Source organism: Coregonus clupeaformis, chromosome 8 (genome assembly GCF_020615455.1).
Source record: "Coregonus clupeaformis isolate EN_2021a chromosome 8, ASM2061545v1, whole genome shotgun sequence".
Classification (NCBI taxonomy): Eukaryota; Metazoa; Chordata; class Actinopteri; order Salmoniformes; family Salmonidae; genus Coregonus; species Coregonus clupeaformis.
This window is the reverse complement of record NC_059199.1, coordinates 8,005,388-8,149,097: the sequence shown is the minus strand read 5'-3', so window position 1 is coordinate 8,149,097 and position 143,710 is coordinate 8,005,388. Positions and strand designations below refer to the sequence as shown.

General features: G+C 44.2%; 6 protein-coding genes across 13 annotated transcripts in view; 4 read left to right on the top strand and 2 right to left on the bottom strand.

Moving 5' to 3' along the window:
• Window positions 1-27,073, top strand: part of LOC121571491 (claspin) — a 35,722-nt gene extending 8,649 nt beyond the window's left edge. The window contains exons 7-23 of one of the 2 annotated variants that reach the window (XM_041882979.2): window positions 364-911; window positions 1,191-1,367; window positions 1,613-1,770; window positions 2,042-2,226; window positions 7,908-7,960; window positions 9,628-9,818; window positions 19,633-20,245; window positions 20,357-20,417; window positions 20,611-20,695; window positions 20,786-20,868; window positions 21,843-22,001; window positions 22,239-22,360; window positions 23,052-23,179; window positions 23,409-23,538; window positions 23,952-24,028; window positions 24,210-24,371; window positions 26,713-27,073. In XM_041882979.2, coding sequence (XP_041738913.1) covers window positions 364-911; window positions 1,191-1,367; window positions 1,613-1,770; window positions 2,042-2,226; window positions 7,908-7,960; window positions 9,628-9,818; window positions 19,633-20,245; window positions 20,357-20,417; window positions 20,611-20,695; window positions 20,786-20,868; window positions 21,843-22,001; window positions 22,239-22,360; window positions 23,052-23,179; window positions 23,409-23,538; window positions 23,952-24,028; window positions 24,210-24,371; window positions 26,713-26,829 — 3,049 coding nt within the window. In that variant the 3' untranslated portion in view covers window positions 26,830-27,073. Of the gene's footprint in view, window positions 1-363; window positions 912-1,190; window positions 1,368-1,612; window positions 1,771-2,041; window positions 2,227-7,907; window positions 7,961-9,627; window positions 9,819-19,632; window positions 20,246-20,356; window positions 20,418-20,607; window positions 20,696-20,785; window positions 20,869-21,842; window positions 22,002-22,238; window positions 22,361-23,051; window positions 23,180-23,408; window positions 23,539-23,951; window positions 24,029-24,209; window positions 24,372-26,712 lie in introns of both variants that reach the window. The other variant, XM_041882978.2, reaches the window with a different exon arrangement.
• Window positions 27,074-41,783: 14,710 nt separating this feature from the next.
• Window positions 41,784-49,734, top strand: LOC121572782 (UPF0500 protein C1orf216 homolog). Of its 3 annotated transcripts, none has more exons than XM_041884813.2 (2): window positions 41,784-42,276; window positions 48,076-49,734. In XM_041884813.2, exon 2 carries the CDS (start codon window positions 48,143-48,145, stop codon window positions 49,184-49,186), a length of 1,044 nt encoding a protein of 347 aa, XP_041740747.1. In that variant the 5' UTR covers window positions 41,784-42,276; window positions 48,076-48,142; the 3' UTR covers window positions 49,187-49,734. The 3 variants fall into 3 exon arrangements, with proteins under 3 accessions (XP_041740747.1, XP_041740746.1, XP_041740745.1); XM_041884812.2 differs by lacking the exon at window positions 41,784-42,276 and adding an exon at window positions 43,143-43,327; XM_041884811.1 differs by lacking the exon at window positions 41,784-42,276 and adding an exon at window positions 43,338-43,478.
• An 8,504-nt stretch (window positions 49,735-58,238) lies between these two features.
• Window positions 58,239-70,006, top strand: psmb2 (proteasome 20S subunit beta 2). Its single transcript, XM_041882980.2, has 6 exons — window positions 58,239-58,445; window positions 59,190-59,312; window positions 59,500-59,570; window positions 68,965-69,127; window positions 69,436-69,485; window positions 69,822-70,006. The coding sequence occupies exons 1-6, from the start codon at window positions 58,355-58,357 to the stop codon at window positions 69,924-69,926; spliced, it is 603 nt and encodes a 200-aa protein (XP_041738914.1). The 5' UTR covers window positions 58,239-58,354; the 3' UTR covers window positions 69,927-70,006.
• A 1,280-nt stretch (window positions 70,007-71,286) lies between these two features.
• Window positions 71,287-81,792, bottom strand: tfap2e (transcription factor AP-2 epsilon). Of its 4 annotated transcripts, none has more exons than XM_041882981.2 (7): window positions 81,585-81,792; window positions 78,828-79,283; window positions 76,033-76,087; window positions 73,836-74,067; window positions 73,140-73,258; window positions 72,632-72,770; window positions 71,287-72,298 (listed from the first exon to the last, which is right to left on the bottom strand). In XM_041882981.2, exons 1-7 carry the CDS (start codon window positions 81,624-81,626, stop codon window positions 72,037-72,039), a joined length of 1,305 nt encoding a protein of 434 aa, XP_041738915.2. In that variant the 5' UTR covers window positions 81,627-81,792; the 3' UTR covers window positions 71,287-72,036. The 4 variants fall into 4 exon arrangements, with proteins under 4 accessions (XP_041738915.2, XP_041738916.2, XP_041738917.2 ...); XM_041882982.2 differs by having other exon boundaries at window positions 71,288-72,298; window positions 78,840-79,283; XM_041882983.2 differs by lacking the exon at window positions 81,585-81,792 and adding an exon at window positions 80,600-80,854 and having other exon boundaries at window positions 71,288-72,298.
• Window positions 81,793-82,738: 946 nt separating this feature from the next.
• Window positions 82,739-97,042, bottom strand: ncdn (neurochondrin). The gene is made up of 7 exons (XM_041882985.2): window positions 96,941-97,042; window positions 93,574-93,778; window positions 92,203-93,459; window positions 86,078-86,322; window positions 85,661-85,876; window positions 85,155-85,297; window positions 82,739-83,435 (listed from the first exon to the last, which is right to left on the bottom strand). Coding segments are annotated over exons 1-7 (2,490 nt in total). The 5' UTR covers window positions 96,943-97,042; the 3' UTR covers window positions 82,739-83,013.
• Window positions 97,043-119,883: 22,841 nt separating this feature from the next.
• LOC121571496 (dyslexia-associated protein KIAA0319-like protein) lies at window positions 119,884-139,890 on the top strand. Of its 2 annotated transcripts, XM_041882986.2 has the most exons (23): window positions 119,884-119,985; window positions 120,464-121,281; window positions 123,835-123,988; window positions 124,731-124,862; window positions 128,108-128,469; window positions 130,381-130,615; window positions 130,884-130,982; window positions 131,236-131,333; window positions 131,522-131,609; window positions 131,946-132,038; window positions 132,476-132,608; window positions 133,279-133,507; window positions 133,700-133,823; window positions 134,121-134,253; window positions 134,617-134,765; window positions 135,036-135,187; window positions 135,673-135,811; window positions 136,128-136,287; window positions 136,715-136,857; window positions 137,257-137,379; window positions 137,590-137,680; window positions 137,837-137,931; window positions 138,022-139,890. In XM_041882986.2, exons 4-23 carry the CDS (start codon window positions 124,751-124,753, stop codon window positions 138,216-138,218), a joined length of 2,955 nt encoding a protein of 984 aa, XP_041738920.1. In that variant the 5' UTR covers window positions 119,884-119,985; window positions 120,464-121,281; window positions 123,835-123,988; window positions 124,731-124,750; the 3' UTR covers window positions 138,219-139,890. The 2 variants fall into 2 exon arrangements, with proteins under 2 accessions (XP_041738920.1, XP_041738922.1); XM_041882988.2 differs by lacking the exon at window positions 120,464-121,281.
• The last annotated feature ends 3,820 nt before the right edge of the window (window positions 139,891-143,710 follow it).

Here is a 143,710-nt window from a genome sequence, read left to right as displayed (position 1 = left end):
ACTTTTATTTCCATGACTGAAACTCATTTTCTCATGCGCTCTCTTGTCTCTCTGCAGCAGACATGTAGTGAGCAATATGTTTGGATCATTGAATCGCAATAATATCGCAGTATCATATCTCAATACATATAGAATCGCAATACATATCTTATCGGCACCTAAGTATTGTGATAATATCCTATCGTGAGGTCCCTGGCAATTCCCAGTCCTAATAGTCCTTGCATCCATAGCTCTGTATTTGAATTTGAGTTGTTGCATTTCTCCAGCCCCATCCCTCAACTTTTAACCAAAACAGTGGTGTTATTGTTTGAACAGCAGATTGCTCCTTTAAGGATAAAAAACTGTTTTTCCACCTGTTCAAAGGTCTGCCAAGTATCAGGACTTGATAAAGGAGGCAACCCCAGCACCACCTCAACCCGAGGAGCCCCAACAGTCCCCAGCCTCCCTGGACCCAACCTCCACCCAGACCCAGGCTCTCCCCCAGCCAACGGCCACCTCCACACACCAGAAGAACCACAGCAGGGCAGGTGAGACCTCTCCAACCCCGGAGCCCGACGACGATGAATCCCCACTACCTGAACTGGCCGCCATTATGCAGGGGGCCAATATTTCAGGGTTGGATGGTGCTGAAATTCCACCACCAGAGTCTATGGAGGCTGAACCTCTAGAGCAGAACCAGGCAGAGGCCTCGGACTCCCAAGCCCAGGAGATGGAGGTGAAAGCAGGGGATGGGTATGTCGCTCAGCCCCTACCTGCTCCAGCTAGTGTGGAGCCCGTAGCACAACCAGTCACCAAACCCAAGAAGGACAGGCTGGCCAGACTGAGGGAGTTGGGGGTGGAGCCCCCACCTGTTTCTAAACTGTGTGCTGACGATGGGTCCTTCGATCTGGAGCCCCTTCAGGTTAACCCAGGTGAGAGCACAACAAAATGTATTCAGCTCTGTAATGTCAGAGCTCTCTAGCACAATATTTCCAAAATGGTGGGTTAGGGTTCAAAACATTGTTTAGATGCATGCTTTTGTGAATTTTATGTGGTGCACAAAATTATTTTGGTGGGACACAACTCAAGCCACTGCTCTAGCACACTGTATAGTGGCAAAATGGGTGAGCTTGAATGAAATGGGTTGAAGTAACCCAGTCAAGTTGGTTGTAATGTATCATCTGTAGTTAACCCGTTTGTTTCCCCCTTAGGCGTGGAGGCGCTGAAGGAGCGGTATCTACGTCACGTCCAGCCCGTGGCCCGGCCAAGAGGGGAACGCACCGTGCAGCTCAGCGTCATCCGGAAAGACAGCGGCGAGGAGCTCCACCAAGACTTTGTCACCACCACCATCAAAGAGGGGGAGGAGGAGGCTGCACACACCGCTCCTGGTATGGACATAGTACAGTACCGTACATCACACCAGGCCTGGTACAAACACCATCTCTCACACACTCACGTTCTCTCTAAACCTCCACACACACTCTAAAGAGGTAACTGCACTGCGTCCTGTATGATACATAGCAAGCCAGGTTCCTGAAATCTACCACGACACATATTTCCAAACGTCTTCATTTCTCTGTCTACTGGCTACATTAATATTTCCTAACCAGTCCTGTGTTCCCTCTGTCCTCAGGTGAGAAGCTGACCAACCTGAAGTCCCGTCTGCAGCAGGCCATGGCCGTAAAGAGACGGGAGGATAGAGAACGGAAGGCCGCCCTCTATCGCCTAGACAACGAGGACTGTGGCGAGGAAGAGGAGGAAGAGGAAATGACGGATTCCGAGGGGGAAGAGGTAAGAGTGGATCGTCTGCTTTGATAGTCTACCCCCATCCACCGCACCTGTGTCTTTTTGAATCTTTGATTGTGTCAGTCAGTGAGTTTTCCGTATACTTTTCATGGTGGTGCTCGAAGAAGAACCAAAATATTCAAGACCAAACCTTTAAGTGATAAATTAGACTAGGGGTAATGGACCAGGAGAGGGAATGTGTTGTCCAAGTAATGTTAAGGGAAACATGAAGTAGGTGTGGTTCAGAGTTTGTCAAAATCTGTTTGTCACTCCACAGGGCATAGATGAGCTACTGGGGGGTGGTGATGGTGAGGAAGATGATGAAGATGAGGGCAGCGTGGCCCAGAGCAGTGTGAGGAGCCCCTCCCCGTTAAGGTTAAAAGGTCCCTCTCCCCCACCAGACCTGCTCAACACAGATGGAACACTCATGCTGTTTGCCAACAGCTCCTGCTCGCGCACCGGGTATGCGTGTGTGTGGTGCTGATATTTACATAGGCTGACAGTACTTGGCCTTTAGATTGCAGGCCTGTGGAAGACAAAGGCAAAGTATCTAGTGACATTACTTACTTTTAATGTATGACTGTTATTTATTGAATCACCTAACTATGTTTAATTGTCACTCTATTTAAATTAATCATGTAACAGTTAACTCATTGGGAATTTGGGGCACCACGGAAGAAGTTGTTTAACGAGTTACCATCTCCCGAATTAAACTCTTAGAAGATATGTTATATATCGATAACAGTCACTTATCAAATAATTACCGCATATCAGTATCATTCTGAACGTCGCATAATCCTTGAACCTGCAAGAACCCTAACCTTATTGATGAATCAGCAATACACAAATTGGCTTAATTATTTATTTACTAACTAAATGATAACACAATACAAACACACAGGTTATTGATTACTAACGTAATACAATGAAAACAGGTCCCTAGTGGACTGGAGTAACAATCGCATGACTGCTTGGGTAGAAGGAGGGTCAGAGTGGAAGGGAGAGACAGAGATTCAAACTATCGTGGTTACTTTGGAGACTATGCTCACAGTAATCATAATACCTATGCACCCTAAAAACGCTAATTCGAATTAGAAATGCAACATGTATTTACGTGTAGCTGTCCTCGAAAGTTGAGTTGATGATGTAGGACTCTGGTATCTCTGGTGGGCAAACCAATGTCCTTGGTAGAGTTTCTGATTGTAGTGCTGGTTAGAATGGATACTTCAGATATACCAGTGGTTGTCTGAAAGGGATTGTCCTTCCCCCTTCGTGTCTTTAGTGAAAGTTCTGTAGACGACTATACATGCCAGCTGCGGACTGAAATGATAAGGTCTAGTGCATTGTCTTCTTCTTCACCTCATGTAGAGGTTGAGAGTTTCAGAGTTTCTTAATTTCAAACGTGTGGACTAACATCTCACGTTTTCTGGTCAATCTGGTCTTGTAGAAATTCAACCATTTGCAACGTTTGGCTCATGCTTCATGTCTGCTGGTCTTCCTTTGGTAATGGAGTTGTAGTTTTAAACCATTTTGTAACGTTTAGCTCACGCTTATTGGTCTGTAGAGTTTCAACCATTTGCAACGTTTAGCTCACGCTCACGTTTAGTCTGCTGGTCTAAAGGTTGATTTTGTTTTTCAAGGCTTTTTATGCACTCGGGGTAAAAGGTGTGTTCCATCATGTTTACACGATCTCTGATGTCACTCGGGGCGTGGCTAGTCACTGTGCATAGTTTTTCATATAAACTATCTCATTAGAAGACTAAAATCACATTCCAATCTTCACTAAAATACTCTCATATTTAATCATATATTTTATACTACATTTAGATGTAAACTTAATAAATAGAATATGTACACTTTCCGAGTTAGTTATTACTTGATACCATCCTTAATGACATCACAAAATAATAAACAATATGACATGATTATTCTTTAGATCCCCACTGACCATTTCCCACATTCTTTTAAGTAGGAATATTGTTTCATTATCCACTTTTGGATGTTGGAGTCTTGGCGGGAGGACTTCCTTTGTCTCACAGGGAAATTCTTTCTTCCCATACTAGAGACCAAAAGGAGTCATTTCTGCAAACTATTTATGACTGGCTGTTAAGTCATAAAACTGGCCCCCAGGAAGGGGGTGTTCAGAACTTTGCCTAGCAGGAATGTTTGATCCTCAACCCATGAGCGCAAGTCATGACCCTTGCGAGGTACTGCTCCGTGTCAGCGGTCTTGGGCAGCCTTGTGTGGAGAACAGGGTGCTATCTGTATCCATAAATGTCCAGATATCTGTCCTTTTGAAATGTTTCAATCATTCTCCACTGTAATGTGATTAGTGGATTCAAATAATGTATTTAAAATGTGTGTAAGCCAGTGTTAATTTCGTCCTCAAAAATGTGACTAATTTGTCAAACAACTCCATTAGCAGCACAGATGCACAGTTCTGTTCAGCATTGGGAAGGACATGCCACACCTGGCACACACAGCCTACATCAGCTGGTGAGCTGCAGGGAAGCAAGCGATGAGCATGGGCAGACGGGCTCCAGCTCCACCTCCGATTCTACACATTTTGCAGACGACTTTCTTGCTAACCAGTCACCACCAGCCTTCTAGTTTGCTACCCTTTGCCTGGTTAAGAAACACAACCTGCCACCCGAGTGGCACAGTGGTCTAAGGCACTGCATCGCAGTGCTTGAAGCGTCACTACAGACCTAGGTTCGATCCCAGGCTGTGTCACAACCGGCCGTGACCGGGAGACCCATGAGGCGGCGTACAATTGGCCCAGCGTTGTCCGGGTTAGCGGAGGGTTAGGCCGGCCGCGATGTCCTTGTCCCATCGCGCTCTAGCGACTCCTTGTGGTGGGCCAGGCGCCTGCATGCTGACTTAGGTCGGCAGTTGTACGGTGTTTCCTCCGATGCGTTGGTGCGGCTGGCTTCCGGGTTAAGTGAGTAGTGTGTCAAGAAGCAGTGCGGCTTAGCAGGGTCGTGTTTTGGAGGAAGCATGGCTCTCGACCTTCCCCTCTCCCTAGTCTGTACGGGAGTTGCAGCGATGGGACAAGACTAACTACCAATTGGATATCACGAAAAAGGTGCAAAAGTACAAAAATAAAGTAAAAATAAACTGCTTTATGAAATTAAAAACAATTGCAGCATTGAGTTTAATAGTAAAACAACATTCTAGCTATGCTTTTCTCTCCATGGAGTATTGGGGTTCGTACTGTCATGAAAATCCTGGAAAAGTCATGGAATTCTAAAATGTTATTTTCCAGGCCTGGAAAAGTTTTGGAGAAAGATCAAATCTGAAAAGTCATGGAAATTAATTTCTGTAAATGTAATTTATTTAGGCACAGTTTTTAAATATTTTATCAGTCAAATAAAAACCAACACATCAACCCTGATCGGAATGCCACTTTAGCACACAGGTGTTTAACTCCACTGAGGGCCGAGTGAGTATCTGCAGGTTTTCGCTCCTCCCTTGTACTTTAATTGATGAATTAATGTCACTAATTAGTAAGGAACTCCCCACACCTGGTTGTCTAGTATTTAATTAAAAGGAAAAACCAAATATCTGCAGACACTAGGCCCTCCATGGAATGAGTTTGACACCCGTGCTTTAGCGTTTCTACAGTCGTGGTCAAAAGTTTGGAGAATGACACAAGTATTGGTCTTCACTAAGTTTGCTGATTCAGTGTTTTTAGATATTTTTGTCAGATGTTACTATGGTATACTGAAGTATAAATACAAGCATTCCGTAAGTGTCAAAGGCTTTTATTGACAATTACATTTAGTTTATGCAAAGAGTCAATATTTGCAGTGTTGACCCTTCTTTTTCAAAACCTCTGCAATCCGCCCTGGCATGCTGTCAATCAACTTCTGGGCCACATCCTGACTGATGGCAGCCCATTCTTGCATAATCAATGCTTGGAGTTTGTCCGAATTTGTGGGTTTTTGTTTGTCCACCCGCCTCTTGAGGATTGACCACAAGTTCTCAATGGGATTAAGGTCTGGGGAGTTTCCTGGCCATTGACCCAAAATGTCGATGTTTTGTTCCCCGAGCAACTTAGTTATCACTTTTGCCTTATGGCAAGGCGCTCCATCATGCTGGAAAAGGCATTGTTCGTCACCAAACTGTTCCTGGATGGTTGGGAGGTTGCTCTCGGAGGATGTGTTGCTACCATTCTTTATTCATGGGTGTGTTCTTAGGCAAAATTGTGAGTGAGCCCACTCCCTTGGCTGAGAAGCAACCCCACACATGAATGGTCTCAGGATGCTTTACTGTTGGCATGACACAGGACTGATGGTAGCGCTCACCTTGTCTTCTCCGTACAAGTTTTTTTCCGGATGTCCCAAACAATCAGAAAGGGGATTCATCAGAGAAAATGACTTTACCCCAGTCCTCAGCAGTCCAATCCCTGTACCTTTTGCAGAATATCAGTCTGTCCCTGATGTTTTTCCTGAAGAGAAGTGGCTTCTTTGCTGCCCTTCTTGACACCAGGCCATCCTCAAAGTCTTCGCCTCACTGTGCGTGCAGATGCACTCACACCTGCCTGCTGCCATTTCTGAGCAAGCTCTGCACTGGTGGTGCCCCGATCCCGCAGCTGAATCAACTTTAGGAGACGGTCCTGGCGGTTGCTGGACTTTCTTGGGCGCCCTGACGCCTTCCTCACAACAGTTGAACCTCTCTCCTTGAAGTTCTTAATGATCCGATAAATGGTTGATTTAGGTGCAATCTTACTAGCAGCAATATCCATGTCTGTGAAGCCCTTTTTGTGCAAAGCAATGATGACGGCACGTGTTTCCTTGCAGGTAACCATGGTTATCAGAGGAAGAACAATGATTTCAAGCACCACCCTCCTTTTAAAGCTTCCAGTATATTATTCTAACTCAATCAGCATGACAGAGTGATCTCCAGCCTTGTCCTCGTCAACACTCTCACCTGTGATAACAAGAGAATCACTGACATGTCAGCTGGTCCTTTTGTGGCAGGGCTGAAATGCAGTGGAAATGTTTTTTGGGGATTAAGTTCATTTTCATGGCAAAGAGGGACTTTGCAATTCATCTGATCACTCTTCATAACATTCTGGAGTATATGCAAATTGCCATCATAAAAACTGAGGCAGCAGACTTTGAAAATTAATATGTGTGTAATTCTCAACTTTTGACCACGACTGTATTTGTGCGCATCACCTGCATGTGTGCGAGACGAGTGTGCTCAAGGACAGCGAGACCGTTGGAGGCCTAGCCTATAGAATATGATAGAGAACAAGCTAATAACTTGGTAGCCAATTCAAAACATATATATATATATATATATATATGGTACCCTCTAGTTAATTGTTTTGCTATTATTAGCATGTATTCATGTTTTCGTCATGTCCCCCCAAAAAAGTAAGGCATTTGCGAATAAGGCCATACAAAGTTTATTTACCTTTTTGGACGATTCATATGATTTTAATTTAAACAATTATTTTAGATGAAATTAACAATTTATTGACAATTCAATTTATTGACTAAATTCCTCTTGCCACTTCACTATATCTGACTGGGTAAATAACTTTATTTAGAGTTTATGTGAACCCATCGACTCAGACTTGAGCACTGGGACTCGGACTTCAGCCATAGGGACTCGTGACTAGGACTTGGGACTCGATTCGTACTCAAGGTTTTGTTTCACTGGGCGAAACAGTCATTAGCTCCCGTTCTACCTTTGGACACCAATGTGTGGCTGTGGAACGTTGATAACAATGGCAATTTGCGGCACCTTCTGGATATTTGTGCTGCTCTTTCGCTCTCTCCGTGCCAGATTATGATATTCTTATGTTTGTCATATTTCTGCTGTTGGGAGAGAATAGGATGTTATGCAGAAAAATATCTTGGTAGGACAAGGCTATGCATGTTTACGCACATGGAAGTCGTGATTTATGTTTACTATAGGTTAATGAAGCAATAATAGACTAATAACTACACTAAATCATTATTAAAATGACAAATGTGACGAAGACTTATATTTTAGTCAAAATGAATAAGACTAAACTACATGTGAAAAAAAAAAAAAGTGGCAATGTAACACTGGTGTAAGGTGTATATGCTCAATAAGATAGTGTCTGTTATCTGTCCCAAGTTGTTGACATTTAGTCTCTCTTACAGAGATGGTGTAAAGAGGACAGAGCCTGGTGGTCAAGACGGTTACACAAAGATGGGTGAGTAGAGACCGAACATCTTTCACTTTCAAGTAAATTGTCACAACTATGCTACTTCAGAAAATACTCTCATCGTTGATGGAATCGGGTGCCTTTTTTCCAGTGTACACTACCGTTCCAAAGTTTGGGGACACTTAGAAATGTCCTTGTTTTCGAAAGAAAAGCATTTATTTTTTCCATTTAAAATAACATAAAATTGATCCGAAATACAGTGTAGCCATTGTTAATGTTGTGAATTGCTATTGTAGCTGGAAACGGCAGATTTTTTTATGGAATATCTACATAGGCGTACAGAGGCCCATTATCAGCAACCATCAGTCCTGTGTTCCAATGGCGCGTTGTGTTTGCTAATCCAAGTGTATCATTTTAAAAGGCTAATTGATCATTAGAAAACCCTTTTGTAACACAGCTGAAAACTGTTGTGCTGATTTAAAGAAGCAATAAAACTGGCCTTCTTGAGACTATTTGAGCATCAGCAATTGTGGGTTCGATTACAGAATCAAAATGGCCAGAAACAAATAACTTTCTTCTGAAACTCGTCAGTCTATTCTTGTTCTGAGAAATGAAGGCTATTCCCTGTGAGAAATTGCCAAGAAACTGAAGATCTCGTACAACACTGTGTACTACTCCCTTCACAGAACAGCGTAAACTGGCTCTAACCAGAATAGGAAGAGGAGTGGGAGGCCCCGGTGCACAACTGAGCAAGAGGACAAATACATTAGTGTCTAGTTTGAGAAACAGACGCCTCACAGGTCCTCAACTGGCAGCTTCATTAAATAGTAACCGCAAAACACCAGTCTCGACGTCAACCGTGAAGAGGCGACTCCGGGATGCTGACCTTCTAGGCAGAGTTGCAAAGAAAAAGCCATATCTCAGACTGCCCATCTTAATCTTTTATTTTTATTGGCCAGTCTGAGATATGGCTTTTTCTTTGCAACTCTGCCTAGAAGGTCAGCATCCCGGAGTCGCCGCTTCACTGTTGCGCAGTTGTGCACCGGGGCCTCCCACTCCTCTTTCTATTCTGGTTAGAGCCAGTTTGCACTGTTCTGTGAAGGGAGTAGTACACAGCGTTGTATGAGATCTTCAGTTTCTTGGCAATTTCTCGCATGGAATAGCCTTCATTTCTCATAACAATAATAGACTGACGAGTTTCAGAAGAAAGTTATTTGTTTCTGGCCATTTTGAGCCTGTAATCGAACCCACAATTGCTGATGCTCCAGATACTCAACTAGTCTCAAGAAGGCCAGTTTTATTGCTTCTTTAAATCAGCACAACAGTTTTCAGCTGTGCTAACATAATTGCAAAAGGTTTTTCTAATGATCAATTAGCCTTTTAAAATGATCAACTTGGATTAGCAAACAACGTGCCATTGGAACACAGGACTGATGGTTGCTGATAATGGGCCTCTGTTCGCCTATGTAGATATTCCATAAAAAATCAGCCGTTTCCAGCTACAATAGCCATTTACAACATTAACAATGTCTACACTGTATTTCTGATCAATTTGTTATTTTAATGGGCAAAAAAATTGCTCTTCTTTCGAAAACAATGACATTTCTAAGTGAACCCAAACTTTTGAACGGTAGTGTAGGTTAAACCATTTTGATAATGAAAAATAGAAGTTTCACTGGTCAAATTTAATTGACGTTCTGTCTTTTTCGCTACAGAGGAGGAAGATTCTCTGTCCCTGGCCAAGGACAACAGTCACAACAGTAGTTTTGAGCTGCTGGGCTCCATGCTGCCTTCTTACCAGCCTGTCAACCGCAGCACCACAGGAGGCAGAGGCCTGTCAGCCAGCACCTTCCGCTCCCCCTCACCCTGCTTCTTCAGACCCAGCTTCCTGGGATCTGCCTCCAAGGTAAGACACTGACAGTTTAGGAGGGTTGATGTTTTTACATTTACGTCATTTAGCAGACGCTCTTATCCAGAGCGACTTACAAATTGGTGCATTCACCTTATAGCCAGTGGGATAACCACTTTCTATATTTATTTTTTAATAAAAAAAATTGGGGGGGTAGAAGGATTACTTTATCCTATCCCAGGTATTCCTTAAAGAGGTGGGGGTTTCAAGTGTCTCCGGAAGGTGGTGAGTGACTCCGTTGTCCTGGCGTCGTGAGGGAGCTTGTTCCACCATTGGGGTGCCAGAGCAGCGAACAGTTTTGACTGGGTTGAGCGGGAACTGTGCTGCCAGACATGCAGAGATGCGATTCGCCACCTGGTTATCAGAAGGGGGAAAGGAGAAGATTAGTTGTGTGTCGTCTGCGTAGCAATGATAGGAGAGGCCATGTGAGGATATGACAGAGCCAAGTGACTTGGTGTATAGCGAGAATAGGAGAGGGCCTAGAACTGAACCCTGGGGGACACCAGTGGTGAGAGCACGGGGTGCGGAGACAGATTCTCGCCACGCCACTTGGTAGGAGCGACCTGTCAGGTAGGACGCAATCCAAGAGTGAGCCGCGCCGGAGATGCCCAACTCGGAGAGGGTGGAGAGGAGGATCTGATGGTTCACAGTATCAAAGGCAACAGACAGGTCTAGAAGGACAAGAGCAGAGGAGAGAGAGTTAGCTTTAGCAGTGCGGAGAGCCTCCGTGACACAGAGAAGAGCAGTCTCAGTTGAATGACTGTCTTGAAACCTGACTGGTTTGGATCAAGAAGGTAATTCTGAGAGAGATAGCAAGAGAGTTGGCTAAAGACGGCACGCTCAAGAGTTTTGGAGAGAAAAGAAAGAAGGGATACTGGTCTGTAGTTGTTGACATCAGAGGGATCGAGTGTTGGTTTTTTGAGAAGGGGTGCAACTCTTGCTCTCTTGAAGACGGAAGGGACATAGCCAGCGGTCAAGGATGAGTTGATGAGCGAGGTGAGGTAAGGGAGAAGGTCACCGGAGATGTTCTGGAAAAGAGAGGAGGGGATAGGGTCAAGCGGGCAGGTTGTTGGGCGGCCGGCCGTCACAAGTCGCAAGTATTCATCTGGAGAGAGAGGGGAGAAAGAAGTCAAAGCATAGGGTAGGGCAGTGTGAGCAGGACCAGCAGTGTCATTTGACTTAACAAACGAGGATCGGATGTCGTCAACCTTTTCAAAATGGTTGACGAAGTCATCCACAGAGAGGGAGGAGGGAGGGGGAGGAGGATTCAGCAGGGAGGAGAAGGTGGCAAAGAGCTTCCTAGGGTTAGAGGCAGATGCTTGGAATTTAGTGGTAGAAAGTGGCTTTTGCAGCAGAAACAGATGAAGAAAATGTAGAGAGGAGGGAGTGAAAAGATGCCAGGTCCGCAGGGAGTCTAGTTTTCCTCCATTTCCGCTCGGCTGCCCGGAGCACTGTTCTGTGAGCTCGCAATGAGTCGTCAAGCCACGGAGCAGGAGGGGAGGACCGAGCCGGCCGGGAGGATAGGGGACATAGAGAGTCAAAGGATGCAGAAAGGGAGGAGAGGAGGGTTGTATGACAAGGGCCCGTGTTTTCCGTACCACTGTATGACCGTATAAAAGTGTCAGGAGAGAGCCAGTCATAACCACACAGACCCCAGTATATATGTTGTGATGTCACGAGAGGCTGTGTCCTGGAGGGACGTTACATCCCCCTGAGGTGGCTGCAAACCCAGACAGCTATGGCTCCATCTGCTGGTATGGTCGGGAACTCCACCCCTCTATGGCCAATCTTCCCACGCAGCTGAAACAAATGAGGAGCTGATGAGCTGAAGGTTTGGGGTGAAGAGACACAGTCTCCAACCTGGGCTCTCTGGAGGACAAGAGTGCTGCACGTCCACTTCCATGAGGAATATAAGGATTTGGAGAGACTTACCTTTGGGAAATACTCACCTTTGGATATATGCACCTGTGGAAATACGTGAGAGACATTTGGAAGGACTTTTTTGCTGGGTTGGCCATTAGCTGCAACGTGGACTACAGTAAGGCTGGGGAAAAGTTATCTGAGCGAGTGAGAATTATGATTTTGGATGTGGAAGAGACATCCCTGAACTGTTAACCCTTAAAGAGCCACAAGAGAACAGAATTTTGTTATATTTTCGTTAATTTCCCAAGACCTATAATAAAATCCTTGTTTTGTTTGAACCTTGTCTCCTTGCACTACTTGAGCAATCCCGCTGAAAGCTGTATAGCCTCTCGTGACGTCACAGATGGTGGAGAATACAGGCACGCTCAAGCGTTAATAGTGCATGTCAGAGGAGGATACCGAAGGTTTGATCACCCAGTTTTCCAAGTTGGCCGTAGGCTCCCCGCCGACTGAAATGGAGGACATATTGAAAGCCCTTGTTGCTGGCCAGCAAGCCCAGATGCAAGCAAACGTGGCTCTCTTGGAGGAGCAAAAGAAAGCCAACCTTCTGAAGGCAGAGGAATTGCAGTTGCAGAGACAGAGGGTGGTCCAAAATACCCGCCCAATAAAGGCAAGTGACTTTATATCTAAGATGGGAGCTACCGATGACATTGAGGCATACCTGCATGCATTTGAGGCCACGGCCACTAGGGAAGCCTGGCCCAAGCAACAGTGGGTTGGTCTGTTAGCCCCCTTTCTAACCGGGGAATCGCTGAATGCTGTCCGGGACCTGGGCCCTGACCAGGTTACTGACTATGATGCCCTGAAGTCTGAGATCCTCAGCAGATATGGACTCACAAAGTTTGGTATGGCCCAGCGCTTTCACAGCTGGACCTTCCAACCAGACCAACCTCCTCGGGCGCAGATGCATGAACTTGTCCGAATCGCAAGGAAATGGCTGGATCCGCAGAGGAATACAGCAGCGGCGGTGGTGGAGGCCGTTGTGGTGGATCGTTACCTACGCGCCCTGCCTTATGAGGCAAAACGGGTCATCAGTCAACAGGCCTTGACCACGGCTGATCTGACCGTGGAAGCTGTGGAAAAGTACCAGGCCACAGCGGAGATGCTGAATGCTTCCCGAAAAGACCCCAGGAGTGCGGCCCCACCACAAATGGGAAGAACCCGTCCAAAGGACCCCAAGGTCTCGAACCCAGCCACGTCAGGACTTATCCCGGCTCCAGGGGGAGCCAGAAACCAGGCGGGTCCAAGAAGAGTACACCAGGAGGGGGAAACTCGACAGTGTTACCGGTGTGGGGAGATGGGACATATCTCCTGGCAGTGTGGGAAACCAGCCGATGAACCTATGCCCACTGCGGAGTCCTCCAGCTCAGCACCCACACACCGTTTTGCCTCGCTCTTGGGAGTCGTAGATGGCGGCCCAGATCGACCCCCCACCTGCCCGGTAACTGTGAATCACCATGATGTGGAGGCCTTACTGGATTCTGGTAGCCGGGCCACCCTGGTGCGTAAGGATTTGGTGGGCCCAACGTGTCTGACCCCGGGGAAAGTCCTCCCAGTTTCCTGTGTCCATGGGGACACCAGAGAATACCCCATTACTGAACTTACAATGACCAGCACACGGGGAACCATACACACGACGGCGGGGGGTGGTTGATTCCCTCCCCGTCCCTGTCCTAATTGGACGAGACTGCCCAGCCTTTTACCCACTCTGGAGAGAGTCTCAGGAGAGGATAACCCGAGTACCTCGGAAACGGAGAGGCAAGACTCATGCTGGGAAGGCTCCGGTGCAATCCTCCGAATTACTCACTCCCGCCCGGGCTCTGATAGGGATGGCAGGTGCCCAGACCGACACAGAGACGGAGCTACAGAATCTGGACAAAGAACTGTCTGGTCTGAAGGGGACCGCTGAGAGGTATCGTTTGTTAAAGCAACAGTTAGACATGAAGACAGAAGAGTTAGATATCCTCCAGGCTAAACTCCAACAGAGCTCCTTCCCTAAGCAACAGGAGGAGCTGGAGAGGCTGCGCAGGACCATCGAGGAGTGTGAGGAGACCCTGCGCAGTAGTAAGGAGGTCCAGAAGAAGGCAGAGGAGAAGTACAAGGTGTTGGAGAACAAGATGAAGAATGCGGAGGCAGAGAGAGAGAAGGAACTGAAAGCTGCTCAACAGAAGCTAAACTCTGCTAAAACCAAGGCTGATGCGTTCAGTAAGAAACTCAACGAGAGACAACAGGAGGCTGAGTCCCTGGTCCTAGAGTTGGAGGAGTTGAAGAGAGAGCAGTCTGGCAAGCACCACGGCAATGCGGACGCCCTCTCCCGGCGTGATGCCTTCTTCGCTGCCTTTACCCCGACGAGGACGTCGGTCCCGAGGAGGGGGATGTGTGATGTCACGAGAGGCTGTGTCCTGGAGGGACGTTACATCCCCCTGAGGTGGCTGCAAACCCAGACAGCTATGGCTCCATCTGCTGGTATGGTCGGGAACTCCACCCCTCTATGGCCAATCTTCCCACGCAGCTGAAACAAATGAGGAGCTGATGAGCTGAAGGTTTGGGGTGAAGAGACACAGTCTCCAACCTGGGCTCTCTGGAGGACAAGTGCTGCACGTCCACTTCCATGAGGAATATAAGGATTTGGAGAGACTTACCTTTGGGAAATACTCACCTTTGGATATATGCACCTGTGGAAATACGTGAGAGACATTTGGAAGGACTTTTTGCTGGGTTGGCCATTAGCTGCAACGTGGACTACAGTAAGGCTGGGGAAAAGTTATCTGAGCGAGTGAGAATTATGATTTTGGATGTGGAAGAGACATCCCTGAACTGTTAACCCTTAAAGAGCCACAAGAGAACAGAATTTTGTTATATTTTCGTTAATTTCCCAAGACCTATAATAAAATCCTTGTTTTGTTTGAACCTTGTCTCCTTGCACTACTTGAGCAATCCCGCTGAAAGCTGTATAGCCTCTCGTGACGTCACAATGTCTCCCAGTAATGCATACGTTACGTGACAATTCAAGCAGGGGCAACGGAACAGTTTTGACAGGGGGTGTGGGACCACCTATGAAGAAAAAAATTTATGCACTCACTAACTGGATAAGAGCGTCTGCTTAAATGACTAAAATGTAAAAAAAAAAAATTTAAATGATGTTTTATGAGCATAATAGTAAAGATGTGTAATTTCACTGTAAAAATGTATTACCTTTTTAATGTAGCATGAACACAACCAGGCATGATGATGATAAACCATGTTTACATCCACAGGTTTTTATGAGAATAAAGTCATACTGTATACTGAGTTCGTACGGTTATGAAAATCCTGGAAAAGTCATGCTTTTAAAATGGTGTTTTCCAGCCTGGAAAAGTTTTGGAAAATTATAAAATCTGAAAAGTTTTGGCGAAATCATGGAAATTAATGTAATTTCTGTTAATGTAATTTAGGCACAGATTAAATATTTTATAATTCAAATAAAAATCTACATATCAGCCAGGATCAGCATGACACTTAAGTGTGTCTGTCTGTGCGCATCACCTGCATGTGTGCGAGATGATTGGGCCGTTGGTAAAGGAGGTATACAGTCGGACATTGCAGCAGCAGGTAGGCCTAGCCTATAAATATGATAGAGAACAGACTAATAACTAGGTAGCCAATTAAAAAAACATATTGTACCCTCTAGTTAACTGCTTAGTTATTATTCGCATGTATTAATGTTTTCGTCCGCAAAAATCTTCCACTGACACTTGTGATTAAGGCCATACAAAGTTGACTTGCTTTTTTTTTTCTTTTACAATTTTCTTTTTTCATATGATTAATTTAAACAATTATTTTTAACTAAACAAACGATTCACTTCACCATTGTATTAGTTGGGATTTGGTTCAATCGCAATGAATCGAATCATGTGAATCAAAATAATAATTTGTGAATCACAAACAGTTCTTTTAGGAAAACATATCTGATGAAGCATTTTGGATTATGTGGCTTCAACTACTTTGCAACTCAATAGATGCTAGTCAGCCTGCAAAGTAAACACTTCTAAGGTAGCTAAGATAAATATGGCTAAACTCGAAAAGGTACATTTCCTGAAGAAAACGTGTGGGCTTGCTTCAGCTGAATAAAAAGATTTGTATCCTACCAGAGCCATTTGATCTTTGATATATTGAATGAGCAAATTATTTCAAAAAGCACTAAATGTATTTGGTTGCAATGTTATACATCAAGGGTGGTCAACCATCATCCAGGATAGCTAATGGGTGTGCAGGCTTTTATTCCAGTCCCTCTAACAAACCACATTAGAAATTAGCTGCTCAACTGGACCTTGATCAAAAGCAAGCACACCCAGTAGCTCTCCAGACTGAGGGTTGACCACATCTGTTTTAAGTATTCTACTTTGGGTGTGTTAAGTGCCTTGCACAATGACAGGAGATGGTACATGGGATCAGAAAGCAGCATCCCAGTGTCAATACCACATTACGCATACTTTATGTACGTATAAAAAATGTAAGCGCCAATTGTTGGTCATGCCGCCAACTGTTGGTCATGGAAATTTGGTTAAGTCATGGAAAGGTAATTAAATTCCATCTGTCAAAATGTGTATGAATCCTGCGTTTAAAAAAAATAATAATAATAATCACAACAGCTGTGATGGAAACGGGAAGTTTCGGTACACACAAATGCCGACAGATCATTTGTTCGTTTGACATGTTGGGATCTTTTTGTGTCGGTAAAATTAATTATGTGAGAAATGGCGGTGGAAACGCCTTTGTGCAAATATTGTAATAATAACCATCATATCGAAGTAAACTTGGGAGTCACACGATGATATGGTGTGTGTGTGTGTGGTCCTCCCAAAACAACTCAGGAAACCATGTAGTTTATTAAGCTACAGATGAAATGTTATGAACTTGGCAGGGTGGGGAAAGTGCACTATGATGAGCTTGATGCTGCATTCCAATAAATATTGAGGGTCTTGTTCTGATGAAATGATGATCGATGCTTGACTGCCGTTTTTGACAAATCCAAATCATTATCCTTAATAGGCTAATCTCATAATGTAGACTACCTTACCCGCACTGTATCTGCGAGTTGTTGGCTAGAGCGCACGTGCCAAGACCAGAGTAGGCACATTTAGCTATTTAACGCAAGTGTTTGTCACAATTATCAGTCGAGTTGAAAATGCGGTGGAAACACATTGAACTTTAGATTTTTAATCGGTACATGAAAACTTAAAGCTGCAATATGTAACTTTTTGGGGGACCCAACCAAATTCACATAGAAATGAGTTATAGATCTGTCATTCTCATTGAAAGCAAGTCTAAGCAGTAGATCTGTTCTATGTTTCCCATGCTCAAGTTTTTGTATTTTTCAGTTTTGTACACCAGCTGAAAATACAATATTTTTGGTTATTGAAAATATATTTCACAGCGGTTTAGATGGTACAATAATTCTATACACTTGTTTTGTCACATAAACTGAAGTTAGGCAAACTATTAGAATTTTAGCAACCAGGAAATGGTGGGGCAATTTCTGCATATAGCACCTTTAAGCGAAAAAAATATATTTTGTGTGCACTACATCATGCACAGATTTTTATCTGCAACAAGTCAGTTTCGTGGAAACACCACTGGTGGGAAAAGGCACATTTTCTTTATACAAGTTGTCGAATATTTGCATGAAAATCTGTTGCCAATTGGATGGAAACCTAGCTACTGCCAAACAAATCACTTCAAAAAATAGGCTACCTGTGCACGTTCGATCCACTCTACAATGATTCCAGCATCTAAAACAGTGCACGCACCGCCATTTGATGAATGGCAAGCGACGTCTATTAAAACACCAAGTGTTATGTAGGGCTGGGCGGTATACCGTATTTTACGATATACCGGTATTGACGCATGGACCGGTTTGGGTTTTTACTTTACCTTCTATTAAGGAATTTGGTTGGTTTGGTTTGTTAAATGTGATACGCCGTGTGTAATGCCAATTTTTATAGTTCGCTACTCCATGCCGCTTTCCACACAGACCTAGCCCCGCACCCTGTCAATCAAGGAGCGCATTTGTTGTTCTTTGACCACGAGACACTTGCGTTCAGTCTGCATGGTCAATGCAGCACATGCAACAATGTTGATGATGACAATGCTGTTTTCACTTTGCTGCTTAATATAAATCCACTAGTGTTCTATAATTACATTATTAGTTTGTTTCTTACATCTGCAAATGCTAGTTTTGTTTTTTCTTAGCAAGTTGGGCCTAAAACGTGATAGCTGCTAATGCTAATCGTTAGTTAGCTGGCTGAGTCAGAGCAAACGTAATTAGCTATACAGCCTGATAATACCAGTGATGGTGTAGACCTAAATCAGCATGTTTGTGCAACAGTATGTTCTTAATCAAAGAAGAATACGCAGAACTACATAAAGTAGCTAAGAGAACATTCACTGTAGCCAAAGATTATAGGGTCCCCTATGAAAACACTTACCAACACTTTGGTTCCTACCCTATCACAGTAACTCCTCCCTGGCATTTTCATTCGTTGTCATGTTAAACAACACTGTATTCAAAGTGCCCACTATTATATTCTAACTATAGAATTAGAACAATCATTCTATTTCCATGATTCCAACAGTTCACCCAAGTGTTTTGCTCTAAATTGCAAGTCCAATCGCAGTTGCAACATTTGGTTAAAAGTAAGGCCTAGATTGTTTGCACATATCGTGCAGCCCTACGTGGCAGTGTGGAAAAGATCTCAAATGACTGCAGAAATTGATGAAAATGCTGAAAGTGTTTTTCGTTGAATTGAACAGTATAAAACAATCAGAATGGAGAAAGACTCATTGAAATCACGTAGCATGTATTTGGCACCCTAGGGTCAAGCAAATTTATAACTTTCTATTATTCAAAAAACATAAAATATCGTCCTATTAAAAAAAACAGTTTTATGATATTTTGGCCATATCGCCCAGCCCTAATGTAATGACATTCGGCGATTGTCATTAGGCACACTTGTAGCCTGAATTGGTTGACGCATCACTGCTGTCCGCGTGCGTCACGGTCCCAGCCAGTCATCTCAGGCTGCTTTCACCCTTATTTTAGATATTTTTCTGCATATAATTTCTGACATTTGGTAGGCTATTTGTTAGCCAACTTGTCTATAATTAGATGGGCCTGCAGCTTCTCTTTCATTACTTGTTGCCCCTAGAAGACAAAAAAAGCGGTGCTCACCAGAACAATGTAATAAATCGATAGAATGAATGCATCAATAATATTCATAAGCCTAATCTAGTTGACGTTGATAAAGTTTTCCCTTCCATTTCTGCTCGCAGAGCAAGGACGTGTAGGGACCGGGGCGAAAATGCAAAAGATTTTCCCTGCAAAATGTCCAAATTACATCATTAGTTTCACCGGTTTCAAGGAAGTGAAAACGATCCATCATGAATCTGACAAAATTTCAGTTCGTCTTGGATGCATATTTTATGTGTTTGAAATAGCCTACTGTCTGCTTTTATATAGCTGACAGACTGCACCGTCCCTAACCATTCATTCGCATTCTGTCAAGATGCTGAAATAAATAAATCATATTTCTCCACTCCTATTCCCAGAGACAACATTTTACATTTGGTGTATTATTTTACTGCAAGAAAGACTATTATATGAAGCTACATGTGAGCGTTATAGGCCTACAGTCAGTGTCCATATTTCAGCTACTACATTAGGCTAAAACTTCTGTCCAAATATATTTTAGTTTCAGAGGAGCGGCAGCAGAGGGTGCTACCACCCCCCTACTTCCGTCTCTGAATTGAAGTTGAAAGAGGATGAAAGGCGTTTTCTAATAAATGCTGAGACTGACTCCTTTGCTGAGACTCATCCCCAGCATCTCATCCCTCTCTCTCCATCCCACAGAGCTCAGGGAAACTCTCCGAGCCCTCCCTCTCGTTGCCCGTGGAGGACTCCCAGGACCTGTACACTCCCCACTCACCCGGCGAGTCTTCTGGCCCCCTGGGGGCCCCGTCGCAGGGACGCTTCTCCGTGGAGGACGACTCCCAGCTCCTGGACGCCGACGGCTTCCTCAACGTGGGGCCCCGTACCGGCCCCCCACACTCCCACAAGAGACAGCTCATACTGGACAGCCTGGATGAGAACGCTATGGACGCTAACATGGGGGAGCTGTTAGGAATGTGCTCTGGGGGGTTCGGGACGGCCAGAGAAGGCGGCGTGGGGGGGCTTGGGGCCTCGCAGGAGCATGAATTGTTAGGGCTGTGTTCGGGAGTGTTCTCTACCACACAGAAGGGGGGAGCGGAGGAGAGGAAGCGAGAGGGAGGAGGGCTAGGGGCAACGCAAGAGGATGAGCTGCTGGGGCTGTGTTCGGGAGTGTTCCCTACCGCACAGGCAGAAAGGGAGAAGGAGGGAGCGGAAGGGAGGAAGAGGGAGGAGGAGAAGATGGAGTTAGAAATGGACAGAGATGATGACATGGATCAGCTGCTTGGCCTCTGCTCTGGGAAGTTTACTACTCAAGGTAAGCGCCTGTGTGTGTGTGTGTGTGTGTGTGTCTGGGTGATTGGGTATATAGGGGTGTAGTACACAGGAATAATGTTTTGGTTCCATTTCTCAATCTCTTTCCATATAGGTGTCTCCCAATTGCGATCCAACTCGAGCCCCGCCCCACACTCTTCAACTGCTGAAGACAGGTAAAAAGCGCAAGCCTAACATCTGATAACTAATTTCCCCTCTGGGTATCAATCAAGTTAATTCAATTCAGTAACTGAGTACTGTCTTACACTTCTTCTACTAACCACTATGATATACCCAGGCTGTACATACAAAGAAATCCAAATGTTGATCCCTGTAAAGGCTAAATGCAATTATGTGATGTTTCAGTAGTAAGAAGCTGGTGGAGGAAGAGGAGGAGGAAGAAGAGGATTGCGAGTTTCTACTTCTGTCAGACGTGGAGAGCCAGAGTGAGCAGGTAAGGCACTTGAGCGTGTGGGAGCATGTGCTTGCGTCAACAACGTGTAGCCCAAACAGGTGAACTAACTCTTTCTTCCTATACTTCCAGGAGGACAATGATGAGGATGGAGAGAACGAGGTAGAGGAGGAGAGGGAGGCTGTGTTTGCACCCCGTCAAGGAAAGAAGAAAATGTAAGTAGAGCCAGAACTGTTCCTGAATCATGATCTGACAAACACACATCTGTTGGGTGTCTTTGATGATAGAGCCTATTAAAGGAAGTGCACTCAGCCCAGAGAAGGCATTAAAACCCTGCACAAGGCATTTAGCACTGTTTGCTTTGGCAATGAGGGTATGGCATTGATGCTCTATACAGAGAAGGCATTAAAACCCACGCTGCATACAACATCCATTTAGCCCCTACGTTCACCTATACCTTAGTCCAGTGGTATTCAAAGTCTGGGTCGGGGAACTGCAGTGGGATCAACCCATTAAAACATGTGTTTTAAACATTTTTGTTGGTTAAATGTATTGGTTTCTTTTGATAACCAATGTATTTTCATCTCTTATTTGTTGATGTAAAAATTGAAATTCACCTATTTTTAATGTCATTAGATTCGGTGTTGTGTCGCAAGAAATTCTGTCAAAAAATTGGTTCCCCAGAAATACTGCCGGAAAAAATGGGTTCCCCGCTGAAAAGGTTTGAGTATCACTGCCTTAGTCTGTCAATATAGCTTTTAGGTCTTAGGGTAAGTGTCCATACCTTATAAGGGATGCAAACTCGTCACTTTTTTCGGCTATATTCACCATTTTGATTTCAAAATAGGTCATCCACGCGAGTCGTGTAAAAAAAGTTAGGGGTGGGGAGGTATGTTTCTAATATCGAAATTATTGACTGAGCACAGAATGCATCCCTACACGTCCTACAATGAGAATATCCGAGTTCAGAGCGTGATGTCATATCAGAATGAGTGCTTCATCCAATATCACGTGAGAGCTGTGATCAGCCAGCCGCATTCCTCTAACCAGCCATTAGCATTAGGCATACATTAGCCTACCCTCCGTCCACTCTTTCTACGCATCTCCATCAATTTAAAATGTCATTTCCGGAAGGATAGTTCAAGCCCACTTTGTATTCATATCTGGTTGTGTTTTCCCCGCTCTCCAGGCGCATGGCAGAGTTTGTGGACTCTGAGGCTGAGCTCTCGGGTAGTGACGTGGGCAGTGAGGATGAGGATGACGGTGAGAATGAATATGAGGAAGAGGAGCTGCTGGACGAGCTGCCGTCTGATGAAGAACTGCAGGACCAGGTCAACAAGATCCACATGTAAGTGCTGAAACAAACATTCTAAATACCTCAACAAAACAATCAAAGAAGAACTTCTATAGTCACTATTACTCCTATTGCGTTAAGAAAACCTTAACAATGAACAATGTGCATTACCTTTATAGGTCATGTGTGGTAGTAGAGGGGTTTCAGGTTTTTTTGTTGGAAAAAGCAATCCAATCATAGGATGTGTGAATATTTTTACCCTAAAGCTTGCTTGAACCCGCTCGTCTACAGGAAACAGGTCCTTGACGACGACAAGCGGCGACTGCGGCTGTACCAGGAGCGTTACCTCGCCGACGGGGACCTGCACTCAGACGGCCCGGGCAGAGCTCGCCGCTTCCGCTGGAAGAACATCGGTGAGTGTGTGTGTGCGAGAAGGTGTTCTTCTAAGACTGATATAATACTTTTCTATTCCACAAGCTTTAATCAAGTCGTGTTATAACCCAGTGCTGACTTTGTCAACAAAGTCAGTTGGAGGCAGTTTATCATAGCGCACTACGCTTTATTACGATCAATAGGTTCAGTACACATAACCGCATTCTGTGTCAGAAAGTACGCTGTATCTTTTTGAAGTCTTGTATATCGATACATTTCTCTCTTTATTTTAATTTTTTTAAACGCCTCCTGCATAAACTTCCTTACTTCATTGTTAACTTATAGACGTACGAGATACCAGACCCGGTCTCGGGGATGGCTAACTCTGGAGATCCCTTCGATATCCACTGAGTTGGGTAGATCTGCTTATAGTTTCGTTTTTTTACCTTACGTGTGGAAGGATATGATCTCAATGCACTTTAAAATTTGACAAATTGGTGCCTGTAGGGCATTTCAGACTGCTTTTAGGGGATATTATTACTGAAAGATTAGTATTTTTATGATTTGTGTTTTGCTTTTCATTTGTATTATTAAGTATATTTTAATGTGTATTTTGATATTGTGCTAAACGGGGCTCATCTGGAAAAGAGACCTTGGTAACAGCATTGACTCTCTGTCAAAATAAAAGTGAAATAAATATTTTTTAAATAGTGTGGTGCTTTTCTTCCATAGACGATGCCTTTGACATGGATGGCGTGGAGGGGGGGGAGGAGGAGGAGGAGGAGGAGGAAGAGCTAGACCAGGCAGAGCTGCAGAGGAGGAAAGAGAGGCTGGAAAGGGAGCAGTGGCTACGAGAACAGGTATGTATAGCATCTGGGAGTGTCTCATTCTGTCAGGGGAAACTGGGGTGTATTCACTAGGAACCAAACGGGGAGGGACCTAGCTGAATTTGTCCATTAGAAATGCTCGTATTCGTTGCAAAAAATGTTCTGTTTGTACTAATGATTACACCCCTGGTCTGTCTTCTATGTAGTGTGTGTTTATGTGTGGTGTATCATATGTGTGTCCAACTCCCCTCTGTCCTTCTAGTCTGACGCTAAGGCCAAGAAAGGGGAGGACTTTGACGTGGACGAGGAAGAGGAGGACAAGATTGGAGAGGAGGACAGCCAGTTCATGAAGCTGGCCAAGAAACTGACTGTCAAGAAACTAAGGAAGAAAGGTGAGCTGAAATGGAATGAGACACAATAACTTAGGGTTGTCACGATACCAGAATCGTGATACTACGATACCAGAGTTTCCATATCAAAAAGGAAAACGCAAAGCAGACTGAACAGGTCCTTTTAAAAACCTACTGTATGGAAAATATTGAGTGCTGTAGTTTGGAAGAGAAACATGAGATTCTGGGCGACATCAGTCTGCTTGTTTCCAACATTGGGACTGTTTTCCTCCGCAAGTTCAGTCCGCCTAATGTTTTGTTTCCTTGCCACGATACTTCTGAGTATCGCGATACTGGTATCGTGACAACCCTACAAGAAATATGGGAGATATAAGAAAGATAACTGCAAATGTCTCCTTTTGAGTTACTCCTCTTTTTAACCCTCTTTCGCAATCCCTCCATCTCTTGTATTCCAGAGCTGCCTCATGCACACCAGGCGGAGAAGAAAGCCCCAACTCATAACCCCTTCCAGAGACCCTCTCATCCCACCATGGTCAGTACCTTCCTCATACTAGTCCAGACTCGATCTAGTCCAGTCTGGACTAGTAATCACCCTCTAGTGTGACACTTATGATTTTCACTGTTGTGTAATCTGCTCCCTCTAAGAATCTATACTAAATGACTAGATGACTCTGACCGTTTGAACTCTATTCAACCTTTGACCCCTACCTCAGGTGAAGAGGGGCTCATTGCTCAGCCAGCCCCGCTCCATGCTGCAGAAGCTGGCCTGCATCTCCGAGGGGAACCCTCTAGCCCCCCGCAACACCCGAGGGTTTGTCTTCCAAAGCCTGTCGCCAGAGAAAGAGGCCTCTGCTGCAGAGGCCCCCAAAAAACAGGTAAGTCCAACCATAGAGAGATAATGGCGTTTATACAGTACATTCGGAAAGTATTCAGACCCCTTCCCCTTTTCCACATTTTGTTACGTTACAGCCTTATTCTAAAATGTATTAAATTAAATCTACACACAATACAATGACAAAGCGAAAACAGGTTTTTAGAAATGTTAGCAAATGTATTAAAAATAAACACACCTTATTTATTTAAGTATTCAGATCCTTTGCTAAGAGACTCGAAATTGAGCTCAGGTGCATCCTGTTTCCATTGATCATCCTTGAGCTGTTTCTACAACTTGATTGGAGTCCACCTGTGGTAAATTTGATTGATTGGACATGAGGAAACCTGGCACCATCCCTACGGTGAAGCATAGTGGTGGCAGCATCATGCTGTGGGGATGTATTTCAGCGGCAAGGACTGGGAGACTAGTCAGGATCGAGTGAAAGATGAATGGAGCAAAGTACAGAGAGATCCTTGAACCTGCTCAGGACCTCAGACTGGGGCGACGGTTCACCTTCCAACAGGACAACAACCCTAATAAGCACACAGCCAAGACAACGCAGGAATGGCTTCGGGACAAGTCTCTGAATGTCCCTGAGTGGCCCAGCCAGAGCCCGGACTTGAACCCGATCAAACATCTCTGGAGAGACCTGAAACTAGCTGTGCAGCAACGCTCCCCATCCAACTTGACATAGCTTGAGAGGATCTGCAGAGAAGAATGGGAGAAACTCCCCAAATATAGTGTGTGCCAAGCTTGTAGCGTTATACCCAAGAAGACTCGAGGCTGTAATCGCTGCCAAAGGTGCTACAACAAAGTACAGAGTAAAGGATCTGAATACTTATGTAAATGTCATATTTGGTATTGTGTGTAGATTGATGAAGGGGGAAAAAAACATTTCAAAATTTTTAGAATAAGCCTGTAACGTAACAACATTTGGAAAAAGTCAAGGGGTCTGAGTACTTTCTGAATGTGCTGTAATCCTGTGGGCCCAACACACATTGGAGGATGAGGGTGCTTGTTGGTCAGTGTTGTAAACTTATTTTTTATCTTTAGAAAGCCTCACTATAGAATGATAACATCCATTACACATTGTTGTGATAGTCGTGATGTTGGACTCTAGTGTAGTACTGATATTAGACCATAGGGTGGCGCCAAAGGCCATAGCTGTCAATGTTTCACTGGTAAAAGCTGTGTTACTGCAGTCTTTCTTTGACTAGAAACATTGCACGCTCTTATCCATCCTTTTTACAATATTTGCATATACTTCAACTCGGCTTTTAGCTGAAAATGTGTACAACATTATAGTCCAAACTACATCTGTATGGAATATTTATTTATATATTATTGTGTACAGGAAGTGTCCATGACAGACTGACCAGGTGAATCCAGGTGAAAGCTATGATCCCTTATTGATGTCACTTCAATCAGTGTAGATGAAGTGGAGGAGAAAGGTTAAAGAAGGATTTTTAAGCCTTGAGACAATTGAGACATGGATTGTGTATGTGTGCCATTCAGAGGGTGACTGGGCAAGAAAAGGTTTAAGTGCCTTTGAACGGGGTATGGTAGTAGGTGCCAGGCGCACTGGTTTGAGTGTGTCAACAACTGCAACGCTGCTGGGGTTTTCATGCTCAAACATTTTCTGTGTGTATCAAGAGTGGTCCACCATCCAAAGGACATCCAGCCAACTTGACACAACTGTGGGAAGCATTGGAGTCAACATAGGCCAGCATCCCTGTGGAACGCTTTCAACACCTTGTAGACCATGCCCGACGAATTGAGTATGTTCTAAGGGCAAAAGGGGGTGCGACTCAATATTACGAAGGTGTTCCTAATGTTTTGTACACTCTGTGTGTATATAATCTCTGAACCGATCAGGGAAGCAGCATGAAACATGAAATTCCAATTTGTCTCAGGACATTGACATTGTCTTTATTAAATTGGCTCTAATTTTTATTCGTCATAATGACATTTAATGATAATTACAATAAAATGTGACCAGATCCTGCTAACCGTGTTAAGACTCTGTTGGGGAGTTCTGTTTTAAACTGCAGCATAATTGATCTTTAAATAGCTGTAATACTGCTCAGAGCCGTACAGTAGATTTACAGACCTCAACAAACACTGATGGGCGTGTAGAATTGTAATGGGACTCCATGCCGGCACCAAAATAATTACATTCCATTAAGAATTCCTTAATCGGAATGTTATCGTAATGGGACATTTGCTGCTAACGTGGTGGAGAGTTTGTTGACAAGCTTCGTATATCTCTGACTGGTTCTGGTCCATGATTTTAACAGGAGTCATTTCTCATATTTAACTCTGAATCACTCTTTATTTTGCAGATGAAGAAGAGGGGACAAATAGAGGTTTTGGCCCCGGCTGCTAAGCGGCCATGTTGGGAAAACGCGCCAACATCCAAAGGACCACAAAGAAGTATCTTCTGTTACCTGGAGAACTGAGGTGCCTGACATTGTGCCTGTTGTGCCAATTACACTCACAACATCCAGAATGTGTACTACCACAACATTCACACTTTCTCCCAGGGCCACATTGGCTCTTTTTGGACAACACCTGACTACTTAATTTGTGTCCTGAAAAATGTTTTTATAATGTAAATAGAATGGGTTAATGTTTACATTTTTTGGGGTGATTAAATGTATTTGTTTTAAGTTTGTAAATTAAATCATATTTTAACACATGCTCTATCTGTTGTATTTTGTTGATGGTTTTGCTTCTACTCAGACAGGCAGGTTTCTTGTAGGTGAATAGAGGTTCAGGGCCTCCAGAAAGTATTCATACCCCTTAACTTATTCCACATTTTGTTGTTAGTCTGAATTCAAAATGGATGAAATTGATTTTTTTTTTCTCACCCATCTACACACAATACCCCATAATGACAAAGTGAAAACATGTTTTTAGAAGTGTTTGCTAATTTATTGAAAATGAAATACAGAAATCTAATTTACATACGTTTTCACACCCCTGAGTCAATACATGTTAGAATCACTTCGGCAGCAATTATACTGTAACTGTGTCTTTCTGGGTAAGTCCCAGAGCTTTGCACACCTGGATTGTACAATATTTGGCCTATTTTTTTTTTTATGTCAAACTCTGTCAAATTTGTTGTTGATCGTTGCTAGACAAACATTTGCAGGTCTTGCTCTAGATTTTAAGTAGATTTAAGTCAAAACTGTAGATCGGCCAATCGGGAACATTCACTGTCTTCTTGGTATGCAATTACAGTGTAGATTTGGCCTTGTGTTTTATGTTATTGTCCTGCTGAAAGGTGAATTAATCTCCCAGTGTCTGGTGGAAAGCAGACTGAACCAGGTTTTCCTCTAGGATTTTGCCTACATTCCGTTTCTTTTTTAGCCTGAAAAACACCCCAGTCCTTAAAGATTACAAGCATACCCATAACATGATGCAGCCACCACTATGCTTGAAAATATGGAGAGTGGTACTTTGGGGCAAATCCAAAACACTTTGTTTTCAGGACAAAATGTTAATTGCTTTGCCACATTTTTGCAGTATTACTTTAGTGCATTGTTGCAAACAGGATGCATGTTTTGGAATATTTTTTTATTCTGTACAGTTTTCCTTTTCACTCTGTCAATTAGGTTAGTATTGTGTTGTAACTACAATGTTGTTGATCCATCCTCAGTTCTCTCCTATCACAGCCATTAAACTCTGTTACTGTTTTAGTCACCATTTGCCTCATGGTGAAATCCTTAAGGTTTCCTTCCTCTCGGCAACTGAGTTAGGAAGGACGCTTGTATCTTTGTATTGATACACCATCCAAAGTGTAGTTAATAACTGCACCATGCTCGAAAGGGATATTCAGCGTCTGCGTTTTTTTTTTTTTTTTAATCTACCAATAGATGCCCTTTTTTGCAAGGCATTGCATAATCACCCGTCTTTGTGGTTGAATCTGTGTTTGAAATACACTGCTCCACTGGGGTTCAGAGATGAGGTAGTAATTCAAAAATCATGTTAAACACTTATTGCACGCAGTGAGTCCATGCAACTTATTTGATTTAAGTAAATGTTTACTTCTGAATGTAAGGCTTGCTGTAACAAAGGGGTTGAATACTTATTGACTCAAGATGACCCCGTGTAGCTCAGTAGGTAGAGCATGGCGTTTGCAACGCCAGGGTTGTGGGTTCGATTCCCACGGGGGGCCAGTATGAAAAAAAATAATGTATGCACTCACTAACTGTAAGTCGCTCTGGATAAGAGCGTCTGCTAAATGACTCAAATGTAAAGACATTTCAGCTTTTTCATTTTTTTATAATTTATTTAACAATTCCACACTGTCATTATGGGGTACAGTGGTGGAAAAAGTACCCAATTGTCATACTTGAGTAAAAGTAAAGATACCTTGATACACTGAACAAAAATATAAACGCAACAATTTTGAAGATTTGTCTGAGTTACAGTTCATAAAAGGAAATCAGTCAATTTAAATAAATTAATCAGGCCCTGATCTATGGATTTTACATTACAGGGAATACAGATATGCATATGTTGGTCACAGATATCTTTATTTTTATTTTTTTAAGTAGGAGTGTGGATCAGAAAACCAGTATCTGGTATGACTGGCTGCATCACTGCTTGGTATGGCAATAGCACTGCCCTCGATCACAGAGGGTTGTGCTGACAGCCCAGTACATCACTGGGGCCGAGCTCCCTGCCATCCAGGACCTCTATATCAGGCGGTGTGAAAAGAAGGCCCGGAAAATCGACTCCAACCACCCAAGCCATAGACTATTTTCTCTGCTGCCACATGGCAAGAGGTACCGGTGCATCAAGTCTGACACCAACAGGTACTTGAACAGCTTCTATCCCCAAGCAATACGACTGATAAATAGCTACACAGACTGAGTTTACCTTGTATCTTTATTTACCTTTTATTTCAGTATTTGCACTGTCTATGCACACTCACAGGGCCCTTCACACACAGTCACTCCATTTTCTCACTCAAATGAAAATATGCACATACATTAATACTGACTCTACACACCCACTCACATGCAAGCTGCTGCTACTCTGTTTATCTTATATCCTTTTGCTTAGTCACCTTACCCCTACACATATCTACCTCCATCACTCCAGTATCCCTGCACATGTAAATATGGTATTGGAACTGACTTTTTAAATATTTCCTGTATATACAGTTGAAGTCAGAAGTTTACATACACTTAGGTTGGAGTCATTAAAACTAGTTTTTCAACCACTCCACACATTTCTTGTTAACAAACTATAGTTTTGGCAAGTCAGTTAGGACATCTTTGTGCATGACACAAGTCATTTTTCCAACAATTGTTTACAGACAGATTATTTCACTTATAATTCACTATCACAATTCCAGTGGGTCAGAAGTTTACATACTCTAAATTGACTGTGCCTTTAAACAGCTTGGAAAATTCCAGGAAATGATGTCATGGCTTTAGAAGTTTCTGATAGGCTAATTGACATAATTTGAGTCAATTGGAGGTGTACCTGTGGATGCATTTCAAGGCCTACCTTCAACCTCAGTGCCTCTTTGCTTGACATCATGGGAAAATCAAAAGAAATCAGCTAAGACCTCAGAAAAAAAAATGTGTAGACCTCCAAAAGTCTGGTTCATCCTTGGGAGCAATTTCCAAATGCCTGAAGGTACCACGTTCATCTGTACAAACAATAGTATGCAAGTATTATCACCATAGGATCACGCAGCCGTCATACCGCTCAGGAAGGAGACGTGTTCTGTCTCCTATAGATGAACGTACTTTGGTGCGAAAAGTGCAAATCAATCCCAGAACAACAGCAAAGGACCTTGTGAAGATGCTGGAGGAAACGGGTACAAAAGTATCTATATCCACAGTAAAATGAGTCCTATAATCGACATAACCTGAAAGGCCGCTCAGCAAGGAAGAAGCCACAGCTCCAAAACCGCCATAAAAAAGCCAGACTACGGTTTGCAACTGCACGTGGGGACAAAGATCGTACTATTTGGATAAATGTCCTCTGGTCTGATGAAACAGAAATATAACTGTTTGGCCATAATAACCATCGTTATGTTTGGAGGAAAAAGGGGGACTCTTGCAAGCCGAAGAACACCATCCCAACCGTGAAGCATGGGGGTGGCAGCATCATGCTGTGGGGGTGCTTTGCTGCAGGAGGGACTGGTGCACTTCACAAAATAGATGGCATCATGAGGAAGGAAAATTATGTGGATATATTGAAGCAACATCTCAAGACATCAGTCAGGAAGTTAAAGCTTGGTCGTATATGGGTCTTCCAAATGTACAATGACCCCAAGCATACTTCCAAAGTTGTGGCAAAATAGCTTAAGGACAACAAAGTCAAGATATTGGAGGGGCCATCACAAAGCCCTGACCTCAATCATATAGAACATTTGTGGGCAGAACTGAAAAAGCTTGTGCGAGCAAGGAGGCCTACAAACCTGTCTCAGTTACACCAGCTCTGTCAGGAGGAATGGGCCAAAATTCACCCAACTTATTGTGGGAAGCTTGTGGAAGGCTACCCGAAACGTTTGACCAAAGTTAAACAATTTAAAGGAAATGCTACCAAATACTAATTGAGAGTATGTAAACTTCTGACCCACTGGGAATGTGATGAAAGAAATAACATCTGAAATAAATCATTCTCTCTACTATTATTCTGACATTTCACATTCTTAAAATAAAGTGGTGATACTAACTGACCCCTTACAGGGAATTTTTATTAGGATTAAATGTCAGGAATTGTGAAAAACTGAGTTTAAATGTATTTGGCTAAGGTGTATGTAAACTTCCGACTTCAACAGTAGTATGCTAACTTTATTGTTTATTTCTTATTCTTATTTCTCGAATGCTTTTTTCTAGTAATACATTGTTATTGATTATTGCATTCTTGGGTTTTGAGTTTTCAAGAAAGGCATTTCACTGTACTTGGGCATGTGACATTGAAACTTCATCACCACCATTACAGCGCGACACATCTCCTTCGCATAGAGTTGATCAATCAGGCTGTTGATTGTGGTATGTGGAATGTTGTCCCGCTCTTCAATGGCTGTGCGAAGTTCCTGGATATTGGCGGGAACTGGAACACGCTGTAGTACACATCGATCCAGAGCATCCCAAACATGCTCAATGGGTGACGTCTGGTGAGTATGCAGGCCATGGAAGAACTGGGACATCTTCAGCTTCCAGAAATTGTTTACAGATCCTTGCGACGTGGGGCTGTGCATTATCATGCTGAAACATGAGGTGATGGCGGCAGATTAATGGCACGACAGTGAGGGTAGTAATCCGTCGATAATCCAAAACGGGATCGTCATCCGGTATACCGTTTTCGACGTTTATCTAGAGAAAACCCATGCGCCAGTATTCTAGATAAATATAAAACGGGGGGGGCCGGGTGTAAGATCAAAAAGGAAGGAAGTGGGTCCGCAATTGACTCCAGGTAGTTGAGGCCATTACCAAAAATAAACTACCTTGTGTTGAGACAGTCTGGGACTGTCAATAGTATGCAAGAAGGAAGTAAACCTTTCAATGTGTGAGATAGTCAGGGATTATCGATAAAACAAACGAGTGAAACTTCGAAGAAGGGATAGTTGTTGACTTGTGAAATGGATAAAATAATTTGACACCTAATAATCTATTAATAGTCATAAAATAATTTGACACCTAATAATCTATTAAAAGTCATAAAATAATTTGACACCTAATAATCCTTTAAAAGTGATTATTCGAGATTCTAAGTATAAGTTATCTAATTCGAACACATGTACGGGGGTGATCATATGACGTCAACACATTGTATTTCGGCCAAGCTCTTAGGGTCATTACATTTGGGAAATTTAGAAGTAATATAGGATTATGGTAAAATTGACCATAGTGAGATATCAAATGTGCTAGGGTGAACATTCCAAATCTGGGCACTTTTATAGAAGAAAATATTCCTGTAGGTTATACGAATATTGATTGTGTGTTGGGAAATAGCAGTGTGTGAATGTGATATGAGAGTCGTGTGAATATGAGAATGAGGTTATCTGAAGTTTGGAGAATAAGCTGTTGACATAATGATATCTTGGGGGGTGTGCAACACTGCCTGGCATAGAATAGTGTAAGATCAGTGAATAGTGACCAGTCTATAGGATTCTGGGAGGATTCTATGACTGAGGGGAGGGGTCTAGGTAGTAAAGTGATAAGTGCTGGCTTGCGCGCCCAAACACATAGACGTACGGATGGGGGTGGGAGACAGTACATAAATCATGTGATAAAAATAAGATTAAGTATTATAAAAACGATCTATCATCTCGGAGCAGAGGTAATATAGTAAAGGAATTTTAGTATATTAGGGGGAAAAACATAATCCATTTAATTACATTCGTTAGATCTGTTTCCAAATCAATGAATATAGATTTGACTCATTGACTGCTAAATCATTCCCTTTGAGCTTGTGGGATCTTTGTCCTGTAAAGCTATTTTCTGATAAGTGTGATATGTGCCAGATACTAAAACCAAAGACTTATAATTGAAATAAAGGAGGATTTACTTGTCATTTCAATAAAGCATAGATTCTACATTACTGACTAAAATCTAGATTTTCTGATTATAGTTCAACTATGGTTATGGGTTGTGTAAATTTATAAAACAGTCAGTGTTGATTTTGGGATGTAAGACTGGGATGTAGTCGTTTGCGGGGTTCGAATTGAACAACTCACTTATTCAACAAGAATAGTGGGGGGAGTAAAATAATTATTTTTGTGTTGCCGAATGAGTTGATAGTTAAAAAACTACTGAGAATAGAGTTGTAATGTGGACTATTGAATTGAAGTACATGGAGTCTAAGGATAACCTCCATTATGGGACTAGGTGGAGGGAGAGGTATGGGTTTGAGGGGCATCTAGACGTAGACAAACTTGAATCCATGGTAAAACATGCACAAGGTGTGTAGAGATAGAGACAGCGAGTAGAGGGGCTAGACACTGCTAGGGTGTGGCTCTCTGAAGCTCGGATTAGAGAGGAAGGTCAGAGAAGGAAAAAGGAAGTTATGCAGAAGGAGGAAGTAAGTGAGAAGAATGTGAGTGAGATGAAAAGAGAAGTAAAGGTTGAGGTCCCAGTGCCTCCCCCAGAGCAGAGGGCAGAAAGGTTATATCAAGTCCTGGCAGAACAGGCTTGGAAAGAGAATCCAGATGAGGTTGTTGTGTGTAGAAGAAGATTAGGACAGGTCCCCGCACCTCCCCCGCCATATGACGGCCAAGCCGGAATGTTGGAGGAGGAAGGAGCAGTGGGGGGGAGGGGTGAGACCAGTAGAGATAAGGAAGAGGGTGGAAAAACTCAGAGAAAGTAGAGAGGATGTAGACAGACTGAGAAAAGAGCTGGAACGAGCAGTCAGACAAGTGGTAGGAAAGGATTGGGCAGCTGTGAAGGGAGACTGGTCCCAGGAAGGGGGGACAGAGTTATTTTACAGTGGGCTGTAGACGAAGAGTATCGAGATAAACTTAATCAACTATGTAACAATCTTAGAGATCACTACCATAGACATGCTGATTTTTCTAAAATCCATAAGTGCAAACAGTGAGACAGTTAGTCAATATTTGGAAAGGTTAAGGGATGTATTCAATACAAACAGTGGATTGATAGATCCCGGACAGTTAGCAGATGGGCCATATCATCAACAGTTGAAAATAGCATTTTTGAGTGGTATGAGACCTGAAACCTGCCAAGCAATAAAGAAAACTCTGATAGGGTGGGGAACTGCCACTCTGGCAGAAGTAAAAAGGTATGCAATTCACCATGAACAGAATGGGAAAGAAAATGATGCTTCAAGACCGACTCTATCCAACCAGGTGACTGGGTGTGGATCCAATCCTTAAAGAAGAAAGACTGGAAGCAGCCCCGTTGGGAAGCCCCCTATCAGGTTCTATTGGTCACCGCCTTTGTCATTAGAATAGCAGAAAGAGCAACCTGGGTCCACGTTACCCACTGCAAAAACGTAGGAACACATACAAGCACCACTGAACACACGCAGAGTTAGAGAGAAGAACTGGACCAATAGGGTCTGGGGATCACCTCTGTTAACGAAGATCTCCTACTCCGACCTATCATCACTGTAGGGTGTTCCTAGAGGTGTGAGTATGGGGTGGTACCAAGCAGACCAACTAAGGGCAGGAGAGGGGTGGCGGTTCTTGGAAATATGGGTGACCCTGAGCTGCACCATAGTCCTAACAATCTTTTTGATACATCCAGATCCACCACCTCCCAGCATGAATAACAACGAAACTCTACCATTGGTAAGAACTAAAAGACAGACGACTCAGCATAAGGATTCCACTGAAAATGAATATTATAACATAGTGGTCAGAGAGGGGCAGGATGTGGGTTTCAAAATAACTATTGCCAAACTCTCCAGTGGTTGGGGAGCATGCAATTGAAGGAAAGGTGTTCAGACTTATGCGATGTACCTCTGTACGGGACCCACTTATAGTTGCCTTTGGGCTAAAGTGTTTAAACATGCCTGAGGAAAATATTCAGACACCTGTATACAGTTTCAATTAGGTTAACTGTACAGGGATAGGGTTGGCAAGATTGAAAAATGCTGCTAACCCACCTCAATTCACTCTAACTCCTGGGGAGTACCAGTGTTATAGACACAAGAATGGCACCAGGAATTTGGGTGATTTTAATGGATGTAAATCAGTAGTTAATGTTACTGATCTAAGTTCAGAGGCACAGGAGAAACTACTAAACCTCAAAGCCCCTGTAACCGGTGTGTGGTGGGCATGTACCAGTAAAGGCCGTATAAGGCAGATATTGCCAAAAGGGTGGGAAGGTACCTGCGCCCCGGTTCAACTGGTTCAGCCAGTTAGAATTAGTCACCAGAAACCAAGGATAGGGTTAAACAGACATAGGAGGAGTTTTGACCAGAAGGAGAATAGCCCTATTTGGATGGATGCGATTGGGATACCAAGGGGGGTACTGGATGAATACAAAGCTATGAATCAAGTAGGGGAAGGATTTACTACAACGTTCTTTTGGTAGGTTACGATTAATACAAATGTGGACTGGATTAATTATTTATAGTATAACCAACAACGATTTGTGAACCAAACTAGAGATGCAGTGAGGGGGATCTCAGATCAATTATCCGCCACCTCACTCATGACTTGGCAAAATAGGTTGGCTCTCGATATGTTGCTGGCAGAGAAGGGTGGTGTCTGTAGAATGGTGGGGGGCCATTGTTGCACATTTATCCCCAACAACACAGCACCAGACGGTACTGTGACGAGCTCTGATGGGGTTAACAGCTTTATGAAATGTTTGGGAAATGGAAAACCATAGTAGCCACAATTTTGGGGGCAGTTATTGCCTGTATGAGTATGCTTGTATTGTGTGGTTGTTGTCTTGTTCCCTGTGTCCGAGGGTTGGTGAATAAGGCATTGGAGAATGCAGTGTCTCAACAGATGATGAGATATGGACCGACTCTGGACTCTGACCAGTGGAATGTGAAATACGATCCTCCAGGCTTGGTGGATAACGAGGACTTTGACCCTGAAAAACCGCAATTGGATGAAACTTTTCTTAGTTCTAATGTGTGAAGGTCATGGTGAAATGAAGAGCCATGACTAGAAGTAGTAATAGAACTTACCCCTAATGAGGAGGTTTTGTAATTGTAAATACATTTAAACTGTGTGTGTAATATTTAGTCAAAGGGTGGATTGATAGAAGCATTTGTATGTTTAAAGTAATGACTAAAGTATTCCACCTAGAAACTGTAACGGTGTGAAATGTATTAGAATAATAAGACTATAATCTAGTAATGTGTGTGAGTAGGACAAGTTAAGATTATGACATTGTGTTACTATTTAGCAATATAAGTAGGAGATAGGTCAGACAACAAAGGAGAAGGAGAACTGTCGACAGACAACTTGTGACAACTGTGAAACCAATAATAGGAAATAGGCCTCCCAACTCAGGGAGGGGATAAACTGTTAGGCTCGGAGAAGATTATGAAACATGTTGCAGAATATGAAAAACAATGTATGTGTACAGTGGAAAAATACAGCCCGCCTAAAGCGGGGTAGGATTCTCGTCTGATGTATGTGTATAAAAGATGGACTCTGAACTTGAGAGGGCAGAGCGCTCTCTGAATAAAGAACTGATCATTGTATGCTGGGACTCTGTCTGTTTCTTATAACTGGAGCTTTACAACCTCCAGGATACAGATGGAGTTATAAAATAGTTCAGTTAGAACATTGAGATAGAAATTCTCGTGACATTGTTGGAAAAGAGCTACGTAATACTGCTGTTTATCTTCTACCAATCTTCTTGCTAAGCCTTCGTAAAGCATTGCCTGTAAGTACAAATCATTTCTAAGATGTTCATCTTTTAGTATTGTAAGTATTTTCTACAGGTCATGTTTTAATTCTGAGTTTTTAAGTAAATCGATTACATGTATTCCCTCACTAGCCTAGCCTGCCTGTTAAGTGCTGTTTTGCAGCTAGCTTCTCTCTACATGTGATTTATCTCCACACTTAAGTTAGCTTACATGTTATTTAGATACTAATCCTGTTTAGAACAATATTCAAGCAGGATACGTACGTTTTCTATGTACAGTGTTGGTCAAGTATTGTATTGTTCACTATGCAACTCTATTGTTCACTCTTTTGTGCATTTATAAAGCCTTTTAGTCTGAGCTGTTCCAATCATTTCATTTTTCTGTATTGTTACAGTTTTACACTGTTTCAACTATAAAACTGGAGGTTTATGGAAAGCCTATCCCTGACTCTGGTTCAGTTCTTCATTGGACTTTGGCTGGCAGTCAAATGATGGTTGCATACACCTTAAGTAGGACAGTACAGTAAAAAGGCACAACTATTATGGCAATGGATTTATTACACAGTACAACAGAACCTGCAACATGGAAGCTAAATGAAAACAAGACGACCAACGTTCCCAGGTCAGTTCCAGAACGGGATCGTCAAGATCAGCAGTTGCTGCAACTACTAGAGCCTGGACAGGGCAGAGGAAGCACACACCTGTGCATTATTCGCCGACAGAGAAGCTTGGATCAAGGTAGAAAAATCTCAATGTGAAGCAGAGTTAGACTCATTAAACCTTCATAGAGAGGCAGCCGCAGCACTGGCTCAGGCAGAGATCTGGGAGGCAGCGATACAGCTACAGGATGAGGGGCTCCGCGATAAAATTGGTGACCCGTTAACATCAAAGGACATTGCTGAATGCACAGGCAAATACGTCAGGGAGCAGGCTAAGCTACATACTAGCCGTCCTTCCTTGCCATGCCTAGAACCAGCATACGATGACAGTAGGTCGCCACCCAATCCTGACGACACGCTAGCCACCTGGAAGACCCCAGGTTACAGCAACTCGCTCACTCACGCTGAAGAGCGTCATAACTCAATGCTCACAGAGAGACACTCACCACCCATCAACAATACAGGAGCTCCTGCTGCTAAGGCATCACAACCTAAAAGAGAACATGGCCAGCCATGGAACCCCCTAGCTCAGCCCTACACCCCTCAGCAACACACTGCTCTAGGAGACCAGACTCAAGCTCCTAACATGATAGACTTTGCCAAATATCTAGCACGTCGAGAGTTGGTGAACACAGGACTCACACAGTTCGACGACCAGCCTGAGAGCTTTAGGGCATGGCAGTCCTCATTCAACAACGCTACCAAGGGCCTGGACCTCACCGCTAGTGAGGAGCTGGATCTGCTAACAAAATGGCTGGGTAAGGAGTCGTCACAACATGTAAAGAGGGTCCGCTCAGTGAATGTCAACGACCCAAGTGCAGCCCTGAAAACGCCCTGGGACAGACAGAAGCAGTGTTACGGCTCATCAGTAGTCATAGAAACGGCACTCTTCAAGAAGTTTGACAGCTTCCCCAGAATCTCTAGCAAAGCCTATTCCAAGCTAATGGAATTTGGAGATCTCCTGATGGAAGTTCAGCCTGCAAAAGAAGATGGAGACTTACCTGCTCTAACTTACCTGGACACCGCCCGTGGTATCAGCCCCATAGTGGAACAACAGTCCCACGGCCTTCAGGAAAGATGGATTTCCCATGGTTCAAGGTACAAAAACGAAAACAACCAGTGCTTTCCTCCATTCTACTTCTTCACAAAGTTCATATGCAATGAAGTGAGAACTAGAAACGACCCGAGCTTTGCCCTTTCTAATAGTGGCGGAAGTGGACCTGCGAGAAGTGAGTACCCAGCCATGACGAACACGAGAACCCTTATATCTGTACACAAAACGGACGTCGCCACCACTGCTGACCCCAACACGGTAACCACAGAAAAGAAAGAAGATTGCCCCATCCACAATAAACCACATCCGTCTTCAGAGCCAAAACCATTGATGAACGCAAGGTCTTTCTCAAAGAGAAGGGAATATGCTTAAAGTGCTGTACTTCATCCTCCCACCTGGCAAAAGACTGCACCATTGCATTGAAATATAAAGAGTGTGAAGCGAGCGGCACAGCACAGCAATGCATCCAGAACCCTGCCCCCTGGACCAAACAGCCCCCTGGCTCTATGTCAGAGAACGGCAGGGAGGGGGAAGGAAACCCTACCACTGCACCCGCAATCAGCTCCCAATGTACTGAGGTATGTGGTAAGGGTGTTACAGCCCATTCATGCTCATAGATTTGCCTAGTGAGAGTATACCCCAAGGGGCAGCGTGAAAGCCCTGTCAAGCTGTATGCTATACTAGATGACCAGAGCAACCGCTCATTGGCAAGATCAGACTTTTTCAATCTGTTCAGTATTCATGGCAACCCATCTCCCTACTCTCTGAGGACCTGCGCTGGAGTCATGGAAATGGCAGGAAGAAAGGCGGACGGCTTCTAGATCGAGGCAGTGAATGTAGGGGTAAGCCTTTCCTTCACTCATCGAGTGCAATGAGATCCTCAATAACAGATCATAAATACCAACCCTAGAGGTGGCCCTTCACCACACCCACCTCAAGTCTGTGGCCACCCACATTCCAGAGCACGATCAATGTACCCAGATCCTTCTGTTGTTTGGGAGAGACATCGTCAGAGTGCATAAAGTGAGACAACAAATCAATGGACCCCACATTGCCCCCTTTGCTCAGAGACTCGACTTAGGTTGGGTCCTAGTGGGTGAAGTATGCCTGGGAAACGCACACAAGCCAATCAAGAACAGCTTCAAAACTAATGTGTTGGAGAACGGACGGCCCTCCTTCCTCACTCCGTGTCAGAGCTACAATTATCTGAAAGAAAAGGTGAGCTAAGGCGGGGAGCAACGGCAAGGTTTCCCCCATACATTCAAGGAAAGCCCTATTCACAAAGCAGCTGAAGACAAACTCGGACACACAGTGTTTGACAGGACAGAGAACGACAACAAGACAGCTCTCTCCATTGAGAACACAGTATTTTTTATAGACTATGGACAAAGAGTTCTACAAAGACAAGACACACAAGTGGGTAGCTCCTCTCCCCTTCAGAGTACCCAGGCCACCTCTCCCGAACAACCGCACACAGGCGCTCACCCATCTCACCTCTCTATGCCGTAGCCAGGACAAGAAGCCTTAGATGAAAGAGCAGTTTGTCACCTTCATGGAGAAGATATTCGTATAAAACCGTGCAGAGCCAGCACCCCCACTGAAGGACGGTCTGGGTCTGCCATCCACAAAAGCCGGGTCAGATCAGGGTGGTATTTGACTCAGATCAGGGTGGTTTTTGGCCCAGACCTAAACAACAGTCTTCTGGGAGTTCTCATCCGCTTCAGGAAAGAACCTGTAGCAATAACAGCAGATATCCAACAGATGTTTCGTTGTGAGAGAAGATCACAGAAACTAGCTGAGATTCTTATGGTACAGAGACAATGACATCACAAAAGACATAATCGAGTACAGGATGGAGGTCCATGTCTTCGGCAACAGCCCATCTCCTGCCATCGCCATCTACGGACTCAGGCGAGCCGCTCAAGAAGGTGAGCAAGACCACGGAGCAGACACTCAACAGTTCGTGGATAGACATTTCTATGTGGATGATCGGCTGAAGTCTCTGCCCACAGACACAGAGGCCGTCGACCTGCTACGGAGAACACAAGCATCACTTGTGGAGTCAAACCTACGACTGCACAAGATTGCATCAAACAGTGCGACTTTGATGGAGGCATTTCCCCCAGAAGACCATGCTGTAAAATATTTAGGCCTCAGAGGAGAAACCACACCCATGCAACGCAGTCTTGGTTTATGCTGGGAAATAGCAACAGACACCTTCACCTTCGTAGTATCAGTCAGCAGCAAACCATTCACACGACGTGGAGTCCTGTCAACAGTAAACAGCCTCTTCGACCCTCTCGGCCTGGTAGCTCCAGTAACCGTACAGGGCAGAGCCATACAGCGGGAACTCTCCTCAGACACTTGTGATTGGGATTCACCACTCCCCCCAAAAAAGCTGAACGAATAGGAAGCATGGAGGGACTCACTACAGGATCTGAAGCAGCTCCATATCCCATGCACCTACACTAAGAACTCCCTCTCAAAGGCAAAACGCACAGAGCTATGTGTGTTTTCAGATGCTTCCAACAAAGCCATCGGTGCAGTGGCGTACATCAGAGTCACTGATGAAGATGGACAAAGTGAAGTGGGCTTTGTTTTGGGGAAAGCCAAGTTAATCCTCAATCTGAGCCTACCATACCCCTCCTTGAACTATGTGGAGCAGTGTTGGCAGTAGAATACTATGGGGTATTGTGTGTAGGCCAGTGACAAAAAAAAATATCTCAATTTCCTCCATTTTAAATTCAGGCTGTAAGACAACAAAATGTGGAAAAAGTCAAGGGGTGTGAACACTTTCTGAAGGCACTGTATCTGACTTCGAAGGGCTGAATCCTAGTTGGGGAAATGTCCACCCAACTCTTAAGTTTTGTGCAAATTTTGCATCGATGTCAATAGAATTGTGTGTAAATGTAAGTAACATACTTATAGCATACTTAAATGTGTCCCTAATGTCACTGTCTCTCTCTCCCTCTCTCTCTGCACCTTCATTTTGATCAGTCTTACCTTAGCTTCAGAATTCAAACAATAAAATATCAGTTGACTGACCACAACCTGACTGAATCAAGACTGTTACCTATACCTATAGACCTCAGTCCCTTATAACTTCCACCAATCCTCTGTTGACCTCTCTAGGCTCAGAGAGGACCACTCTTGGTCCAGAGTTAAGATAATTGCAGTTTATAATCTAATGATTATGATAAGTGGCTAATAATAGGGCCCCATTAGGAGTACTTTTAATGACCACTTTTATCTCTCCATCTCATTAGTCCATGGTGATTTAGCAGCAGGTCTCGGGGTTAGGGGCTGCAGGAAGGCTCATTACACATCATTAGGAGTAGGCACAGGGGCTGGAATGAACCCCATGGATACCCTCTTAGCTTTAGGCTGAGACTTAATCCTGGTTTTGTTTATTCAATCATAACATTTGAAAGACTGGGGGAAGGTTATGTGATTTTTTTTATCGGGCCTGACCGAACACAACATCTAGAGGACAAAGCCGTTTTATTTGACTGCCAACCGAGAAGAGGCTAGAATAATTGACCAGAAACATGAACTCTTTCACTCTCCGTGATGCATTCCAAGGGGTGGAACATCTAAATGTAAGGGGGTTTGTTTTATTTAGCGTGTCTTGGCCGATTTGACTATCTCTGTTAGAGAAGAGAAAGCTGGAGGTCCACTCTACTCTGATTTTCTGTAGAGTATCTGCCGCTATGCATTGTGGTGTTGTGAGCTGACAGTATAGCAATTGGTCGCTCCCCTCGGCCATTGTCACAGTAAGGACTGGTGTTGCTGAAGATGAAGCTGAACTGAGGGAAGAGGGTCATTACTCGGGGCTGTGTAAAAATCTAACAAGGTCTTATTCGCTAGGTAAGTCATGCTCTTTTTATTAAATGCATGTGTGTGAGATGGGTGGTTATGAGTTACCTCGGTTGCTCTGTAACCGAAGCAGAATATTTATTTACCGCCCCAAGGGACCTCGCAGATGACCATGCGTCTGAACATTTGGTTCACACACTGCAGCGCGCGCTCTCATTGTTTTAGTTTTTTTGTCTCTCAATGTTTCTATTTTCCGGCCTTGTTGCTATCTGTTTCTCTATATCGGTGTCCTGCTCCACGGTTTTGTGTTCGGTTTTGGAAGGTAGAGATGATTTTGCATGTGACGAGGCCGCGGGCGGGAGCTGTGTTTGATGAATTTTTCATGTGCTTAGGCTACGATTGAATGATGGGGAGGAGGATGGGGGACAGCCTGGAGGTGCGACACTTGAATGGGGATGTTGTTGAAGTGGAAAGGGGTTGAGGAGGAGAGATGGGGTGAAGGGGGCGAGGGGGGACGTGCGCTCTTCTGCCGCCAGCGACTGCATGTCAGGGAATGGGGAGGGAGTATACTTGCAAAGTCTGTCTGATGTACCACACCTCCCACCCGAAAACACACTCGCACTCAACACAGGCGTTCTCTATGATCTAATACCGACAGATACACAGTCACCAGTTTAAAGCAACACAATACAACAAATAGCAGTCTGTCTCCCTTGACAAAATTGTGAGCATTTATTATAGGTAACATTTGAGTAGCCTATAAACAAATGTTCGTTTGTGGCATATACTTTTCTGGTCGTACCTATCCTTTAAAAAACAAGGATATGATGAGACATTCCAATGTAATTTCTGCAGCACTCTTTCTGCTCACCTCGTTCTGAAGTTTCCGTTCTACCTTCCCTGCCCAGTTTAGGAAGTTAGTCATTGGGTAGGCTAGCAGTCCATTCTATCAGAGTGCTAGAGAGAGTGGATGGGAGGGATAGAGATTCTGGATAGAGCGGAGGTAGTCACTGATAAACATCCCATAGGAGGGTCGACCAGAGGAGGGGAATAGGTAGGGCGCCGAATCTAGTTCCTCTACGAAGCACTTGTCTACCAAACGGTAAGACAAAGACCTCCTATGAATCAATTCAAAAATGTGTCAATTAGAATTATTATGTAACCAGCGAATTAAAGAAGGAATGCTAAGGTTGTTTTGTATGAGTGGGAGAGAGGCTATCGCTGTGGCCGAGAGAGGAGAACACGGATATGGGGTGAGCTGATAGGGCTATGCTCTTACGTAACGCACAATGGAGATTCATTGATCTTTATATTAACTTCATAAAACCGCGTTTTTTTTATGACATGTATTTTTCTCAAACCACATTATGTGGCCTATGTAGGATAATATTAAATCTCGATGCTTTATGTCATGATCTATAGCCTATAATAGTCTATATGCTTTAATCGAGCATCGTCGTTCGTTCATATTAAATCTATTTCAGTTTTTTTATTCTGCTAAACGAATTAATCGAAAGGAATGTTCAAGCATTATGCTGTTTAGCGTCTGATTTTCACGAATCAAAGCAGGTGGTACATTGAGAACAAACGAACTCATTAGCCTAATGGTGCATCCTGTAGTTGACAGCTTTTATACTGTGTATCTTACAGTTTTTCTCCATTGGTTTGGCTCATTTCTTGAAACAGAAATTACATTCTCAAAACTCTAAGATCATTTGGCAAAACAGTCTTACAGTTCAGCACAACACTATAGCTCACTTGCAAAAGCTCATATCTCTCCTAAAACTGTTCACTCATGCTTCAAAACTAAATTCCTTTCCCATATAAGGAGTCAGTGCCACGAAAATGGCAAAGATCCTTCTCAATTGCTTTGGCTCATTTCTTGAAACAGACCGGACGTTCTCAACACTCTTGGTGCTTTAGCCAAAATAACGTGGATGGTTCGGCACAACACCATGGTTCACCTGCAAAAGCTCATACCTCTCCCAAAACAGTTCACGCATGTGTCAAAACTAAATTTCCTTCTCATTTAAACAGTCAGTGCCCCCAAAATGCTTCGTCCCTTTGGCATTGTGTAAGCACTGCAAGTCAAAATGTTTAGATGTTTTGTCACTATGGCAGAGGACCATTGAAATATCCCTCATGTCCACCTTTCAGTCTTAGCCCAGTCCTTCATTGACAATGGTTACTGTACTGTTTTTTGTCTAGCTAACAGAATACAATTGTGTATAAAACTGAAAAAAATAAATAGGATTTTAGGGTAAGAGTAGCCTCCAAGGTTTGACATCACACATTGCACTCATACTGCCAAGGAAATTGTAACCATTATCATTCACACACATAAAGTAACTTCCATACATCAGAGTAAAAAGAAAATGTATACAGCATAATATACTGTAATATAAACACACAAACAAAAAACAATGAAAATTATATGCAGCCTACAGTGCTGTAAATAAAGCTGGAGTTTCACAACTAACAGTTCTTCACTGGTCGCTGTCCTCACCCTCCTGGCCATCCACACGCTGCTGTCTGTCTGGCCACAGATTCTCGTCCACATCACAGCGTATATTCTCCCTTGCGATGCAACGAGGGAAGAAACGGCGTGCATGTCGCAACCATCCCCTACACTGATCTCCTGTAATATCCTCACACGCAGCGTCCATTGCATGGAGCAGGGACCTCTGATCTTGAGCCCGATGCTCATACACTCTCCACCTCCAAGCGGAGAAATACTCCTCAATAGGATTGAGGAAAGGAGAGTAAGGTGGTAGGAACACCATGACCATCCTTGGATGAGTAGTGAACCAGGCCCTGATGAGCGGGCCACGGTGGAAATTCACATTGTCCCATACAATGACATATTGTGGTAGGTGAGGCCCTACGAGACCGCTCTCATTTTCAGGGATCAAATCAACATGAAGGCGGTCCAAGAAGATGAGGAGCTTCTGTGTATTGTATGGGCCAAGACTGGGGATGTGAGTGGCCACACCATTCTCCCGATATGGCAGCACACATAGTTATATTGCCCCCTCGCTGGCCTGGGACATCCACCATGGCCCGGTGGCCAATAATATTACGGCCACGTCTTCGGCCCTTGGCCAGGTTGAAGCCAGCTTCATCCACAAACACGAGGATGTGATGGGTCTCGTTTCCTTCCAATGCCATTATTCTCTACAATAGCGTAAAAAAGAAAACATCAAATCAGTCATACAGAAGAGTCATACACTACAGTTACAGACAATTACATAGGAATGTTCTATGTTCTCCACAAGTTCAATATACTACTGGCCACTACTCCAGTGGTTCCAAACCTGGGTACATGTACCCCTATGCAGAGGTACTACAGGGGGTATTTGACAGAAAGGGGAGGGGGAAATCATCAATGACTAGACTTACTGAAATGTTACAGTAAAACCCACAGTATTAGATAGATTTACATGGGAGGCACTAATTGCAGCTCTTTGACCCCTTTTCTTATTGTATGTTATATTCTTCAAAATAAGGATTATAATGATAATTGCATCATACAGTAAGCTGCAGTTTTTAGGCGAAATGTTGAAGTCAGATAAATCAAATACTTCCATACCTGGATTACCTGGATACACAAATCAGGTAAAGTGGGTACTGAAGCCAAAAAAAGTTTGGGAACCACTGCTTAATTGTAAAAATGTTATAATGATGGACAACCAGTAACTGACTTACATGTACATACTGGTACCGCAGCTCTTTCACTCTATCAGAGTTCCTCTCAAATGGTACCCTGTAAATTTGCTTCATTGTCATCTGATGCTTCTTCAATATCCGGTCTATTGTGGAGATGCTTATAGAGTTGACATTTTGGAATATGGCATTGTCTTGTAGGATTGCAGCGCGGATCTGTCTCAATGTGATGGCATTATTTGCCATCACCATGTTACAGATCTCTTGTTCTTGTTGTTCATTGAGAAGTTTTCCTCTGCCACCTGTGCAAGGTTGTCGTCCAATCCTAGATATAGAAGTCAAAGGACAACACTCCATTCGTAATGTATACCTTATGTATTCCTTACAGAATGAGTTACCTATGTAATTGTATTGTTGTTTTACTTACAGTAACTTTACCACAATTCTAATGCATCACTGCACAGTGACTGGAATACTACTGTAAACTGTATCATCAATACTGTAGAAAATAAACTATTCCATAGTTTATTTTCTCCAATGTTTTTCTTGTCATTTTTAGTATCATAACATCCCATTGAGGTAAGATATTACTGTAGGCCTATCACACACACACACTAAATGAATAGGTAAATATGTAAATAAATATATTTCTTGCTCTATGCACAGTGTCCTGTCCTATACAACATATAATTCCATCATTGACTGACTACATACCTGTTTTCCCTGCGAAAGGTTTGGATGATGGAGGAGACTGTTGAGCGAGGCACATTAGGCTGCACTCGGCGACCTGCCTCCGCCATTGTGAGGCCATGGTTGATGACATGGTCTATAATTGTGGCCCGAATTTCATCCGGGACAGCATGGTGTCTTCGTGCTCCTCGGCCTCTTCCCCCTATTCCACCACCACGCACCCTTACTCCTCCTCCTCCTCTTCTTCTTCTTCCTCTTCCTCGAGCAGGCAGTTGCCCTTGTTCATTTACTTGGCCAGGTGCCTCCATGTTCAGAAATTGTACTGGTCCTGCATGGTCAAGCTCTTTACATACATGTTTGGCAGCATTCACAGTCATGGACAGCACCTGTCAGGTAACTAAACATACTGTTTGATTGGTCATCTGAGATGTGTGAAACTCCTCCTTCGTTAGTCAAGTTCTAGTTTCACCTGACTGTCAATTGCTGTAATAAATTTATCAAATGTTCCAAGGGATTCATATATGGTATTCATGGTATTATGTTCTTGACTAATTTTGACAATTGAACAGACTATTGTGCATGTGATGACTTATACAATGAAATGACGCTGACACGTTTTGGAGCGAACAACCATTAGACTGAGAATCAACAATCAGTTTAGATCAACAAGATCTATTCACTTGGAAATTGTGCTAAATGTAGGCTACCTGTACTTAATCATTTGCAAAGATGTACTGAGACATTGAGACATGTACTTAGACATTTGCAATTTGATGAAATGAATGAGAAATTCAATTCTGTTGTGAACAATTGCCAAGTGGTTTGGAGGTTTGTCCATGTAGTTTTGAGAATGTAATTTCTGTTTCAAGAAATGAGCCAAACCAATGGAGAAAAACTGTAACATAGGATGGAAATGCGTTTTATTTTTGGGCTATTGCAGGAACCTCAAACGAATAGAAAACATCAGATTAACATGTTATATCTCATCACCTAAATGTCGATTTTATTTGATAACTTCATGCTCACTAATCGAGCGTAAATATTTACATCAGTGCCAGTGGCGCGCGCGATCCTGGAACGTTAGTTGCTGTCCTTCAGCACGACGTGCCTGCGCATCATGGGACAGAGCAGAGAATGAGTGACAGTACCCCCAAATCAGGATTAGAGAAATGTCCATTCTGAGGAGACATGTAAATATTTGATGGTAATATAAGTGGAGTACAATTAGACTCACGGAGCAGCTCCTCTTTACCATATTAGAAAAAGAAGGAATGGCAGTGATGACTAGAATATTAACTGGTATTAGGCTAATATCAAACATATTGTGAGTTATGCAGCAGCATACAGGACTGTATCAGAGAAATGAGGTGGGAGTTATCAAATTATAGCATGCAGATTTATCTGATTTGTAGGCTAAATCAGGGATTAACCTTGAAACAATTGCTTTAACTAACTTCCATATCTTATTCCCTTTTCTCTCTCTCCTTTTCTAAACAGTGAATCTCAGTCAAGGTCAAGAAGAATTGATTCTCAGTCAAGAAGAAGTGAGTTTCAGCCAAGGAAAATGCTTCACCAGGACCGACCCTTGAATCCCCTGTACGGAGGCCATGGAGGCGGCTCCTCGTCACTGCGGATCCTCAGCAACAACAGCCAGCAGCAGGACGGCAACTTCAACTTCCTGGGTCAAGACAATGACATCATGACGGGAGGGGACGAGAACCGCAACCAGGTGCGTCCTCGTAACCTGGGCCCGTTGGGCCGCGACCAGCCCCACCCTCCCTCATCCTCCTCCAACCACTACGGTCCAGGGACCCTGTCCCCGCTCTCACGCCTCCCCTGCTGGAGCCCCCTGGAGCCCCTGTCTGAGATTGAGAGTGGGGACGATGGGTATGGAAGAGTCCCCCCCGACGGCGCAGAGGAGGGCAAGATGGAGGAGGAGATGGGGAGGATGAGCGATGACGAGAAGGAGAAACAAGAGCTGGGGGGAGGCGTCATGAAACAGGGAGTGGTGGTGGAAGAGGAGGAGGTGGAAGTGGAGGATCCGGAGGAATGGGGTGACAGCGACTCAGAGTTTGAGTTCAGCTACAGGTCCAGCGGCAGCCTGTCCTCTCTCAATATGGAGAGCGGAGGTGAAAGGACTGGGATGGGGGGGTGGGACCGCATTGGAGTGGGGGCGCCCAAGGTCAACCACCACCAGGGGAGTGACCAGGAAACCCCTGCCGCCCCTGCATACCCCCTTACCCCCTCTTTGACCAGGAAGTGGGACGACAAAACGGAGAGGAAAAGGAGCGGCACGCCTCTGAGAACAGGGAACAGCCTGCTGGACAGGGGAGCGTTGTCGGACTCAGACACGGACTGCGGTGAGCTGCCCGAGTCGGAGGAAGCCGTGTGGACCCTGAGGGACCGTGAGCGCTTCAAGGCCCAGGAGATGGAGAAGCACCAGGTCCAGCTGACCATGTACCGCAGGCTGGCTCTGATCCGCTGGGTCCGCACCCTGCAGGGCCGCGTCCAGGAGCAGCAGAACCGCCTCCAGTCCAGCTTTGACGTCATCCTCGACCACAGGAAGGAGCTGCTGCGCATGGGCGCTGCCACCGCCAGCCAATCGTAGAGCAAGAAGGAAGAGCGGAGGCCATAACAGGAAGTGGTCACCAGCAGAGACAGGACAATCTCTGAAGGGGAATACAAAGGCATTGTTGGCGATGGTTATTGTACTTGTTTTGTCCCAGACTTAACTTTTCCCGAAACTAGACAATGTCCAAGAATCCTCTTGAGATTTTACTCTGTTGTGGTGTTTTAATAAGTTGATAATGCAGTTAGTTTTTTATTTATTGGCGTCCTACCCTGTGTCGATATCCAAATATATCCAAGTCAACTTTCTTCTTGAGAGCAAGGATAACTTTTTTCACCCTAACCACGCCAATCTGTCGAAATATATAACGTATTATATGAGATTACAAGTTTATTAAGAGTTTAATGAATTATTGTATCTTAAAATGTTATATATATGTGTAGACTGTGCTATTTTATTTGGCTCTATAACTGTGATATAATCCGTGCAAAATACAACATATGAGGTGAAATGTTTTTTTATAAATGAAATGTAGGCTATATCATGTTTGTCTTTTCCAGTGGCATAATACAATTGTTTTAGAGTTATTTGTGTCTTGTGAGTTTATAATTTTTAAGGTTAGGAAGATGTTGGGATTTTACTAGTCTATTTGCACTCTTCGCACAGTATAAACCCCACATCAATGTTAGGTCACTGTACACAGAAAGGTGTGGATTAGCAGCATATGAGAACAAGTAGGCTATGTCAGATAGCTCATATCGAACACATGCTAAACCTAAGGTATAGGCCTTCATTTGAGATACACTACATGACCAAAAGTATGTGGACACCTGCTCTTCGAACATCTCCTTCCAAAATCGTGGGCATTAATATGGAATTGGTTCCCCCTTTGCTGCTATAACAGCCTCCACTCTTCTGGGAACGCATTCCACTAGATGTTGGAACATTGCTGCGGGGACTTGCTTCCATTCAGCCACAAGAGCTTTAGTGAGGTCGGGCACTGATGTTGGGCGATTAGGCCTGGCTCGCAGTCGGCGTTCTAATTAATCCCAAAGGTGTTCGATGGGGTTGAGGTCAGGGCACTGTGCAGGCCAGTCAAGTTCTTCTACACCGATCTCGACAAACCATTTCTGTATGGACCTCGCTTTCTGCACAGGGGCATTTACATGCTGAAACAGGAAAGGGCCTTCCCCAAACTGTTGCCACAAAGTTGGAAGCACAGAATCTTCTAGAATGTCATATGCTGTATAGCGTTAAGATTTCCCTTCACTGGAATTAAGGGCCCTAGCCAGAACCATGAAAAACAGCCCAGACCATTATTCCTCCTCCACCAAACTTTACAGTTGGCACTATACATTCAGGCAGGTAGCGTTCTCCTGGCATCTGCCAAACCCAGATTCATCTGTTGGACTGCCAGATGGTGAAGCTGATTCATCACTCCAGAGAACACGTTTCCACTGCTGCAGAGTCCAATGGCGGTAGTGAGTGTTGCAACCGAGGACAGGCGATTTTTAGGTGCTACAGGCTTCAGCATTCAGCGTCCAGTTCTGTGAGTTTGTGCGGCCTACCACTTAGACACTGAGCCATTGTTTTTCCTAGACGTTTCCACTTCACAATAACAGCACTTACAGTTGACTGGGGCATCTCTAGCAGGGCAGAAAGTTGAGGAACTGACTTGTTGGAAAGGTGGCGTCCTATGACGGTGCCACGTTGAAAATCACTGAGCTCTTCAGTAAGGCCATTCTACTGCCAAGGTTTGTCTATGGAGATGCATGGCTGTGTTCTCGGTTTTATACACCTGTCAGCAACGGGTATGATTGAAATAGCCGAATCCACTAATTTGAAGGGGTGTCCACATACTTTTGTATATATAGGGTAATTATTTGCGCATTATTATGATCTTAAATTTGAAATTAACGAATTTATCCTATTCATACAGCACTAATAGAACAGTTAAAGCCTCTTTGTATTCGTTGTTTAAATATATAAATTGCAGCCTCTGGTCCATGACCTTTCAGTACAATCTTCTATTTATCAGAAGCACAAAGTTCGTTTGTATCGCCTCATCATGACTGTGTTCTGTTGGTGGTGTGATAGCCGTGTGAGGAACAAGCGTCAATCTTTATAGGCATGGTTACTGCGTCTCTCGTCGCCGCGGGCAGGGAACTTCTAGCCGTGCTGTGTGTGTGTGTGTGTGTGTGTTCTCCCAGAGATACCAGCCTTCGCCACCTAATCTGCAGTTTGAGTTGAGCTGGTCCTGCAGGGTCCGGTTCCCCGGGGAATCTGTCAGTTTGCGCCCCAGGGCCCGGCGGTCCTATCCGGCCCGGTGAGCAGCCGCCGGTCCAGTCCCGCAATTTGAGCCAAACCCCGGGGCAAATTTTGGATAATCCTCGGTTATACCTCCGAACTCCGGGCGCTCAGGCTTATGTTCTAAAGCTTATCGGCTCTCCTGGACGCAGGCATTATAGTGAACGTGTGAGATAATTAACAAATGTATCTGTTGTTTATTGGCTTTTAAGATGTATGTATGTAGAGCATCAAAGGGGTAAGCAGCTGGGATAACGCATTTGTTCTGTTATTGTCCTGTGTACGAATACTGTTTCCAAAAAGCGCAGAGAAACAGGGCACGGGGAGAACAAAACCTATTGAGGATATAAAATCACCATGATGTAGTTAGGCAGGCAGTGAAGTTAAAATGCAAAGGGGAATTTTACCTATAGGCATGTAGCCTATAAAATGAGATGGGATGGAGTTGTTATTCTGTCTTGTTACCTATTGGCCTCAACTCCACATAGGGCCAATTCAAGCAAAATTCTCTTTTGTGCCTCTGTAAGGAAAAAAGTTTCCTTGGATGCACATTGTAACTCAATTCGGTATTCTGCGCAGTGTCTAACGTTAAACACCTTGCCCTCACCCTGAACACATCTCTTCGTCTCAGCGACACTGTATAATAGGTTTGCCACACTGCGGGACATGAGGCATGTGTGATGGAGGCCCTGCTGGGCGCGAATAGCGGCACGGGTGAAAGAGCACCCCACCCGGGGAGAAGCACACGCACCGGAGAGCTGTGGGACGCGCCACGGTCTCTCTCCTCGAGCAGAACTGCTAATTTCATCGGTTAAAACGAGCGAAGATAACGTTAGCAACGCAGTTTGAGGCGTTTTCTCCCAAATTATCGCAGAGGAGAGAGAGGTGCACTCAGTTGTGCCTCGTGTCACCGAAGTCGGTGTCAACTATTTGTCTGTGTGACCCTGCGATATTCGCGAAATAACAATTCACCTGCTCATTACACTCCAACAATTGACTGTATAGAATTTACGTTTGAGACTTTTGGGGCCATTGTGTAGTCATACTTATCTGGCAACTTTGCCCTTCCGTGCGCGCATTCGTGGGTAAGGTGGATTTCGATAGCAGTGGTGTTCTGCTTAAAACGCTAACCATTCTCATGAATTAGGCTATATTTTGTCTCAATGATATTGCCTTGATTTAGCCTACCCCCTGTATTTCTGAAAATTATGCATTGATCGATCATAGGCCAGGTCAGGCTAGTCCATCCCATGCGTAATGGTGCCATAACGTATGATGGTCAATTTCAGTGATTTGCCGATTGTTAAAGTGTTTTCTTTCCCATCTCTCCGTTATGTCTTTTTCACATGACAATGACAACAAGCTTAACCCACCATGACACCGTATCCTACTGTAGGCCTATAAAACGGAGTGAAATAAGAAAACAATATTTTAGTCCAGCAGAGGGCGACTCTTCATCACATAGCTCCTTTGTCACTATTTTTTTTACTGAAATCCAATTGCGTGTTAAGAACACAAGGGGCACTCTCCTGCATGATCAAATGAAGTAGCTTCAGTTCAGCCCCTGTGTTTTGTGAGTTGGACATATAGACCCCTACTACCCAGTGCTGTCTGATGAGTCCATAGAGCAGACTCTCTCTCTCCCCTCTCTTCTTTCTCTCCCTGTCTTCCCTCTGCCTGATGTAGTGTGACAGTGTGCTAGCCCCCAGCACTCTGTTGGCTTGGAAACAATCAGCTTTGACAGAAAGGGGGTGGTGGGGGATTGGGGGGAAGAAGGGCAGGGGGGCTGCGGCCCGCGGCCTGTGTATGATGAACTGGATAGAAAGACCTGTCGCCGAAAGAGAAAGAACAAATATACAGCAGCATAGATAGATAGATAGATAGATAGATAGATAGATAGATAGATAGATAGATAGATAGATAGATAGATAGATAGATAGATAGATAGATAGATAGATAGATAGATAGATATGTTTAATGGTAGTTAAGTATCTCATCACTTTTACCAATGATCCACATAACCAATTGAAAATGAACTAATATGTACCATGAACCATTCATACATTATATATCCTTATTGAGTATGAAATTGTGTGGGTGGTTTGTGAGTACTGTGCTTTTTCTTTGTCTTGCTTTTATTGGTTCATTTCCAGCCAGGCTTTGAATCATTTTCTTTTATATATCAGTATCCACAGCAGTGAATTATAATTAAATTAATGAATGGAAAAACTCCTCATAGAAATACTAGGCACATTTTAATTCATGAACTGAATTTCAAACCACTTCCTGAATTGCCTGAATTGGAAATGGTTAGCAAATGCTCAAACTACCTTCAGTACAACTGGAGGGCTGTAGCTTACAACAGAAAGCATGAAAGCACAAGTAGGCTATTTCATCATAACCTTTACAGTGCTGTGAGGATAGAAATTGTGCTCAGAGCCTTAACAAAAGTGTTCATAGAGTGCTTTATAAATGCCAAGGAGAGTCAGTGATGGACAAGATATGTCCTTATATAAAGAATGGTAAGTGCTCTTTGCATCACATTAAAATTAATTCATCCACACATTTTAAATTTGATTTTAATATGATGTTGAAAGGCATACATATTGTAAAGTTATTATTGAAATGTAGGTTAGGCCTAATAATGATACTATCCTCCATAAATTAAACCAAAATCTAGAGGCCTTATTGACAGATATTCTCATGGATTCATAGAGGCCTGTATTTGTTTTTATTTTAACATAAAATGGACTAATTCAATGAAGTCATCATTCATCCTGACTAATGCATCATCATATTGTTAATGCAGATCATTGTAGGCGTATCTTAATTTATAAGATTTAAGAAACCTGTTGGCTGACATAAAATGATGACCCTGAATATGACCACACCAAGTTAGCCTATGCCTATACAGTGAGCCTATAGGCCTATATTTCAATTTGCTGACATGGCTGTGGAAATATTAGGCCTTCTGAAGTCCTATAAAACTGATAATTTGCCTGCCTGCTTGTCCAAGTCTGAGGGTTCTCTGGGGGTTCGCCGGGACTTTCTCAATGTGGGGGTCTGAGACTGAGAGCCTGTTGGTGGGGTCTGGGGTATAAGGTTCAGCTGCCTCGGCTGCTTTAACCAGCTAATAAATATGAAAACAGCGGGTTAAAACTTTTATTCGTTCTCTGCTTGAAAGGATTATACCCTTCTATAGAGTCCCATGTAAATCCCGAAACCTCATAATGCCCAATGTTGTCCCATAAAACTGTGTTGGACAATAGAGAGAGAAAGGGGGCTTTTTCACGCATAAGGGGTTTTCACAAGAGCACATTGAGAGAAGCTCCTCCGCGACACGCCCATGGATTATGTGGCTGTGGGTGAAAGCGCTTCTGGGAGCGGCAGGTGCGTGTGCCAGACACGGGGGTCGTGCGGCAGGCGACCACATAGGGGAGCTGACTATGTCGAATGCGCGCAGCTGCCAGCAGGAATTTTTTCAGAGATTGTCACTTCCATTTAACTTGCTCTTTTTCACCCCCTTGAGATGAAGTGGTCTCTCGTGCCTAGGTTCCCTCGATGTCCTCTCCCGGTTTAGAGACGAAAGGGACCGCTAAACGGTGACACTCCATCCCGCCTCAGCACCGTGAAATTGTGGATTAAACCGAAAAGCGGTGCCACTGTTATCGACCTCGCATTTTTTCAGGACGTATAATTGAATGCCAAAATCTAAGAAGGCAAGGTTAAACAAAGTTTTAACACAATAACTCTGTCTATTCCCTCGACACTTCTATTCAAGCCCCATATTTCTAAATCATGATCCACAACATCACTGTCTGTTGGTTAGTGTGAAATTGGTCTTGCAATATTGCAGTAACTTATCAAGTAAAACAGGTTACAGTCTAGCCTACTCAGTCAATTAGGATAGCACACAAATCTATCCTGATGTTGTCTAAATTCACAAAGGAAAGTATGTGTGTGAAGATCAAAAATCTTATCTCTGTAAATTGAACCATGTCAAAATGCTTGAGCCTCACAGCCACAACCTCATCTTCCAGGCTGTTTTTATCTTTCAGTGTTTAGAAAAAGACAAGCAAATGTATTGTTTTTGTAAGGTGAAACGGGGGGCTTTAGCCCGTGTAGGCTATTCCCTCAAATGGTTTGCACCATGCACCTTGATCCCTAATCTCTATCGTTCAAACCATGTCCCATTCCAGCAGCTCTCCCCTTAGGGCAAGTTGGGACCATACATAATCCTCCCAAACTCTGTCACGTGTCCCACTGGGGTTTGGCTATAGTGCTATGTCTGTCAAATCACAACATTCCCCCTATAAATACAAATAATAAGACTAAATAACAGCAACATGTATTATCAAACACAACCGTACAGTGTGTGTGTGTGTGTGTGTGTGTGTGTGTGTGTGTGTGTGTGTGTGTGTTAGAAGTGTCGATTTAGTGGTTTGTGAAAATACATAGAAAGAATACATCTGCTCAGTTCACTAATATAATTCATAACATTCTACTTGCTGTCTCGTGCGGCATCAACCCGTGAGCCTCTCTGCAGTATCCATGGCTGCCAAAACGGACAGTGAGTGCAGCAGCAGCCAGTGAATAAAATGAAAGATTAAATAGTGTGATAAACTGGTAGATAATCATCTTTTCATTAAACTTTCATCCCGGGCTAACTTAAATATTCAAGAGCCCAATTACATAGCTTGTATCTTTTTTCTTTAACAAGAGCAGTCAGGGTGAGTGTATCTCGCTTAAGGGTTCAGTGAGAGCATCATTACTGAGTGGCCACGGGGTAGTTGACCCATCTCTCATGTGCTGGGCAGGAACCAGACTGAGAGATGGAACAGGCTGGCTGATGGCTGTCTAAATAAAGGATAGACAGACAGAGAGGTGTATAGATTATCCGGGCGGATAGTGGAAAGATGTGTGCATTGTGATGTGTGCCATAAACAGTGTGCGTGTGCGCGCCACTCTGATCAAGTCGCTTTCTCTCTCTTTCTCTCTCTCTCTCTCTCTCTCTTTCTCTCTCTCTCTCTCTCTCTCTCTCTCTCTCTCTCTCTCTCTCTCTCTCTCTCTCTCTCTCTCTCTCTCTCTCTCTCTACTCTCTCGCTTTGTGTGTGTGTGTGTCAGTGAATTAGCAGTCAGAGCGCTGAAGCCCAGGGGCGATTCCTGTGTGTGCTTGCGATAAAGGGAAAAGGGAGGAAGTATAGGGGGGAAGGGGTGCGATAGTGTGTGTGGGGGGGTGGGGGGGATTGTGGAGACGAGAGAAAGAGAGGAGGAAGTTGGGAAGGGGGGTTGTGCAGAGAGAAAGGGGGTAGATATATAAAGAAAGAGAGAGTATGAAGAAGGGGGTGAACAACTAGAAGAGCTGAGAGAGCTTCCTCTGTGCTGTCAGTGCTCCTGGATCATGTCCCCATTGGGCTCTCGCTCTCTTTCCCCCTCTCGCTCTCGCTCTCTCTTTCTCTCTTTCCCTCTCTCTCTCTTTCTTTCCTTCTCTCCCTCCTTCCCCCTCTTTTTCACGAAAAGAGGAGAAGAGTGTCTGGGCAGGGTAATTAAGAATGGCCTCTAAACACAGGAGTATGGCAGGAACGCTCCAGATGAAAGTAAATGATTAAAATAATTACAGGCTCAGAGCTGACGAGCCGGAGTTTGGGGTGGCCGCCGGACATTTGTCGGTAATTAGATAATTAATCTGAATGCAAATGATGAGCCCTAACGAAGCAGTCAAGCTGAACCAGCGACAACTGCCGAGAGTGAAATAAAGGGGGAGAGAGAGAAATATGAAAATGAATATGAAGTATCCAGCTTCCAAAGTCAGCCTGCCAACACACAAAGCCATCAGAATTGTAAATCAATAACTCTAGCACCCAGTTTCAGTGTAGCTTGTGCACAAAAAACTCCTCACATCTCTACATCTATAACTCTCACTCATTGTGACAAGTAGATATGAATAACTTGTTAAAAATACACAAGCCTACAAAGGGTGCCTGACAGTCGGAGCTCGAGCAACTGCATAGCAATTTCTAATGTTACAAGGTGCATTTCAGAGAGCTCAAACTGGTTTACAGAGCCCAGAGAGACAAAAAAAAGACAGAAAACTAATGATGAGTAATGCTGAGATTTCTGCACACAGTTTAAATGCATTTGCAAATTGTGTGTTTATGGCTTTCTAATCTGACTGTTGATCATTTTCTAACCTGCCTTCAGCAGGCTACAGAGTTGGGAGGTTTGGAGGGTTGGAAAGAACAAACTGAAAGAGCAATCCCACTTGAAAAACAGAGCAAACTGTTTTCATACTCAATAAAAAGACAAATGCATATGATGAAAAGGATGCATGTGTGTGTGTGTGTGTGTGTGTGTGTGTGTGTGTGTGTGTGTGTGTGTGTGTGTGTGTGTGTGTGTAGCTTAGCAGTATCCTAGTGGTTACGAGCTTTGCGCCAGTAACCGAAAAGTATCTGGTTCAAATCCCCGAGCCGACTAGGTGAAACATTTGGCGATGTGCCCTTGAGCAAGGCACTTAACCCTAATGGCTCCTGTAAATCGCTTTAGATAAAAGCGTCTGCTAAATGACTAAAATGTGTTCAACAGTGTTTTGTGTTTCTTTGTTTTTTTTTATCTTGCTTTAGGCTATTAAACACCCCACCCCACTTCAATTTAAAGTAAGTAGTCTGTATATTCCAGAGCTAGATTGTGGTACATTAATAACTTGCAGCAGAGACCTCTGATTTGCAGTAGGCATTCAGTGGCACCAGACCTTGGTCACATGAGAAGGAGAAAAGCTTCATATATGATGACGTCAACATTCTGCGCCTATTGTTAAAGTTTTGCTGCGTAATCTGAGTGAGAGAGGCTGAATTGTTGCTCAGGCAAAACTTCACTTTAAAATTGTTAGCCAGAAGTTACAGTATGGAATATTTGATCGGGATTCAGGGACAAGACTTTGTCCTGGTTGCTGCTGATAATATTGCCGCCAACAGCATCATTCAGATGAAACAGGGTATGACATCGCTCGTTTGCAGTTAGCTAACGTTAGCCAGTTAGCTATTTAACCGGCTGTTGTTGCCCATTAACTCATTCATAAAATGTTTAAAATCAGTAAAAGGTCCAACATATTTGTCTCATACGTTTCCATTTTGAGTCATATGCTTAAACAGCAGCTAACTTACTAGTTAGAATTGTTGTGTTAATTTAGCATGCTAGCTTAACTAGCTAACACCTGCTGTTTGCCAATGAGTCGAGGTCGGAAAGCAGACACTTAGTTAACAGATGTCGCTTCCAGCAGAGATATTAGAACAGTATCTCTACTTCCAGTTCTCACCTAGCTAAAGTATCTGTCTATCTTGCACGAACGTTACTGTTCACGTGACTAAGTTTATTGGTAACAATCGTGGTGGATTATCTAACTAGTTTGCTAATTTACATGTTCACAAACTCAAAACGGTTGGATGCGGACTTGTGTTAGATAGGTAGAAAGGCTAGCCAGTGTTAGCCAGTCAGCTAACTAGTTTGATTCTTCGAATTGTGAAAGTGAAAGTCAGCAAGGAGTGCACACACAAGTAGGCCCAGATTACTATCAAAATGACTTGCAATATTTTCCTCTATCAAAAAATCTGAAAGCTATTTGTAATCAAACTAATTTGGAAAATGGTGTGTTCTTTTGCTTTAGTATTTCCATGCATCATGTTGAACATAGCACTCGTGTGTGTGATTGAATAACCAACACCTTGTCTGTCGCCCTCAGACCAAGACAAGATGTTCAAGCTGAGTGACAAGATTCTGTTGCTATGTGTGGGAGAGGCAGGTGACACAGTACAGTTTGCAGAGTACATCCAGAAGAATATTCAGCTCTACAAAATGAGAAACGGTAAGTGCCTCCCATTTCTTGTTTCTCTGGTGTCAAAATAAAGATGGCCTAGTAGCCCTATTACTCATGGCACCACTACTCTTCTAGTCTTGATTGAAAATATAGATAAAACTTTTGAGTTACGGATTTTCTATGGTTATGTGTGACTTGTAATGGGCATTCCATTCATTTGACTCTTGTCTTTCAGGTTATGAACTCAGTCCAAAAGCGGCAGCCAACTTCACACGCAAGAACCTTGCAGACTACCTTCGAAGCAGGGTAATTATTTGTCTAATAAATCAGACACTAGTGAGGTTTCCATCCAATTGGCGACAGATTTTTATGCAAATATTCTAAAATCTGCATAAAACACATTGTCCCACCAGAGATGTTTCCATCAAACATACTTATTTTGGATAAAAGGCTGTGCGTGATGACGTAGAGCACAAAAAAAGAACTTTTGTGGTTAAATTCCAATGTATAGAATAAAAAATACAAGTTAAATGGGTTCCCATCACATTTTCAACTCTACTGATGGTTTTGTCACAAAAACTGTTGCGCTATATAGCAAATGTGCCCACTCTGGTCTTGGCATGTGCGCTCTAGTCAACAGCTTGCAGATACAGTGCGTGTAGGATAGCCTACATAACGAGATTATTATGGATAAGAGCAAGATTATTTTTATTTGTCAAACGACAGCTAAGCATCGATCATCATGTCACCAGAATAAGACCCTTGATATTTATTGGAAAGGAGTATCAAGCTCATCATCATGCACTTTCACCACCCTGTGAATTTCATCAGAACTTACTTAATCTGTAGCCTAATAAACTGTATGCTATCCCAAGTCGTAATGGGAGGACCACACAACATATCATCGCGTGACTCCCAAGTTTACTTCGATATGATGGTTATTATATCAATATTTGCGGATAAAGGACTTTCCACCGCTATTTCTCACATAATACATTTTAGACACAAAAAGATCCAACCATGTCAAACGAACAAATTGTCTGTCGACGTTTAAGAAATTGTACCGACATTTCCTGTTTCCATCAGCCCAGTCGTGACTTTTTTCATGCGTCAGGTAATTCATCCGCATGAAATAGTTGGATGGAAACCTGGTTAGTGATGCCAATTATTGGTATACAGTCTGAAACAAGCCAGAAGGTTGAATACAATTGATTTTGAACTTACTCTACTGGTTGTCTGTGTGGTTGGTCCTTCAGTGGGTTGTAATTTGAGACAAAATATCCACAGGAAAGTGTTATTTACCTGACATTTTAGCGCGCCGGTACTGCAGTTTAAATTTCTATCACCTGGCTTGTTCAAAACCAACACCTGCAATACTTCGATTAGTATGCATGCATCGCATGTAGTTCCGTCTTGTGCACGTGCCTTAGGTCACGAGCAAACAAATCTTGATTGCCACACACACACACTCATGTTTTGAAATCGGTTTAATAATACCTTCCTGTGGATGTTTTATCTAAAATTACGACCCATTGAAGGACTAACTCCACGGACAAACGGCAGAGTAAGTTAAAATATAATTGTATTTAACATTTGTGACAGACAAGGGAGGTTTAGGGTAAGTGTACCTATTAAGCCCACACAAATCTAAGTGAAGACATTTCTAGCATGTACTGCCCTCATTTTTGTAAGAAAAGTGGAGATAAAATGAAAGATGAATCTCATGAAGTTTTGACTTTTCTTACAATTTATTTTAATAAGACAAACAAATATTTGATTAAATGTGAAAAGTCTGGACTTAATGGGTACCGAAAGTACCCTTTAAGCCCATGGGTGTTCCAAATAAGCCCACCTCTTAAATAAACAATTTTAATTAGTTTCCAAATGTTCAAAACGTACAAACTTACATATTTGATGTAAAATTATATTATTTTAATCTCCCCTAAAGTTATTAAAATAAACGGATCATTACTATTCATCATGAAAGTAGCAGTCATAACAGGGGCATGTCCAATCGTATCCACAGCAATCAATGTGGACTTTGTTCTTGCCAACTAGTACACACCTGACTCAACTAATCATAGACTTCAATCAAGACATGATTAGTTAAATCAGTTGTGTTATTGCTTGGTTAGAACACTGGCCCTCTGTGGATAAGAAGTCATGAACATAGACCATAAAACACACAACTTGAGTAATGTGACACGGCATGTAGAAATGTTGAAGCTGTTAATTACTGTTCTCAAAAGAATGTCCATACAGTCTAGAACACTTTACAATGAAAGAAGATACCGGTACCTTCCAGCTTTGTAGGCTAACTTTTCTTGCTAGCTTACAGCTGAAGCTATCAGCAATTCACTATCCTGGTACTTTGTTTGTGATACAAAACAATGCTAAATCTGCTGATTTCAAAGCTGATTGACTCCAAAACTTTATTAATTCACTCTCTCTCACGTCTCTCCCAAAGATTATCTATTGCCTCAGTGAACTGACTCCTGGTTAAAGAGACAGCACCCGCTTTTATAAAATAAGCTACTACTATGATAATGTTGTTGATCTGTACAATAAAATAAGTCCCAAATGGAAGGGAAACAGTTTTTTTGTCGTCTGTAGCGCCTTGAAATGTTAATGTAAAAAATGTCAAAATATGCCCAACGATTGAACAGAGTAAGCAGTAGCTGAGTTTCTGTCTGGATCAAGTGCCATTCTGTGACTTTGGTTAATATGCCTTTTTTTCGCAGTGGTATCGTTTTGGTATTGAGTATCGTGATGGTATCGAGAATCATGATACTAAACGTATCGTTATCAAAATCAAAATTCTGGTATCGCGACAACTCTATGGCTTATGCTATCGGCGTGACTCCAACATGGTAATAAAATCAATTGGGGCCCCATGCCATAACAGAAAATACTGAATGCATCATTTTTGACATTTTAGCTTTTAATTTGATGATTGTTAGTTCTCAAAGATGATCTTATTTAAAAACAATATAGGTACATTATCTTTTCTACATACTTTATATCTGGTTTTAGTCATTTACGTTTACACAGAAAGTTTTTCCATCCTGAAATACATATTATGCTAACTCTAGTTTGTGTGTTTTAATCAACTTAAATCTGAACAAAAAACCTATTTATGCTCATGTTCATTAGGGATATCAACACACTATCCCCATGTGTTTCAATGCAAAATGGGCTTAATAGGAACAACAGTGATTTATGGTGAAAAAGCCAATCGCAAAGTCTACTAGTGAAATATTTGGTAACCAATGGTTTGGGGTATAAATATACACTATAGACTACAATATTATGCAATGTTAGTATTGATCATATTTAACAATATTTAGGGTGTCCACCCACTGCCTGGAGTGGGTAAAAATGCGCTTTGGTGATAATTTAACTTCCTTATGTTATAAAATACATTTTACCAAGACAAATTCATGTTCTGAATCGTTCAGTGGGGTCTTTCTCTAACATATCATTAACAGGATATCCAAAAACTTGGATTTCGTAACCTAATACATCCGATAATAAGCACCAAGCTCTGTTGACCGAGCGTTGCGCTTTCTCACAGCGACTTTTGAGGTTTTTACATGTGGTTGTCTGCAAAGTTGTTTCCGCGGGTCGCAAAAAGCAACATTTCGCATTAATATAAAAAGTGTATGCTAAAATATGAAAATACTACAGTCGTGGTCAAAAGTTTTGAGAATGACACAAATATTAATTTTCACAAAGACTGCTGCCTCAGTTTTTATGATGTCAATTTGCATATACTCCAGAATGTTATGAAGAGTGATCAGATTAATTGCAATTAATTGCAAAGTCCCTCTTTGCCATGAAAATGAACTTAATCCCCAAAAAACATTTCCACTGCATTTCAGCCCTGCCACAAAAGGACCAGCTGACATCATGTCAGTGATTCTCTCGTTGACGAGGACAAGGCTGGAGGTCACTCTGTCATGCTGATTGAGTTAGAATAACAGACTGGAAGCTTTAAAAGGAGGGTGGTGCTTGAAATCATTGTTCTTCCTCTGTTAACCTTGGTTCCCTGCAAGGAAACATGTGCCGTCATCATGTGCCGTCATCATTGCTTTGCACAAAAAGGGCTTCACAGGCAAGGATATTGCTGCTAGTAAGATTGCACCTAAATCAACCATTTATCGGATCATCAAGAACTTCAAGGAGAGAGGTTCAATTGTTGTGAAGAAGGCTTCAGGGCGCCCAAGAAAGTCCGGCAAGCGCCAGGACCGTCTCCTAAAGTTGATTCAGCTGCGGGATCGGGGCACCACCAGTGCAGAGCTTACTCAGGAATGGCAGCAGGCAGGTGTGAGTGCATCTGCACGCACAGTGAGGCAAAGACTATTGGAGGATGGCCTGGTGTCAAGAAGGGCAGCGAGGAAGCCACTTCTCTCCAGGAAAAATATCAGGGACAGACTGATATTCTGCAAAAGGTACAGGGATTGGACTGCTGAGGACTGGGGTAAAGTCATTTTCTCTGATCAATCCCCTTTCCGATTGTTTGGGGCATCCGGAAAAAAGCTTGTCCGGAGAAGACAAGGTGAGCGCTACCATCAGTCCTGTGTCATGCCAACAGTAAAGCATCCTGAGACCATTCATGTGTGGGGTTGCTTCTCAGCCAAGGGAGTGGGCTCACTCACAATTTTGCCTAAGACAGCCATGAATAAAGAATGGTACCAACACATCCTCCGAGAGCAACTTCTCCCAACCATCCAAGAACAGTTTGGTGACGAACAATGCCTTTTCCAGCATGATGGAGCGCCTTGCCATAAGGCAAAAGTGATAACTAAGTGGCTCGGGGAACAAAACAACAACATTTTGAGTCCATGGCCAGGAAACTCCCCAGACCTTAATCCCATTGAGAATTTGTGGTCAATCCTCAAGAGGCGGGTGGACAAACAAAAACCCACATTCTGTCCATCAGTCAGGATGTGGCTCAGAAGTTAATTGACAGCATGCCAGGGCGGATTGCAGAGGTCTTGAAAAAGAAGGGTCAACACTGCAAATATTGACACTTTGCATAAACTTAATGTAATTGTCAATAAAAGCCTTTGACACTTATGGAATGCTTGTAATTATACTTCAGTATACCATAGTAACATCTGACAAAAATATCTAAAAACACTGATGCAGCAAACTTTGTGAAGACCAATACTTGTGTCATTCTCAACTTTTGACCACGACTGTACATGTCATGTCTCAAAATCGATATCCATCATACCTCTATTGTTTATGTCCTCCGGATTCGAGAAGAAAGACGAGTTCAATGGTGAGCCTGTCAGTTAGCGTTAATTGTCGCTCAGCATCCAGCCTAGCTGATGCAAAGCTATTTCCCAGATTTTTGACCACTTTTTTTCTCTGGCCTCCATTGATTTAGTAGCCCTAATTTTGGCCATTCTACAATGGTAAAAACTCGGATATTTGAACGGATTATGATCGAGACATTAGGTTTGGACCATTGGTTTTCTTAGAGGAGTATCTACACAATTAACATATTACCCATTGGTCTTTAAGCCCACCTAAGATAAATGTCAAATTTATAAAAATGGCATCTATGTATAACAATGCAAGGTTATTTTATAAACAAATAAGAGAAAATGCATTTAAAAATGTAAGCTGTGAATGCCTGAAATCGATTATTTTGTAGTTGACCAAGTGATGTTGCTACTGTGTGACTGTGACCTGCAGGCATGACTGCTAGCATGAAAAACCCATATTTTCAATTGTCAAGAAATAGTAATGAATGCCCATGAAATATGCTATCATGTGCATATATCAGTACATTCATTTCTTAATTTTACATTAAAATATGAAAACTTATCTGAGAAAGTAAAAAAAATAATCTAGAAATGTTGTTTATTTTAGGGTCGCCACAACACAAGTTTGTTTTGCAGCTTTGAAATTGGGAACTTACACAGCAGTCAATAATTCAATAATAAAACATCTGAATGGCTTAGAATATCAAATGTTATGGATATAACAACCAGATAATAATAATAATAATAATATGCCATTTAGCAGACGCTTTTATCCAAAGCGACTTACAGTCATGTGTGCATACATTTTTTACATGTGGGTGGTCCCGGGGATCGAACCCACTACCCTGGCGTTACAAGCGCCATGCTCTACCAATTGAGCTACAGAGGACCACATTGAGCTACAGAGGACCACATCTGAATTGGTTGAAGCATTAAAAAGCAGAAAAGGTTAATTTTTTATTTGAATCCAAAGATGGAAGTGGGTTTAATGGCTTACCCTACTGTGGTTTTCTTTCTCTATATAGTTGTGTGGCTTTGCTGTAACGTTACAGCATTGCCTCAGCGGGACTAGGTCATTATTTAATGTGGACCAATGCTCTTATTTCTTTCCAATGTAGCCTAGCGTACCATACAAAGGGACTCCTAAGTTGCTCTGTGCTTTTGCCGCTTAGCCTATGTCACATATTCAGGTGGGAATTCAGTCTAACGATCCTACTACACTGGACACTTAACCTTTGCAGAGCGTGAAATTGGGCACAAGCGTGTCGGCCACTTCCAGTGTAGCAACTAAAAAAAACCTACTGCCTTCCTGATGTGCTAGTGTAGCACATGTATTACACACATTTTGTCTCTGTTGTGTACCTCTACTATAGCAGGTTGAGATGTGGGCTGCAAGTTTATTTGGACTGATCCAGAGACATTTGTCAATATGTTGTGAATTGGCATAAGTGTTGCTCTAGTCTCAATGGTGCGCAACACCTGCGGCAGAAACGTAATGCAACCCACCGGGTCCCTGTCCTACTACTCCTTGGAGTGAAGCATTTGAGCGTGTGTGTGTGTGTGTGTGAGAGAGAAGGAGACTGTGAGAAAAACACAGGAGTCAAGTCTCCTCGTATCCATCCCTCTAAATCTCATCTGGTTGCGGCGAGGTTAATATGTTAGGAAGAGTGCAGCCGCTTCCTGTCACAATAGCAGAAGGATGAAAATAATTACAAAAAACAATTAGTGAGGCTGAGGAGGGAATGTGGGACACAAGGAGGTGGGGAGCCGAGGGAGTGGGATAGGGAGGATCGAGAGGGGGGCAGTCCCAAGGGCTTTGAACTACCGTAGACCCAGAAGACAACACGGCACAGACGAGAGTGCGAGCGAGCGTCTGTGTTACAGTTAGGCTGTTGCTGGTTCAATATGTGCTTTAGATATGGGATAACATTACAAAATATTCTGAAGTTCATGCCTGCCCGAAGGCAGTAATACCATAATTTCTTTATCCTGTGGTAAAAATATATCCTTATTTATATTGAATTTTCGTACGCGGTTCTCGCAGGGTTCCCAAAAGTATTGAGAATTGTTTTCGTTAAAGCAGTTTCTTGTCGACATCCCACACCTTCCTTTAGCTATGCTCTCCAATTCACACCCACCCCAGAGTATATGGACATGCACATATGTTACATAAACATGTTTTCCATTCCTTCCTGAGCATTTATTAATATTTTTTCTCTCTTGTCTACCTGAATGGAGATGAGCTAAGCTGTTAAGCGAAGAGGATGTCTCTTGTGGTTCGAAACCTCAGGGGATGAGTGGTAGCGATGGAGCTTGGCATTGGGGGGATCATGCACTGTGTACCTACCAGGGATCCAGAACAACAACTGGGCCTCTCGATAACCCCAGGAGTAAGTGCCAAGCTTCAGAGAGATGGTGTAAGAGAAGGGAAGACGGAGAACACTGGCAAGCAACTGTAAAGAAGCCTGAAATCAACTAACTGCATAATGTATTTCAAAACTGTATTCATAAAATGAACAGCATAGACACTGTTCTTGTTGAACATTTCAGTGTTAATGGTCTTTACAGGGTTTCTCTGTTATAAACCATTAACTCAGTCAAATGTAGCCTCTTGGGTTGTTTCCAAAAGAACAAGTAAGCCCTCTTGCTTATTTAAAGATTTAGCAAAAAGGCCACAGCAACAGTTGCTGGTGCTAGCGTCGCATATGGGGTTTTCTTTTTTTAGTACAGCACGGGCACAAATAATTACTAGTGCCATATTGCACACGACTCCCCTGTTCCAGCACAGATGAACAATTAATACAGCACATTGAGGAGAAATGCCAATAAAGAGAACATGTCCTGGGGCACGGTGCAAAGAGCGGGGGAGGGAGGGAGGGAGCGAGCGCTGGCACGTGGGAGAGGAGAGGGAGAGTGAGCGGGGTTGGGTTGATTTACTACGGTTCACTTCTTTCATCACCAGAACCAACCGTACATCCTTCCTTTTTTAGTTGAATTAATATTAGTTAGACACCCCATCTCTCTGCGTGTTTTATGAGGTTATTTTGAACATGTATGTGTTGTGTGTTTGTGACTAGGCGTGAGTTCAGGTGCCAGATTTAACGAGCCTGCTGCCTGGTTGCTGGTGCCCTCTGAGGTGACATGGGGAGGAAGGGTTATTTTGATGCCAGCCCTAGCGCTGTATTGTAACCTGTGAGACAGGTGTCGCTCGGGTGGGTGGTGGTGATGCCACTGGGGTGTTTCGGGGCACACCAATGGGTTCAGGTATGGCCTGGCGAGACACGCGCGCAGACACACAACCCCTCTCCACAGGGAGCATGGTAAGTAAGCCTTTCTTTCCCCTGTGGCAAGTGTCTAACACACATTGATACTAGGGCCAGGTGTTCAGATTATAGTAGGTTACTGCAGCTCAGGTGATTCACATTATACATCCACTGTCTCTCTCTCTATTCTAGGACTGGGTTCATATGCAAAGCCTAGCTGCTGAATTGTAGCATTCGTTTCATAGCATCAGTAGGTTTAACTCATTTTAACCGGAAGCTCTACAATTGTCAAACGTCAATCCAGGGCGCGCACGCCATGACTGGTTTCTGGAACTTCAATTTGTCCTGATAGAGGGATTATACCAAGGAGGGTGGATAGCGAAAGAGGAGTATTGCGAGCGTGAAGAATAGCTCATTGAAACGGAGTGGCTAGAAGGATAAAATAAGTAATTTAAGGGAGAGCGGGAGACTACTTCAGAAGTTTTTAATGAGCCCTGGCGTTACTCCAGGGCATGTTGTGGAGGGGAGGATGGTGGAGGGAGCAGCGGGGGTGCCGTCTCCCAGCAGATGTCACACTGCCAGTGACACCATGACCCCCCCCAGTCCTCTCCAACACCCAACCCACCTAACCCCCCCTCCATGTCTCGGCAGTTTCACACCCGTCCTCGTAGTCTTGCGCCGCTGTTGTTTAATCTCCTATTTTGTTAACTTCAAAATCAAAGCCGATAATTAGGAGAGGCGATGTTTGAACGAGCTGAAAATAAACTGTAACTACTTTATAGTTGCGTTCTGTTGCGTTCTTAATCATACGCTGCCGCTTCAGTGTCTGGCACCCACCTTATGCAACAATAGTTTAATGTGCTGACCATAGAGAGAAATCGTTAGAGTGCATTATTAAATCGATTAGTCTCTATGGTACTGACTATTGGTCGCTGTTGGAGCACCAACCTTGGAGGAAAAGAAAACTGGACGTTGTTGTTCGGATGTGGACGAAGAATTGTATTGTGTGTGTGATCATTTTGTTTATTGTCCATTACATCTCCATCGTGAGAACATTGTCATAACACGATAATATCGTCGTATCGCAATAATAATAATCACAATTGTTTTCCATATCTTTGCTGACCTATGACCTCTCTTTTCTCTCCTCTCTCTCACCAGACTCCGTACCATGTCAACCTGTTGCTGGCTGGGTTTGATGAGACGGACGGCCCAGGGCTCTATTACATGGACTACATGTCTGCTCTGGCCAAAGCCCCCTTCGCTGCCCACGGCTACGGAGCTTTTCTCACCCTGTCCATCCTCGACCGCTTCTACAGGCCAGGTGGGATCTCGTTCTTTATCTCTCTCTTTCTCCATCCACATCTTTTACTATTCCTCTATTTTATTGCCCTCAATCTCTTTTTTTCTCCTCTTTCTGCCTCCGTCTCTCACTATCTTCTGTTCTAATAATCTTTGTCTGTTTCCACTATTCCTTTCTCTGTATTCTTTGCTTTCTCAACACTGTAACAGAATTAAATAGTAAATGATTGAAGAGTTCTTGTATTTAAGTTCAACTTCATCAGGATGTGAAGCGAATCATATTGCTCTCTTCTCTCTCTTCCGGTCTCTCTAATCACTCTCATGCTTCAGATCTGACTCGCGATGAAGCCGTAGACCTACTGAAGAAGTGCATTGAGGAGGTGAGCTCGGTTCTTTTATCTGTTTAGAGCTAACTGAATAACAGCAGTGTGCTTCATCACCACCTGATAAGTTGGTTTCAAGTCATCACGTTTGGAGATATTGCTGTGATGCACATTGTAGTTGGATAACTTCACACTCAGCAGTCGGGTGCAAGTTGCTTGAATTGATCAAATTGAGATGTCTTTATATTAGGAACATTTAATTTTGCTAGAACTGTTCGGTGAACCGAGAATATCACACATAGCATGAAAATAGCTTTGTTTTCTATATTCCAGTGCCGCCACTTGCATTGGTATGAAATGACTCATGACCTAACTCCCCTCTCTCTCCTCCAGCTGAACAAGCGCTTCATCCTCAACCTGCCCTCCTTCAGCGTCCGTTTGATTGACAAGGACGGCATCCATGACCTGGAGAAGCTTACCCCTGTGGGCGCCAAGTGACCGCTCACTGCTTGCCCACATTTTTGTACCGTAGACCTTGCTCTTTATGTTCCAATAAAACGTGACGCACTGTTGAGATATCTCTTTGTCCTCGTGGTGCTTTCCTCAGTGTCCCCTATAAAGAGAACAGCATTCTGGCTGTGTACGCTGTAATCTGTGTGTGTCGTGTACGTGCATAGTCGACCGTGAGTGAAAGTGAAAAGCCATATGATCGGAAATGAATGATAACATGGATTTGTTTGATTATTGCTATTTAAATGATGGACCTTGCATCTAAATGTACCTAAATAAAATGTATTTTCATGAGACCAGTACCAAATAAATGATACTTGTATTCCGTACACCGTATATTTAAGTATTATGTTTATGATAAATACATAGCTTGGTAATAGGAGTATAGGTTGTCACAACACTGAAAACCCTAATTTTCCTTTCCATTCAGGAAAAATGAAACTGTATACAGCTGGATGGGAAAACTGGGCCAGAATAATGAATATCAAGCCAGTGTTTGTCTCCAACGCCTCTCTCCTGCTATACCACAGAAAGGTGATTAATTAACATTAAACAATCCCTTCTCTTCCAAACACACCGGAATCTGACGGGAAGAGCAGCATATGTTTGCCTGGAGGCACAGAGAACAACCCTGCTGAGTGTGAGATATAGGAAAGGAGGGGCAGGTCACAGGGAGATAGGATGGGGGAGTTGACGCTTGGGGTAATGTGGAGGGAGGGGGCAGGTAAGAAGGTGTAGAGAATGGAGAGAACAAGAAGATAGGAGAGGTAGTGTAACACCAGATGGGGGAGAGGGACGGGAGATGAGGTGCAGTGTTTGTTGTGCACTGGTGTCGCGGTGGTCTCCCAGGTACCGGTGGGGCTGGCTACTGCCTGGCACGGTGACTGTTGCCGCTGTCACCGCTGTGAAGGTGAGGGATAGCTTTCACCTCATCGCTCTGCCGTAAATGGGCTCTCTGAATTTTTAGTGGCCCCTGGGGTGCACATTCGCATCAGTAATTATTATTTTGTGTTTGTGAGTAGTGTCTATGGTTAATCATAAGTGGTGAATTGCTTTTTTTGTTGAATATTCTGTTTTTTAAATTAGCAACAAATATTTTCTCTATCAAAAACGTTTTAGTAAAAAAATTTTGGGGGTATATCTTAAGAAATGATTCTTGAGATAAAAACATTAACATTCACCAGCAATTTGACTTTTTTAACCATTCATATTTTGAATGATCTATTTGATGGCCAGTGGCTTGTAGGTATTAAAATCGTGAATAAATAAACATTAGAATAAAACTTGAATTTACATTAAAAATTGACAGTGAATGATAAAACATGATACCCAGACAGTCCGCATCAGTTATTCTTTAATAATATATTACATTTATGCCGTAATACAATAATAATAACAGTAATAACATTAATATTAAACATACACAGTAAGTACAAAATGATGTGGGGTTTTTCTTAATTTACCCACACCTACCCTCCCCTTAAAATAAATCCCATAGCTGCCTGGGACACCACGCCCCCCATTCCCACCCCCAAGAACTCAATTACACAGCAGCACCCATATAGAATCGTAGTACACAAACTGCCCATCCTATGGGGTGGAGTTGGATGGTATCCAATGTCCAGATGAGGAACGAGCAAAACTGAGAAAGTTGACTGTCCTGGATATGGCTCGTCTCTTGTGACAAGATGTTTTCAAAGTGGGTACAAGTCCAGACAGTCAAACAGACTTTGAAGGGAAGTAGCCTAGAGATAAATAGTTGTATCTCTATGGGAAGTAGAGGGCACTCCAATGAATGCAGGTTGACAGTCAGACAGACAGGGACATAAAGCCAGAACCAGAAAATGTCATTGGCAGTTAGGAATGGACACTGCCTAGAAAACCAGCAGCCCAGAAGAAGAAGTCCATGCGTCTTTGTGTGAGGTGGCCGACATATACAGTACAAACATCACCATGCCCTTCCCTGTGAGGGATTGGGCCACAGTAGGAATTTCGGGAAGAAACGTCAGTCTTTGTCCTCTTAAAGGAGGCTAAGAAAGGATGGAATAGGGAAAATCAGTCAGTCCGTCAATCTCCAACCTCGTCAGAAGCCGTCCACCTATTTGCGGTGCTTCATCTCCTTCTCGTGGTGGCCCTTGCCACCCCCGTGGTCCTTGTCTAGCATTTTGATGGCCTCCACCAGGTAGCTCTGGAAGGCGGAGAGGGCGGCGCAGATAGCTGGGGTGCCGAAGCCGTGGGTGAGCAGGCTAAAGTGGGTGAGGTTGCTCTGGACCCCGGGCTCCAGACAGGGGTTGGGACGACTCGCCCCCAGAGGAGAGCGGTCCTGGGACATTAGGTCCACAAACTCCTTGCAGATCTCCCTGAGAAGAAAAAGTAGGACCAGGGTTAGAATTTTTCAATGCCAATGTTGGTTTTTAATCACAATTTCTTCATTATACATCAACATTTTCAGGTCAACATTTAACAATGTAATGGGACGATAATCACTCATTAAAACTAAACACATATTTCCTAAATAGCTTTGTCTGCTTCAGTTAAGCTGAACATCTTTTTTTAGTTGGTGTCAACCCTTCACGCAATGCACACTATGTATATCTGTATGTATATGCAATACTGGAGATTGTTCAATATTAGTGAGACTGTATCTACTGTCAGAGTGTATTAGGCCCAGACAGGGATCATGAGACACTCACTTGGTGGCCAGCAGCATACTGCGTCGTGTGGGAAGCTGCTCAGGGTCACTCTGCCTACACAGATACTCTGCTGTCGCTCTGGCAGGGAACTCCGTCTCACACACATACCCAAAGTCACGGGCCAGGTGGACCGCCTCACCTGGGAAGGGAGGAGATAGAAAAGACTAGTGAATGACCGGATGTCAATGTGGAGGGTCGGCAGGAAATAAGGCAAAGCTCAGTTTATGTGATGCTCTTGTTTGGGTTTATCATTGGTTTATGGTACTGGAGGATCTTTTATGTTATTACTCATTCATGACCAATTTTCTTTCAATTTAATTGTGCAAATACATTTTGGTTGAAAAGTGAATTACTCACAGTGGCAGTAGATTTTAATAGAGATTTGACTAAGCGATAACTGGGAAATATGTGCTCTACCTAGAGTTGTTCTTTAAATCTACAGTATGTGTGTGTGTGTTCACCCATGAATGTGTGTCAGTATGTGTCCAAGTTACTGTGGGCCTCTTACCCTCCACTAGAGCCGTCAGGAGGGTGACGTTGGCTGCCTTGCGTCGCCCAGCAGGGAGATTGAGCCCAATCTTCTCCAGACGCTCTCTCAGACAGCGCCCACCATTCTTTGACTTTGCCCTGAGGGAGTAGAGTGGAGACAGAGAGAGCAGCTTAAGATATGTCTGTGTGGCCACATAACAAACCACTGAGCCTAGTCCTTGGCTCTGGCTGCTCACTGCTAGGTCTGTCTGTCTGGGCTGCTTTCACACAAGAGTCCCCATGGCCATAGAATAGTACTGTTGCCACTTGATGGTTTCATTTGGTCCTTTGCTTTTCCTTTCCGTTTTTGTTAGATATGGTGTCGAAGCATTTATAGAAGGACAATTATTTGAAATATGCACTACCAATGTATGAACACTGAACAGGAAAAGTGTTTCATTAAAAAAACATGCATTACAAATTCTTAGAGGAATTGAAAATGTGTCTTATAATATATGCATTATTACATTCTCTGTAGAGGAGTGGGACTTTTGCCACTGGATATATTAAGCAATCAAGGGGTGACAAATATTGTATTCTATTGTTCAGAATACATGAATACATCTGTTGTTCAGAATGTTCTTATTTGATTTATTATCATGTGAAGCTGTGTGTGTGTGTCTGTCTCCACTGTTTCTTTCTCCCCACCCCTAACTCCAAACTCCGACCCTCTCACCTGCGCAGGACTCCGCCCAACAGGGAAGCATTGAGGCACTCGGGTGGGGCCAGCCGTCGCTGCACCTCCCCCACAGTGACCTTGTACTTGGAGGTGGAGCTGAGGAGGGAGAGACGGCCGGGGACGGAGCAGAACACCTCCCCTGGGTTGGACACAGAACCCATCCCTAGACCATCCTTACTGAGGTGGAGTGCCGACAGGGCCGAGCCATTCAGCTTGGAGGGGATGGGAACTGTGGAGAGAGAGAGAGGGTAGAAGGAAGCGGGAGAGAGAGAGAGGGTGGAAAATGGAGAGAGAGAGAGATAGCAAGATAGGAAGAGATGATAGAGAAAGATTGGTATTGGGGAGGGAGAAAAAAAGTGTAAAGGTGAATAAAAATTGAATTTCCACAATCCTTTCTAATATACATGAAACACTTTCAACCTTGATGTTCTAATGGAAGTAATGTGTTTATTACATGGATAATAAATTCAGTGGCACGTTTTCCCCTGTGTTGACAGCTCTAGTTCTGGTACCACTATTGCGGTCACAGCAGGTGGGTGCCTTGTTTCTTTAAGTAACACATCTCATATAGATGTTATTCATACCGCACTACTTTCACAGTCACTTTTCTCTGACTGCTAAGCTTAAAGACCTTCATTCTCAAGTATTGAATGTTGCTAGAACTTAAGTTTTGCCTATTTACAGGTTTAAAAACTGGGGGAAACTGGGGACAAAGCAGAACTACCATATGAATGCAAATTATAGAATTGTTGTGGCTAAGAAAGCATTTGAACCGTTAAAATCTAAGCATTGTGGTAATATTTGCCGTTACTTGAGAGGAGTATTCAAAAAATTATTACAATTTAAATGGCCATTCAGTTCCTAATAATGATTTATGTTGACGTAAAAAAATTAGTCCCCTTGGCTTTTTAATTTGTGCTCAAACATCTTTGTTACATCATCTTTTAAACCGTTAATTTGTTTTCTTCAGATTAGCTGGTGTAGCCCACTAATCACACATCTTCTCATTCCAGAACTGTGGGCTGGGATCTAAAGGCTGTGTGGCTCCTACAGGCTGAAATGAGAGGATTGAATTAACCCTTTCCCTCTGTGAGTGTGTGTGTTTTATGTATGAGTGTGCATTACGGTGTTTCTATGGTATCCTAGTATCCTCTCCTGCCCCTGTTTGTGTGTGCATTTGTGTCTGTGTTTCTGCATCTCTCTCTTCAGCCCCCTACTAACCCCCCCTTATCCCTTTGGCTCAGTGCATCCTCCCAGTGACTAGCTATACTGTTGCAGAGTTATTATCTCTGTGCCTACTGTCATCTGTGCTAGTGCTGCCGCTGTAATGCAGTCTCTCCACTCTCTCTCCGTGGACGGCCTTCCCGGACAGAAGGGAGCTCTCTCTATCCCCCATTCAGAGCCAGCCAGGCCCGGCCGCTGAACAGTGGAGAGGTCTTTTAGGTCTCTCTGTGTCTCCCTCTCCCTGTTCTGTTTCGCTCTCTCTCGGTTTATGTCTCTCTCTCTGGTTTCTCCCTCTCTCCCCTCAGATCCGCTTATTCATGTGGGCTTTGAGTTTGTTCTATGCTCTTAAATCCGTGGCCATGAGTACGCGCTGTAATTGATACATTCTCAACCTCTGCAAATCAGTGGAATGACAGTCATTTCTCTTGAAAATGAGTGTTGGTTGCAAAATACATTTTAAGCATTGCTCATGCATAGATGTCATGTCTCCGGTGTAGTCACTCAAGCTGATTTGGAATTTAAGTATTTCAAGCTGATTTGGAATTCAACTTGAATTAGTTAATCGTGCCCCTGTGTCTTGTGAAAAATCCTAGTTCTTAGTATTGGTAACAGAGTGATCATACGGCTGTGAATTTCCCCAGAACTTCTCTTTTACCCTTCTTTCCCCTCCCTTTTCCTTGGCCCACTTCTTTTTTCTCTTCCTTGCTCTAATCCCCCTCGCTCTCCCTCTCTTCCTCTCATATGACCATGAACAGTTCATTAAGAATGACTGCCTTTAGGGTGAAGTCTGCAGCCGAGTATTAGAGGACTTTTTGACTTCAAATGAAATAGCAAAACAGAATTATTTATAGTGTGTGTGTGTGTGTGTATGTGTGTGTGTGTATGTGTGTGTGTATGCTGGAGGGGTGGTTGGTGTTTATAGGGAAGGGTGCGCACACACACAAACACACAGAGCTCTGCCATCCCTTACCTTTCTTAATGACGGAGTGGTCCAGGATGCCCAAGGCTGATCCCTCCTCCATTCCCTGTGTTGGGTAGATACAGTGGGCAGTCAGGATCATTTATTCACTACCCTCACCAGCCAATTCAAAACTAGTCTGGGGCCAAGTGCAATCTATAATTTAGCTCTTATCACAGTGTATGAAAATTATAACAGTTGAGTGGCAGATTTGCTAGAGTCTTGTGGTTCGTTAGGGAATCCGTGTTGGAAACTAGACTCAGAAGAGGGCAGTTTAATGAGAAGCCGGCCTTAATTCTACGTTGAGGTGGTTATTGTGGGGCCCTTATCATAATACAGTATATGCTACTTAGCAATCGCTTTTATTCAAGGCCAAGTGAATACATTTAGTGTATGTGATCTCTATGAATAGAGTGGAGTTGTGGTCTACACACTATAGGTGTGGAAGAAAAAGCAGTAAACAGAATTGCACTATTTGTTGAAACTGGCTGTGCATATATACAATGTTGTGTGGTCAGAGAACAAAGAACAAGACAAAAGTTGGCCCTGCTTAACATTGTCTTTACTCTATGAAAACCTAGACAAAGAACTGACATATTTTGTGTTTGTGAGTTGAGAGCAGTGTCTTATGGGAGGGCTATTGGCATGATAATCACTTTGTCAACTCCATATGTCTTTTACACATTTTAAGTTGTAAATTTAAAAAACTACAGCATAAGTAGGGTGTTTTTCACTTTAAATGACAAAGAGGCTAATCGTGAGATAAACCCTGCGATCGCACTCCTTTTCGATGTGAATTCTTGCACATCGGACATTTAGAAAAATGTAATCATAGAGCCCAATTTTCAAGTCGCTCAATCTTTATGTAATTATCCATCTTAAGCCTAGGACTACATATGTTTATAGGGACGGATCAGGCCTACTTGTCTATTCAGCAAAGAAACTTTATTTTAAAAAAGTACTTATTTTTATTTTTTTACTACGCTCAGACATAGGCCTATTTTTACATTTACATTTTAGTCATTTAGCAGACGCTCTTATCCAGAGCGACTTACAGTTAGTGAGTGCATAATTATTTTATTTATTTATTTATACTGGCCCCCCGTGGGAAACGAACCCACAACCCTCGCGTTGCAAGCGCCATGCTATTTGGGGGGGGATATCATTGAACTACAAAATAAAGTGACCAATATAATCCGCTATAACAAATTCAACAAACATTTCAACATTTTAAACGTTTAACTGTTTGCCATTTGTGGGGTATTTCTATGTTATTCTACATGTGTCATGAGGAGTATGATAATAAAAAAAATATTATGCAGAGAGAGATGCTCTGTGTGTCGGATTTATAAGGGGCTCAAACGTGCGAATTTAAACCATTAATCAAATAAAGGTTCTGTCAAGAGAGAGCGTTTAACACAAACATGCCCTGGATGACTCCATGCCTTCCGCTTGAGTAAGTGTTTCTTTGTATTAATGACCACGGGAATCAATTGGTTGCGCCGAATTGTGTGAGAGATGCAGGATGCTTTGAACAAATGCATCTGAATCTGCACCTGCTTGTGTGTGGTTGACTACTCAATAAATCCATAGCAACGTTTAAACTATTCTTCTTGCTAAATAGCATGCATACCATAATATGTTGAACATTTCTCCCTATGACTTCAATGGATATCGGCTAAAGCAACCAACGAAATATTGGCTTGCTTCATGTGTTAGTGGATAGCCTATTGGCCTAAGTCAACCTTGAATTTCGACACACAAAGAACAAAACTATTCAGGAAGGAAAGAAATACAACATATATTATATTTAATATTATGATTATGATTATTATTATGTACATTTTTCAGGAGATTAATATCAATTTTGTTAATTTCCTCGTTGCAATTAATACATTGTCAATAGGCTATTGAAATTAGAAACAAAGTAGTTATATATAAGGTAATAGTATAAATCATCCTATTATTTTGTTGATATTTCCGATATCCAATATCTATTTAAATTTACCTGAAATAAATGGCTTATCCAAATCATCTATTTGAGAACTGCGTCCACAAAGTAGGTTAATATAGTTAAACATATCACTGAAATGTATTCAAGGTCTAATAATGTAATTGTTAGTTGATATCAGATTTAATTGTTTGATCTCTGCCTGCCATATTTAACATAACAACACTTTGGGGATTAGGTTGAACTAAAATAATTTTTAAACTAACGAGACAAGCGAGCCCCTGCAATTAGTGGACCAATTCCGTTTAACATGATTAGGCCTACATGTATCCATCAACGCAATCATCACCACTTAGACAAGTCTCTAGCCTATTTACACTGCCACAGGGAAAATATCCTTGGCCTCTAAATAATATTTTAAAACTGTGAGTACACTCTCGCAATAAGATCAGGGCGAAGAGCGAGGTCATTTCATTTGACAGGTGGCCACTTCGAGACCATTATTAGTGTAACAGTTGGTAAATATGCAATGTTTTACCAAATGTTATAGGAATTGCATTTACAAATAGCTATTTTTCTAAGGTGGACCCTTTGAGAGAAAAAAGCGAGTGCGTAAAATACGCATAAGAAGAAAATGACTAAGTAAAAAAAGAAAAGTGACAGAAAGAATCCTTGCCCATACACACAATTATTCGCATAGTTCTTATAGATTCTTCCACAAAAAATTGTAAACTAATGCAGCAATTATCTACATAATGGGTGCATGGGTTAGGCTATGCGCTGGAAGGTGACTTTTACGCACGACCAATATAGTGTTTGTGAACGGGAAAAGGAATAATAAAAAAAGTCCACGCACAAATAAACCCACCTGCATGTCCTCCAGTCCGTGATGTCCAAGGTGCATTCCAAGAGGACCGTCCCCTAGCGCTGCTGCACCCTCCCCGAGTCCGTGGAGAAGCCGGGGTATACCGGGGTACTCCCGACGGTGGTCGAGGCTTAAAGCCCGGTGTGACTGTGACAATAGCCCCGCCTCGTCCGAACGCGACCTCTGCGAGTGCCATGCCGCTTGCTGATGCTGATGAAGGGAGTTGATGGAGGTGTAGGGGTCCGATAAGTGAGAGTATGCAGAGTCCTGGCTCTGTGAGTATGAGAGCGAAGACTGTGGGTATGGAGGGGGGAAGTACGGAGGTTGGAAGTCAGAGGCGGGTGTGTGGCAGAGCGGGGGAGCCGAGGAGTAAGCTGCCTGGTTCAGCGAGGAGAGTTGGGACAGTCGCCCACTCGGCGAGGAGCCGGTCAGTCCGTCCGCGCGGTCCTGTGCATAAAATACAAAAAAGTAGCTTAGACTTCTAAATCAAACTATTTTCTGATTACATGCAAATGCGACGATTTACTGGACCAAATGTCAGGCCTATAATTACATTTTTCCCCCGATTCAAATAATCTTAGCAAAACTATAAATAGTAGCCTAAGCGTTATCATAAGCCCATTACAATTCGTTATTATTGTGTGAAGTGGTTAACTGAACTGCAATGAAATTTAAATACAAAAATAAAATGACATTTTAAATCAGTTCGATAGCCTATATAAAACTGCACAAAACTTAGTCTGTCTTGACCACAAAAAACTAACAAATGTAGCTTAATATTTAAAATGTCAAAATAACTCAAACGGAGTGTTTGATTTGCATGCAGACAGGCAGCAGGTGCCCCTGGCATCGCTGCATGTCAGTGTCACAAAGGTCATGGCCACTGAGAACCCCAACAGAACAAAGGACAGGTATCAAATGCGCAATAGCATCATGTTGGCCTGGGAAATACAATACTCAATATTATAAAATATGTGAACACATTTGACTACAGGAGTTTCTGAAATATTTACAAAATATTGTAAATATTTTTAAGGTAAATGTAAAGCAATATAGCCTAAACATAACTTTAGCCATTTTGTCTGAATGAATTTGGCAGTCATCATTTAATATTGTAATAACATACTATCATCAATGCAACCATTTTGCAATATTCTCCAATTGTCCTGTAGCCTACCTTCCTCCCCATATGCATGCACTTCCTGGTTAAAATCGATTTTTCTAAAGTTGGGTCACTCAGATCAATTTTAATTGTTGGAACAATGTTCATTATTAGAAACGAGCAATGGGGGATTTAAAATCAAAGGAAAAAGGTCATTTAAAATATGTATAAAATAATAAATGACAACATAACACCGATAACCACTATACTAATATATAGGTTACCATCAGAACATGTATGCCTTATACATTTCACACCCCTTTAGCAGTTTCAATTTTCACTATGCTCACCACAGCAAAACGCGATAGTACTTTTACAAAATGATTATGATCTACCATCTCAAAGTGCCATCCTCGTTTATTCGGCTCTCTTTAAATTCATATTTCTACGGACACTTTGATGCGGTCAGACATTCCGCATACAGCCGATCTATCCCGACAGCTGACAATGACAAAAGCGGCGCCGCTAGTGCGAAGTTAACGTCACATATCTGTGCCCACTCGAGTCAAGACAAAGTTGTAAAAATTGAAAATGACAAGACCATATAGGACCTAATCTGGCCTGCAGACTAGCGCGTAGTATTGAATGTACAGGGACTCACCATGGCCGAATATGTGTGGACTAACATCTCTTCTGGTTACCCAAATTCACAGTCTAGGATATGGATGCTGTCAATGTCTTATCGATGTCACCAAATAGTTATAATCCAATATACTTTCATCTGTCTACAAGATCCATGCAGGGAATAGCTAAAGCTTTTTTAAATTCTTCTTCTTGCTTTTAGAAATGTCTCAATGTGCCAACCCTCAAGCACGTGCTGTTACGGATGCTGCTGTCAGAAAGTGTCCTAAACGTTCTCCATGCGCGCGCTACTTATAGGTTTCTGAACTCGCTCAACAGAATGAGGGGAGGGGTGGGGGAGTCCAGTTCCCTTAAAGAGATATTCATTCAAACGTTCATTCATTTTCCCACATTTGTTTGATAATTTGCCTACCTTTACTTTCTTTTTAGATTAGAAGTTATTAAACTAACCAAACATCCCCATATTATTTGCCTTCGGTTTTAAACGCTAAATGAGAGGTCTCATTCCCAGACAACCCAAAATAATTTTGGCACAGAGTATGCGTCAAACAGCCTATTTGTTAGGCTATATGAATCAATATCCAGCCTTCTTTTTAGTCTGCCGCGTAATCAAACCATTACGCACGCTATCCACCTCGCTCAACTTTTTGTTAGATGATACAGATAACTCAAAACAACTTTTAAAGTGTTTTTGAAATATATTTACATAATTTTGAATAATTTGAGCGTGCTCACCATGACAATGAGGGAATGTTATCTACAGCATTTCAGGCACCCAAATTGGAGAACTGATATCATTTGCAATATCGATCCCCAAACTCATTATAGCATCAAACAAGTTGTCACTAGTTCTTGCCACTTTACAAATACTATCTTAGAAATATATATTAATTATAAGCCCTATCTAGCCCTATCAGTAATAGCATGAGAGAAAACAATTTTCAAAATTAATTAACCATTTTATAAACTTTTATCAATTCAAGCATAGCCAAATAATTTGTTACCTGACAGTAGGGCTCAGTCTTCGTTCGAGATTTCCAAAGCATGATGACGTTGTTGTAAAGGGTGGGCGGGTCGCAGATATTGAAGTTACGCTTGGACAGGAGGTTATAGCTGGCAACAGGAGGATGGATAAAGACGAGCTGAAGGTAGACTGAAGAGTGAGTTAGTTGGAGTAGCGACGCAGGAGTTTTGTATGAGTCACTCAGAGACATGGACGGAAGTTTGGGGAGTGGTGTGAGGGGAGTCAAGAGGGCTGCTAAATTAGGGCAGAAAAGGGTGAGAGTTTCAAGCCAAAAGGAACAATTTGTATAGATAACACAATCACATTGACCAAGTCGAATGCATGAAGTTGTACTGTAATGTGCAATTATACTATTACGCATGACCATGGCATTTTAAGCAAACTGTATAGATCAGATTTGAATTAATTACAGGCAAATAAATATTATATTTAAGCGTTTTCATATATATATCCATTCAAACGGAATTATTAGAACGGTACACTCTTAACTTCAGGGTACTGGTGTCTCTTGCTACTGTATCATTTGAAAACTTTGTCCAGACTTGAGACCCTGTTGATTTTTTTATCAATTACATTTCTCGGAAATTAAACATCGTCATGCAATGACTTTCTCTTTTTGTAAGAAATAAATTAATAAAGCTAAATGCAGCGTTAAAATCTAAAGACCAACGTTAACTTGACATTTCAGAGAAAATAAGTAAATTTTTTTTTTCAGTTTTATGGATTGAGAATATCATCTGCCAAACAAAGAATAAATCAAATAATTGTTTCACTGATATATCAGTCTCTTCAAAATAACCTCAATGCGTAAACCATGCATAATTCTGGGATTTACCATGACCCAAAGTGGAATGCCATCTAGCGGTAGAAAAAGTAACATGCATAGAGACATGGAAAGATATTGGTTCACCTTAACTACAGTACAATATAGTTACTATACCGATTATATTAGTCTAAAATGTATTTGTTCATAAACCGCATCACTCCTTTCAGAAAACAGGAACATTGGTTTTATGCATCCATTCTGTAAGTGTTTTGAATTTCAGTAGTAAGCAGGACAGCTTTGAGAGTGCATACTGTCTCTTCTCTGTTGAAGGAACATTCTGCTTCAAAATTAAAACATTTAAGATGAAATCTTTATCATAATAATTCTTTATTTTATGCTTCACTTACTTTCATACATGTAACAGACCGCTTATATACAGTCATACCATCTTACAAACAACTGAAATGTTTATCAGGAAGCGTATGACAAAGCAAATATAGCCTGTTACTAAACACAATGATATATTCAGCCATTTTGTATTAGTCTCTAGAGGCTGAAGGGCCTGGAGTTTTTCCCGGTCAGGTTACGCATCTGCTCAGGCAAAACTCCTGGCCCTCATCTTCATGATCAATACACAAGTGCTTCAGTTTGTGGTAAGGGATTTCCTCAGATTGCCCATGCTACCCAAGGCTCCCTTGGCACTGCTCTTCACGAGGACGCTGATCTCCTGTCGACAGAACGGGCACTGGAGTGCCACTGCGCAGAGGGCCTCCTCTAGTGCCCCATGGGTGTGGGGGTCAGGCAAGGCGCTACAGGAGCCCAGCATGGTGAGGGTGTGGTTGAGCCAACCCTCCTCCCTGACCAGGGTGATGATCCAGGGCTGGGCCTTCACACAGCCTCCCAGGGCCTGCAGACCCAGCCTCCACAGCTCCCCAGCCTCCTCCCACCACTCCTCCCAGGCAGGGGTCACCCTAACTGGGCCCGGGCTCGAGCTGGAGTCCAGGGCACCACGGAGGAACCGCAGGGCTGCGGAGAAGAACCGCCTCTGGCCTGCTTCAACCGGAGCTGGAACATGGTAGAAGAAATATGAAGACAGGCTTCAATGAATTGAAAGTATGTGCTGCTTGAAAGTATGTGAACCCCTTGTGCAATTACAGATTTTTTCAGTTTTTACCATGAAATCTTAATTTAAATCAGAACCAGTCTTTTTGATCTGTCATAACAGGTTTATATTTACCAATACCATATGTTGGTGTAGAGGAAATCATGCGTGTAGTAGGAATTAGTGCAGGTGCAAAAACAAGTGAACCCCAAGTTGCATTGGTTAAATCAAGTAGGTAAGTAGAATCAGGTGGGTAAATAATTAGCTACCAAATGAACCAATCAAAGGAGAGATCGTTAGGAAAGAGTTTGGGCGGGACTCTGATAAATAGAGATAAGAAACCCGGTCAGTTTGGTGTTACCCATCCAGGTGAATGCAAAGCACACCATGCAGAGGAAAGGAGATCTCAGAGGACATCAGGACAAGGGTAGTGAGAGCACATCAGTCTGGGGAAGGCTATAAAATCATCTCAAAATGATTTGAGCTCCATCAGTCCACTGTGAGGCAAATCATTTACAAATTGAGAGCATTTAACATGACAGCAACTCGGTCTAGAAGTGGACGCCCTTCCAAAAGATCACCAAGAGCCGCAAGAACAATAATAAATCAGGTAAAAGCCAACCCAAACATAACATCTAGAGATTTGCAGACCTCCCTTGCAGCATCTCAGGTAACTGTGCATGCTTCAACAAGAACACTGAATCGAAATGCCATTCATTGGAGGGTTGCTAGGAAGAAGCCTCTGCTGTCAAAAAATAACCAAACTGCCTAACTTTGCCAGAGACCACCTGGACAAACCTGAAGGTTTCTGGAAGTCCATTCTCTGGACCGATGAGTCCAAAATTGACCTTTTTGGTCACAATCAACACTGCTATATTTGGCGAAAACCCAACACTGCCTACCACCAAAATAACCTTGTCCCAACAGTCAAGCATGGTGGTGGGAATGTCAAGATCTGGGGCTACTTTTCCTCCTCTGGACCTGGACGACTCCACATCATTAAGGGAACCATGAATTCTGAGGTATAATGGGAGATTCTTGAACAGAACGTCAGGCCATCAGTCAAGGAGCTAAAGCTGGGCCGAAAATGGGTCTTCCAACAAGACAATGACCCAAAGCATTCAAGCAAATCTTCCAAGGAATGGCTCAGGAGAAAGAAGATTTGTGTTTTGGACTGGCCAAGTCAAAGTCCTCACCTAAATCCAATCGAGATGCTGTGGCAGGACCTCAAGTGGGATGTTCATGCCAGACACCCCTCAAACCTCACTCAATTGGCTGAGTTCTGTAAGGAGTGGGCAAAAATCCCTCAAAACAGATGTCAGAGACTGATTACTGGCTATAGGCGACGTTTAGTCCAAGTTATCCCTACTAATGGAGGCGCCACAAGCTATTGACTTAAGGGGTTCATATTTTTGCACACATAAAATCTGAGTTTCTGTTACACAAACAATGAAAATATAATTTTCTTGTTTCTGTCATTTACTTGGAATGTCTTTATTACGAATTTCGGTTTAGATAAGGATTTTATAGGTTTATTTAATAGCAAAATAATGACCATCCCTGTAGGGTTCACATACTTTCAAGTAGCACTATATTAGGCATACAATTGCAAAAATAACCAATTCTATTTAGACAGAAATTGGCACATTAATTAATCTAAAAACAAAGCCATGTTAACTCACCTTTAGGAGCCGGTTTAAGCCTGCCAATCATGAGCCCCAGAGTACAAAGATTGGCCGCCAGGACCAAGAGGCGGGGTTTGTGCAGGAGAACAGGAAGTGCTTCACTCAACAATGACTCGAGGCTTCTGAAACAAGGGTCCTTTCTGAGCGACAAGATTGTGCATAAATAACACACATTAGAGATTTTCTGTCACACAGGTTGAATTGTAATCTTGTGCATCCCTAATGTGAACTTGCAGTTAGTGAACTATTTACTGCTGACAGAGGGGGAGATTCATTTTCATATCTTTCATAGTCAACAACACAAAACGACCCCAATTTTGCTGTATAAAAATCCATCCCACCTAGTCACCAGTGTCAGTAAATGAAACTATGCTATACATGTTTGTATAACATACAATGTGTCTATTTCAGTCTCTACAAAATACAAACGTATACGCTATACAACATATACGTGTGTATTTGGGTCTCTACAAGGGCAGCTGCGGGTTGTATTTATTTTGTACCTGACTCGCTCTGGTTCCGTGACAGCAAAGTTGAGCAGGGCTGAGCAGGCTGTCTCCATACTGGGGTCCCGGGATAATGCTGCCCCTCCTTTCCCCCGCAGGTCGCCCCATCCCTGGGATAGGAAAGTGACGAGGAGAGCCGGGGTGTCCAGGGTAAGTAACACCTTCCTTGGGGTGTCCTCTGCAGAGAGGTGGCACAGAGCTGGGAGGAGATACCTAGAGAGGAAAAAAGGGAGAGAGGCTGTGCCATACGATCCTGTTTCCCAAATGCAGTCAACTCCTGATAAAATGCACAAAGCTTGGGACTATCAGGACAACCTGCACTAAACCCAGCATGCAGTTATCAGGAGCAATTTTTAAAATAATTCAATTGGGACTGAAATCAGATTATCCTTCCTTTGTGTTGAGTCAACCTACCTTAGAGCATCTTTGCCTGTCCAAGCCCCTCTCTGTGAGCAGTCACCTACAGACATCTCCGACATCCAATTGGAAAGACCCTGGTCCTGACTCTCTCCCTGCAGATGGCTTCTGGCGTAGCCCATCAGAAAGGGCAAGAGGGCGGTCACTTCCTCCTTGAGACAGGAAGTCTCTTCGGCAAGCCAGGCGCAGAGGGAACGGAATGTGGCGAAAATGAAGGGGTCGCTGTAACGACTCAGATCAACCTGGAGAAAAATATTTAAAAGTTAGTTTCAGAATCAGAGTTAGCCTTCTCTTACAGGAATACTCTTTGAGCAAAGCTGAAAGTGTGATATAAGTTAAACACTACCGTATTGGGTAAATCCATTTGAATTCAATCACTTTTTGACAGCACCCCTTTGATTTGAACAAAATCTTCAATACATATTTTCCCATTGTAGAAGCGCTCAGAAAGTGACTTTTTGGATCTGAATGTCAAAACGTAAATGTGCTCAAAGTTGACCCACTTTGCATACCCCACCATACCATGAGACATCCATGTCTTCATCACTGGAAAATATGGCCCTTTACACTTGTACCCGTATATGGATTGAAAATTGAAGATTGACACTGATAAGTGCCTAAATTGGAACATAGTGGCTGTACAGTTACATGCTATAAATGACATCAGAGCTCAGGGTCTCCACTTCACAGCTCTGCATGGGTTTTGACTGACAGCCGTTCTGAACTTGACCACCGCGCGCAACAAGAAGTTGCCCACATCCCTCCCGCTAAATGGGCAACTTTTGCTACTTTTCTGTTGTCCGAGTGAGGAAAATGCTGCAAATTACGAGGACTCTATGTATTTTGAAAAATGAGACAGAGGATTATAACAAATATCGCTTTGATGTCATACAAGCAAGCCAAACACCTGTGAGTCCAAATGTGCACTTCACATTTCCATATCATAAAACTCATGTAATATAGTGTCAACGTTTATGATCACTATGTTTGATGTACAGTTCCAAGATGACGCAGCGTTATACCCTGGGTTGTCATGAACAGAATGAGCCCGTTTGTTGTATTGTGAAGAAAATTTGTCGCGGACCACGCATCTGAATGCACTATTGGAAACACCAGTTAGACCTCATTCAAACCTTTGCCATGTCTTATGTTGCGCCTTCACCAAATTTTCCACGAATATTCTTATCATGTTACTAATGTATGCAGAGTATTTTCTGATTTCATTAAAGAAATCAGGCGAAAAGTACAGTAATTGTAAAATGCACATAAAATCAAGTGAAATGTTTGGATTCAGTCTTGTGAACTGTGGTGTCCTCACATTTAGTCTAATAATTTTCCAATAATCTCCAAACGGTTCCCTTTTCATTGCTACCACGGTTATGCATATGCTTTCCGTATTTCATCTGTAAGAAACATTTCAATTTAGCCCTATCCATATAGTGTAAGGGGTTACATATATAGTACCAGTCAAAAGTTGACACATTTACTAATTCAAGGGTTTTTATTTATTTTTTACTATTTTCTACATTGTACAATAATAGTAAAGACAAACTATGAAATAACATATGGAATCATGTAGGAACCAAAATAGTGTTAAACAAATCAAAATATAGTTTATATTTTAGATTCTTTAAAGTAGCCAACCTTTGCCTTTGACAGCTTTGCACACTCTTAGCATTCTCTCAACCAGCATTTCAATTAACAGGTGTGCCTTGTTAAAAGTTAATTTGTGGAATTTCTTTCCTTCTAGGTGTGATGGTGCTTTGCTGGTGACACTGTTTGTGATTTATTTAGAATTCTAGGCACACTTAACCAGCATGGCTACCACAGCATTCTGCAGCGATATGCCATTCCATCTGGTTTGCACTTAGTGGGACTATCATTTGTTTTTCAATAGGACAATGACCCAAAACACACCTCCAGGCTGTGTAAAGGCTATTTGACCAATAAGGAGAGTGATGGAGTGCTGCATTAGATGACCTGACCTCCACAAATCACCCGACCTCAACCCAATTGAGATGGTTTGGGATGAGTTGGACCACAGAGTGAAGGAAAAGCAGCCAACAAGTGCTCAACATATGTGGGCACTCCTTCAAGACTGTTTGAAAAGCATTCCAGGTGACTACCTCATGAAGCTGGTTGAGAGAAAGCCAAGAGAGTGCAAAGCTGTCAAAGCAAAGTGTGGCTACTTTTAATAATCTAAAATATAAACTATATTTAGGTTTGTTTAACACTTTTTTGGCTACTACATGATTCCATATGTCTTCACCATCATTCTACAATGTAGAAAACAGTAAAAATAAAGAACAACTTTTGACTGGCACTGTATAGACCCCTTCCCCTTTGTTACGTACAGCCTTATTCTAAAATGTATAAATGTATTTTTTCCCTTAATCTACACACAATACCCCATAATAACAAAGCGAAAACAGTTTTTTTTTTTTTTTTAGCAAATATATATATACAGTGGGGGAAAAAAGTATTTAGTCAGCCACCAATTGTGCAAGTTCTCCCACTTAAAAATATGAGAGAGGCCTGTCATTTTCATCATAGGTACACGTCAACTATGACAGACAAAATGAGAATTTTTTTCTCCAGAAAATCACATTGTAGGAATTTTAATGAATTTATTTGCAAATTATGGTGGAAAATAAGTATTTGGTCACCTACAAACAAGCAAGATTTCTGGCTCTCACAGACCTGTAACTTCTTCTTTAAGAGGCTCCTCTGTCCTCCACTCGTTACCTGTATTAATGGCACCTGTTTGAACTTGTTATCAGTATAAAAGACACCTGTCCACAACCTCAAACAGTCACACTCCAAACTCCACTATGGCCAAGACCAAAGAGCTGACAAAGGACACCAGAAACAAAATTGTAGACCTGCACCAGGCTGGGAAGACTGCATCTGCAATAGGTAAGCAGCTTGGTTTGAAGAAATCAACTGTGGGAGCAATTATTAGGAAATGGAAGACATACAAGACCACTGATAATCTCCCTCGATCTGGGGCTCCACGCAAGATCTCACCCCGTAGGGTCAAAATGATCACAAGAACGGTGAGCAAAAATCCCAGAACCACACGGGGGGACCTAGTGAATGACCTGCAGAGAGCTGGGACCAAAGTAACAAAGCCTACCATCAGTAACACACTACGCCGCCAGGGACTCAAATCCTGCAGTGCCAGACGTGTCCGCCTGCTTAAGCCAGTACATGTCCAGGCCCGTCTGAAGTTTGCTAGAGTGCATTTGGATGATCCAGAAGAGGATTGGGAGAATGTCATATGGTCAGATGAAACCAAAATATAACTTTTTGGTAAAAACTCAACTCGTCGTGTTTGGAGGACAAAGAATGCTGAGTTGCATCCAAAGAACACCATACCTACTGTGAAGTATGGGGGTGGAAACATCATGCTTTGGGGCTGTTTTTCTGCAAAGGTACCAGGACGACTGATCCGTGTAAAGGAAAGAATGAATGGGGCCATGTATCGTGAGATTTTGAGTGAAAACCTCCTTCCATCAGCAAGGGCATTGAAGATGAAACGTGTCTGGGTCTTTCAGCATGACAATGATCCCAAACACACCGCCCGGGCAACGAAGGAGTGGCTTCGTAAGAAGCATTTCAAGGTCCTGGAGTGGCCTAGCCAGTCTCCTGATCTCAACCCCATAGAAAATCTTTGGAGGGAGTTGAAAGTCTGTGTTGCCCAGCGACAGCCTCAAAACATCACTGCTCTAGAGGAGATCTGCATGGAGGAATGGGCCAAAATACCAGCAACAGTGTGTGAAAACCTTGTGAAGACTTACAGAAAATGTTTGACCTGTGTCATTGCCAACAAAGGGTATATAACAAAGTATTGAGAAACTTTTGTTATTGACCAAATACTTATTTTCCACCATAATTTGCAAATAAATTCATTAAAAATCCTACAATGTGATTTTCTGGAATTTTTTTTTTTTTTTTTTTGTCATAGTTGACGTGTACCTATGATAAATTACAGGCCTCTCTCATCTTTTTAAGTGGGAGAACTTGCACAATTGGTGGCTGACTAAATACTTTTTTCCCCCACTGTGTGTATATATATATATATATATATATATATATATATATATATATATATATATATATACACATACACACACACACACACACATCTTATTTACATAAGTATTCAGACTCGAAATTGAGCTCGGGTGCATCCTGTTTCCATTGATCATCCTTGAGATATTTCTACAATTTGATTGGAGTCCTCCTGTGGTAAATTCAATTGATTGGACATGATTTGGAAAGGCACACACCTGCCTATATAACGTCCCACAGTTGACAGTGCATGTCAGAGCAAAAACTAAGCCATGAGGTCGAAGGAATTGTCCGTAGAGCTCAGAGACAGGATTGTGTCGAGGCACAGATCTAGGGAAGGGTACCAACACATTTCTGCAGCATTGAAGGTCCCCAAGAACACTGTGGCCTCCATCATTCTTAAATGGAAGAAGTTTGGTACTATCAAGACTCTTCCTAGAGCTGGCCGCCCTGCCAAACTGAGCAATCGGGGGAGAAGGGCCTTGGTCAGGGAGGTGACCAAGAACCCGATGGTCACTTTGACAGAGCTCCAGAGTTCCTCTGTGGAGATGGGAGAACCTTCCAGAAGGACAACCATCTCTGCAGCAGTACACCAATCAGGCCTTTATGGTAGAGTGGCCAGACAGAAGCCACTCCTCAGTAAAAAGGCACATGACAGCCAACTTGGAGTTTGCCAAAAGGCACCTAAAGGTCTCTCAGACCATGAGAAACAAGATTCTCTGGTCTGATGATACCAATATTTAACTATTTGGCCTGAATGCCAAGCGTCAAGTCTGGAGGAAACCAGGGAGAAACTCCCCAAATACAGGTGTGCCAAGCTTGTAGCGTCATACACAAAAATACTTGAGGCAGTAATCGCTGCCAAAAGGTGCTTCAACAAAGCACTGAGTAAAGGGTCTGAATACTTATGTAATAGTGATATTTCAGTTTAATTTTTTTTTATAAATTTGCAAAGAAATCAACAAACGTCAATTATCCCAAAACTCCTATTTTTTTTTATATTTGCATACACCCTATTTGACATGATCTCTGGTTGTGTTGGATGTAGGATGCCACCTTTCCAACAAGCCAGTTCGTCAAATTTCTGCCCTGATAGAGCTGCCCCGGTCAACTGGAAGTGCTGTTATTGTGAAGTGTAAACGTCTAGGCGCAACAACGGCTCAGCCACGAAATGGTAGGCCACACAAGCTCATAGAATGGGACTGCCGAGTGCTGAAGAGCGTAGCGCGCAAAAATCGTCTGTCCTCGGTTGCAACACTCACTACAGAGTTCCAAACTGCCTTTGGAAGCAACGTCAGCACAATAACTGTTCGTCGGGAATCACGCTTCATCATCTGGCAGTCCGACGGACTAATCTGGATTTGGCGGATGCCTGGAGAACGCTACCTGCCCCAATGCATAGTGGCAACTGTAAAGTTTGGTGGACGAGGAATAATGGTCTGGGGCTGTTTTTCATGGTTCGGGCTAGGCCCCTTAGTTCCAATGAAGGGAAATCTTAACGTTACAGCATACAATGACATTGTAGACGATTCTGTGCTTCCAACTTTGTGGCAACAGTTTGGGGAAGGCCTTTTCCTGTTTCAGCATGACAATGCCCCCGTGCACAAAGCGAGGTCCATACAGAAATGGTTTGTCGAGATCGGCGTGAATTAACTTGACTGGCCTGCACAGAGCCCTGACCTCAACCTCATCGTACACCTTTGGGATGAACTGGAACGCCGACTGCGAGCCAGGCCTAATTGCCCAACCTCATTAATGCTCGTGGCTGAATGGAAGCAAGTCCCCGCAGAAATGTTCCAACATCTTGTGGAAAGCCTTCCCAGAAGAGTGGAGCCTGTTATAACAGCAAAGGGGGGACCAACTCCATATTAATACCTATGATTTTGGAATGAGGTGTTCGACGAGCAGCTGTCCACATACTTTTGGTCATGTAGTGTTTTCTTGCGGGAAACATGATTTGAATTTAACTCCACCTACACTTTCTTACAGACACTCTGGCTGGTGTGTATAATGAGTATGAATGCATCTTGTTTGCCTCGTTCTCTTACCTGCTGAAGGTGATAGATGACTGCCGAGAAGGCCTCCTCCAGAACCCGGAGAACCTGCCTGCTCTGCTGCAGACTGAGCCCAGTGATGGCAGTCTGTGGCTGGGCATCGCTTTGCTGGGTGACTCCCTGGCTGCTGCAGGCCTGCTCCATGGCTGCCTCCATGACGCGGTAGCAGGCGGTGAGCGTCTGTTGCAGCTGGGGACTCAGCTCTGTATCGGGGGGCTCCTCCAGGCCCATCCTCACCTCCACACAGGCCCGGTTCACCAGCAGGCAACAGAATTTAGGTGGCCCCACAGGCTCCCAGCCGCACAGGTCCAACAGGCAGGCGGAGAGGACTAACACAGGGCCTAACTGATCTGGGGTCAGCTTGGCCTGCAGCATGGGCCTCAGGGCCACCCACAGACTGACCATAGTTGGCGTTAAGTCAGTGTCCTTTGGTGTCCCACCTGGCAAGGGGAGGAACTGCGGCACCAGGGCACACATATCGAGCTGGGTGAGGCCAGTGGCTCTGCAGAAGTCTTGGGAGACTCTGGCCAGGAGGGAGAGGAGTTCGGCTGGGTGCTTACTCCAGGCTCTCTCTTTAGTTTTGCCTGAGAGGAGGGCACCCAGGAGGGGTAGCCCTTTTTCATGGCTCAGTGTCTGTTTCTGCTCCAAGGCCCGACAAAGAGCTGGGACAGCACCCCTGGCCAGGAGCTGATCTGGGCCCCGGGGTAAAGCACACACTGTAATCAGAACCTGGTAACAGTCTGTAGCCAAGGCCTCATCCAGTTTGACTGTTGAATGGGAAGTTGGAGCTCCATTCTCTGCAGTACCTTCCTCAGAGCCTGTAGTGCTCTTCGCATCCTGAGCTGGTGCTTTGACTCCTGCAGTGTCCTGGACAGGCTCTTTGGTAGTGTTTGTGCTCTGTGATGACTGTTCACCATCTTCAGCCTGTTTTGGCTGGTCTGGTTCCATCCCTTGTCTAGCCTGGTGCTGGGCTTGTTTCTGCAGGCTCCATTTGGGCCCATCGGCCAGCAGCCCTAGCAGTAGAGGGATGGTGGTGAGGAGCTGTGGGTGGGCAGCCATGTCTGGGTCTGTGCTGAGGGCAGCCAACAGAGCCGTGCCCAGAGACAGAAGCTCCTCTGGGGGCAAGCCGGAGGCGTCACTCCCCCGGACCGCAGTCACCAGAAGGCGAGCTGGAAGACTCAGCCCCACCGCCTCAAAGATGCGCCGCAGCGTCGCACTGTCGAGCTGGCCTGCTGGACACAATCGTGTAATCTACAGAACAGAAAGGAGAGAGAATATAAGGGTGAGATTATTATTTTTTACCCACCATACCAGATTAAATAGAATGACTAAGGGTCGATGAGAAGGTAGACTGGTGACACTTACCAGGAGGAGTGCAGCGAGTGTGTGGCTGTCGTTTTTGGCGTGGGTGAGTGTGTGTAGACAGCGCTCCAGGACCTCGCGCTGGGCAGCAGACAAGGCATCTATCGCCTGCTGAGCTCCCTCTCCTTCCTCACTGCCTGTGTGTTGGCCACTGGAATCACTCTCAGAGCTCACAATACATGTACCCTCAGCCATTGCTAATGCAGTCCTGTCAACACAATATGCATATCAGTGGTGAAAATGAGTTAGACAGAGATCCAGACAATGCCCCATCATCACAACAAATTTGACATAGTTATAGCCAGGCCTATGCTAGGTTCTGAACTGAGTATTGATACAGGTTTGATCAGATTGATTGCAGGCAAGTTTCCCCTAAGCTCACCACCAACAGTCAACACATTATGAAATAAGTTGGAGCACTACACAAAAAAAGGCAGAGATTGATTTATTTTTGCTCACTTTAATCCATTGTACAGGATGCGAACAGATTAAGACATCAGCTTGACGTTGAAACGTCAATCATCTAATAATATAATAATATGCCATTTAGCAGACGCTTTTATCCAAAGCAAAACAGAAAGAGAAATGCAACACATTTGTCAATCACTCACACACACGTTGATATCGATTGCGCGAGAGGGGGGAGATGTGGTTGCACGTCCTGTTAAAACTAACTGCTACTAACACAAAACCCACAGAATCTGGGAATAATGTGTACATCACTGGTTAGAGAACAATTTGTAGAAGACAGCTAGCTAGGCCTACATTTTGAAGCGTTGCATTTTGATTCAAGTGGGTCGCCAACGCGGTAAGTGTAATGCAACCCTTTTTTGGTTAATCACTTCGATATCATGCTGAAATCAATAGAACAGAGGGAAAACGCTTGTTGAAACTAACACAATTGAAAGGCCACACCGAAACTTGGTATAACCTATACATGGTTGGTTAGATGAGAACTTGTAGAAGGCTTATCTATATTTTGGAATGTCGGATATTCATTTCGGGAGGCTGCCATCACAGAAAAGGAACAGACCACCTTTTCTGTTAGTTAAATTAAACAAATAACGACGCGGCATAGGATATCAACAGTGACAATGGTTGGCTGCTATTTAAGCGATAGTTTGACAGTTGAATTCATGTATTGGTGTATGGCAAGCGACTTTTATAGAGACCGCCCCAAATTTTCCGTGCCATTTCATTAACTGCGTTCAAAGTCCTGCGCATCCCAGCGCGTGTGACAAAATCAACGGTACAAAACCAAAGATATTTATCTGTTTTAAGCAATCAATCACATGCCATCGTGATGGCTATACACTTTTATACTAATATCACCAATCTGAGGTAAAAAGGATGTGTAATTCCACTCAATTTTATGGGGTGAAAAATGCAAGCTTGTGTAAGTTAGTAACACAAACTGTCCACATTAGGGAAATTAGCGCAATACATAATAATTTAATATGGCAAAATAATTCAACATATCAATGTAAGGTGATAGTATATGTTGCCCACTCACAAACTATTGCAACAATTACATATTTCTCACTCATTTAACCATTTAGAGAGTTTTAAAATGCTCTCAAACAATTTAACCCGCCGCTCTAGACGAGAGTTTCCCTAACTCTGTCCTGGGGCCCCACCCGGGTGACCGAGTTTGGGAAACCCTGCTCTAGACTAAAGCCTCCACAGTGTCTGTGCAGCAGCCTGAAAGTTTGACATCCCTACTCTTAAGGAGCTTAACATTAACATTAGCCTTTAGGTCCAAGGACCTTGTTATTTTCAGAGGTAGACTGGCTCTGGCAGCCAAATACACCATCTGAACATGAATCGATTCTCACTTACGATACGGTTCTAGAAACAAAGCCCTTTTCATATCACATCAAAATAATTGCACAAATGCAAAATACACGCATTGTACACTGTTTTAACCTCTATGGGATCGGTGTCCCGTATATGGGCCGGTTGAGCTAACGTGCGCTAATGTGATTAGCATGACTTGTCAGTAACAGCAAACTTTCCAGGACATAGACATGTCTTATATGGGCAGAAAGCTTAAATTCTTGTTAACCAAAAAAGGGTTGCATTGCACTGTCCAATTTACAGTAGCTATTACAGTGAAAAAATAGCATGCTATTGTTTGAGGAGAGTGCACAACAACAAAAAACGTATCACGGCAACTGGTTTGATACATTTACCTCTGAAGGTAAATAATGTACTTACATTCAGTAATCTTGCTCTGATTTGTCATCCTACGGGTCCAAGAGATAAAACGTAGCATAGTTTTGTTTGATAAAATCTATTTTATATTCAAATGTAGGAACTGGGTTCTACAGTTTGAACCCCTGCTGTCTCCGGCTCCACACCCACCCCACCATCTAGATGTGTGAAAGTTAGTGTATAAGTTAATGATCCATCATGTATGACATTCATGGGAGTGTGTAAACTTACATTTTGTATTACCATATCATTTTTGTATGTTCTCTATAGTTATGTACTTGAAAATGTATCAATTTGACCAATTCGGCACATTTGGGCAGACTTGATACAAAATAGTACAGTATTGCAATGCTTCACTGGATCAATCTGAAACTTTGCACACATACTGCTGCCATCTAGTGGCCAACATCTAAATTGCGCCTAAACTGCAATATTATATTGTGGCCTTTCTCTTGCATTTCAAAGATGATGAAAAAATAAAGAAATAGAAAACGAATGTTTTTTGGTTTGTATCATCTTTTACCAGATCTAATGTGTTATATTCTCCTACCTTGATGTCACATTTCTACAAAACTTCAAAGTGTTTCCTTTCAAATGGTATCAAGAATATGCATATCCTTGCTTCAGGTCCTGAGCAACAGGCAGTTCGATTTGGGTATGTCATTTTAGGCGAAAATTTAAAAAAAAGGGTCCGATCCTTAAGAGGTTACCCAGCTTTATCACAGTTGCAGCTGACAGTATTTTTCAGTGACAACACGTTTCTGGCGGCCTTCTACACAGGTATTCGGAGCCGCTGTAACATAGCGATATGACCATGTGGGAACACGAACCCTATAAAAAGGTGTGTATTATTTACTTCCTAAACCGTACCGTAAGCGATGCATGTTAATGTTCAGACGGAGCGTCGGGGCTCTTAACAAAACTCCTCCGTACAGAAGAAACCTTCATCCAATGACTCTTGTGTAATTGAACTGAGAGTCATGATCAAGGGCTAGGCTAACTCACGTTAGCAAGCTTGCCAAAGTGTGGTGGCTAATGAACTCATATCGTTTACGTTCAGCGTATATATCTTTTAGCATTTTATTTGGCATACATTGAAAACGACTGTGATAAAATAATCAATGGAATTAGTGTAAGTAACTACAAACATACTCACATTTAGGCTAGCTGCGTTCTTTATTTGTTCATTCAACTTTCCGCGCTGCACTGCACAAGATAATGACATCCACGAAAGTAAGCTATCAAAACAAGAAATGGTTACAACAACCAATCAACGTGATCAAAAAATTATAATCGGCCAATCATGAGGAGGTTCTTTAACATGTAAGGACGCCATTTTGGTTGGTGTTCAGTTCTGGGAACGTTTATATTTTTTATTAGCACAGGATTTATTTTTAATGCTCTTTGATAATGTTGTGTTTTGTCATAGTAAAAAAATATTACTTAAAAAGTTTGCAATTACATGGCTGCGTGAGACGGAAGTGATTGGATTAGTTTTGTTTAGGTTTCTTTCTGAGTGAAGTCGCAAACTGCGCAAGCAAGACCTCTAAAAAGCCCGTTTTTGTGAATCATACTGAACAAAAATATAAACGCAACAATTTCAAAGATTTTACTTTGTTACAGTTCATAGAAGGAAATCAGTCAATTGAAATAAATTAATTAGGCCCTAATCTATGGATTTCACATGACTGGGCAGGGGCACCGCAATGGGTGTGCCTGGGAGGGCATAGGCCCACCCACTGGGGAGCCAGGCCCAGCCAATCAGAATGAGTTTTTCCCCAAACAAGGGCTTTATTACAGACAGAAATAATCCTCAGAAGGTGAAGAAGCTGAATGTGGAGGTCCTGGGTTGGTGTGGTTACAAGCAATGTTCCCGCTAAGCTGCACGCGCAGTAGCACAAGACTTGCCACCCAGCTCCCCGGGACTGCCATGCAGAAATATCAGCCCACAGAGAGAAGCACGAGATTGAACTTCACTCAACTTTCTAGAGCAGTGGTCACCAACCGGTCGCATTCCTAGTAAATCGCCAAACATTTCTGTAAAAAACCCAACGATAAAGCCTTGTGTTCCTATTTTTAAAAAAATTTGTCACAGGCTGTTGGCGGTAGGTGCACCCGATTCAGCTGCCCTGTGCGCGAACTGTTGCCATTTGAACCTTTTCATGTGTCTGAAGGTACAAACTCTGCCTTCCCGGCGGGCCCAGAGAGCAAATCAAGTGCACTATAGGCCTACCACTGGCCAATCGGATGGCTCAGATGACCGTGTCTGCAGTAACGTAGCAGACATAAAAGAAAGCGACAGCAAATCAAATCAAATCAAATTTTATTGGTCACATGCGCCGAATACAACAGGTGCAGACATTACAGTGAAATGCTTACTTACAGCCCTTAACCAACAGTGCATTTATTTTTAACAAAAAAAGTAAAAATAAAACAACAACAAAAAAAGTGTTGAGAAAAAAAAGAGCAGAAGTCAAATAAAATAACAGTAGGGAGGCTATATATACAGGGGGGTACCGGTGCAGAGTCAATGTGCGGGGGCACTGGCTAGTTGAGGTAGTTGAAGTAATATGTACATGTGGGTAGAGTTAAAGTGACTATGCATAAATAATTAACAGAGTAGCAGCAGCGTAAAAAAGGATGGGGTGGGGGGCAGTGCAAATAGTCCGGGTAGCCATGATTAGCTGTTCAGGAGTCTTATGGCTTGGGGGTAGAAGCTGTTGAGAAGTCTTTTGGACCTAGACTTGGCACTCCGGTACCGCTTGCCGTCCGGTAGCAGAGAGAACAGTCTATGACTAGGGTGGCTGGAGTCTTTGACAATTTTGAGGGCCTTCCTCTGACACCGCCTGGTATAGAGGTCCTGGATGGCAGGAAGCTTGGCCCCAGTGATGTACTGGGCCGTACGCACTACTCTCTGTAGTGCCTTGCGGTCGGAGGCCAAGCAGTTGCCATACCAGGCGGTGATGCAACCAGTCAGGATGCTCTCGATGGTGCAGCTGTAGAATTTTTTTGAGGATCTGAGGACCCATGCCAAATCTTTTCAGTCTCCTGAGGGGAATAGGCTTTGTCGTGCCCTCTTCACGACTGTCTTGGTGTGTTTGGACCATGATAGTTCGTTGGTGATGTGGACACCAAGGAACTTGAAGCTCTCAACCTGTTCCACTACAGCCCCGTCGATGAGAATGGGGGCGTGCTCAGTCCTCTTTTTTTTCCTGTAGTCCACAATCATCTCCTTTGTCTTGGTCACGTTGAGGGAGAGGTTGTTGTCCTGGCCCCACACGGCCAGGTCTCTGACCTCCTCCCTATAGGCTGTCTCATCGTTGTCGGTGATCAGGCCTACCACTGTTGTGTCGTCGGCAAACTTAATGATGGTGTTGGAGTCGTGCCTGGCCATGCAGTCATGGGTGAACAGAGAGTACAGGAGGGGACTGAGCACGCACCCCTGAGGGACCCCCGTGTTGAGGATCAGTGTGGCAGATGTGTTGTTACCTACCCTTACCACCTGGGGGCGGCCCGTCAGGAAGTCCAGGTTGATACTGTGAGATTTCAAAACGTTTAAAACCATGAGTCACACGCACTGTTGGGGCGAGTGACTCTGAACTTACAATGGCTAGCCCCAAGTCGTTATATTTATTTATTGTGCTTTATGCTTTATGCTATTTGCCTCATGACTCTATTGGTTACACGGACTCTTGGCCTCCCATCCTATTCTAACCACCTCTCGCCGGCTTTGTATTCATGTTACCTGATGAAATTGCTGTACAATATGATCTTGTTGCCATCTGATGCACATTAAAATGTCATAAAAAATCAACACTGCAGAGCTCTCCCTGTCCTCTGCTGTGCCCTGATTGTATTACTGAGGATGATATCTGGAAATGTGCATGTACACCCTGGCCCATCTACTGTTGCTAGCCCCAATTCTGACTTGTGCTCTGATATCTGCTTTGCTGATTTATGCTCTTTTAAAAGTTTTCTGCACGTTAACACTAGAAGCTTATTACCTAAAATGGATCAAATGAAAGTGTAGGTTCACAGCTCCAATCCAGATGTGTTGGTCATTACTGAGATATGGTTAAGAGAGTGTTTTGAACATTGAAGTTAACCTTTCTGGTTATAACCTTATTCGGCCAGACAGATCTTCCAAAGGTGGTGGAGTGGCAATCTTTACCAATGAACACCTTCAGTGCTCGGTTGTCTCCACCAAGTCTGTCCCCAAACATTTTGATTAGCTGGTTTTAAGCATTAAACTTTCAAATAGCTCTTTATTGACTGTTGCCGGGTGTTATCAGCCACCATCAGCACCGGACTGTACCCTAAATGCTCTAAGCTCTCTCCTGGCCCCTTACACTAAATCTGAATTTGTCCTGCTAGGTGACCTAAACTGGGTCATGCTTAAACCACCTGACCAAGTCCTAAAGCAATGGGACTCCCTAAATCTTTCTCAGATTATTACCAATCCCACAAGGTATGACTCCAAACACCGAGAAAAGGCTACTCTCCTTGATGTTATCCTCACAAATAATCCTGATAGGTATCAGTCTGGTGTTTTCTGTAATGACCTTAGTGATGCCTGTGTTCGTAATGGCTGCTCAATGAAACAACCTGTCCTGATTAGTCATAGACACTTGCTAAAAAACTTTAATGAGCAAGCCTTCCTTCATGACCTGGCCACTGTAAATTGGTATAGAATCAGCTTGATCCCCTCTGTCGAAGACGCTTCAACCTTCTTTTTTGATATTTTTAGTGGTATTGTTAACAAACACGCCCCCATAAAGAAAATGAGAATTAAAAACAGGTTCAGCCCCTGGGTCGACCATGATCTGGCAGAGTTACTCCACCTCAGAACATCCGCTGTCTCAGCCAATGCCTGTCACCAAGGGAATAATCCAAGGCTTGATCCTAGGCCCCACGCTCTTCTCAATTTATATCAACTACATAGCTCAGGCAGTAGGAAGCTCTCTCCTCCATTTATATGCAGATGATACAGTCTTATACTCAGCTGGCCCTTCCCCGGATTTTGTGTTAAACGTTCTTCAACAAAGCTTTCTTAGTGTTCAAAAAGCTTTCTCTGCCCTTAACCTTGTTCTGAACACCTCCAAAACAAAGGTCATGTGGTTTGGTAAGAAGAATGCCCCTCTCCCCACTGGTGTGATTATTACCTCTGATGGTTTAGATCTTGAGGTAGTCACATCATACAAGTACTTGGGAGTATGGCTAGACGGTACACTGTCCTTCTCTCAGCACAAATCAAAGCTGCAGGCTAAGGTTAAATCTAGACTTGGTTTCCTCTATCGTAATTGCTCCTCTTTCACCCCAGCTGCCAAACTAACCCTGATTCAGATGACCATCCTTGTCACGTCTCCTCCCGTTGCTCCCCTCAGGCGCTCTGATTCGCCGGTCTACTGAGCCACCGGTCTGAGCGCACCACCTCGGCAACACCGGAATGGAAACCCAATGCACCCTAATCACCTCCAGCGCTCCTGTACCTCATCATCTCATCACCACCCCTATATAGCCCTGGACTGTTCAGTGTTGTGTTGTATGTGATTGTTAGTGTCTTGTCGTGTACTCACACTTTGTTGTGCTCTTGCTCAGTGTTAAGTAAACCTTTACATTGTTGATTCCTGCGTCTGCGTCCTGCCTCTTCGTATCCTCAGTACTCGTCACAGAATCACACACCAATCACGAAGATGGATGCAACAGGTAATCCTCCTGGAGTTTCCCAGCGCCTCGACCAACACCAGCAGCAGATTGCCCAGCTGAACGCCGCCATGCAGGAAGTGCTCCAAACGCTGCATAAACTGACCATCGCTCCGGTTCCACCTCAGGGAGCGGCGAGTGCACCCAGTCCACCTCCTCCCGGGCTATCACCAACGTCTGAGGGACCCCTCGCCCTGCTAGAGTGCTATGACGGGAAAACGACAAAATGTAGAGGCTTCCTGCTACAGGTTTCACTGTATCTGGAGCATCAGCGTGGTGCATCTCCATCGGACCAAGCCAGGATAGCGCTGGTGATTTCACTACTGAAGGGAAAGACGCTGGGAAGGGCTACAGCAGTCTGGGAAGGAGGTGAGGCCACGGCGCTTCCCTACTCCATCTTCCTCGCTTGGTTCAGGGCAGTGTTCAATTATCCCACGGAGGGAAAGGACGGGGGTGAGTGTCTCCTCCGGCTACAACAGGGAGAGGGGGCCGCGTGCGAGTACGCCCTGAGTTTTCGCACGGTGGCGGCGTCTTCCGGCTGGAATGAGCGTGCTCTGTGCACTGCCTTCAGGAGAGGCTTACGGGAGGACATCACGACGGAACTCGCATGTCGGGATGACGAGATGGACCTTGATACCCTCATCGCCACGTCCATTTTTCTTGACGACATGTCGAGAGGCCGACGACGTTCCCAACACCTCCCGGAGCCTCGACGCTCACCCCATCTGAGCTATGGAAGCCGCCCTGCCTCCGAGTCCTCACCCATGGAGGTGGGCAGCACCCCCTACACCACCACGGACCACAGATCTCCTGGCGGCTCCCTATCTAGGTGGTATGACTCCTGTCGCCGCTCCGTGAGTGTTCCGTCATCACCTGTCACCAAACCATTGTTTTTAGTTCCCCTAATGGTGAATGGTTCTTCCTTCTCTTCGCTTTCCATGGCAATAATAGATTCCGGATCAGCGGGGAACCTTATTGATAGGGAGCTGGTCTCTGAATGGGGGTTGCCCACCATGACACTGCCTTCTCCGCTACACGTCACCTCGCTGGACAATAAACCACTTGGATCAGGCACAATTACGCACGTCATTCTCCCCATCACCATCACCATTCCCACACTACCGGAGCACCACGAGGAGCTGTCCTTCCACATCGTCCCTTCACCGGATCATTTTGGGATTGCCCTGGCTCAGACTACACAATCCCACCATCAATTGGATCACCAAGAGGATTACAGCCTGGTCCCCCTCATGCAGGAGGACCTGCCTGCCGGTGGTTTGTTGTTCCACGTCAGTGGAGAGTCCGGAGTCCGCCCTCCAGCCCAACATTCCACGTGAGTACGCAGATCTCTCCAATGTCTTCTCTGCCTCCAAGGCTAAGTGTCTCCCTCCTCACAGGCCCTGGGACTGCACCATTGACCTGCTGGAGGGACAACACCCCCCGAAGAGTCGCATTTACTCCCTCTCCATAGCGGAGACTGAGGCCATGGAGAAGTATGTGGCGGAGACCCTGAAACAGGGGTTCATCAGACACTCTACCTCTCCTGCCTCCGCCAGCTTCGTCTTCGTGGCCAAAAAAGACTGAGGACTGAGACCGTGCATTGACTACTGGGGGCTGAACACAGTCACCACCAAGTACCGGTACCCCCTCCCTCTGGTTCCGTCGGCCATCAAGCAGCTGTGAGGGGCCCGGTACTTTACCAAGTTGGACCTGAGGAGTGCCTACAACCTGATCCAAATCCGGGAAGGAGATGAGTGGAAGACTGCATTCAGCACTACCTCAGGCCACTATGAATACTGTGTCATGCCCTACGGCCTCGCCAACGCACCTTCCGTGTTCCAGTCCTTCGTCAATTACGTGTTCCAAGACATGCTGAGTAGACAGGTGGTGGTGTACATCGACGATATCCTGATCTACTCAGCTACGTTCGAGGAGCACGTCAGGGACGTCAGAGCGGTCCTACTCCGCCTCCGGGAACACAGCCTGTTGGTGAAGGGGGAGAAATGCGAATTCCACCAACAGGCCATCTCCTTCCTGGGATACAGGATCAGTCCTCAGGGGGTGTTCATGGAAAGAGCGAAGACGGACGTTGTCAGGTCATGGCCAGTCTCACCACCATCAAGGCCCTACAGAGCTTCCTGGGCTTCTCAAATTTCTACCGGCATTTCATCAGGTCCTTCAGCTCCATAGCCGCCCCGCTCACCTCTCTCCTTAAGGGGGGGGGCTCAGAAGCTGGCTTGGAACCCTGAGGCTGACGCTGCCTTCAAGAGGCTGAAGGAGAGGTTCACCACAGCGCCCCTCCTAAAACACCCAGATCCAGCTTGTCCTTTCATCCTGGAGGTGGACGCATCTGAGGAGGGCGTGGGTTGGGTCCTCTCCCAGTGGCAAGGTAAGCCAGAGAGAATGTACCCCTGTGCTTTCTTCTCGAAAAAGCTTACCCCCGCAGAGAGGAATTTTGGAGTTGGAGACAGGGAGCTGTTGGCGGTGGTTCTCGCTCTGGAGGAATGGAGACATTGGCTGGAGGGCGCAGTACATCCATTCCGGATTCTCACTGACCACCGGAATTTGGAGCACATACGGGCAGCGAAACGGATGAACTCTCATCAAGCCAGGTGGGCCCAATTTCTTACTCGCTTTCAGTTTATTCTGTCCTACCGCCCAGGATCCCAGAATGTGAAAGCCGACGCAATCTCCAGGATGCACCATACCGGAGAAAGGAAGGATCTGGGGGGTCCTATCCTGCCTCCGTCTCTCATTGTGGCACCTGTCATTTGGGATGTGGACGAAGACATCCGCCTGGCGGCTCAGGAGGACCCAGCGCCTGCCAACGCCCCTCCGGGGCGCGTGTATGTACCCACCAGGGTCCGTGACCGCCTGCTGATCTGGGCGCACACCACCCTTACGGCAGGGCACTCCGGTATGATGCGCACCCTACATTCTCTCTCACAAACATACTGGTGGCCCACCTTGGGTACTGATGTCTCCCGCTATATCAACTCCTGTTCCGTATGTGCCCAAACGAAGACACCTTGGAATGCCCCAGCAGGCAAACTAGTTCCTCTCCCAGTGCCTCAGCGACCTTGGTCACACCTGTCCATAGACTTTGTCACCGACCTCCCACGTTCTGACGACTTCACCACACTCCTGGTGGTCGTAGATCGTTTCTCCAAATCATGCCATATTTTGCCACTAACTGGTCTTCCTTCTGCTCTCCAGGTCGCTGAGGTCCTGTTCCAACAGCTCTTCCGGCATTATGGACTTCCGGAGGACATCGTCTTGGACCGTGGGCCCCAATTCCCCTCCCGTGTGTGGAAGGCTTTCCTGGAGAAGATCGGGCCACGGCCATCCTCACTTCCGGGGATAGGCCTCAGTCGAATGGGCAGGTGGAGCGTAGGAACCAGGAGCTGGGGAGGTTTCTTCGTTGCCACTGTCAGGCCTGGCAGGTTTCTACCCTGGGCAGAATATGCCCAGAACTCCCTCGTTCACTCCTCCACAGGGCTCACTCCCTTCCAGCGCGTCCTGGGATACCAGCCGGCCCTGGCTCCTTGGAAACCCAGCTAGACCGATGCGCCGGCTGTCAACGAGTGGTTCCGCAGGGCCGGAAAGGTCTGAGACGCCGCCCATGTCCATCTCCAGAGGGCCATTCGTCGGCAGAAGGACCAAGCTGACCGCCACCGCAGTGAGGCCCCCGTTTTACAGCCTGGTGATCGTGTCTGGCTGTCCACAAAAAACCTCTCCCTCCGCCTGCCCTGCAAGAAACTGAGCCCCCGGTTTGTGGGGCCATTTAAGGTCCTCCGCCGGATAAATTAGGTATCATACTGGCTGCTCCTTCCCCCTCACTACCGTGACTCACCCACTTTTCTTGTGTCTCTCCTCAGGCCGGTGGTTCCTGGTCCTCAAGTGGATGCCGTCCCCTGGGGTACGCCCCTGGACATTGACGGGAGTCCGGCGTATGCGGTGAGGGACCTGCTGGACTCCAGGTTCCGTGGGGTACGGCTCCGTTACCTGGTGGACTGGGAGGGGTATGGTCCGGAGGAGAGGAGCTGGGTTCCGGCTGGGGACGTTCTGGACCCCAACCTAATTCGGGACTTCCACCGTCGCCACCCTGACCGGCCCACTCCTCGTCCTCGGGGTCGTCCTCTTTGGCGGCGATTTAAAAAATATATATTTTAAATCCCATCCCCCATCCCCGCAGGAGACCTTTTGGTAAGCCGTCATTGTATATAAGAATTTGTAATTAACTCACTTGCCTCGTTAAATAAATAAATAAAATAAAAATGACTAGAGAGAGATTGTCAACGAATACAGCAAAGATATACTGTTTTATTGAGTGAGTTCATGTTTAAGTTCTTACTCAGCACCGTCAACACTTTGTATTCAACACTTTTATAAGCCATAAAAATCACGTTCTTCCTATTTCCACTCAGCGCTATAACAAGCACTGCAGCAGTAATGAATGAGTAGGAAAGTGTATCGATAGGCTTGCATTGTTGTTATTATTAGCGGTTTGGGTATTTTTTAATATCGAGGAATATTTCACTTTCTCTGTTCATAGGAGTAACAACATGAATTTGTGCATGAGGCAGAAATAATGCGGTGCGACTCGAGTTTCGCCATCAGCTGGAAGACGGTGTCCCTTTTTGGTCAGTGTCAGTGGAGGAAAGGGAGAGCTGAGTGATGTTGAGAGGCGGACCCTCAGTCTGCTGTTCTCTCCCTCCGCTGAGACTGACCATCAGATCCAGGCACCATCAGTCCAGTAAAATAAGAATACATTTAAATGTATGCTCACTCAACTGTGCCTTACAAGTAATACAACAACAGATCTAGTACCAGTGTGATCATATAGCCTACCTCAAATTTTGAAATATAATTTTAAAAAATGTCCTGAACCACAATGCATTCATTGGCAAGGCAATTCAAGCAAAGCCAATATGCGGTGATAATGTATTGGGCCTATAGCTTACTGCTAAAACCTCAATGCTACAGTACTGTTTTTAATTGGTTAATGTTGCAAAGGCTTACGTTTTTTAAGTAATGTTAAAAAATAATTCTGAACGGGAGATCTTGGCTTGCATTTTGACTCAGAAAAGGTTGGTGACCACTGTTCTAGAGTTTTCCCTCTTAACACTATCAACGTTTCCCTTTACTGTGGCAATTGTGATCGAATCAACGCAATATTAGCCACTTTCAATGCAACATACCGAAACAAAATGAACTATGCAAGAGATTTTGTTGTAGGCAGAATGCATCGGAGTAGGATTCTATTGCATTGACACCTTCTACTCAGCCCGTACTATACACAGACCGGTGCGGCATAAACAATCAGAGCTGCAGTAGGCCTATATGCAAATAGACCATTGCCATATATGGATCTGTGCCATTTACTTTGAACTGGACTGTGTTTACAGCATGAGCGGTCGTGAGTAGATGCACTTGTTTTGAGATCACATGAGAGCTGCATGTAGCCACGTGTGCACATTTTGTTCATATTCTTTGTTAGTTACTGAGTTATTAGCCCAGTTATAGATAATGTGTAGTCAGCAATAGGGGAGTGATTATTTTCCTACAAGAGCACAAAATAGGCTTGAATAAGCTAAGTAGCCAATAGGCTGAGGGTAGCATAATTTGTCTTGAAAATGGCTGTCTAGCAATGATCAACAACCAACTTGACAGAGCTTGAATCATTTTTTAAATAATAATGTGCAAATATTGTACAATCCAGGTGTGCAAAGCTCTTAGAGACTTACCCAGAAAGACTCACAGCTGCAATCGCTGCCAAAGGTGTGTCACGGTTTCGGCCGAGGCTGCTCCTCCTCCTGGTTCGGGCAGGCTTCGGCGGTCGTCGTCTCCGGAGTACTAGCTGCCACCGATCTATGTTTCATGTTCGTTTGGTTTGGTCTTGATGTTGCACACCTGTGTCTAGTTAGTCCTCGTTAGTGTTCTATTTAGTTCTCGTTGTGTGTGTCTGTGTTTGTGTGTTATTGTTTCGCTGTCGTGTTTTGTGCGCTACTGTTTGCCTTGTGCATTTTCGTATTTTCCTCCTCTGTGTTAGGAGGTTTATTTACGCACTGTTTTGTGCGCCTTTTGGTGTTCGCCTGTGTGCGGACTTTCTCGCCTCCGGGCGTTTGACTCGTGAATTTGAGTGTGCCGTTCACTAAAGTCTATTGGACTTATCTTTCTGCGTCCTGCATCTGATTCCTGCACCACACCCACCTACAGCACCCACTGACAGAATAACACACCATTATGGAATCAGCAGGATCGGCTGTGACACCTGTGTCGCTCGAGGAGCATATCCATTGGCAGGAGGGCCAGATAAGACAACTGGAGACCGCTCTACAGGACGTGATCAACACCCTGCACCGATGGGAAGCCAGCAGGGTACCCACACCTCCACCTACCCTGTCCACCCCATCGGCCGGTCCACCAGCCCCAGGTCCGGAACCCAGGAGGATTCGGCTCTCGCTCCCGAGGGCGTATGACGGAACAGCTGCCGGGTGTCAGGGGTTCCTCCTGCAGGTGGAGCTCTACCTGGCCACGGGACACGAGGCGTTTCCGCCCTCATCTCCTGTCTCTCGGGAAAGGCGTTGGAGTGGGCTAACGCCGAGTGGAGGAAGATGGACGCCAACACCATCTCCTACGCCGAGTTCTCCCGCCGCTTCAAGGCCGTGTTTGACCATCCACCTGAGGGCAAAGCGGCGGGGAGCGGCTAGTCCACTTGAGACAGGGGAGGAGGAGCGCACAGGCGTTTGCTTTGGAGTACCGGACTCTAGCGGCGGATGCAGGGTGGAATGAACGGGCTCTCATTGACCATTTTCGGTGTAGCCTCCGGGAGGACGTTCAACGAGAGTTGGCCTGCAGGGATACCCATCTGACTTTCGACCAGTTGGTTGATATGTCCATCCGTTTAGACACCCTGCTGGCCACCCGTGGACGTCCCGAGGGGGTCCGTCCATTCCGCCCTCCGGCACCTCCGAGCCGAGCCCTATGGAGCTCGGGGGTGCCGCGCTAGAGAACGGAGTAGGAGGAGCCCGAGGGGGCCTGTCTCCTGCACCAAGTGCGGTCGTGGAGGGCACACTGCGGCCAGGTGCTGGGGAGGGTTCTCCGGGGGAGAGGACAACAGGCCACGCACTGGGGGCCTCCCAGGTGAGTAGACGCCCCACCTACCCAGAGCTTTCTGTTGCGCACTTTTGTATACCTGTTGGTTTTCCACAGGTTGCACCTCATTCCCAGCATAAGGCGCTAGTAGATTCAGGCGCAGCTGGGAATTTTGTTGATCTAAAGTTTTGTTTAGAGTTAGGGATCCCTCTCCTACCCGTTGACAAACCTTTTCCCGTTCATGCCTTAGATAGCCGTCCGTTGGGGTCGGGGTTGATCAGGGAAGTCACAGCGCCACTTAGGATGTGTGCGCAGGGGGTCATGAAGAGACTATACAGCTGTATCTGATCGACTCTCCTGCGTACCCAGTGGTGCTGGGGATTCCCTGGTTAAGCACCCATAACCCTGCTATTTCGTGGCAACAGAGGGCTCTCGATGGGTGGTCTGCTCAGTGTGAGGGGCGATGTCTGGGTGTTTCCGTGGGGGCGACTTCGGTGGAAAGTCCAAACCAAGTGCCCGCATTGCACATTCCGCCTGAATATGGGGATTTAGCTCTTGTGTTTAGCAAAACTAGGGCGACGCAGTTGCCTCCCCATAGACAGGGGGATTGTGCGATTGATCTCCAGGCAGGAGCACCATGTGTATCCTTTGTCTCAAGAGGAGAGAAAAGCTATGGAGACCTACATAGCCGAATCTTTGAGACAGGGATACATTCGGCCTTCCACTTCCCCCGCCTCTTCGAGTTTCTTTTTTGTGAAAAAGAAAGATGGAGGGTTGCGCCCGTGCATTGATTACCGTGGTCTCAATCAGATTACTGTGAAATACAGTTATCCACTCCCTCTGATTGCGACCATGATGGAGTCATTGCATGGGGCGCGGTTTTTCACAAAATTGGATCTCAGGAGCGCGTATAACTTGGTGCGCATTAGGGAGGGCGATGAATGGAAAACAGCGTTTAGTACCACGTCAGGTCATTTCGAATATCTTGTCATGCCATATGGGTTGATGAATGGTCCATCAGTCTTTCAATCCTTCGTAGATGACATTTTCCGGGATATGCAGGGACAAGGGGTGGTCGTGTACATTGATGATATTCTGGTGTACTCGTCTACCCGAGCCGAGCATGTAACCCTGGTGCGACGTGTATTGAGGAGGCTGTTGGAGCACGACCTATATGTCAAGGCAGAGAAATGTCTGTTTTTCCAGGAATCGGTCTCCCTTTTTGGGTTATCGGTTGTCCGCGTCAGGGGTGAGTATGGAGGTGGATCGTGTGTCCGCTGTGCGTAATTGGCAAACTCCAACCACTGTAAAAGAGGTGCAGCAGTTCTTGGGCTTTGCGAATTACTACCGGAGGTTTATCCGGGGTTTTGGACAGGTGGCAGCTCCCATCACGTCCCCTTCTGAAAGGGGGTCCGGTGCGCCTGCGGTGGTCAGCTGATGCGGACAGGGCCTTTGGGAGACTGAAGGACCTGTTTACGTCGGGCTCCGGTGCTGGCGCATCCGGATCCCACAATTCCCTTTCAGGTTGAGGTGGACGCGTCTGAGGCTGGTATAGGGGCCGTGCTCTCTCAACGGTCCGGCTCGCACCTAAACTCCGCCCCTGTGCTTTTTACTCCAAAAGGCTCAGCCCGGCGGAGCGTAACTATGATGTTGGGGACAGGGAGCTGTTAGCTGTAGTTCAGGCCCTTAAGGTGTGGAGGCATTGGCTTGAGGGGGCTCAACACCCTTTCCTCATTTTGACTGACCATCGGAACCTGGAGTACATTCGGGCAGCGAGGAGACTGAACCCTCGCCAGGCTCGATGGAGTATGTTTCTCACCAGGTTCGTATTTAAAATCACGTACATCCCTGGGTCCCAGAATGGCAAGGCAGATGCACTGTCCCGGCGGTATGACACGGAGGAGAGGTCCGTTGAGCCTACTCCCATACTACCGGAGTCTTGCCTTGTGGCACCGGTGGTGTGGGAGGTCGATGCCGAGATCGAGCGAGCGTTGCGTGCACGACCCCAGCCCTCCACAATGTCCTGAGGGTCGGAGGTACGTTCCGCTCGAGATTCGGGATCGACTCATCTACTGGGCTCACACGTCACCCTCCTCAGGACATCCGGGTATTGGCCGGACAGTGCATTGCCTTAGCACTAAATACTGGTGGCCTACTTTGGCTAGGGATGTGAGGGTTTACGTCTCCTCCTGCTCGGTGTGCGCCCAGTGTGGCGCCCCGACATCTGCCCAGGGGTAAGTTACAGCCCCTACCCGTTCCACAACGACCATGGTCCCACCTCTCGGTGGATTTTGTAACAGACCTTCCCCTCTCTCAGGGGAATACCACCATCCTGGTCGTTGTGGACCGGTTCTCTAAGGCCTGTCGTCTTCTCCCTATGTCGGGTCTTCCTACTGCCCTACAGACCGCTGAGGCCCTATTTACCCACGTCTTCCGGCATTACGGGGTCCCCGAGGATATAGTGTCTGATCGAGGCCCCCAGTTTACCTCCCGTGTGTGGAGAGCGTTTATGGAGCGTTTGGGGGTCTCGGTTAGCCTTACCTCGGGGTACCACCCGAGAGTAACGGGCAGGTGGAACGTGTCAACCAGGATGTGGGTAGGTTTCTGAGGTCGTATTGCCAGGACCGGCCTGAGGAGTGGGCGCGTTACATTCCCTGGGCCGAGATGGCCCAGAACTCTCTCCGCCACTCCTCTACTAACCTAACCCCTTTTCAATGTGTATTAGGTTACCAGCCGGTTCTGGCACCGTGGCAGCAGAGCCAGATCGAGGCCCCCTGCGGTGGATGATTGGATGAGGCGCTCGGAAGAGACGTGGAACGCTGCCCACGTCCACCTGCAGCGGGCCGTCCTTCGTCACAAGGCGAGCGCCGATCTCCACCGCAGTGAGGGGCCGGTGTACGCACCCGGAGATCGAGTCTGGCTCTCTACCAGAAACCTGCCCCTCCGCCTGCCCTGCCGGAAGCTGGGTCGGGCGGTTTATGGGGCCCCTTTAAAGTCCTGAGAAGATTGAACGAGGTGTGTTATAGGTTACATCTACCTGTTGAATATAAGAATATTAACCCCTCGTTCCATGTGTCTCTTCTCAGGCCGGTGGTAGCTGGTCCACTCCAGGACAATGAGATAGGAGAGACTCCTCCGCCCCCCCATTGGACATCGAGGGGGCTCCGCGTACACCGTTCGGTCCATCTTGGACTCCAGACGCCGGATGGGGGTCTCCAGTATCTCGTGGAGTGGGAGGGGTACGGCCCGGAGGAGCGGTGCTGGGTGCCGCGGAGGGACATCCTAGACCCATCTCTCCTGTCGGAGTTCCACCGGGACCATCCCGCGCGCCCTGCTCCGCGTCCTCCTGGTCGTCCCCCGAGGCCGGGGTCGGCGCACGGCTGGAGCCGCGCGTCAAGGGGGGTACTGTCACGGTTTCGGCCGAGGCTGCTCCTCCTCCTGGTTCGGGCAGGCTTCGGCGGTCGTCGTCTCCGGAGTACTAGCTGCCACCGATCTATGTTTCATGTTCGTTTGGTTTGGTCTTGATGTTGCACACCTGTGTCTAGTTAGTCCTCGTTAGTGTTCTATTTAGTTCTCGTTGTGTGTGTCTGTGTTTGTGTGTTATTGTTTCGCTGTCGTGTTTTGTGCGCTACTGTTTGCCTTGTGCATTTTCGTATTTTCCTCCTCTGTGTTAGGAGGTTTATTTACGCACTGTTTTGTGCGCCTTTTGGTGTTCGCCTGTGTGCGGACTTTCTCGCCTCCGGGCGTTTGACTCGTGAATTTGAGTGTGCCGTTCACTAAAGTCTATTGGACTTATCTTTCTGCGTCCTGCATCTGATTCCTGCACCACACCCACCTACAGCACCCACTGACAGAATAACACACCATTATGGAATCAGCAGGATCGGCTGTGACACCTGTGTCGCTCGAGGAGCATATCCATTGGCAGGAGGGCCAGATAAGACAACTGGAGACCGCTCTACAGGACGTGATCAACACCCTGCACCGATGGGAAGCCAGCAGGGTACCCACACCTCCACCTACCCTGTCCACCCCATCGGCCGGTCCACCAGCCCCAGGTCCGGAACCCAGGAGGATTCGGCTCTCGCTCCCGAGGGCGTATGACGGAACAGCTGCCGGGTGTCAGGGGTTCCTCCTGCAGGTGGAGCTCTACCTGGCCACGGGACACGAGAGCGTTTCCGCCCTCATCTCCTGTCTCTCGGGAAAGGCGTTGGAGTGGGCTAACGCCGAGTGGAGGAAGATGGACGCCAACACCATCTCCTACGCCGAGTTCTCCCGCCGCTTCAAGGCCGTGTTTGACCATCCACCTGAGGGCAAAGCGGCGGGGGAGCGGCTAGTCCACTTGAGACAGGGGAGGAGGAGCGCACAGGCGTTTGCTTTGGAGTACCGGACTCTAGCGGCGGATGCAGGGTGGAATGAACGGGCTCTCATTGACCATTTTCGGTGTAGCCTCCGGGAGGACGTTCAACGAGAGTTGGCCTGCAGGGATACCCATCTGACTTTCGACCAGTTGGTTGATATGTCCATCCGTTTAGACACCCTGCTGGCCACCCGTGGACGTCCCGAGGGGGGTCCGTCCATTCCGCCCTCCGGCACCTCCGAGCCGAGCCCTATGGAGCTCGGGGGTGCCGGCGCTAGAGAACGGAGTAGGAGGAGCCCGAGGGGGCCTGTCTCCTGCACCAAGTGCGGTCGTGGAGGGCACACTGCGGCCAGGTGCTGGGGAGGGTTCTCCGGGGGAGAGGACAACAGGCCACGCACTGGGGGGGCCTCCCAGGTGAGTAGACGCCCCACCTACCCAGAGCTTTCTGTTGCGCACTTTTGTATACCTGTTGGTTTTCCACAGGTTGCACCTCATTCCCAGCATAAGGCGCTAGTAGATTCAGGCGCAGCTGGGAATTTTGTTGATCGAAAGTTTTGTTTAGAGTTAGGGATCCCTCTCCTACCCGTTGACAAACCTTTTCCCGTTCATGCCTTAGATAGCCGTCCGTTGGGGTCGGGGTTGATCAGGGAAGTCACAGCGCCACTTAGGATGTGTGCGCAGGGGGGTCATGAAGAGACTATACAGCTGTATCTGATCGACTCTCCTGCGTACCCAGTGGTGCTGGGGATTCCCTGGTTAAGCACCCATAACCCTGCTATTTCGTGGCAACAGAGGGCTCTCGATGGGTGGTCTGCTCAGTGTGAGGGGCGATGTCTGGGTGTTTCCGTGGGGGCGACTTCGGTGGAAAGTCCAAACCAAGTGCCCGCATTGCACATTCCGCCTGAATATGGGGATTTAGCTCTTGTGTTTAGCAAAACTAGGGCGACGCAGTTGCCTCCCCATAGACAGGGGGATTGTGCGATTGATCTCCAGGCAGGAGCACCATGTGTATCCTTTGTCTCAAGAGGAGAGAAAAGCTATGGAGACCTACATAGCCGAATCTTTGAGACAGGGATACATTCGGCCTTCCACTTCCCCCGCCTCTTCGAGTTTCTTTTTTGTGAAAAAGAAAGATGGAGGGTTGCGCCCGTGCATTGATTACCGTGGTCTCAATCAGATTACTGTGAAATACAGTTATCCACTCCCTCTGATTGCGACCATGATGGAGTCATTGCATGGGGCGCGGTTTTTCACAAAATTGGATCTCAGGAGCGCGTATAACTTGGTGCGCATTAGGGAGGGCGATGAATGGAAAACAGCGTTTAGTACCACGTCAGGTCATTTCGAATATCTTGTCATGCCATATGGGTTGATGAATGGTCCATCAGTCTTTCAATCCTTCGTAGATGACATTTTCCGGGATATGCAGGGACAAGGGGTGGTCGTGTACATTGATGATATTCTGGTGTACTCGTCTACCCGAGCCGAGCATGTAACCCTGGTGCGACGTGTATTGAGGAGGCTGTTGGAGCACGACCTATATGTCAAGGCAGAGAAATGTCTGTTTTTCCAGGAATCGGTCTCCTTTTTGGGTTATCGGTTGTCCGCGTCAGGGGTGAGTATGGAGGTGGATCGTGTGTCCGCTGTGCGTAATTGGCAAACTCCAACCACTGTAAAAGAGGTGCAGCAGTTCTTGGGCTTTGCGAATTACTACCGGAGGTTTATCCGGGGTTTTGGACAGGTGGCAGCTCCCATCACGTCCCTTCTGAAAGGGGGTCCGGTGCGCCTGCGGTGGTCAGCTGATGCGGACAGGGCCTTTGGGAGACTGAAGGACCTGTTTACGTCGGCTCCGGTGCTGGCGCATCCGGATCCCACAATTCCCTTTCAGGTTGAGGTGGACGCGTCTGAGGCTGGTATAGGGGCCGTGCTCTCTCAACGGTCCGGCTCGCCACCTAAACTCCGCCCCTGTGCTTTTTACTCCAAAAGGCTCAGCCCGGCGGAGCGTAACTATGATGTTGGGGACAGGGAGCTGTTAGCTGTAGTTCAGGCCCTTAAGGTGTGGAGGCATTGGCTTGAGGGGGCTCAACACCCTTTCCTCATTTTGACTGACCATCGGAACCTGGAGTACATTCGGGCAGCGAGGAGACTGAACCCTCGCCAGGCTCGATGGAGTATGTTTCTCACCAGGTTCGTATTTAAAATCACGTACATCCCTGGGTCCCAGAATGGCAAGGCAGATGCACTGTCCCGGCGGTATGACACGGAGGAGAGGTCCGTTGAGCCTACTCCCATACTACCGGAGTCTTGCCTTGTGGCACCAAATACTTATTTTCCACCATAATTTGCAAATAAATTCATAAAAAATCCTACAATTTGTCTTTCAATTTGTCTTTCATAGTTGACGTGTACCTATGATGAAAATTACAGGCCTCTCTCATCTTTTTAAGTGGGAGAACTTGCACAAATAGTGGCTGACTAAATACTTTTTTCCCCCACTGTATGTAACTCTGTGTTGTTGTTTTTATCGCACTGCTTTGCTTTATCTTGGCCAGGTCGCAGTTGTAAATGAGAACTTGTTCTCAACTGGCTTACCTGGTTAAATAAAGGTTAAATAAAATAAATAAATACATTTGGGGAGTTTCTCCAATTCTTCTCTGCAGATACTCTCAAGCTCTGTCAGGTTGAATGGGGAGCGTCGCTGCACAGCTATTTTCAGGTCTCTCCAGAGATGTTAGATCAGGTTCAAGTCAGGGCTCTGGCTGGGCCACTCAAGGACATTCAGAGACTTGTCCGAAGCCACTCCTGCATTGTCTTGGCTGTGTGCTTAGGGTCGTTGTCCTGTTGAAAGGTGAACCTTCGCCCCAGTCTGAGGTCCTGAGCGTTCTGGAGCAGGTTTTCATCAAGGATCTCTCTGTACTTTGCTCCGTTCATCTTTCCCTCGATCCTGACTAGTCTAACCGGGTCCCTGTCGCTGAAAAACATCCCCACAGCATGATGCTGCCACCACCATGCTTCATCGTAGGGAATGTGCCAGGTTCCCTCCAGATGTGAAGCTTGGCATTCAGGCCAAAGAGTTCAATCTTGGTTTCATCAGACCAGAGAATCTTGTTTCTCATGGTCCGAGAGTCCTTTAGGTGCTTTTTGGCAAACTCCAAGCGAGCTGTCATGTGTATTTTACAGAGGAGTGGCTTCCGTCTGGCCACTCTACCATAAAGGCCTGATTGGTGGAGTGCTGCAGAGATGGTTGTCCTTCTGGAAGGTTCTCCCATCTCCACAGAGGAACTCTGGAGGTCTGTCATAGTGACCATCGGGTTCTTGGTCACCTCCCTGACCAAGGCCCATCTCCCCCGATTGCCCAGTTTGGCCGGGCGGACAGTTCTTGGAAGAGTTTTGGTGGTTCCAAACTTCTTCCATTTAAGAATGATGGAGGCCACTGTGTTCTTGGGGACCTTCAATGCTGCAGACGTTTTTTGGTACCCTTCCCCAGATCTGTGCCTCGACACAATCCTGTCTCAGAGCTCTACGGACAATTCCTTCAACCTCATGGCTTGGTTTTTGCTCTAACATGCACTGTCAACTGTGGGACCTTATATAGACAGGTGTGTGCCTTTCCAACTCATGTCCAATCAATTGAATTTACCACAGGCGGACTCCAATCAAGTTATAGAAACATCTCAAGGATGATCAATGGAAACAGGATGCACCTTAGCTCAATTTCGAGTCTCATAGCAAAGGGTCTGAATACTTATGTAAATAAGGTATTTTTGTTTTTAATTGTGAATACATTTGCACAAAAAAATTGAACGGTCATCCAACTCGGAATTCCAACTCAGGAACTCTCGCCTCTTTCTAGAGCTCCGACTTTCCGACCTGAAGAAAGCTGACGTCATGATTTGACCCTGAGTTGTCTTAAGCACCATAAGTCAGTCGAGTAAACCATCCCTTCACCTCGTTTTGTTATAACATGTTTGGTCTAACATATGCTTACGTGACTAACCAGAATGCATTGTATGATGTCAACAAACATGGCGCCACACATAGCTGGCAAATAGCTTAGCATTAGCTCATCATAACCAGTACAACCTTCAAAAAAGTATTTGACACACATCATATGTGTCCATTTCAATCTATGCAAGAATCGGAATGCATGATTTGTCACCAGTACTTGAAAACGTGAATAAAACAGTAAATACATAATGCTCCATACATACAGTTGAAGTTGGAAGTTTACATACACTTAGGTTGGAGTCATTAAAACTCGTTTTTCAACCACTCCACAAATTTCTTGTTAACAAACTATAGTTTTGGCAAGTCGGTTAAGACATCTACTTTGTGCATGACACAAGTAATTTTTCCAATAATTGTTTACAGACAGATTATTTCACTTATAATTCACTGTATCACAATTCCAGTGGGTCAGAAGTTTACATACACTAAGTTGACTGTGCCTTTAAACAGCTTGGAAAATTCCAGAAAATGATATTTACATTTACATTTTAGTCATTTAGCAGACGCTCTTATCCAGAGCGACTTACAGTTAGTGAGTGCATACATTACCTATCATGGCTTTAAAAGCTTCTGATAGGCTGACATCATGTGAGTCAATTGGAGGTGTACCTGTGGATGTATTTCAAGGCCTACCTTCAAACTCAGTGCCTCTTTGCTTGACATCATGGGAAAATCAAAAGAAATCAGCCAAGACCTCAGAAAAAAATATATAGACCTCCACAAGTCTGGTTCATCCTTGGGAGCAATTTCCAAACGCCTGAAGGTACCACGTTCATCTGTACAAACAATAGTACACAAGTATAAACACCATGGGACCACAGCCGTCATACCCCTCAGGAAGGAGACGTGTTCTGTCTCCTAGAGATGAACGTACTTTGGTGCGAAAAGTGCAAATCAATCCCAGAACAACAGCAAAGGACCTTGTGAAGATGCTGGAGGAAACAGGTACAAAAGTATCTATATCCACAGTAAAACGAGTCCTATATCGACATAACCTTAAAGGCCGCTCAGCAAGGAAGAAGCCACTGCTCCAAAACTGCCATAAAATAGCCAGACTACGGTTTGCAACTGCACATGGGGACAAAGATCGTACTTTTTGGAGAAATGTCCTCTGGTCTGATGAAACAAAAATAGAACTGTTTGGCCATAATGACCATTGTTATGTTTGGAGGAAAAAGGGGGGGCTTGCAAGCCGAAGAACACCATCCCAACCGTGAAGCACGGGGGTGGCAGCATCATGCTGTGGGGGTGCTTTGCTGCAGGAGGGACTGGTGCACTTCACAAAATAGATGGCATCATGAGGAAGGAAAATTATGTGGATATATTGAAGCAACATCTCAAGACATCAGTCAGGAAGCTTGGTCGCAAATGGGTCTTCCAAATGGACAATGACCCCAAGCATACTTCCAAAGTTGTGGCAAAATGGCTTAAGGACAACAAAGTCAAGGTATTGGAGTTGCCATCACAAAGCCCTGACCTCAATCCTATAGAACATTTGTGAGCAGAACTGAAAAAGCGTGTGCGAGCAAGGAGGCCTACAAATCTGACTCAGTTACACCAGCTCTGTCAGGAGGAATGGGCCAAAATTCACCCAACTTATTGTGGGAAGCTTGTGGAAGGCTACCCAAAACGTTTGACCCAAGTTAAACAATTTAAATGCAATGCTACCAAATACTAATTGAGTGTATGTAAACTTCTGACCCACTGGGAATGTGATGAAAGAAATAAAAGCTGAAATAAATCATTCTCTCTACTATTATTCTGACATTTCACATTCTTAAAGTAAACTGGTGATCCTAACTGACCTAAGCCAGGGAATTTTTACTAGGATTAAATGTCAGGAATTGTGAAAAACTGAGTTTAAATGTATTTGGCTAAGGTGTATGTAAACTTCCTACTTCAACTGTACATACATACATACAGTATGCTACAGTAGAAACGACAACACGATATACAGAAAATAAGGCACTTACTTTGATAGGAATGCACACATGTCCAAAGTTATTATTTGTAAGGAAAACAACAATGAAGGCAATGAAGGTAATGCAGGCGCCAGCCAGAAAATGTGCCAGGGGGAAAACATTTGTGCAAGGCCTGTTCTCACTAGAGATGCACAAATGTCTGAATACTTGATCCGGGGAAACACTGGGGAAGTGCTGGGGCTCTTGACAAAGAGGGAAGTTTGTCCGGCTCAGTAAAGCCTCAAACATAAATTGTCTGCAACAGTGAAATGGGCTACTTCTTATGTGAATTAATGAGGCGGAACACAGCTCAATTCAAACTGTTGTTAGAAAATTAAACTTGTTAGAAAATAATTAGAAATTGACAAGTTTGTTTTGAGGGCAGGCGGGTTAACTATCCTGTTGCATAACAATGACATTTTGGAACAGTGAGTGCATTCTGACATCACATGCATAAAAAAACTCATGCTGGGGCGACCTTTAGAGATATTTGGAACACATGCAACAAAAGGTAAGGGTTAAGGTTTGGGATAGGCTTAATACAAAAATATCATAAACAACTTTCTATGGCTAGCACTCACTGTTGCCCCTATTGGCCGGATTCCACGTCATCTCCTGATGTCCTCAGACATGGATGGACGTCTAAAACTGACTTGTATCACGGGTCACCTGGCTGCAAAATGAGCATAGATGCTCCTCTGGGTGTAACTGTGGATTTGGAAACTAGAAGTGCTCCTGAGTAGAATGGACACCCCTTTTACTGCGACACAACATAGGCTACACAAACATTGTGTAAGGTGCAATATGTATGTCCAATATGAAACAAATATTGGATTTAAGCTAATTTGCCACAATAACCAATTTTCTATTATTTTCGGCCTAATTATTCATTTACAACGTATACAGGAAGGGAATCTTATTATGAAGGAGTCCTAAAATCCGTGACCCGGAAGTACTTCGTAATTCTTGCCTGCTTCACAGCGGTAAGTGTTGACCGAAATAGTGAACATCGAGCAACGACGACGTATCCTACGTCAAACATAGAAACCGAAACATTTAATACGACGACTGGTGAGTTTATTCTACAATTTCGACTATCATACGATAATACAGTGGCGTGACACGTCTCGCGCACGATAAACTGCATGCATTCGATCAGTGAGTTGGCTAATGATACCAGGTTCAAAAGCCACACCAGTATAAACAGCTGGTACCTGGACGTGGGGGATCCAGGATTATACCGAGATATATGGCATTGTTACACCTGTCATGTTAACCGGTGATGTTGAATATCAATAACATATGTATCTAAGTATGATTATAATGGTAGAAGGTAATTTTTATTCAGGCATAGATCATTGTCAGTGTGTCAACTGCGCAACCTTGGCTACTGATGTCGACTGTGAGGAAGGTTTTTAGAGATGATTAGCTTGCTTAGCCTATGGCAATGTTCAGCTTGTAAAAAAAACTTGGCTACCTTTCTTATGGGCCATAAGTCTAGGCTACTCATGCATCTTCATGATTATTATAATTTGTTTTTCATTTGCAGGGTTTCAAATGGAAATGTCTATTAAATATCTGAATGTGTCGTCATTTGAAACGAGGCAGTGCCAAAGACTGGGGGGCATTCTGTAATCAGAGAAAGTGCTCCTCTGAACTGTCTGTCTACAGCAGCCAACAGAGGATTTACCAGTGTGTTTTTGATTAGCCTTGCTGAGAGAAGGGGAGGTGGAAGAAAAAGCCGGGGAAACCTTTCTCGGATCTAAAGTTTACCGTCGCAGAGATCGTTGTCTGATTTTTTTCTCATTGGAACTTGCTTATAAAAAACCAGTGACCGTGGTGGCATCCCAGTGACAGTGTTGGCGTCCCAGGGACTGAGTCACATGACAGAGCGAGCGCACTTGTGCAGTCACGACTGGTCTCGAGCCACTGAGCTGCCAAAATGCAAATGTCACTATAATTTAGAATAACTGACAGCCAAGTATTTTTTACTTTTGCCTTTTTGTTTTATATGAAAGGAACCTAAATGAACTGGAAACAAAGCCAATTGGACTTCTAAAAGCCATAAACAACTTCTAAAAGCCAGGATTTTGTGACAGCCATCATTCTTTATCAGGATAACGTTTTCAGTCCTACCAGGCAAACCTGTGGGACCAACTGCTGCTGCCATGTTATTCCGATATGCTTGATATTGTGTCTCAAGCTAAGCTTTGTACGTACTAGGAGAAGGCCACTAAGTGCTGGAACTCACTTCCATAGCAAAAAGATAGGTGTGAAAATGCTGTGTTGTTTTGGTCAGATAAGCCATAGCCGTCTTAGTGGCAGCTGAACGTTTTGAGGAAGCTCATACTTGTGTGTCAACTACTGGTAAGTCGTTGTGTCTATCTTAACTAATCTCAAATGCACTTTCCTGTCAGCTCATATGAAATTCTGTAGACTCCAGTAAGACTGCCTACTGTAGTTGGGCAATTCCACGATAATGGAATTGCGCAGAGACTAAGATTTTTCACTTAAAATGTATGCCAAACCAAAACCATTGATTTCAAAGTTTAACAAACCATACAATTCTATGCATAAGGACAACTTTTATCAATTTACACTGAACATTTTACAAAAACACATTTACTGGAAGAGCTGTGCAGATGCAAAGTTTGGTGACAGAATTCCGAGAAAATCTTCCTCTGTTTTTTATGTGACCACGTTTTCTAAAAACTCTCTTAAATATTTCTCCAAATTAAGATTCAAAGATGTATGCAAAAATAATGGGGTGTCAGCTATGACATGACACCTTGAGTTTGAAAACATCTCTTTTGGTTATTGAACTACATTAAGTGAAGTGAATTTACACCCGGTAACGGAATTTCATCATGGGTCCCTGATCTGGACTACACAGAAATGCATAATTATGGGTATGAATATCATTCTCTTCATGGGGATGTATCCTGAATAGGTACACAAAGGTAGAAATATGCAATATCCTCCTTTGCATATTTGACTATTATTCTACCACTGGCTATTATTTTAATGAGCTCCGCCACCAAACAAGACCAAATTTGGTTGGTCTGGACCAGACTAAATCTGAACCAATCATTAACATCTATGTTTCACCAGTATGGACATCAAAGTACAGCACAGTAGAGCTCAGTAGAATAGAGTAGAGCAGGGGTCTTCAACCTTTTTTTTGCCCAGGGACCCCCTCGCAGGCAAACTGGCAACCCAGGGACCCCCATCATACGTTAAAAAAATAATTTTTCACCTGTCTTGTCTTAGCAGGTGAATGATAATGGCAAGGAGAAGTAAACAACATTTTAAAATAAATACATTTGGTAGATCGTTGATCATTATTTTGACCTCCCCACATTATAATTGGAAGAGGAAGTGTAAACTCTAACAGCCTATTAGCTAGAAGGTAACTCCAAACACATTTTCACATTTTAAGAACAGCTGTTTAGGTTAGCCATGTGTTTGCAGAAAGTCATGTTTATCAGCAGCCAGCAGCCAGCAGAACTTGCTGCACTGGTAGCCTATTTGTGGGTGCTTTTTCAAAGCCTATGTCAGATACTCCAGTGAGTGTAATTTGCTCAATATTAGGAGTTGAGAAATAAAGTTCACATAATTATAAATAAGATTCTCCTCTTCTACTGTAGGTATGTAATTAAACATTCCCCGCCCCTGTTTCTCTAAAAAGTTGAGGGATGGGACTGGAAAAATGTAACCACTCTCAAATTAATAGACGGAGGTATGGATGCAAGGACTGACCATCCATGATATCAAAATTATAGTTTTAACCTTGTTTTGAGGCTATACAGTGTTTGCTGCATTTACTTTGTTTACAAACAGCTCGTACACCTGCACATTGATCTGGAACTCCCTGTATATACAGTGGGGAGAACAAGTATTTGATACACTGCCGATTTTGCAGGTTTTCCTACTTACAAAGCATGTAGAGGTCTGTAAGTAGGAAAAATTTTACCATTTTTATTTAAGTCTGCATCGTTGGGAAGGGCTCATAAGCTAGCAAACACCTTTTGTATTCACCTCGTGACAAAAAATATTTGATTTGTAAAACAAGCTTATATTTTGGGTTCTGATGGAGTACAACAGTTGAACTAAACTCATGAGGCATTTATATTAGATTCTTTAAGAATCAATGGGTACATATAATTTATTTAGAAGTCCAAAAATGTACATAGCAACTGCATATTTAAGACCTTTAAGACTTTTTCTGGTAGATTAAATCAAAGCCTTTGCATATTCCTAATTTTTTGCATGGAAAATGGTTGAAAAATGTATATATGCCTTAATTTCTCAAAAATATAGACTCTTCGCTTTCATTTGACACCCAATTTGAAATGCTCCAATGAACTTCACATGTTGGTGCTCATAGGTCATTTTACATGGAAATGACCAGTTACAAAAACAGACTTCTTCAAGAGCAAAAATATTGTTGTTGTAAATGACCTGAAACCCTCCACACAATTATATTGTTTTTGAAATGCCTTTTTCATTGTGTGTTTGGTACCTGCTGACATCTTGTGTGTTTTCATAAAAATACAAATAATTGTTTTCAGCTTAAGTACTAAAACATTATAAAATGCAGTCCACCTGCTGTCCCTTCAATATTTGAAATGTGGCTTAACCACATTCCATCCGCACCTCACCCTTTACAATAAATAATGTTTTAGAAGAAGAGTGCATGAAAGTGAAAGCTTATGCCAGCAGGTGAATAGTTGACATATATAAATAACACAGACAACACCTGTCACTCAAATATTTAACAATGCTCATTAGTCTCTCAAACAGAATTTCTGTAAAACCAAAGCCTGTTACAAGTGCTTATAGAACAGCCGCTCGTTACTACATTCTAAAAAATCTCAGGTGAAACCTCTTTCTTTCCCCCCCCCCTCTTCCTCCCCCCAGGTTGCTCTCTAGTCTTCCAGGGCAGTAGAGGGTCAGAGGGAGTGTCATGTTGAAGCTGCTCTTCCACATAGTGCTGGTGTTGACCTGTCTTCACCCTTCACCTCACTGTACCTCCCTCCCTACATAAGCTAACTCCAGCTGCTCTCGGAGAAAGGTAAATATACTGTACTGTAAAAGCTTATGTGACCTTAACGCACCCAATTGTATTTGATCACCTGTTGTACTGTCTGACTCATTCATATCTGGAAATGATACAATGTTTACAATAGCCTTAGCTGGGATTGACATTAAGGGTTGCTGTATTGCCTGGGGTAAGTGAACTGAGCAGTCACGCAAGTTGAGCCTGCTCTGAGGATGCCCGATTGAGCAGGTGGTAAAAAGAAAAAGGTGAAAACCACCTGCAAAGAATTCCAGTAGCTTAATACTCATCTTTCTGGTTCCTCCCCATTGTTTAAGTGAAAGACAGACTATTTATGCCAGCGGAGCCTACTCTGAGATTTTGTTTACTGAAAACAACCAAAATATAAAGAATTTCAGTACTGATCTTTCTGATTCCTCCCCTATGTTTAGGTGAAAGGCAGGCAATATATGGCACTTCTGTGTGGAAATAGCCAATTTAAATTTACGGGCAAGTGATCATAATCTTCGGGGCAACCCAAAAATACTCCTGACTTGCTCGATTGGCAAGTGCCTTTCAGACCTTAAATGTAAATCCCTGCATAGCGGCTTCTTTGTGCCGGTGTTGAATTACATCAAGGTGGTGTAATGTTGTAGCCTGGAAATCCAGACTGAAGCATGCTACGCTTTACTATTGTTTCACTATTGAGTGGAATTCAGTCTGGATTTTCAGGCTAGTAATGTTACACAATCCTGACAACTGTTTCTGTTCTGTCCAGGTCTTTGGTCCTCGTGGAAAATGTCCTATGCATTTCAGAACCTGTTCAGCTGGAGTCAACCTCGATTGACACAGCCACATCATCTCCTCTTCCTATCACTGGGCTTCTTGTGCTACTTAGTTCCTCCCACAGGTAAAATGCACCAATACATTTCTCTGGAATTATTCACGGTGTCATGGTTGTCCAGGATGTAAGAATGAATGAGATCAATTCATTGATTTGATTATTTTGTTGTACTTAACATACACTTTATTGAATCTAAAACATTACAACATGAATACCATTGTCTAACAATAGATGCTTGCCTTTATTACATTGGGTGTGTCTTACACCTTGGCATCTCTTTACTTTGTGTGTTTATCTGGTTGATAGTAATTGTTTATACTGCCTGTTGGTTCTGAGGCGTGTATGCATATTTCGGTGGTGGCTCCACTCTGAATGGCTGTTTTTACAGTGTGGGTGAGTGATGCCACAAGGCATGGTGAGTTACAATGTAGGCCGGACAATGGGGCCTCTGTGAGTCAGTGGCGCTCGGGTAGCGGGGGAATGACTAAACAGAGGCGAAAGGGTCCATTCTCTAAAAGAAAGCTAAGGGGCTCAATCGCTGCAAGCAGTGTTTCAGGGAGTTTAAGTTACACCCACATCCCATAATATTCAGCTCTGGAGCTATGGCAACAATAGCCATGGGAATAGCTGTGCTGTCAGTGAGTGTCTGAGTTGGTGATGGTTGGTGCCATGTCTTGTCTAGAGACACACTCACCCTGCCTTTTTGTTTATGTTCTTGAGGCCCTGATGATAGGACTTTTGACCTTGGTGATAATGAAGCCTAATCACGGTTTTGTTTTGTCAGGGAAAGCCCTCATTTTCCCTTTACCGCTGTGACTTCATTGAGCAGTTGAGCTTCATGCATGTCTGGAGTGTAACTGTATGTTAAGAGATTGCATTTGCAAGATGCATATGGCTATAGAGAGATGACATTGTAGGCTAAAGTTTGTTACAAGCTGAAAATGTCAATGACAAAACATCCATGCCCTAAATCAGTGGGGCGCAAAACCAGTGTCAGCTGTTTTTCTCATCTGTCTAGCACATTAATGTCACTGATTGCTCTGACTGCACACACCTGGCTTCCCAGAGCCAAGAAAGAAGGAACTAAAACCAACATACTCAGGGCCCCAAGCATGTAGGCTACTGTGGCTATTTGATCATATTGTAGGCCTACCAGAGTGGCCTACTATCAAAAACAATGGAGAAAATGCATCCCATAACATTTTAACATGGAAATAGCTGTTCTATCATTCAGCCTACAGTATTAGCCAATGTGTGGTGTTCAATGTAGCCCTACATTGCATTAGATTTTTGAGAAAAAACCATGCGGCTTTTGAGATAAACATTAATCTGTTTATCCACTTGTCCTTCAGACAAGGAGGTGACTGAAAATGTTGTTGTTTGATGCAAGAAACCACTTTACAAAATAAAATGCATTATTGTTCCCATACCATTATTACAGAGAATCAGACAAATTATGCTACCCTCTGCCTATTGGCTACTTAGCTTATTCAAGCCTGTCTCAAAATACAACAATGCCCCTTTTAAGAGAAAAAAAAGCTCTTTACCTGACTCGCTTTTCAAAGATGCCTAGAAATGTACACATTCTGTGCTCTTGTAGGAAGCAATCACTCCCCTATTTCTGACTACAAATGATCTATAACTGGGCTAATAACTCAATAACTAGCAAAGGAAATGAACAAAATGTGCACACCTGGCTACATGCAGCTCTCGCTTTGATCTCAAAACAAGCACATCTACTCATGACCGCTCATACTGTAAACACAGTCCAGTTCAATGTAAATGGCACAGATCCATATATGGCAATGGTCTATTTGCATATAGGCCTACAGCAGCTCTGATTGTTTATGCCGCACTGGTCTGTGTAGAGTACGGGCTGAGTAGTGTGTGTCAATGCAATCGAATCCTACTCAGATGCGTTCTGCCTACAACAAAATCTCTTGCATAGTTTGTTTTGTTTCGGTATGTTGCATTGAAAGTGGCTAATATTGCGTTGAATCGATCACAATTGCCACAGTAAAGGGAAACGTTGGTAGTGTTAACAGGGAAAACTCTAGAACAGTGGTCACCAACCTTTTCTAAGTCAAGATCACTTTCTGAGTCAAAATGTAAGCAGAGATCTACCGCTCACATGACTTGAAAAAATGTAAGCCTATGCAACATTAACCAATTAAAAACAGGACTGTAGCAATGAGGTTTGTGCAGTAAGCTATAGGCCCAATACATTATCACCGCATATTGGCTTTGCTTGAATTGACCTGCCAATGCATTGTTGTTCGGGCCATTTTGTTTTGTTATATTTCTAAATTTGAGGTAGGCTATATGATTACATTTCAGTCATTTAGCAGACGCTCTTATCCAGAGCGACTTACAATTAGTGAGTGCATACATTTTTCATACTGGCCCCCCGTGGGAATCGAACCCACAACCCTTGCGTTGCAAGCGCCATGCTCTACCAACTGAGCTACAGGAGGGCCAATAATCACACCGGTAATAGATCTGTTGTTGTATTACTTGTGAGGCACAGCTGAGTGTGCATCCATTTAAATAATTTGCTTGTTGTAGCGCTGAGTGGAAATAGGAAGAATGCGCATTTTATGGCTTATAAAAGTGTTGAATGCTGAGTAGGAACTTAAACATGAACTCACTCATAAAAACCGTAGCTCTTTGCTGTATTCGTTGACAGTTTCTCTCTAGTCTTGGTTTAAACGTTTTGAAATCTCACAGTATCAACTTTGCTGTAGCTTTCTTTGATACCTGCTACGTTACTGCAGCCACGATAATCTGAGCCATCCGATTGGCCAGTGGTAGGCCTATAGAGCACTTGATTTGCTCTCTGGGCCCGCTGGGAAGGCAGTGTTTGTACCTTCAGACACATGAAATGGTTCAAAATGGCAACAGTTTGCCTACCCGGCGCGCAGGGCAGCTGAATCAGGTGCACCTACCGCCAACAGCCCGAGACGAATAAAACAAAATAGGAACACAAGGCTTTATTGTTGGGTTGTGATTGACTAGGAATGCCTTGGAGATCAACCAGTCACGATCGACCGGTTGGTGACCACTGCTTTAGAAAATTGAGTGAAGTTCAATCTCCTGCTTCTCTCTGTGGGCTGATATTTCTACGCGGCAGTCCCGTGAGAGCTGCGCAGCAGTCTCAGGGCTACTGTGCGCAAGCACCCAGCTTAGCGGGAACATTGGCCCCAAGTACCCACCGAAAATACCCATCCTTGGCCCAGATGGCATAGTCACTGATCACATCCTCTTTATACACACTCTATAACAACTCTCGTTCACCCTCTTTCCCTCTTCAGGTGTATCTGCCGAGATCTGCCGGGTGACAGGGGGAGTGTTGGGGATCCACTGGAGCAGCGTGGTTGGTTTAGGCTGGCGCCCCCTGGCCGTGGGGAGGAACAGCGCCAGCTGCTGGGAATCATGCTGCCTGGAGCCCGCCTGCAGCGCCGTGTGGAGCCTGGGGGGGCGCTGTGTGCTACTGAGCTGCTCCAAAAGAGGGGTCTGTCAAGTCACTTCTCTCCCCCAGCCCCACATTGAGTCCCTGGGGCTCCTGCAGCAGCTTTCAAAGGGCACCACCACAGCTCGGAGGAGAAGGCGGAGGTGGGCAACAACAGGAAAGGGAAGCCAGAAACATGGGTTGGACAACCAACTTTCTAGCATTGTGAGTCAACGGAAAGTTACAGTACTGTAGTTGAGTCATAGATTCCTGTTTACCCTCCCTTCTTCCTTCTGGGACAGAGTAGATGAAAGCAAAGACTAAATACCCTCATATAAAGTTATACATGCATGACAACCTTATTTCCCTAACTTATGTGTTAATGTAAGCTATGCAATTTCTTACAGTGAATTCGGAAAGTATTCAGACCCCTTGACTTTTTCCATATTTTGTTATGTTACGGCCTTATTCTAAAATTGATTAAATCGTTTTTTACCCCTCATCAATCTACACACAATACGCAATAATGGCAAAGCAAAAACAGGTTTTTAGAAATGTTTCCACATTTATAAAAAATAAAATAAAAAAAATATCACATTTACTTAAGTATTCAGACCCTTTACTCAGTACTTACTTTGTTGAAGCACCTTTGGCAGCGATTACAACCTTGAGTCTTCTTGGGTATGACGTTACAAGCTTTGCACACCTGTATTTGGGTAGTTTCTCCCATTCTTCTCTGCAGATCCTCTCAAGCCCTGTCAGGTTGGATGGGGAGAGGCGCTGCACAGCTATTTTCAGGTCTCTCCAGAGATGTTTGATCGGGTTCAAGTCCGGGCTCTGGCTGGGCCACTCAAGGACATTCAGAGACTTGTCCTGAAGCCACTCCTGCGTTGTCTTGGCTGTGTGCTTAGGGTCGTTGTCCTGTTGGAAGGTGAACCTTTGCCCCAGTCTGAGGTCCTGAGTGCTCTGGAGCAGGTTTTCATCAAGGATCTCTGTGCTTTGCTCCGTTCATCTTTCCCTCGATTCTGACTAGTCTCCCAGTCCCTGCCGCTGAAAAACATCCCCACAGCATGATGCTGTCACCACCATGCTTCACCGTAGGGATGGTGCCTGGTTTCCTCCAGACATGACGCTTGACATCCAAAGCGTTCAATCTTGGATTTATCAGACCAGAGAATCTTGTTTCTCATGGTCTGAGTGTCCTTTAGGTGCCTTTTGGCAATAGCCAAGCTGACTGTCGTGCCTTTTACTGAGGAGTGGCTTCTGTCTGGCCACTCTACCATAAAGGCCTGATTGGTGTACTGCTGCAGAGATGGTTGTCCTTCTAGAAGGTTCTCCCATCTCCACAGAGGAACTCTGGATCTCTGTCAGTGACTATCGGGTTCTTGGTCACCTCCCTGACCAAGGCCCTTCTCCCCCGATTGCTCAGTTTGGCAGGGCGGCCAGCTCTAGGAAGAGTCCTGGTGGCTCAAACTTCTTCCATTCAAGAATGATGGAGGCCACTGTGTTCTTGGGGATCTTCAATGCTGCAGAATTGTTTTGCTACCCTTCCCCAGATCTGTGTCTCGACACAATCCTGTGTCTGAGTTCTACGGTCAATTCCTTCGACCTCATGGCTTGGTTTTTGCTCTGACATGCACTGTCAACTGTGGCACCTTATATAGACAGGTGTGTGCCTTTCCAAATCATGTCCAATCAATTGAATTTACCACAGGTGGACTCCAATCAAGTTGTAGAAACATCTCAAGGATGGTCAATGGAAACAGGATGGACCTGAGCTCAATTTTGAGTCTTATAGCAAAGGGTCTGAATACTTATGTAAAGAAGGTATTTCTGTTTTTGTTTGTTTATAAATGTGCAAACATTTCTAAAAACCTGTTTTTTTTTCTTCACTTTGTCATTATGGGGTATTGTGTGTAGATTGATGAGGGGAAATAATATAATTTAATCAATTTTAGAATAAGGCTGTAACGTAACAAAGTGGAAAAAGTCAAGGGATCAGAATATTTTCCGAAAGCACTGTAACTGCAATGGTTACTTCATGAAGGCTATTGAAGACTGTACAATGTAGCCAATGTCTTTAGTCATCTTTCCATGCTTATCTGAAGTTCATGAAGTTCATCCATATCTTGGCAGCGGGTTTCCAAGGATGTAGAGCATCCAGCTCCAACAGTCGGCATCACCAGCGGAGTAGCTCTCCCTCAAACATCTGATAAGAATCACAGCCAGTTAACCAATGGAAGTGGAGAAGCTCCATCACCATCACAGCAGAACTCTACATCAGAGGACAGCAAAGACACAGCATCTTCCAACAGCAGCTTTGTGCTTCCCACTACTGCTCCTACAATCACTACATCACCAACCCAGGCTGGTAAGGCAGTGGATGCTAAACTCTGACTTAATATCCCTCAAAACCTATCCTCAACAACTGTTTGGTTAATAAGATACTAATAACAAAATGGATGTGTTGAGGTATGTCATCATGGAAGGAAAAATATGTAGCTCTAAACATCTACTCCCATTTCATAAACTGGCACCCACTGCAGATGTATGTCTACTGTTTGCACTTTGAATGAACTTCTGTTTCAGTGTTCCGCCCTCCATTTCAATCCATGTAAATCCTGTGGTTTCCATAACAGTGCGGGAATTGGTGGTGTCGGCAGGCGAGAGCGTGGAGGTCACGCTGCCGCGCAACGAGGTGGAACTCAATGCCTTTGTGGTGCCAGCGCCCCAGCCAGGTACTACTACTAAGCCTACCTGTATTATTACTTTGTTATACTGTATCATACACCACAGGATTTACACACCCCCTGTAGTCCACATCTCACCCTAATTATGTAGAAGCATATCTGTTTCATTTGGCATGACAACGACAAAGGACTGAGCTAACGTAGAAAACAGACTGGTGCTAAGGCTAGCTCTGTATCCATGCATGTCATTAGTCATAGCTTAAATCCTCGGCTTTGATTCATCTTTCTCACTTCTCGAAAGGGACCAACTATGTATTTGACTGGCTCTTGAGAACTCATCCTAAAGACTACAGTGGAGAGATGGAGGGGAAGCACAGCAAGACACTCAAACTCAGCAAGGTACAGCTACTTGAATTAGTTCAACCATTACCTCTCATCTCTTTCTCTCTCTCTGTTCAAACTCAGGCCTCTTATCTGATTGAATTTATGACTAGAACCATTTATACAGTACTGTAACACTATGAGAAACAATTCTTATAGTATTCACTCCAATTCAACCTCTCTCTGGCTCTTGTTCATGTGTTCAGCTGACAGTGGGGCTCTATGAGTTTGAGGTGACTGTGGACTGTGACGGAGTACACGGAGAGGGCTATGTCAACGTAACAGTCAAACCAGGTGGGGGTTAAACTAACATGACTCGTATTGATTGTGTTTGATATGCTCTTTTGTAGGAACATGTGTAAACTGTAACATATATATTAAAGGGCTCCTTCCCTGACTCCCCCATTTAATGGGCTTATACTGAAATGTCGACGATGACTCGTACCTGGGTCGTGTTCGTTAGAACCAAATGGAAGATAACAGACTGAAACAGGGATGGATTACCTGGAGTTGTCCAATAAGAAATGCTAATTTTCGTTTTCCATTGCAAAATGTTTTGCTGCTCGTGCCTTAATGAACACGACCCAGCTGTACCGTACAGCCAATTAGCTAACCTCTTCCACTTCACAGAGCCGCGGGTAAACAAGCCACCCGTCGCTGTGGTTTCCCCAAAGTTCCAGGAGATATCCTTGCCAACCAGCTCCACGGTGATCGACGGCAGCCGTGAGTTCAACTGGCTCGTTGGTCACAATCAAATCAGATAAACTAGAATTGCACCATCTGTGGATGTCAAAAGGGATTTTATGTTGCATCTTGTCTAGTTGTTTGCTGACAAAAAAAATACCAATTTGGTCAAGGGTGTCTTTATTTAGATTATAGCTAGACCATTTTAGGTTGAGAACCGGTATTTACCCTATAATGCTAGATGTTTATCTTTGGTTTGGCGCAAAGGCCCTCCAAACAAGACCCTGGGCAGTTCTTACATAATCAGCTTACATAAAACGATGGGAATACAAACTTTTGTAAACAGGGTTGAGACTGGAGCAAAAGTATAGGCAGGGTGGCCTATACATTTATGGACTGTTTGTTTTTAACCAGTTATTTTTCCTCCCTTTTCTTCCTTTCCTGTCTTCCTCCTCTCCCTGTGTGCGGCCCCTCAGAGAGCACAGACGATGACAAGGTGGTGGCGTGGCACTGGGAGGAGGTGAAGGGCCCGCTGAGGGAGGAGAAGGTCTCGGCAGACACCCAAATCCTCACCCTTACCGGCCTGGTCCCAGGGAACTACACCTTCAGGTACTGTTACCGTGTCTTCTCAATGGGTATGTGGCACTTTGTAGTTTCTCTAGTGCCTACACTTTCATTACCTTTGTATACCTCCAGGCACTGTTACCTTGTCTTCTCCATGGGCATGCACTGTCTTATATTTTCTCTACATATTTAAGCAATAAGGCACAAGGGGGTGTGTGGTATATGGCCAATATACCACGGCTAAGGGCTGTTCTTAGGCTGGGTGGTTCGAGCGCTGAATGCTGATTGGCTGACAGCCGTGGTATATCAGACCATATACCACGGATATGACAAAACATTTATTTTTACTGCTCTAATTACATTGGTAACCAGTTTATAATAGCAATAAGGCCCCTCTGGGTTTGTGGTATATGGCCAATATACCACAGCTAAGGGCTGTATCTGTGTTGCGTCGTGTGTAAGAACAGCCCTTAGCCGTGGTATATTGGCCATATACCACACCCCATCGGGCCTTATTGCTTAAAGATACCTTTTTTTTTCTGTGGGCATGTTCTGTTGTCTTCTCCTTTGTATTCCTCTTCGATCTCTTTCTTCAGCTGTTTTCCTCATACCATTTCACAAGCATTTGCCCACGCCCCTCTCCCCATTTCAGCCATAGGTGAAGGCTCGGTCTTAGACAGAAGCAAAACTTTTCTCCCTATTTTCTCCCCTTCAGTCTGACGGTTACGGACTCGGACGGGGCCCAGAGCTCCACCCAGGCCACGCTGTCGGTCAACAAGGCCATGGACTACCGGCCGGTGGCCAACGCCGGGCCCAACCAGGTCATCACGCTACCGCGCAATGCTGTCACGCTGCACGGCAACCAGAGCGCGGACGACCACGAGCCGCTGGCCTACGAGTGGTCGCTCAGCCCTGAGAGCAAGGGCAAGGTAGTGGAGATGCAGGTGAGAGAGGAGCACCAGGGGAGGCTTCAGTTTGTCAGGGACCATGCACAGGTCTTAACTAGAAATCAAGGTGATTCGAGCTGTTAGTTTATAGCCTTTTTGTTGTTTTAAAAGTGGAAATTCTTCATTTCGACACCAAAAAAAGGGAAATTCTTCTCTCCCATCGTGACAGTTCTTCTCTTCGTCCTATAGGGCGTGCGGACTCCCACTCTGCAGCTGTCTGCCATGCAGGAAGGAGACTACACCTTCCAGCTCACTGTCACAGACACAGCCGGACAGCAGGACACGGCACAGGTCACCGTTATCGTCCAGCCAGGTAAACCAGCAGCACATAGATCATGTGTATCTATGGCTAATGTCAACATCACTGCAGTGGTAATTGCTTGAATATCATGCCTGTTTTACATGAAATAAGACACACATTTTGTCTCATTCTATTATATAACATATCTGAATGGATGTTGGTTTAACCTTGATGAAACATACATTGAGAACAGAGACAAACAACTGGCACGATTCTGTACATGAAAATAGTTATGTACGGATATTGTCCTCCTATAATGTCACAAAAGTCTATGTTCTCCTGAGCCTGCTTGTGTTCCATCCTCCTCAGAGAACAATAAGCCCCCAGTAGCAGACGCCGGCCCAGAGAAGGAGCTGACCCTGCCTGTGGACCACACAACTCTAGACGGCAGCAAGAGCACGGACGACCAGAATATCTCCACCTACCACTGGAAACAGAGCAAGTCAGTATTCACACACTCACACACGTATGCACAGACAGGCGGACACAACATGCACATAGACGCGCACACACACACACACACACACACACACACAACTGCATGCATGCTCACTTTTGAGCTCACACACTCACTTTCTCTCACACACACATACACACTCCCAAATACACACACACCACACTTTGGCAAATTGCACGCTCCCTGTTCTCTGTGATTGAGAGTGACACTTAGTTCAACTACCAGGGGCAATATGGTGAGTGGAGATGACACTTTTGAGCTCTCTTCACTTCCATCTCTCATGTTATATGGCACAGGTCTGTTGTTTCTCCACGTCTGACTCTGTGATGGTTGTCTCTCTCCTCTCAGGGGTCCGGATGGAGTGAAGATCGAGAATGCTGATGGCGCAGTTGCCACGGTAACAGGGCTACAGGTGGGCGAGTACGAGTTCAGCCTGACCGTGACGGACGAGAGGAATCTGGCGAGCACCGACACGGTCACGGTCATCGTCCGAGAGGGTAACTGTCCTCTGTGTGTGTTTGCCTACAAGGCAATGTATCAGAGACGTAACTCTTTGAAGCTTTCAAAAACAGGCTAGACAAGGTAATGGTCTCACTTAACTGTCAACTGAAGTCTAGCTGAGCTGAATGTCAATACTCTTTGAAGTATAACTAAAGTATAACTCTCACACCTATAGTTTTACGAGGTGCATGGAAACCGCACACAGAGTATTTCAGAATACTCTTTGGCACTGCAATGTCCTTAAATGTGTATTTTCTCTCTACCAGAGTTGGACCAGCCCCCAGTAGCCCATGTCCAGTCCAGCCCGGCCATCTCTTTGCCTCTGCGGACTGCAGCCCTGGACGGCTCCCACTCCACAGACGACAAGGGCGGAGTCAGCTACTTGTGGACCCGTGACGACAGTAGCCCTGCAGCAGGGGTGAGAGACAGAGTCCACTCCGTGGTACTATAACGAATAACAGAAATATTTACAGAAAATATTATGAAATATTAGGTGAGCTGTACAATGAACCCATAGTAAGTAAACAGACAAATACAATCTAGCATACATTTCCCTCTTCATGTTGTATTAAGTAAAAGCATTCTTACCATACTTATCTTGCATTTCTCATGATAAACATTCTGCTTAATAATATTTGCATACAATGACCTACTACTGGAAATATTTGGAATAAGAATGTGTTCTGCTCAGACAACAGTTTTTCTGCTTTTATTTTTTCAGTAGTGTAGGCCATTGCAGGCAGCTAGAAAATACAACGTTCTGCAATTATCACATAATTCAATGTCTTATTCAGACTTTGAATTGAGAAATGTGTCATCAGCATGAGACAAAATATCATTGTAATTGATCAAATACAAATAAATGCATCTTGTTTGAAGAATTAATTGTATTCTGTCCCCCAGGATGTACTGAACAATTCTGACCACCAGGCAGTGCTGTTCCTCACAAACCTGGTGGAGGGAAAGTACAGCTTCACCTTGACTGTGACAGACAGCAAGGGCCAGAGCAGCTCAGACAGAGGGACTGTAGAGGTCAAACCAGGTCAGTGGGCTCCTCATGGTCTACATACACACAAACACACATGCCCAGTGCAAAATCAACCCCTAGACACTTGGTCTGAAAGAATCAAAAGGATGTGGTTATACCTACAACTAGCTTTTTGGTATACTAGGGTTATTTTTCCACCATATTCCTTACACCCAATCCACTCAGATCTATGGGAAGTAGGAGCAATAATCTATTTAAGACTGGATCTCACATACACACACACAGCAGAAATAGCTTCTGCACACACTATCATTATCCCAGAGTCTTCTTCTCTTACTCACTCTGTCCTCCTCCCTCTCTCTCCTGTCAGACGTGTGGCAGCGTGACCTGGTGGAGCTGGTGCTGGAGGTGTCTGTGTCCCAGGTGTCCCACCGCCAGAGAGACATGCTGCTCAGGCAGGTGGGTGTGCTGCTGGGCGTGCTCGACAGTGACATCATCGTACGGGGGGTCAGCGCCTTCAACGAGCACAGGTCAGCTCCTTTCCACTATATTCGGTCGCTTCAATTCAACTCACTCAACTTTATTGGCACAATACGTTACTATATTGCAATGTAAGTGCAAGAACACAGGAATACACTCTTTCTCTGACATACACTCTTCTACACATTTTAGCATGTGTTGTTTTGGCCCATCTGACTCTGATTAAATTCGTTGATAACACTATTTGGGGTTGTATGAACAATGTGTAACTTTGTTACCACACTTACAGGGTATGCACATGAGAGATTATTTGTTACAAAAACTAAGAGGCAATAGTTATAATTACGAAGAATGAGTCATTATTAAGCTGGTTGAGTTAATCTATTGATTTCTCCTCACAATGAGCAAACCCATTTAATTTGTCCTCAGCTTGAGCGAACTGTTAATTTCTTCCCATCTCCATTCCTCTGTTCTCAGTACTCGTCTGGTGTTCTTGGTGTCTGGGGGTCCGGGTCGCCCCCCTCTGTCCGGTCACAGTGTGGCTCTGGGGCTACGCAACAAACTACACAAACAGAAGAACGACTTCCTCATCTTCAAGGCACGGCGGGTGGACACAGTCAGTGAGTATCAAGACACGAGAGAAGAGAAAAGGAATACATAGATGGAGTAATATATTAGGACTAATGAATTGAAACTTAGTTGATTTAAATGAAAAGTACTTATTGAGAGTTTGCTGGGAAATTAAACATGCTCTATGAATGAAATTATTATTTGTTTAGTGTATTGTTTTTACATTTGTGATATGTAAAATATGGGCAATTTACTTTATTTTGACTTTCCCATACCTTTTTTCTAACTTGCAACATGAAATTAATCTTTTTTTTATGGTTCTCCGGGCTAGATAGATTAGTCTTACAAGACAGTTAGGATAGGTTTGTTGTCTTTGACCAAGAAGACACTAAGCCTGTGGCCTGACCGAATTCAAAGTTCACGTCTCTAACGTCTCTCTCCCCCTGCAGTCTGTCAGCTGAACTGCTCCAGTCACGGGGATTGTGACTCATTCACGCGGACCTGTGTCTGCCACCCCTTCTGGATGGAGAATTTCATCAAAGCACAGTTGTGGGACCAAGAGAGCAACTGTGGTAAGGAGCGGAGTAGACACTCATGGAATTGAAGATTATGAGATGATATATTAGGATACTGTGAAGAGTCAAGAGACTGCCTGACTTTACTTCAGAGTATGTCACACAGTAGAGAGCGTTGTAGTGGAAATAGCAAGTGAGGAAAGTGCTGAATTCAAGCTTTCTCATTATGACAACCTGCGACTTATATTGATTCTCTCTCGCTTTCAGAATGGAGTGTGCTGTACGTGACCGTAGCATCCTTCATGATTGTGGTTGCCATCGCGACAGTTGTCTGGGTTATGATGTGTTGTTACCGCAGGTAAGAGTGCCACTAACATTGAGATTTACATTTTGTATATTAATATTATGTTGCTTCTTTTACATTGCATGGTATACTACTCTGTTTAAATACATACTTATTGTCCATACAGTAATGTGTAATAAGCACACTGACAGGAATGTGTGTTTTGAACAGGCGTAGGGGTAAAGTGCGCCACAAGAGTAAAAGCCGCTACAAGATGCTTAATGGCGAAGAGCAGGACAGCCTGGAGCTACAGCCACCCCGAGCTGGTAACACACACACACACTACCTACTCTCTGTCCCTTATTTTCTTAGAATATGTCTAACACCGCCAATCCCTTCCCTTTCTCCCCCACCAGGCCGAATGAAGCCAGCCCCCGCTCCCTCCTCCTCGGCCCTCATGCGCTCTGACTCTGACCTGGACAGTGACGACGGGCAGGGAGGGGTCCCGTGGACGGACCGGGAACGAGGACACCTCCTCCGACCCCAGAACGGAACCCTGAGAAACAGCCAGGGTCCCACCAGGAGCAAAAAGCAAAGAGAGGAGCTGCTATAACAGAGGGTGGGGGAACACCCCTCCCCACCCCTAAACCCTCACCAACCCCCCTCTCTCTCGCTCTTCTCCACCACACAAACCGTGCACCTCTCCACCCATAGGACACTTAAGACGCATGGATCCTGGAGAATGAGAGAGAAACCTGTTGGACACAGGGTCAAGCCACTCACCCACACACCCCCGTATTGAAACCTTCCTGCGCCCACACTGAGCCAAGATTAAGGAGATGAGGTTTAATCTTTGAGAAGGACAGACCATTTAATGGTAAAATGGGGGAGTTGATAGGGGAATGAATGGTTAGAATGTCAAGTTGAGCGCTGTTCACCCCTGAGACATGGAGAATGTACCCCCCCCCCACTTCTAGAAGGAACAAACTGGAGACTGCTAGTGAAGACTAGCCTGATCGATCCTGTTCCCTTCAGACAGGAACTTTACTCCACTCCAATGTCATGTGAACCACATGGAAACTGAGCCCGTCTCTCTCTCTCTCACACACACACACACACACACACAGAATCTATCTAAGACGCACACCTCTTCCCAGGATGCTTGACACAACACACTTCCAATTCCAAGTACTGTTAGGCACTACCCAACGCTGGCCAACTCCACTCTGACATAGGTTACAATATGATTGACAAGTAACTTGTCTAGATTAAAACAAATCTAGATATCCGTGCATGACACAGTACGGCTGCAGTTGTGGTATGTATATGTATTAATGTTTGGATGGTGGTTAGGTCTGCATGAATGTGTAAAAAAATCTGAATATGCGTGCTTTTGGCCATTTTGCCAAAACGTCTTGTTTCAGAAAAGGGTTGTGTGTTTGTTTGACACTTACCAGCATTGAGAGTCGAAACTGCTACTGCTGCTGTCAGCCATGTTGGTCAGAGTCAGAGGATCCTGGGAAATGCTGTTTTACGAGAGCCATGCCTCATACTGTATGAACTCACTGGATGACACACTGGACTACACAACGTTGATGCGCCTACCCCTATGACTGTGTCCCTGGGAGATGATAATGATGAAGATGACACCAATGACACATGGGGAAGAAAGGGGCAATGCTTCCTACTCACTCACCTCAGACACTAACGACTGCTCAAACCTGGAAAACCACTTAACGTCTTGTCTGTTTTGAGATTTATATTGGCGCATCATTTTGATTCTGATGCACTTCGTTTTTCACGCTCACTGTGGCTCTGTCTGCATCTCCACACATTGATCAGATTGGGAATTAATTCAGTTCAGCCGTAGACTCAGAGTGGGACTCCATTGCCCAGCGCGTACCTCCTCCATATTTGAATGGTGTTGTCATTTTGTATGTAGTTTACTGTGAACCTAACCCTTCAGTCTGACTTTAGTTACTTTTTTGGTTGTTGAATGTTTAAGAGGAAAGCCCCCATCTAATTAGAGGAACGCTCTGTGAAATAAGCTATCTCAGTGCAAAGTCATCTCTTACTGTTGCTCCATTGCACTAGTGGAGCACATTTATGAAAGATTAGTAGCGTGCATTCTGGGACATGGAGTCCACTGTGAAGGCAGACCGGGAGCTGCAACAAAATGAAGGGATTCTGTGTTCATTTAATTGTTCAATAACAATATAAGGACCTGCTATGTTACCAGACCTGATGAAACTGGATTATCTGTAAATTAAAATCAAATGTTTTAATTTGTCCTCCTTTTTTTGTCAAGACTCCCAAAGTATTTTAGGTTATGGCTAACCTAAAACATCTGAAAAAGTATTGTGACCTACCCTAAACAAATCCTGTTTATTCCAGTCACAATAAGTCTAAATAAGTCTTTAGCCCAGGAGAGACCAACTGTGACCCATTGAGAAAACACTGCAATGGCATACACTACTACACAGCTATCTATTCTGTTGCCACTTACAGGTTTCACGTTCTCTTTTATGGCTGACCATTACTGACTGTAGTTCCCCTTTAGTGCTCCATAACAGTAATTGATGAGATGAAGCCGTCTTAGATGATGATGGCCGCCTTTGGTCTCATTAATGTTATTCCGCCTGCTTGACTTTGATCTATCCATAGACTAGACCGGGTGCAGTGTGTAAGTCCGTTTAATCACCTCACCACTGAGTGTTGACCTAATGGCTTTGAATACCCAGTCAGTAATGAGATTGAGAGTTAAAGAGATGATCTGATACTTTTGTATACTTTTTAGCCAGTAGGTCTGAAAGTAGCATTCACGAGCCAAAAGTGGTCCCCGAAAATATACTACGTCATATACAGTATGTGCAGATATGTGCACAACTTCATTGCTCACTCTCTCGCTCCGCTGCATCTTGCTAGCTGCCACTCAAATGGTGAGAGGCTGAAGCTCATTGGCTAGAACTCAAATTGCTAGGGGGCTGGCCCACGTGGGGAAAATGGCGGAGCACAGCTTCCAGAAAAACATTTGCTTTCAACTAGGGGTTTTGTGGCTAATTGAGGTAAAACAGTAGTTCTGCTCAGAGATTATGCATGTATCATTTCATTTACATTTCAGTCATTTAGCAGACTCTCTTATCCAGAGCGACTTACAGTTAGTGAATGCATATTTTTTATTTTTTATTTTTTTTATACTGGCCCCCCGTGGGAAACGAACCCACATCCCTGCCGGCCAAACCCTCCCCTACCTTGGACCAATTGTGCGCCGCCCATGGGTCTCCCGGTTGCGACAGAGCCTGGACACGAACCAGGATCTCTAGTGGCACAGCTAGCACTGCGATGCAGTGCCTTAGACCACTGCGCCACTCGGGATGAACTACACATTGACACATCTAGCCCAAAGAGGTTTAAAAAATAGTAAAACATACTTAGTAGCCAAAGTTCCAGAGCATGCATGTCTTTAAATCTAACTCACATCAGAGATCTGAGTGGGTGGACTAACAAACACATTGGTGCTTGAGAGTATCAATTCTACAGTCTGATCACTGACTAAATGGATGAACTGACTGACTGATGTATAATTAGTTATTTGGATGCAAGATGATTTGTAGATCAGTCAGTCTGCCTAGTCGCTAATGCTCTCAAACACTGCCATTGTTTCAGTTGGATTGTGTGTCTAGCGATCCCCTCACCTGAAACAGCTACTCAACAGAGATGTGTTCAGACAAGAGAATTAGGGGAAACACTGTGTTCAACTATTTAACACACACCACTTGCAACCAATGTTTATTAACCAATTGCTTGCAACCCATGAACATACTAACACCAAGCAAATCAGTTCATCAATGACAGCCATTTTGATGGCCGTTACTGATGGCAGCCTTTGCTGAGAAGGGCAGTGGGGATTTATAGGCTATATGTGAGTTTCTGGTCGGCTGGGTTTGAACTCAGGTTCAACAAGACTGTTTGCCAATAAAAAACCTTTCAAAATAAAGCTGATTATCTCAATGCCTTCTGAGCATAGACCTGACCTCTTCAGGTTAAAAGCAAGGTTGGTCATCACACTGCTGGCCTCCTCTCCACAATGACCTGTAATAGACGGCATCAACTGACTGAATCTGGGTCACAACACCAATGTGACCGTCTGGGTTTGAACTTGGTTGTCTGGACACCACAATACCGTGTTAGCCCGCTGATATAAAGCCTAGGCATTGCTTCCGGCCAGGGAGCTAAGGCAAGCATTTAGGTCTCACTGGCAGGATCACTCATTCATCAAGCAAGTGTGGTTGACTGAACCACCTCCATTATATAGGTAGTCAAAACTGGCCCCAAATTGTGCTGACTGTCAAACTGTGGTGAAGCTGAGGGGTAGAGTGAGTATGGACGTCACATCAGTAGGCCTACCCTACTATGGAGGACTAAAAGTGCCACAATTAAATAAATAAATACACCATTAAATAATTACTTAAATGTGTCATTAATTAATTAAAATTAGAATTAAATACATAAATGTGTAATTAAATGTATCATTAATTAATTCAAATACCGATTCATTTTATGTAAAATACATATATAATTATTTCACTATTTACATTTACATTTCATGATCCTGCATTGCAGTGATTCATGAATTACTTAAAACTGTCAAACTGACCCATCAAAAGTTGGTAGGCGGAACCTAACGCCTGATTGGTTACCCTCTGCATCAAGCCAAGACAAATCAATTCCGGATAATGGATTGATGCAGAGCTACTGAACACATTCCAATACACTGGGTGGCGCTATTCACCTCTACGTTGGTTTAGTTACACGGTTAAACAGAACTTTCATTGCAACGGAACCTCGACTGAGCAGATGCTAAAAAAGTATATGTTAGCAGGTACCAGGTACTTTTTTTCGTAATGGAAAACCAAAAAGGCGAGGCGAGGCGAGTAGGTACCATGTAATGGAAAAGCACCATTAGATTTTGAAGAAGTGTAATATCGTTACATGGTAAGTTTAGTCTTTTCCTGGTTTCAAAGGCTGCATTACAGTAAAGTGATGTCATTTTCTGAACTTACCAGACTGTTCTAGCTGTTCTATTATTTGCCTTTTACCACTTAGTCATTATATCCACAATATGATAGTTATTTATCCGAAATCTAAATGTGGAAGATATTTTGTGAATGCACCAATTGTCAACCTTACAATATCGTTGCAATATCGACATCAAGGTGTTAGGTCAAAAATGTGATATTTGATTTTCTCCATATTGCCCAGCCCTAATGTCAATGCATACACAGTTCAGATGAATTGACACAAGTTCAGTGTCTTTGAAAACATTAACACACTGTGCAGTAGTTGACTTTTTTTCTTCCATTTACTAAAATCAAACTGTTCTGCACCTTCAGTGCTAACAGTACAGCATTCATGTTAGTCATTCTGTGGACCATAATGAGACAGGAAGCTTCAAAGAAACAGCTTTTTTTCCTTTCTTTTAAAAGGAAAGTAAACTTTCAGTTTTTCCTTGCTTGTTCTAACACAACAAATAAAAACATGGGTTGGACATCAGTCTAAGATTCTTGATAACACTTCCACAGTCTCTACATATAGTCTAAGTGCATCAGTAACAGAAACTCCTGGAGCTGGCAAAATTGCAACCTCTTCATCTGAGAGCTCACGGGCCAGCTGAACCTCGGGGACTGACACAGTGCCTCGATGAAGGCAGTGAGGTCCGTTCCAATCGATCCCATATTCTTCAGGAACCTGAATGGATGACAAGCATAATCAGTCTTGTACTTAAAACTAGTTTGACATGTCCTTACACAAGATTGTTATTTTTGGTCACCAAGGCAGTGAGAAATGAAATGTTACTTATTCAGTTTTTTAAAATAATACAGCTTTGCATAGTATGCACTGTAGAAACTACAGCTCACAGGTTGATCTTTAAAAGCTCGGGAGATTTTAAAGAGACAATAATCTATAGTAAATGTTTCATTTAAAGTATCACATTTAGCACCATCACATTCTACATCTCAGAGGCGATGTCTTTCCATAAGCGGGCTTCCTTCACCTTTCAAAGGGGCAGAGCTCCAAATTAAAAATACATTTAAATAATGCCCA

What these genes read in the sequence shown, in the direction of transcription:
- psmb2 (XM_041882980.2), top strand. Translation starts at nt 58,355, where the DNA reads ATGGAATATTTGATCGGGATTCAGGGACAAGACTTTGTCCTGGTTGCT. An exon ending in CATCATTCAGATGAAACAGG is followed by an intron (nt 58,446 to 59,189) that starts GTATGACATCGC and finishes TGTCGCCCTCAG; the next exon opens with ACCAAGACAAGATGTTCAAG. An exon ending in TGAAGAAGTGCATTGAGGAG is followed by an intron (nt 69,486 to 69,821) that starts GTGAGCTCGGTT and finishes TCTCTCCTCCAG; the next exon opens with CTGAACAAGCGCTTCATCCT.
- tfap2e (XM_041882981.2), bottom strand. Translation starts at nt 81,626, where the DNA reads ATGCTTTGGAAATCTCGAACGAAGACTGAGCCCTACTGTCAG. An exon ending in ACATGCAGGTGGGTTTATTT is followed by an intron (nt 76,088 to 78,827) that starts GTGCGTGGACTT and finishes TACCCAACACAG; the next exon opens with GGAATGGAGGAGGGATCAGC. An exon ending in TTGGGCGGAGTCCTGCGCAG is followed by an intron (nt 73,259 to 73,835) that starts GTGAGAGGGTCG and finishes CTACTCCCTCAG; the next exon opens with GGCAAAGTCAAAGAATGGTG.
- ncdn (XM_041882985.2), bottom strand. An exon ending in TCATCTATCACCTTCAGCAG is followed by an intron (nt 86,323 to 92,202) that starts GTAAGAGAACGA and finishes ATTTTTCTCCAG; the next exon opens with GTTGATCTGAGTCGTTACAG. An exon ending in ACGGAACCAGAGCGAGTCAG is followed by an intron (nt 85,298 to 85,660) that starts GTACAAAATAAA and finishes CTTGTCGCTCAG; the next exon opens with AAAGGACCCTTGTTTCAGAA.
- LOC121571496 (XM_041882988.2), top strand. Translation starts at nt 124,751, where the DNA reads ATGTCCTATGCATTTCAGAACCTGTTCAGCTGGAGTCAACCTCGATTG. An exon ending in CCAGGGAACTACACCTTCAG is followed by an intron (nt 132,609 to 133,278) that starts GTACTGTTACCG and finishes TCTCCCCTTCAG; the next exon opens with TCTGACGGTTACGGACTCGG. An exon ending in CACGGTCATCGTCCGAGAGG is followed by an intron (nt 134,766 to 135,035) that starts GTAACTGTCCTC and finishes TCTCTCTACCAG; the next exon opens with AGTTGGACCAGCCCCCAGTA.